The 144,179-nt window shown below is 41.4% G+C and overlaps 4 protein-coding genes across 18 annotated transcripts in view; 1 reads left to right on the forward strand and 3 right to left on the reverse strand.

Moving 5' to 3' along the window:
• LOC110530470 (protein-L-isoaspartate O-methyltransferase domain-containing protein 1) overlaps window positions 1–1,272 on the reverse strand; it is an 18,380-nt gene extending 17,108 nt beyond the window's left edge. For 4 of the 5 annotated variants that reach the window (XM_036986103.1, XM_036986105.1, XM_036986102.1 and 1 more), the window contains exon 1: window positions 1,134–1,272. The gene's annotated coding sequence lies outside the window, so the exon portion shown is untranslated. The remainder of the gene's footprint in view (window positions 1–1,133) is intronic. The other variant, XM_021613554.2, reaches the window with a different exon arrangement.
• Window positions 1,273–21,371: 20,099 nt separating this feature from the next.
• LOC110530472 (suppression of tumorigenicity 18 protein) lies at window positions 21,372–83,825 on the reverse strand. Of its 9 annotated transcripts, none has more exons than XM_021613560.2 (23): window positions 83,728–83,825; window positions 82,562–82,718; window positions 48,193–48,311; window positions 45,433–45,484; window positions 44,568–44,592; window positions 43,950–44,143; window positions 37,955–38,776; window positions 36,821–36,955; window positions 35,165–35,255; window positions 34,981–35,073; window positions 33,908–34,194; window positions 33,281–33,486; window positions 31,269–31,517; window positions 30,384–30,496; window positions 29,649–29,711; window positions 29,413–29,481; window positions 29,015–29,077; window positions 28,661–28,741; window positions 25,952–26,176; window positions 25,751–25,839; window positions 25,449–25,552; window positions 25,222–25,368; window positions 21,372–23,680 (listed from the first exon to the last, which is right to left on the reverse strand). In XM_021613560.2, exons 1-23 carry the CDS (start codon window positions 83,764–83,766, stop codon window positions 23,540–23,542), a joined length of 3,564 nt encoding a protein of 1,187 aa, XP_021469235.2. In that variant the 5' UTR covers window positions 83,767–83,825; the 3' UTR covers window positions 21,372–23,539. The 9 variants fall into 9 exon arrangements, with proteins under 9 accessions (XP_021469235.2, XP_021469247.2, XP_021469239.2 ...); XM_021613572.2 differs by having other exon boundaries at window positions 25,222–25,365; window positions 33,908–34,134; window positions 44,568–44,598; XM_021613564.2 differs by having other exon boundaries at window positions 33,908–34,134; window positions 44,568–44,598.
• An 8,900-nt stretch (window positions 83,826–92,725) lies between these two features.
• LOC110530974 (RB1-inducible coiled-coil protein 1) lies at window positions 92,726–112,583 on the reverse strand. Of its 3 annotated transcripts, XM_036986115.1 has the most exons (24): window positions 112,192–112,583; window positions 110,625–110,757; window positions 110,384–110,510; window positions 110,026–110,196; window positions 108,118–108,320; window positions 105,721–106,147; window positions 105,350–105,520; window positions 104,964–105,148; window positions 104,590–104,776; window positions 104,320–104,401; window positions 104,128–104,192; window positions 103,914–104,017; window positions 103,514–103,646; window positions 101,473–103,400; window positions 100,126–100,318; window positions 99,014–99,122; window positions 98,511–98,826; window positions 97,919–97,973; window positions 96,409–96,456; window positions 94,654–94,712; window positions 94,292–94,419; window positions 93,862–93,950; window positions 93,566–93,665; window positions 92,726–93,438 (listed from the first exon to the last, which is right to left on the reverse strand). In XM_036986115.1, the coding sequence occupies exons 2-23, from the start codon at window positions 110,693–110,695 to the stop codon at window positions 93,588–93,590; spliced, it is 4,929 nt and encodes a 1,642-aa protein (XP_036842010.1). In that variant the 5' UTR covers window positions 110,696–110,757; window positions 112,192–112,583; the 3' UTR covers window positions 92,726–93,438; window positions 93,566–93,587. The 3 variants fall into 3 exon arrangements, with proteins under 3 accessions (XP_036842010.1, XP_036842011.1, XP_036842009.1); XM_036986116.1 differs by having other exon boundaries at window positions 92,726–93,665; window positions 93,862–93,932; window positions 112,192–112,582; XM_036986114.1 differs by having other exon boundaries at window positions 92,726–93,665; window positions 112,192–112,582.
• Window positions 112,584–135,940: 23,357 nt separating this feature from the next.
• Window positions 135,941–144,179, forward strand: part of LOC110530474 (arf-GAP with GTPase, ANK repeat and PH domain-containing protein 3) — a 276,915-nt gene continuing 268,676 nt past the window's right edge. Inside the window, exon 1 of the mRNA XM_036986120.1 lies at window positions 135,941–136,808. Within this exon, the coding sequence (XP_036842015.1) occupies window positions 136,439–136,808 (370 nt within the window). The 5' untranslated portion in view covers window positions 135,941–136,438. The remainder of the gene's footprint in view (window positions 136,809–144,179) is intronic.

Here is a 144,179-nt window from a genome sequence, read left to right on the forward strand (position 1 = left end):
CAGCAACCTTTCGGTTACTGGACCAATGCTTCATGCTCCATGCTTTTTTTTTTTTTTTAAGCAATCACTTTTGCACGTGAAAACACATAATCTTACTGATTACTCCACGTGCTCAATCTAGTTTAGGCTCCTGGTTAGAGCGGATTTCGCCATGGGCTTCGAACAGGCCACCAGGCTCACGCCCAGGAGGCAGCCCGGGTCCAAATCGAATGCAATCACATTTCAGCCGGTCAAAACACGCATACCACGGATGACATTAATCATAAACCCACTCATTGGCTAGTTCTCATCCACGATTGGCAGAATTATTTGAAGCCAATTAACTGCTTTATAGAACAGTTACCACACAGATTGGACGTTTTCCATCAAATCATCTTGCCCTGATATCTCAGCACTGCGTTTTGTGGAAAACAAAACAAAAACAGGAAATGGGCTAGCCTCTTTTCTGGTTAATTACCTTTCAAATTGATAACAATAACTGTTTAAAATATTACATAGAATTGAGCTTCATGATGTAACTCGTTGGCTAGCTAAGAAACATCAGCTAGCTAAATTACATACATTGGCTGAAACGGTGTTATGCTGCGTTATTTTAATCATACAACGCATGAAACAAACAACACGACATTGCAGACAATTTAACGTTACCTAGCTAACGTAACTAGCTAGGCGTTTAGCCACAACGAATGTCAGGTTAGTAGCTAAAAACTGTAGTGTTATGTAAGCAAGGCGTGACAAAACCAATTTCATAGCTAATATCCATCAGCATTGCAGCAGGTTCGATAGTTAATGTGGACCAAATAGCACGATACATATTGAACGTTGCCAGCTAACGCCAGGCTCCATTTAGCAGTCGATGATGGCCATAATCAACTAACGTAGGCTAAACTAGCTAAGTATTAACGAAAGAATTAGCAAAAATACATTGCGATTCGTGGTGAAAGGAAGTGGAGTTGACAGATAGACACTGGTGTAAACAGATGTCAATCGTCTCTAGAAATTAAGTTTTGAACACATGCAGGCCCAAACAGTCTGTGTGTCACCAATTCAGACAAAGCCATGGTAGTTAGCGAGTAGCCACTTTATAAAAGACAAAATGTCGACATTGCACTTTTAGATTGGAAAATACTCACAGCGCAGAGTCAATGGTTCCACGCAGTCCCAATAGCTATGGAGTTTGGGATTAGCAGCAATGCAGTCGTTTACACCACCTTCTCCGTTGTTATTGACTGGAATCCTTGCAAGAAATGGAAACAAAGACTGAACTTGTACTACTTAGCCAGAGGGATAAATGACAAGCCAGAGCCTAGGGAAATAGCCGTTTTTAGACGAGCTGGAGAGATCACATATGCCGACCCGGAAAACAAGAAACTGGTCGAGGTGATGAAGGCATTGGACAACTACTGTGCACCACGCAGGAATACTGTGTTCGAGAGACATTAATTTTGGGCACACAACTTCAATGAACAGGCAGGTATTGACAACCTTACTGAGAACACGCGGTTGTGAGTTCAAAGACACTGAGGATTTAACCCTAGCTAAGGCAATACATGTTTGCTGTACAAAATACATTACATCAACTCAGGCTAGAGTACCAGTCAAAAGTTTGGACGTATCTACTCTTTATTTTTACAATTTTCTACATTGTAGAATAGCAGCCAAAAAGTACTCAGCATATGTGGGAACTCCTTCAAGACTGTTGGAAAATCATTCCAGGTGAAGCTGGTTAAGATAATGCCAAGAGTGTGCAAAGCTGTCAAGGCAAAGGGTGTCTACTTTGAATAATCTAAAATATATTTTTGAAATATATTTATATTTGTTTAACACTTTTTTGGGGTTACTACATGATTCCATGTGTTATTTCATAGTTTTGACGTCTTCACTATTATTCTGCAAGGTAGAAAATAGTGAAAATAAAGAAAAACGCTTGAATGAGTAGGTGTGTCAAGTTTTGACTGATACTGTATGTTAGCTAGCAATAGCACAGAACAGTTTGTGCATGCTATGGAAGAAAAGGGCCGCCATTATACAATCACGAGCACAGTCAGAATAAAGGCCGCCCCCATGCTCAACCAGCGAGCAGCAGACAAAGACTTGTGGAAAAACACACAAACCAAAGAGGTGTCCTGTATTCAATGTTGAATGTAAAAAATGTGGCAAGATAAATCACTTTGCAGCTGTGTGGAGGTCAAGGACAGATGTTGCTCCTTTTGAAACGGAGGTCAAGGAAGTGGACATGTTGTTCATAGGTGCAGTGATACAAGCGCTCAAAAAAGATGCTGGCTGGCACACAAACTTGCGTATAGGGGGACCGACAGTCAACTTTTAAGTTAGACACAGTAGCTGAAGCTTATGTGCTCCCACAAGCAATAGCTGACAAATTGCCCAAGCAATTCAACGTGAAAGAGACTGAGACTGTTCTCATAGCCTATGGAGGCACCCGCATTAAACCAACGGGCATCATGATATTGCAAGTTGCCACGCGGCACAAACAAGCCCATCTACAGTTCTATGTTACAGATGCATCTGATACCACTACTAGGCAGAGAGGCCTGTGTGCAGCTTGACCTCATCAGAAAAATGTCAACAGTTGCATGCCATGCTCTGCCATGCTCCAATAAGAGCTACTCAAGCCTCTTAAGGATCTGCCCCCCTTTTTAAAAAAATGTTCACCTAAAATAACATACCCAAACCTAACTGCCTGTAGCTCAGGCCCTGAAGCAAGGATATGATTATTATTGGTACCATTTGAAAGGAAACACTGACATTTTTGGAAATGTGAAAGGAATGTAGGAGAATATAACACAGTAGATCTGGTAAAAGATAATACAAAGAAAAAAACAGCTGTTCTTTTGTATTTTTTTTGTACCATCTTTGAAATGCAAGAAAAAGGCCATAATGTATTATTCCAGCCCTGGTGCAATTTAGAATTTGGCCGCTAGATGGCAGCAGTGTATGTGCAAAGTTTTAGACTGATCCAATGAACCGTTGCATTTCTGTAAAAAAACAAAACATGTATCAAGACTGCCCAAATGTGCCTAATTAGTTTATGAATAACTTTTAATGTTCAAAATTGGGCACTCTTCTCAAACAATAACATGCTATTATTTCACTGTAATTACTACTGTAAATTGGACAGTGCAGTTAGATTAACAAGAATTTAAGCTTTCTGCCAATATCAGATATGTCTATGTCCTGGGAAATGTTCTTGTTACTCACAAACTCATGCTAATCGCATTAGCCTACGTTAGCTCAGCTGTCCTGCGGATAGGACACCAATCCCAAAGAAGATTTATTAAAGGACTCTGAGTTTCCAGGCCTGCACCACAGCTACATTGATCCAAAAGTCCCTCCTGTTGTTCATGGATGTAGGAAAATCCCATATGATGTGCTTGACCAGCTGAAAGAGACATTGGACAGTCAAGAGCAGAGGGGTGTGGTCAGCACAGTAACAAAACCATCAGCGTGGTTGAAGCACCTTTGGTAGCAACTACAGCCTCGAGTCTTGGGTATGACGCTACAAGCTTGGCACCTGTATTTGGAGAGTTTCTCCCATTCTTCTCTGCAGATCGTCTCAATCTGTCAGGTTGGATGGGGAGCATCTCTGCACAGCTATTTTCAGGTCTCTCCAAAGATGTTCTATCGTTCAAGTCCGGGCTCTGGCTGAAGCCACTTCTGCGTTGTCTTCGCTGTGTGCTTAGGGTCATTGTCCTGTTGGGAAGTGAACCTTCGCCCTGTCTGAGGTCCTGAGTGCTCTGGAGCAGGTTTTCATCAAGGATCTCTCTGTACTTTGCTCTGTTCACCTTTCCCTTGGTCCTGACTAGTCTCCCAGTCTGTCGCTGAAAAACCTCCCCACAGAAGGATTCTGCCACCACCATGCTTCACCGTAGGGATGGTGCCAGGTTTCCTCCAGACGTGATGCTTGGCATTCAGGCCAAAGAGTTCAATCTTGGTTTCATCAGACCAGATAATCTTGTTCTTCATGGTCTGAGAGTCCTTTAGGTGCCTTTTGGTAAAATCCAAGCGGCTGTCATGTGCCTTTTACTGAGGAGTGGCTTCCGTCTTGCCACTCTACTATAAAGTCCTGATTGGTGGAGTGCTGAAGAGATGGCTGTCCTTCTGGAGGGTTCTCCATTCTCCACAGAGGAACTTTGGAGCTCTGTCAGAGTGACCATCGGTTTCTTGGCCGCCTCCTTGACCAAGGCCCTTCTTCCCCGATTGCCTAGTTTGGCCGGGCGGCCAGCTCTAGGAAGAGTCTTACATGGTTCCAAACTTCTTCCATTTAAGAATGATTGAGGCCACTGTGTTCTTGGGGACCTTCAATGCTGCAGAAATGTTTTGGTACCCTTCCCCAGATCTGTGCCTCGACACAATCCTGTCTCGGAGCTCTAACGACAATTCCTTCGATCTCATGGCTTGGTTTTTTCTCTGACGTGCATTGTCAACTGTAGGACCTTATATTGACAGGTGTGTGTGCCTTTCCAAATCATGTCCAATCAACTGCATTTACAACAGGTTGACTCCAATGAAGTTGTAGAAACATTTCAAGGATGATCAATGGAAACAGGATGCACCTGAGCTCAATTTCGAGTCCCATAGCAAAGGGTATGAATACTTATGTAAATAAGGTATGTATGTGTTTATGTTTAATCAATTTGCAAAAATGTCTAAAAACCTGTTTTCTCTTTGTCATTGTGGGATATTGTCTGTAAATTGATGAGGATTTTATTTATTTAATACATTTTATAATAAGGCTGTAACGTAACAAAATGTGGAAAAAGTCAAGGGGTCTGAATACTTTCCGAATGTACTGTATGGCATCTATGGACCAACGTCTTTCGACGCAATATTTTCAAGTATGTAAAACAACTGACCAGTAAACTTTAATGTGGGCGTGGGCTGGCACATAAATGTATATACACCAGTACGTACACATGTTACAAACCCTGACAAGACTCAACATATGCAAGCATGTTCAGATTGACCACAAGGGAGCGCTACAACAAGCACATATCTCTTGATCTGTTTGACTCAGTGTTGAAATTGGAAACCTGGGGTCTGGATTGTGATTCCTAGGATTTCAGTGACTACTTATTTTGAACTTTTTTTTGTTTTATTCAAAAGGAGAAACACTTTTACATCCAAGGCTACAGATTACAGATTGAGAGACAGAGAAGTTTGTCATAAAGTGGCTGCAGCTTGCACCAGACAGAGACAGAGGCAGAAAGGAGAGGACTGAACACAGCAAGGAAAGGGCAGCTAGAACCAGAGACACACATTTACATACACACATAAACTCAGCAAAAAAATAAATGTCCTCTCACTGTCAACTGTGTTTATTTTCAGCCAATTTAACATGTGGTAATATTTGTATGAACATAAGATTCAACATGTGAGACAAACTGAACATGTTCCACAGACATGTGACTAAAATAAGTGGAATAATGTATCCCTGAACAAAGGGGGGTCAAAATCAAAAGTAACAGTCAGTCCCTGCAGCTGAAAAACATCCCCACAGCATGATGTTGCCACCATCATGCATCACCGTAGGGATTAGAGGTCGACTGATTATGATTTTTCAACGCCGATACCGATTATTGGAGGACAAAAAAAGCCGATTTTTAAAATGTATTTGTAATAATGACAATTACAACAATACTGACAATACTGAATGAACACTTATTTTAACTTAATAATACATCAATAAAATCAATTTAGCCTCAAATAAATAATGAAACATGTTCAATTTGGTTTAAATAATGCAAAAACAAAGTGTTGGAGAAGAAAGTAAAAGTGCAATATGTGCCATGTAAGAAAGCTAATGTTTAAGTTCCTTGCTCAGAACATGAGAACTAATGAAAGCTGGTGGTTCCTTTTAACATGAGTCTTCAATATTCCCAGGTAAGAAGTTTTAGGTTGTAGTTATTATAGGAATTATAGGACTATTTCTCTCTATACCATTTGTATTTCATATACCTTTGACTATTGGATGTTCTTATAGGCACTTTAGTATTGCCAGTGTAACAGTATAGCTTCCGTACCTCTCCTCGCTCCTACCTGGGCTCGAACCAGGAACACAACGACAACAGCCACCCTCGAAGCAGCGTTACCGATGTAGAGCAAGGGGAATAACTACTCCAAGTCTCAGAGCGAGTGACGTTTGAAACGTTATTAGCGCTCACCCCTCTAATTAGCTAGCCATTTCACATCGGTTACACAAGCCTAATCTCGGGAGTTGATAGGCTTGAAGTCATAAACAGTGCAATGCTTGAAGCACCATGAAGAGCTGCTGGCAAAACGCACAAACGTGCTGTTTGAATGAATGCTTACGAGCCTGCTGCTGCCTACCATCGCTCAGTCAGACTGCTCCATCAAATCATAGACTTAATTATAACATAATAACACACAGAATTGCGAGCCGTAGGTCATTAATATGGTCGAATCCGGAAAATATCATCTTGAAAACAAGATGTTTATTCTTTCAGTGAAATACGGAACCATTCCTTATTTTATCGGGTGGTATCCATCAGTCTAAATATTCCTGTTACATTGCACAACCTTCAATGTTATGTCATAAATACGTAAAATTCTGGCAAATTAGTTCGCAATGAGCCAGGCGGCCCAAACTGTTGCATATAGCCTGACTCTGCTTGCAATGAACGCAAGAGAAGTGACACAATTTCACCTGGTTGCCTGCTAACCTGGATTTCTTTTAGCTAAATATGCAGGTTTAAAAATATATACTTTTGTGTATTGCTTTTAAGAAAGGCATTGGTGTTTATGGGTAGGTATACGTTGGAGCAACGACAGTCCTTTTTCGCGAATGCGCACTGCATCGATTATATGCAACGCAGGACACATTAGATAAACTAGTAATATCATCAACCATGTGTAGTTATAACTAGTGATTATGATTGATTAAGTTTAATGCTAGCTAGCAACTTACCTTGGCTTCTTACTGCATTCGCGTAACAGGCAGGTGGTTAGAGCGTTGGACTAGTTAACTGTAAGGTTGCAAGATTGAATCCCTGAGCTGACAAGGTAAAAATCTGTCGTTCTGCCGTTCCTAGGCCGTCATTGAAAGTAAGAATGTGTTCTTAACTGACTTGCCTCGTTTCAGAAAGATTAAATAAAATTGGCGTCCAACATTACCGATTTCCGATTGTTTTGAAAACTTGAAATCGGTCCTAATTAATCGTCCATTCCGATGAATCGGTCGACCTCTAGTATCTGGTGTGGCCACCAGCTGCATGAAGTACTGCAGTGCATCTCCTCCTCATGGACTGCACCAGATTTACCAGTTCTTGCTGTGAGATGTTACCCCACTCTTCCACCAAGGCACCTGCAAATTCCTGGACATTTCTGGGGGGAATGGCCCTAGCCCTCACTCTCCGATCCAACAGGTCCCAGACGTGCTCAATTGGATTGAGATCCGGGCTCTTCGCTGGCCATTGCAGAACACTGACATTCATGTCTTGCAGGAAATTACACACAGAACGAGCAGTATGACTGGTGGCATTGTCATGCTGGAAGGTCATGTCAGGATGAGCCTGCAGGAAGGGTACCACATGAGGGAGGAGGATGTCTTCTCTGTAACGCACAGCATTGAGATTGCCTGCAATGACAACAAGTTCAGTCCGATGATACTGTGACACACCGCCCCAGACCATGAAGGACACTCCACCTCCAAATCGATCCCACTCCAGACTACAGGCCTTGGTGTAACGCTCATTCCTTCAACGATAAACGCGAATTCTACCATCACCCCTGTTGAGACAACACTTTTTGCCGGTCCTGTCTGGTCCAGCGACGGTGGGTTTGTGCCCAAATGCGATGTTGTTGCCGGTGATGTCTGGTGAGGACCTGCCTTACAACAGGCCTACAAGCCCTCGGTCCAGCCTCTCTCAGCCTATTGTGGACAGTCTGAGCACTGATGGAGGGATTGTGTGTTCCTGGTGTATCTCGGGCAGTTGTTGCTGCCATCCTGTACCTGTCCCGCAGGTGTGATGTTTCGGATGTACCGATCCTGTGCAGGTGTTGTTACACGTGCTCTGCCACTGCGAGGACGATCAGCTGTCCGTCCTGTCTCCCTGTAGCGCTGTCTTAGGCATCTCACAGTACGGACATTGCAATTTATTGCCCTGGCCACATCTGCAGTCCTCATGCCTCCTTCCAGCACACCTAAGGCACATTCACGCAGATGAGCAGGGACCCTGGGCATCTTTGTTTTGGTGTTTTTCAGAGTCAGTAGAAATGCCTCTTTAGTGTCATAAGCTTTCATAACTGTGACCTTAATTGCCTACCATCTGTAGCTGTTAGTGTCTTAACGACCGTTCCGCAGGTGCATGTTCATTAATTGTTTATGGTTCATTGAACAAGCATGGGAAACAGTGTTTAAACCTTTTACAATGAAGATCTGTGGAGTTATTTGGATTTGTATGAATTATCTTTTAAAGACAGGGTCCTGGAAAAAGTGACGTTTCTTTTATTTCTGAGTTTACATACACACAAACATGTAAGGGATAAACACTGACACTTGGTACATTATCTAGAAATAGTGGACGACTTGATAATGACGAGTTTATTAATTCCAGATAATGTACAGAGCGGAAGCGTTTATCCCACTTAAACCGCTGTTGCCATAGAAAACAAGCACACATTTACTCGTAAAAATTACATGTTTTCATTGAGATTTTATTTTTGATAAGTAAATTCATACCATTTCAGCCTTCCACTAAACCAGGTTGTTAGTTCTATCGGTTAAGTTGCTAGAGAAGAGGACTTGTTGTTCATTCTATTTGCTTGATTGCTATGCAGGCTTGCAATGTTCTTATCCCTTGCTTGCTAGGTAGCCAACTATGGCTAACACAGTTGTGTCAACTTTGCAGACAGAATAACATCAAAGTAGCTGCATTTGCATTTGTTTAAGCTGTTTTCTAGTGACATTTATTTGGATACATCCATGCTACTGTACATAAATAGTGCCTGTTAAGGGATGAAACCCACACAGTCAATTTCATCTATTTAGATAAAAATCGAGTGAATTTGTGGCATTGCTGGGCCTAAAATGGCAGCTTTGGCTCAGTTCTGGCTGCCAGATCGGGCCCAAATGACTCGGGCCTATTCTGTACCGTCATTCATTTCAGACTCGGGCCGGATCCGGCTGCCAGTTTTAGATCTGGCATGCAGGAATCAGGCCAGATGTCTGTGCCACCTGGGATGCAGCTAGTTTGTGAAGTGGTTGACTAGCCTACCAGCAGTTTCTCCAAGCCGAAGGAACACAGCTGAGAGGATGTTAACACGTCACATGGTGGTTAGCAGATGTAGACAGATAGATGTGTGTTTTGCCCTACTGTAGAAATAGCCTGGTAAAGATGGATTCAAAGGGAATGTTTACCCGGGGACTCAGAGGTGAAAACATCAGAGATCAAATGAATGTGAATCTCTCGCTCTCTCTCTACTATGATAGACCCTATTATATAGGCTATTATACTCCTTTAAACATCAACGTTAAAGTTTGCAATAGTATAAATTTCAAGAGGATGTGATCTGTTGGTCAGTGTTATCATACCATCGGCTTATTTATAATGAGAGCTACTCAGACCTGTGTTTCCTGAGTAAGTGTGAGGTCATAAAATGTAGTTTCCACACTGCCTTTCTGTGTCTGAAGGTACTCGTCAAGCTGTGAAAAAGACACACATCAAGCTGTGAAAAAGACACACATCAAGCTGTGAAAAAGACAGATTGACATACAGTATATATTCAAAAGTATGTGGGCACCCCTTCAAATGAGTGGATTTGGCTATTTTAGCCACACCTGCTGCTGACAGGTGTATAAAATCGAGCACACAGCCATTCCATCTCCATAGACAAACATAGGCAGTAGAATGGCCTTACTGAAGAGCCCAATGACTTTCAACATCGCACCGTCATAGGATGCTACCTTTCCAACAAGTCAGTTCGTTAAATTTCTGCTTTACTGGAGTTTCCCTGATCAACTGGCAGTGCTGTTATTGTGAAGTGGAAAAGTCTAGGAACAACAAGAGCTCAGCTGTGAAGTGGTAGGTAAGCCACACAATTTCTTACGGGACCACAGAGTGCTGTAAGAAATTAAGTGCAAAGCGGGTAAAAATCGTCTGTCCTTCTTTGCAACACTCACTACCAAGTTCCAAACTATATCTGGAAGCAACGTCAGCACAATAACTGTTGTCGGGAGCATCATGAAATGGGTTTCCGTGGCTGAGCAGCCGCACACAAGCCTAAGATCACCATGCGCAATACTATGCGTTGGCTGGAGTGGTGTAAGGCTCACTGCCATTGGACTCTGAAGCAGTGGAAAGTGTTCTCTGGAGTGATGAATTACGCTTCACCATCTGGCAGTCCGACGGACAAATATGGGTTTGGCGGATGCCAGGAGAACGCTACCTGCCTAAATGTATAGTGCCAAATGTAAAATTTGGTGGAGGAGGAATAATGGTCTGGGGCTATTTTTCATGGTTTGAGCTAGGCCCCTTAGTTCCAGTGAAGGGACACAGCATACATTCTTACAATGACATTCTAGATGATTCTGTGCTTCCAAATTTGTGGCAACAGTTTGGGGAAGGCCCTTTCCTGTTTCAGCATGACAATGCCCCCGTGCACAAAGTGAGGTCCATACAATCGAAATCGGTGTGAAAGCACTTGACTGGCCTGCACAGAGCTCTGACCTCAACCCCATCGAACACCTTTGGGATGGAACGCCGACTGAGGCAGTGAGCTCTTAAGGCCATTCTACTGCAAATGTTTTTCTATGTAGACATCTGTGTGCTTGATTGTAACCTCTACGGGATCGCCCCCCCCCACGGGACGGTTGAGCTAACATAGGCTAACGTGATTAGCATGAGGTTGTAAGTATCAAGAAAATTTCTCAGGACATAGACATATCTGATATTGGCAGAAAACTTAAATTCTTGTTAATTTAACTGCACTGTCTAATTAACAGTAGCTATTACAGTGCAATAATACCATGCTATTGTTTGAGGAGAGTGCACAGTTATGCACTTGAAAATGTATTAATAAACCAATTAGGCACATTTGGGCAGTCTTGATACAACATTTTGAACAGAAATGCAATGATTCATTGAATCAGTCTAAAACTTTACACATAATCCGCTGCCATCTAGTGGCCAATATCTAAATTGCGCCTAACCTGGAACAGTACATTATGGCTTTTCTCTTGCATTTCAAAGATGATGGAACAAAGAAAAACATCTGTTTTTAAATTTGTATTATCTTCTACCAGATCTAATTTGTTATATTCTCCTACATTAATTTCACATTTCCACAAACTTCAGTGTTTCCTTTTCAAATGGTATCAAGAATATGCATATCCTTGCTTCAGGTCTGAGCTACAGGCAGTTAGATTTGGGCATGTCATTTTTGGCGATAAAAAAAAAAAAGGGTCCGATCCTTAAGAGTAACTCCTGTCAGCAACAGGTGTGGCTGAAATAGTCAAATCCATTCATTTGAAGGGGTGGCCACATACTTTTGTATATATAGTGTATATCAGCATGGTAGAATTTAATGGCTAGTTCATTCTTGCAAGTTCTTTGTTTTGAGCAGCTTTTGAAAGTAAAAGTCGAATTGAAAACATTAATGTTATTGGCATTGTTGAATTCAATTTTCATAATGGCAAGCTAGGACTGATGGTTTGGTTGGCTACGCATAGTCCCTGGTTGATTATCCCTTACATATGCACGGTATATCAGCATGGTATAATTCAATGGCTATAGTTCATTCTTACATGTTCTATGTTTGATCTGCTCTAATTTAAAGCATTGTTGTCATTGGGAATTCGATTTTCATAATAGCAAGCTAGGACTCATGGTTGTTTAGCTAAATTAGCAAGTCTGTTTGTTTGGTGACCAAGGCAACTACTGTAGCTATCTAGTAAACTAACTTGCTAACTACTTTAGTTGATGTTGAACACATTTCTAGTGGCGTATGTGTTAAATTAAAGCCATGGGATAAAAGGGACAATCAACACGGGGCTCTATGCGTTCTCTGGAAAATGAACAAGTAGAAATAACCTGGTAAAGATGTATTCAGGGGAAATGTTTACCTGGGGAGTCGAAGGTGAAAACATCAAAGAGAGAGAACAAATGAATGTGAAGCTCTCTCTCTCTACTGTCATAGACTCTACTGTATAGGAAAATATACTCCTTTAAACTTCCACTTTAAACTTTGCAAGTTTGCAATAGAATGAATTGCAAGAGGATGTGATCTGTTGGTCAGTGTTATCAAACCATCTGCTGGTTTATCATGAGAGCTTCTCAGAACTCAGACCTGCGTTTCCTGAGTAACTGTTGGGTCACCCGATAGGTAGTTTCCACACTGCCTTTCTTTGTCTGAAGGGACTCAGTCCACACATCAAGCTGTGAAAAGGACAGACCGACATATATCACAAACGGGACTGATTGACATTATGTGCTTGATCTTAAGGATAGCTTTTCTCTTGGTCCAAGTAAGAGGTAAGTCTAGGCATAGCCAGGCATAGGCTTTTAGTGGAAAGGAGTATGTTGTTCTCTCTGTCATATTTCAAATGGATGAATAGGATGGATAAATAGGAAATAGAGCTTGGACCATCTTTGCTTATATCCTAACAAGTAGTTATAACAAGCTTATAAATGGTTATAACACGCTTAACACAAGTGTTTTATCTTATAAAAAGTGGATGTTTCTGGATTTATAGGTCACTGTTACACCTCCATCAACTCAGCCCATGTGGACCAAATGATCCGGCCGGGCCACAGCTTCAGCCTGGCCTGTGAGTTTGTCTGCCTGCAGCCCAGCCATGTGATGCAGTGGTGGAAGGATGGCCAGGTCCTACTTAACGCTAGCGCCATCCTGCCCAACATTACTCTGTCTATGCATGTGAGTGGAGCTGGGGAGAAGGACAGTGGAAACTATAGCTGTAGGACAGAACCACCTGATGCCCTGGGCACCACAGCTGTTATTACAGTGGGAGGTAAGATCAAATCAAAAATCTAATCCAATTTTATTTGTCACGTACACAGTTTACAGCAGGTGTAAAAGGGGCAGTGAAATGCTTGTGTGCTATCTCCCTCAACACTGCAGTACAATAATCAATATCAATAATAAGAGTCAAATAAAAACATACCACATTTAGGCATGTGTGATGTGTACAATTGTCATAGACCTGAATATTTATGTATCACCCTGATCTAATACTTAGGTTTCAGCTCAGTGTGTTAATGCAGCCTTGTAGCACACAGATTACCCAGGTTACACCCCCGTTGGTTACACATCTGTATGTATCTATATAAACTCAGCAAAAAAAGAAACGTCACTTTTTCAGGACCCTGTCTTTCAAAGATAATTCATACAAATCCAAATAACTCCACAGATCTTCATTGTAAAGGGTTTAAACACTGTTTCCCATGCTTGTTCAATGAACCATAAACAATGAATGAACATGCACCTGTGGAATGGTCGTTAAGACACGAACAGCTTACAGACGGTAGGCAATTAAGGTCACAGTTATGAAAGCTTAGGACACTAAAGAGGCATTTCTACTGACTCTGAAAAACACCAAAAGAAAGATACCCAGGGTCCCTGCTCATCTGCGTGAACGTGCCTTAGGCATGCTGAAAGGAGGCATGAGGACTGCAGATGTTGCCAGGGCAATAAATTGCAATGTCTGTACTGTGAGACGCCTAAGACAGCGCTACAGGGAGACAGGACGGACAGCCAATCGTCCTCGCCGTGGCAGACCACAAGTAACAACACCTGCACAGGATCGGGACATCCGAACATCACACCTGCGGGACAGGTACAGGATGGCAACAACAACTGCCCGAGTTACACCAGGAACGCACAATCCCTCTATCAGTGCACAGACTGATTGTCCACAATAGGCTGAGAGCTTGTAGGCTTGTTGTAAAGCAGGTCCTTACCAGACATCACCGGCAACAACGTCGCCTTTGGGCACAAACCCACCGTCGCTGGACCAGATAGGACTGGCAAAAAGTGCTCCTCACTGACAAGCTGTGGTTTTGTCTCACCTGGGCTGATGGTCGGATTCACGTTTCTCGTCAAAGGAATGAGCGTTACACCGAGGCCTGTAGTCTGGAGCGGGATCGATTTGGAGGTGGAGGATCCGTCATAGTCTCGGGCGGTGTGTCACAGCATCATCGGACTGAGCATGTTGTCACTGCAGGCAATCTCAACGCTGTGCATTACAGGGAAGACATCCTCTCTCATGTGGTACCCTTCCTGCAGGCTTATCCTGAAATGACCCTCCAGCATGACAATGCCACCAGCCGTACTGCTCGTTCTGTGCGTGATTTCCTGCAAGACAGGAATGTCAGTATTCTGCCATGGCCAGCCAAGAGCCCAGATCTTAATCCCATTGAGCACGTCTGGGACCTGTTGGATCGGAGGGTGAGGACTAGGGCCATTTTCCCCCATAAATGTCCAGGAACTTGCAGGTGCCTTGGTGGAAGAGTGGGGTAACATCCCACAGAACTGGCAAATCTGTTGTAGTCCATGAGGAGGAGATGCTCTGCAGTACTTAATGCAGTGCATTAAGTACCAGATATTGACTGTTACTTACTGATTTTGACCCCCCTTTGTTCAGGGGCACATTATTCCATTTCTGTTAGTCACACGTCTGTGGAACTTGTTCAGTTTATGTCTCACTTGTTGAATCTTGTTATGTTCATACAAGTATTTACATGAGAGGACGTTTCTTTTGTTGCTGAGTTTAAAATGTTTTGATCTGTTTTTTTTCTCCCCCAGACCTCCCTACCTCTGGGCCCTCTGTCAATACCCTTGAGCCCACAATAGAGCCAAAGCAGGATATGTGTAAGGTGCATGGGGTTCGGGTTTCCAGACAAGGTGAGATGTTCTTTCCCATCCACATGGTTTAGCAGCCCTAGAGTTCACCACCAAGCATCTGTAGTTCACCACCCAGCATCAATGATATTGAGAACAATGTCCTCGTCTTTTCAATGATTTTAATTTCTGTCTTTCTCTCTCTTTCCTGTCTGTCTCTCCTTTCGACATTTCTTTATTTTCTTTCTTTCTCTTTTCTACATGATCTCTTTCTCTCTCTCTCTCTTTCGCTCTTCCTCTATCTCTCTCTCAGGTGTTCTAGATGTTGTGATGGTGTGGTACCTACTGTTGAAGGCTATATTTCTCATCATCATGGTGACCACTATAGCTCTGGTTCTAGCCTGCAGGCTCCACTGAATACAGTATGGCTCTCAAGCTTATTACATGCTGCCATGTGGCTTTGCTTCCAGCTATTGTTGAATTTTAACAGCACATGCTGTGGAACACTGTAAATCAACTTCAAGTCGTAGTGATCTTAGTTTAAAATGTTGATGGAACAGTTGGTTTTGATCTGTGTATTGTGTTTGTTCAATTATAACTTCTGTTATAAATCCTGTTAGCCTACATTATTAACTAGGTCGCAATTGTAAATGAGAACTTGTTCTCAACTTGCCTACCTGGTTAAATAAAGGTAAAATAAAAAAATAAATAAATAAAAAACTATTTGGTATAATTATTTCTTCAAACCTGTACTGCTCCTGCAATAAACTCTATTTTTTTCAATTTTATTTTGTCACATCAGTTTGTCAGAATAACCTAACACTGTGGGCAGACGACCAATAAGGTGCTTGGTGATGTTGTATCTGCTTTGTGGAATCCTTACCCCAAACGATAATTGAATTATTTAAACTTTATTTTCCGTGAGGGAACTTCTTGTCTGATGTCGTTAAAAAATAAATAAACAAAATGCCTATGGTTTTTACTCTTCGGGTATAATACACGATTAATTAGAGTAGAACATTGTGAATTGCAGTAGAAAAGGCCTTAGTCTATGACCAGCATTGGCTCAATGTATTTGGTCCAGATTATAGATTTTTGGGGGCTAGGTAGAAACCACAGGTGGGTCTAAACGTAGGTTTTGGGTTACCAGAACTGTTTCCTTTCATTGCATATTACGCACAACACCCATTATAGCGCCGTAATAGCTTGGCTCGCACCCGCCATTCACGTGTTCAATCATACCCCACCATGGTCCAGATTCACTACATCCATCTGTACATCCATCTGTAACAGTAACTTTGCTTATCACTTCAACCCGAAGTCCCTCTTGGTAAAGAACGCACAACCACCAGAACACCACTGGATCGAAGCTAAATCTACGTGCGCATTTTTGTGCATCTTTGTCCCAGCTCCTCCCAGCGTCAAATGAGTTAGTCTCAGACGGGACCACCGGGTCCTTCAAACTATTGGTGCTTCTCCTCGCCATCCTCATCTTCTGGGCCATCCATCTGCAGAAAGACGATGTAAGTAGCCTACAGTGCGACGACGACTACTTTTATGTACCGGTATTCGAAGCGGGCCAACCAGCCAGACAGGCAGAATTTAGTCGTTAAATGTGTATTTCAACATCCTTACAGACAATTGTGCATTTTTTCCTACAGGATAAGATCTACAACGAGATTGGCTTGTAAGTTTCCTCTGTCATAATTCATTGTGAATTCAAAGTGATGTTTCACGTGCATAAAAAAACAACATTGATAACCATTGAATAATTCAGAATTTAAACCCAAATAGCACCCTATTCCACCCAGTTTTGATGAGGGTGCCATTTGGGACAGATCACTAGTCTTATCTTCTTAGACTACTCAATTGTAATTGGTTTTATTTGTTAAGCACGTTGAACAGCATTTGTTGTAAGAAAGTAATCTTGCAGAGACCTGATAAACAAGTTCACAGAGGGCGGCAGCCTCAACTACAAATACCTCCAGCGCTGGAGAGGCGGTTGGGCATGAAGAAGCTACATTTAGACATCCTGACCACTGAGGGGAACCTCGTTATAACAGAATGATTTATGGAGCCTTCTGTCTGCCAGGCAGAAAGTAGGATTTCATTGGGTTCAAAGCTTTAACATCCTGAAGGTTGTTATTATTAGTGGACTGGCTGTTGACGACCTGGTATTCATTATCTCCCTTCTGGTTCTACTGACTCAGACTCCTGCTCTGGGAGGTCCTCCTGTAGCTACATCTCTGACTTCCCCCGGAACATCTAGAACGAAAACACTTTCTAGGACACATTCTAGAACTTCTAGACATTATACACTGCTCAAAAGAATTAAGGGAACACTAAAATAACACATCCTAGATCTGAATGAATGAAATATTCTTATTAAATACTTTTTTCTTTACATAGTTGAATGTGCTGACAACAAAATCACACAAAAATTATCAATGGAAATCAAATTTATCAACCCATGGAGGTCTGGATTTGGAGTCACACTCAAAATTAAAGTGGAAAACCACACTGCAGGCTGATCCAACTTTGATGTAATGTCCTTAAAACAAGTCAAAATGAGGCTCAGTAGTGTGTGTGGCCTCCACGTGCCTGTATGACCTCCCTACATCGCCTGGGCATGCTCCTGATGAGGTGGCGGATGGTCTCCTGAGGGATCTCCTCCCAGACCTGGACTAAAGCATTCGCCAACTCCTGGACAGTCTGTGGCGCAACGTGTCGTTGGTGGATGGAGCGAGACATGATGTCCCAGATGTGCTCAATTGGATTCAGGTCTGGGGAACGGGCAAGCCAGTCCATAGCATCAATGCCTTCCTCTTGCAGGAACTGCTGACACACTCCAGCCACATGATGTCTAGCATTGTCTTGCATTAGGAGGAACCCAGGGCCAACCGCACCAGCATATGGTCTCACAAGGGGTCTGAGGATCTCATCTCGGTACCTAATGGCAGTCAGGCTACCTCTGGCGAGCACATGGAGGGCTGTGCGGCCCCCCAAAGAAATGCCACCTAACACCATGACTGACCCACCGCCAAACCGGTCATGCTGGAGGATGTTGCAGGCAGCAGAACGTTCTCCATGGCGTCTCCAGACTCTGTCACGTCTGTCACCTGCTTTCATCTGTGAAGAGCACAGGGCGCCAGTGGCGAATTTGCCAATCTTGTGTGTGTTCTCTGGCAAATGCCAAACGTCCTGCACGGTGTTGGGCTGTAAGCACAACCCCCACCTGTGGACGTCGGGCCCTCATACCACCCTCATGGAGTCTGTTTCTGACCGTTTGAGCAGACACATGCACATTTGTGGCCTGCTGGAGGTCATTTTGCAGGGCTCTGGCAGTGCTCCTCCTGCTCCTCCTTGCACAAAGGCGGAGGTAGCGGTCCTGCTGCTGGGTTGTTGCCCTCCTACGGCCTCCTCCACGTCTCCTGATGTACTGGCCTGTCTTCTGGTAGCGCCTCCATGCTCTGGACACTACATTGATGTAACAGTATAAGACGGTCTAAAGTTATACTGTTACACTGACAAACACAGCAAACCTTCTTGCCACAGCTCGCATTGATGTGCCATCCTGGATGAGCTCCACTACCTGAGCCACTTGTGTGGGTTGTAGACTCCATCTCATGCTACCACTAGAGTGAAAGCACCGCCAGCATTCAAAAGTGACCAAAACATCAGCCAGGAAGCATAGGAACTGAGAAGTGGTCTGTGGTCACCACCTGCAGAACCACTCCTTTATTGGGGGTGTCTTGCTAATTGCCTATAATTTTCCACCTGTTTGTCTATTCCATTTGCACAACAGCATGTGAAATGTATTGTCAATCAGTGTTGCTTCCTAAGTGGACAGTTTGATTTCACAGAAGTGTGATTGACTTGGAGTTACATTGTGTTGTTTAAGTGTTCCCTTTATTTTTTTGAGCAGTGTATATCTTCTAGGTCCTCCAGATCTAGTGACAGACACTGTAACAAACGACAGAAACGACCGCTGCAGCCTGACAGGTTGAAGATCCTGGGCGGTAGTCTGGATAGTCCCTACACCATTGGATAGTCCACCTGGTAGCTCCAGGCAACCAGCTAGTCCTAGCCCACCAGCCACACTGAAGCCAAGGCCATGTCTCCAGCTACCAGGAGGTGATAAGGGTGACGGCAGACACCATAGCTCCACGCACGTCTCCTGCTACTCCTCCCTAAACGCCTCCCCCATCTCCTTGAGGTTCAAGACTCGTTCTACCTCTGGAATACTAGCACTGCCCTCGTCTGCCTGCTATTGGTCATTACAAAACAGGCAAGATGGAGGACAAAGTGGACTCTGTGGCTGTTTCCGTGGCTGCTTCGACTGTCACATCTTCACCTGACTGCAAACACGGCATCAACAACTCCAACTCCACTGTCCACTCCAAGACTCCAAATTCAGACCGCGTAGACCATTCCAACACTACTGACAGTGAAAAAGATTACTATGGTGAGAGAGCTGTTTGAGGTCGTGCCGGGGAAAGGTGACCCTCCCGTCCTGTACCGCTGGCAGCAACGACACCTGGAGGGCAATGTGTAACAGAAGGTCTGTACAAATTACCAGGCCCATAAAGAATGGCTCTGGTCAAAAGTAGTGCACTATATAGGCCATTTTGGACGTACGCCTTGTCATGATTTGTGGGGTTTGGTGGTAATCTAATGTAAAGTAATGTATTCTAATCTAAGGTCCCCCTTAAACGCTGGAGGATTGCCGTGTTGATGATCTCCATCATCAGGATGCTGCTGCCAGCGAGACTGAAGGGCAGAGGCACCCCCGCCTCCGGCTACGGCAAGATGGGGAAAATCACAGGCAAGAACATGAACATGTTGGACGAGGACAGCAAAACACAGAGTTGTGTTTCAGGCTGAGTGACAAGACAAGACCAGGGGAGGAGAGAGAGGAGACTCAGGCCATGAGCCCTGCAGACACAGACCCAGCCAAACCCAAGGACAGCTCCCCTGACAATAGGCCTGTGGAGAAGACTCCCACCACCACCAGCAACACTAGCACTATTCCCCAGCCAGCCGAGTCCCACGGTACCAAGCCCACCCAGACCAGTTCCTCTCTGGACCAGTCCCCCCTCCACATACCCCCGACCCCGGTGACCCCGACCTGGAAGAGACACCAGCAGGAGATGCATGTAAGGAGGACGTTTCTGGAGGTCCAAACATACCACGCCGCCCTCGCCTCAGCAACCAGCCAGCCAACCTGGAAGCCCATCCAGGAGGCAGCCCCGCCCCTCTGAAACACCCCCTTCCACTGAGGTGGAGGGATATGTGTCATCTATGGACTCTGATGCGACACATATGGACCTTCCAGGGACCCTCCAGGGTGCGACTACCTCTTCGGCCCCCTCAGCCCACCCTCACAGCCCAGCTCTGATCAGCCAGCCTCTGATCTCCTCAGCCCACCCTCACAGCCCAGCTCTGATCAGCCAGCCTCTGATTCTCTCGGCCTACCCTCACAGCCAGCCTCTGGTCTCCTTGACCGACACAGTCTCAGGAATCCACACTGCTTCCACCACCAAACGGCTGGTGCAGTGATGGAGGCGTGTCACTCGAAGGCTATTTGTATAGATCAACATGGAGTATTTGTTTTGGTGCCAAAGTATTCCGAACTAATACATATTCTATGGGGGCATAGTCATGGTAGTAAAAATAATGGCCTGCCCAGAATTTTTATACATGACCCTAAGCATGATGGGATGTTAACTGCTTAATTAACTCAGGAACCACACCTGTGTGAAAGCACCTGCCTTCAATATACTTCGTATCCCTCATTTACTCGTGTTTCCATTATTTTAGCAGTTACCTTTAGCTGGCCTATACTTGGTTGAGGTGTGCTGAAATGTATACCGCTAAGTTGCTAACTGTATCTGAATGTCATGTAAGCTTAGCTAGCAAGAAACCTCAACATCAGGTGACAAGTTCAAATGGGTTGATTCTTACTGCTCTCTGCTTTTGTACTCTCTTTGACAACTATCACTGTTGTAGTCTTGCTGCTTGGCAAGGCCTGCTGCTCACTCTAATCTAACTTCATTGTGAATAAACATAACACACTGTATTATACACTAACAATTCTATGAGGATTGTCAATTGATTGAATTTCAATGAATATACTCCTTTGTCCTCAACAAAATGGTCAACAATGCGCAAAGAATAGGCCTATTTAACTGTATTACACAGATGGTCTACTTTCTCATCTGAGATGTCTTGTCTTATTGATATCCGCCACCAGGTGGCAGACTTGTCATACTCGTATCAATCTCATGAAGCAACAATGAGAGTATGGGGATGAAAAAGAGGCACCAATATGGAAATTCTGGGTTAACCAATATTGAGCCATCCAATATTTTCTTTTCCATTTCCAGTAGATAATTACTGCCCAAGGAGCAGTTGTTAAATCTCATTCAAATATATTTTGAGAGATTATATAATACAGTGTGAAGTAGACTTCAATCAAAGATTATTTGTGCTGTAAGGCATTGCCAACATACTACTTTACATCTGAGAATCACACAACCATTTAAAAAGTTTTATTTCTACCATACACAAACTGTACAGCACAGCGCATATCTGCTTATGAAATAGTAAAAGTAATAGGAACTTTCGATTTACAAACTACTTGAACTGAAAAAACAACATTTTAAAGAAAATGTCCAATACAGTTTCATCATACTAATATCATTCCACAAAAATCCAGTTCACATTACAAAACATCAAATACTAAACAGAGAAAAATAAATATTCTTCACAAAACTTCCTGAGCAAACAATGTGTGGTATGTTAATTAAATATTACGAATGATAAATTAACACAATTATTAAGTTAAACAAACCGTCAATGATTACATTTTTAAAGATTACAATTCTTTAGAATGAGTTGAGTATTTGGATAAAATAAAGTATTTTCCTCAACAAGTGTCCTAAATTTGGCTTTGTTTTGCAGATATGCACTTCCAATTCCTCCTCAGGAAATGTGTAGCAGGCCAAGTCAAACTCAATTTATTGTAACTTGATAAGACTATCAACCCATGCAAACGTCAAAATAATAACATTTTCCTGTGACATCAAGAGCAATGCTTACAAACAAAGAAAGCTTCATCTTTTTCTGGAACCCCAGGGCAATAGAACTAATCTGAAATACAAAATAAAAAAAGTGCAACTGATTCACAACTCAATTTAAAAATAAATAATAAACAATTGAAAATAAACAGTTAAGAACTAACAATATCATTGTTTGTTTGTCTCTTTTTGCTTCATAGTAGTGATGAACTGAACATTTATATTGACAGTTGTCCATTATTGACAATATGGTCTTGATTTACCAAGGTGCAAACGCTTATTGAATCTGGCCCTAAAGAACCTGCAGTGATATTTACGCCACCAAGTGCTTTTGGGGGACATTTTCAAATTGATGTGACATACAGAAACTGAAATGCCACTGACCACCATTAAGTATATATTAGCTAACATGTTATGTATGTAAGGATGTCAGAATAGCTTAAACCAGAGTAAATGTTTGTATGGTGGTGTTACATTTCTTCCAGCAACTTCTGCTTTCCCACGCTGAAGAGATGTAACAAGTAGAAAAGCACTAACACTTCCTACCCTGTGAAACTTCAAGACCTGACTTTGAGATTACAGCTACAGTACCGAGACGATGCTTAAAAGATTTGAAATGGCATATAAACATTAAGAACATTTTCTCCTTTGAAAAGTGTACTGTACAATAAATTAGACACCAGCCACATAACTGTCCTACCACAAAACAGAGTACCGTATATTTTATGTATTCATTTACATGTAGGCACATATATGCACACACAGCATGTGCACAGAAGGCAGTTTAATATCTATATAATTTAAGAAAAAAGTTGGTGGATAATTCCGTTTTCTTAGTGCGGTCAGTTGATCTATTCGAGCGACACACTCAAGTTGAATCTGACATTCAGTTCATTGAATGAAATAAAATAATGTTGCATTTTGCGAACAGCTGAAAGCAATTCCCCTAATTGCAGTCAACTTAACATATTGTTGAATTAAGAGATGTACACTAACATTGCATTTTTAGATCTTACCATACATTCAGTGTTGAATATTAAATAGAAAGCAAAAGCAACAATTAAAAAACATGTTGATTCTGGATTATTCTGGTAGAGTTCTCCACCTTCATGGGAGATACAAATGATTGTATTATGACTTGATCTGATATATAAATAAACCACCACTAGATGACGAAAGAGAGCTATGGTTGAAACTGGAACGTGCTTCAATGTCATTTACAATGTGCAGAATTAGTCAAAAGATTAAATATTTAGCATTTTACAATGACAGAAATAAATACAAACGTGTGGAAATAAATACATTGATGAATAAGGATTATAAATAATAATAATATAAAAAAGACAAAAAATAAATAGATTTAAATCAAGCAAACCATTCAAAAGAATGAAGTGCAAGGGGGTAGAAATCTCACCAGAAAAACATGTCAAGTGAATACAGAAGCATTATAAAACAATACAAATGATTTTTGGCTGGTAATTGTCTCAGTACAACGTATTCAACGGTGAAATGTCGACACATTTCCCAAAGCCTTGTCTTATACATGCAACTAAGCCAGCACTGCACACAGCCATCCAGTGCCATTATCCCAACTCAAAGATACCTCCTCTTGATGGCTCGACAGCTTAAACGTGGATTCCCTTCATAGCCTGTTTGATATTATCCAAGAGAGCCTTACACTCGGGAGAGTAGTCATGCTCAGAGCTGTTGTACATATCTGTTAATGTGTTTACATAGGCTTCGAAATTATGCTCGCTGATGGGCCCCTGAAACACAAACATTTTCAAATATTAGTTCACAAACTGAAGCTTATAGTGACAATAATAATGTAATGTCACTATAGATATAGACAGTCCGATCTAGAATTATTGCCACTCTTGATAAAGATGAGCAAAAAATACTGTGTAAAATAATACAATACTGAGCTATATTCTCAAAAACATTCAAAAATGATATTATTTTAGACTTACATAATTGCTCAGATAAAGAGATGTTTAAAATGTCATTTGTTTTTCTCAAAAAGATAGGGGTCAACATGACTGGCATCCCTGTTATCAATACCTCACCTTGCGGGCAGAATGGCACTGAGCCTTTTCCTAAAATGTTTGAAGAAATTGAAGGACACATTTGGAAGGATCTTAGACCATTCCTCCGAACTCCAGGCATTTAAATTGTAGGATGACATGAAAATAGAGCTCTTTGGCCCAGCACACCAGTGGTGGGTTTGGCGTCGAAATAGATATACATTAGCAGAAAATACCCCCAAACATATTGTAAAATATGGTGGTGAATCTTTGATGTTATGGGGCTTTCCACTGGTCCTGGGGCCCTTGTTAAGGTCAACGGCATAATCAACTTTACCCAGTTCCAGGGCTGTGTCCAAATACCTATACTTACGTCCTAAATAGTAGCCATTTTGGGTATGTGAAAATAGGCAGTTTTATAGTATGTGACATTTTGATGTTGTATACTTTAAATGCCAGGATGTCATACTCATTTGGATTTCTCATCTAGAATTCACTGCACAAGACAATCGTCTTTTCACAGCTGAAAACAGCTGATAATCAGAATAGGGGACACACTTTACAAAAATGAAGGAATGGTAGGGAACAAGGGCGAATGGGCATTAGATGACGCCTTATCAATATGAATGAGTATTATGTTGATATTTGTTGCTTACAGCATACCTTTTTACTAGGCAGTGCATTCTAAATAGTATGTAGTACGATTAGTACACAGTATGTCGTTTATGTAACTAGTAGGCAAGCCAGATTTCAGACACAGCCCAGGAAATTTTAGCCAAAAACCAGGTTGCCTCTGCCAGGAGGCTGAATCTTGGCTGCAAGTGGATCTTCCAGCAAGACAATAACTACAAGCACACATCAAAATCCACAAAGAAATTGTTACTTGACCACAAAATCAACATTTTAAAATGGCCATCTCAGTGTCCGGACTTGAACCCCATTAAAAACCTGTGGTTTGAATTTGAGGGCAGTCCATAAGAGCAGAAGACTGATATCAAGGATCTGGAAAGATGTGGAGGAATGGTCTAAGCTCTCTCCAAATCTGTTCTCCAATCTCAAAACATTTTAGAAAAAGGCTCAGTGCCATTATCCTCGCACGGTGAGGAATTAAAAGGTATTGAAAACAGGAGTGCCAATAATTTTGACCCCTATCTTTCTGAGAAAATAAATTATTACTTGTTAAATAAAATCATTTTATTAGCATACAATATAGCTCAGTATTTGTATTTATTTGATAAAAGCTGCATGTGCAAATGAGGAGGTTCGTATGAGGCCCACTGTACCATTTGAGGCAGTTGGATATCTGTGAGACTGTTGATGAGAGCTTGGCTGAGGTGAGCTAACTCCTTCAGAAGGCTGTCGTTGTGCTGTTCAATCATCTTGTTCTCCTCCTCAATTGTCTTCAGGTTACATTCCATCGATGAAATCTGCTTTCAGGGGAGAGGGAAACTTGTCAACCTGAACCGGGCATGAATCCTTTAAAAAACAAATCACAGTTGTGGATAGTTACTTGGGTCTGCAGTTGCATCATGTCAGCTTCTATTTTCAGGTTGGATTCATTCAGTTCTTTGATTTCATGATCCAAGTGTTGCACGTCATCGTTGTTGTCGACTCCTGTTTGAAAATAGGAAATACTCGCATGAAAATCAAGCTAAACCTGCTGCTTCAGTGAATCAACTAGCAGGGGGACTAAACATACTTTGATGGTACTGAGATGAAATTTCCATAACATACATTATCCTGCCAAAGCATACATGTACAGTCCACCAGCACAAACAGAACATGTTAGTAAACCATATATTAATGCCTTACCACTGCTGGCTTGAAGTTTAATAGTCATCATCTCCTCTCCTGTCATCTTCTTCTTAATACTCTGAGCATTAAGAGGGCATCCAGACAAACTATTTACAAATAAAATGAAAAATAATGAGAAACTTCACTTACAAACTTTAAAATAAACTTGTTTCCTTAGTATTGTATGGGACACAATGAATGGAGTGAATGCAGGCTAACCTTCTATGGGTGACAAACACGTTATTGGCGTGTCCAAGGCCATTGCAACCGGGCAGGGGACAGTGGGGCAGTTCCTGTTTGCAGGCCTTATTCCAGGGGAAGGGGAGGCCATTGATGGATGACTCTTTATGCCTCTTGGCAGCAAGGGGGCAGCTCCCTGCACTGCGGTGAGATGTGTACTTCCCTGATGTGTGGCCCTGGCCATCACAACCCATCACTGGACACCTAGCAGGAAGACAAACAAGGGGTTCGTTAAGGAGGGTGATACATTTCTATCTGAACGTTTTGTAATGTATCGTATAGAACAGATATGCTTATATCAGGTCTATTCATTCTATTTCAGCAACATTCAGAACGTTTAACATTACTGAATACACCCCAGGAGTCAGGTTTATTACTACCTGGTGTCCTCCCCTTGTACTGCTACTGTAGTGGAGGGAGTCATGTTGTAACACAGACTGTTGACAATGTTCTGAGTGCCCCTGTGAGAGATGCCTATTCTCATTCAGATGAGGCAGAGGAGAAAGATTGTCACCAGTGAGCTGTTTTTTCCTCAGAATAGTTTTGCAGTTGAAACCATTTGATGTGACAGAGGTAGTAAATACCGTATGATCTGAGATATGTCAATATATCGCTGTTCACAGTTTCGGTACAATGGAAATGTAAGTAGATCAAAATGCTGTCGAACTGAGTTGAGACGACTTTACTTAACCTCTTAAACCACACATAATAAATGCATATATACTCAAACAAATCATTTTCACAGTTCATAAACATCCCTCACTAACTAGACCGGAAGATTTGTCAAACCATTATGTTGATTAATCCAGTAAAATGCTGATTAAAAATGTAGTCAACAAAACTGACAACAGGCTCAAATAATCGTAGCAACCAAGTTGTTAATCCACAAAAACTTTGGAATAATTTACACATTCAGATTGATATAACATAAACAAAACATCTTGTTGAATATTATTAAGAGTTATAAGGGTAATTACATTTCCCAGGTCAGTAATGGAGTGACATGAATTACACATAATTGTCATGTAAGGGTTTCCGACCCCTTCCCTTATTGGTAAAGGTGAAAGGCAGGCTGAGATGGTACATAGAACTAGTGTACAAACAGAACAGAGTGCTACTGTAACAAAGATTGTTGCACTCTGTTGTTCAGTAGAGCACCAGTAGCACTTAGAGGACAAAACAACCCCAACCACATTACTTACATTCATCCATACACTACAGGTATATGTAGACTCCTAGGGAAAAATGCTATCTAGAACCTAAAAGGGTTCTTTGGCTGTCCCCATAGGAGGACCCTTTGAAGAACCATTTTTCGTTCCAGGAAGAGCCCCTTTGGTTCCAAGAAGAACCCTTTTGAGTTTCATGTAGAACCCATTCCACAGATGGTTCAACATGGAACCCAAAATTACACCTGGAACCACAAAGGTTTATCCCTTGGGGACAGCTGAAGAACCCTTTCGGAACCCTTTTTTCTAAGAGTATAAGGCATCGGGACAATGGAATAATGCCATATTGCCTACAATTTACAATAATCTAATAGCCTTACAGATGCACTACATGTAGGTTCTCTCACCCACCCTATTGTGCATGAGATATATTCCAGTCTAACTCCTAACGTTTTGGCCCTGCATTAGTATCTCAAAAGAAGGGTCAATCTGTCCAGATGTAGATGTAAACAAGGTCTCATACATCTGAGCTTGGATTTAAGCAGTAATCAAGTACATAATTTCCCCCCCAATAATACTTTTTTGCCAGTGGTGGAAAAAGTACCAAATGTCATACTTGAGTAAAAGTATAGATACCTTAATAGAAAGTTACTCAAGTAAAAGTCAGACATTAAAATAATACTTGAGTAAAAGTCTAAAAGTATTTGGTTTTAAATATACTTAAGTCTCAAAAGTACATCTAATTGCTAAAATATACTTAAGTATAAAAAGTAAAAGTATAAGTATAATATCCTTATATTAAGCAAAGCAGACGGCACCATTTTCTTGTTTTTAAGATGTATGGATAGCCAGGGGTACACTCCAACATTATTTACAAAAGATGCATGTGTTTATTGAGTCCGCCAGTCCAGAGGCAGTAGGGATAACCACGTGTTCTCTTGACAAGTGCTTGAATTTGACAGTTTTCCTGTCTTGCTAAACATTCCAAATGTAACGGGTACTTTTGGTTGTCGGAGAAAATGTATGGAGTAAAAAGTACATTATTTTCTTTCGTCAGGTAAAAGTTAAAGTAGTCAAAAATATAAATAGTAAAGTACAGATACCCCAAAAAACTACTTAGGTAGTACCTTAATATTTTTTACTTAAGTACTTTACATACTGCTTTTTACAGAGACAACTGCATCTAGAATAATTAAGCTTTGATCACATCCCATAGTATGGGGGACCTTAAATAAACAATACAAGAACACAATGCACACAAGAGCATGATAAGCCAGATATTCTATTAAGGCAACAAAAAATATTACAACATTTGAAACATGTTAACGTTGTTAATCCTTGAAAGATAGCTTTAGTAAATTATGAACAGGAAAATTTCCTTTTTGTCTTTCTGGTATAATGACCTCTTTACAACACGATACAAGTACTTTCATTCACATAGGCATGCATGCCAGCACTAGAATAGTTAACAAGAAAATTAAAAAACTAAAACAACAAATATGAAACAGAAATCATATCTTACTTTATTTCTTGGTCGTCTTTTTCATCTCTGTTTGGTGTAAGCTTCAAGCCTCCCTTTCTGGCACGTGGACATCCTGACAAACTACAAATGTTTAGAGACAATATGGTTTAACAATAATGAACACTACTTTAGGGCTAAAATAAAGCAAACTCTTTCATCAGTGATAAGATGATGTTCTCACATAGCCTGTCATTGGAAACAACATTAAGCAACAACAAGAATCAAATCAGTTAAATCGCAGTTTATTAATTGTCTAAAATGTATAAACTAATCAAAAATAAATACCTAGACAATGAGATTCAAACACATCCCTATTCATCTACTCAGTAATTTGTGTGATCCAGTCTAGACTACCTTCTGTGTGAAGAATAATTCCCTGTCACATGTCCAGATCCATCACAACTAGGTGTTGGGCACCTGCAGGCGGAGAGACCGACAGAACAGGCAAAGCTCAGTGCCACGTTGTCTGGGACAATGATATCATATTTAAATGCATGAATTTAAAAAAATAAAAGTATGAGGTCAGTAGATACCCAGTACATCGCATAATGTATATGTATGCAGCCTGATCACATGAATTGGAGAAAAGTCCATATTCAATATAGTCAATGTATGACTAAAACGACATGAGACCAGGTGGAATGTATAATGCAAACAAATAAAACAGCACAAAGTTGAATCAGTGAACCCACACAGGTGAATGACATGTCTATAAACAGTGGTAAGATGATGACTGACAGGACAACACGTACTTTAGTTCCTGAGAGTTGGCTGCCATCAGTGATTTGAGAGTCTTGTCAGCCAGGGGACACCCAGATACACTACAGACAGAGGATCCAAACCAGAGTTATCACAATGCTATTTAAAAAAAAAAAAAATCCCTTTCATTTTCAGCAGTATATAATACCGATCAATATGAAACAGTCAACATAGTTCCTCTGAACCAGGCCGTACAGTATTTACTAGCTGGTGTTAAGTGTCTAATTACCTTCGATGTGATGCATAATTTCCTGTAACATGGCCACTTCCGTCACAGCCAGGGGTAGGACAGCTGCAGAGAACACAACACTTAGTTAGACCATACTCTACAATACATGGAATTCTGATAAAGTGTATTAACCTTTTTAACATGACGTTGAATTGCATTAGTGGAAGCGGAAGTTAGTACAGCAGGAAATTTAGTAATTTCAATGTTTATTTTCAATGTTTATTTGGTGTGGCAAAAGTTGTTCGTAAATCCCTTGGCAGATCTAATTGTTTTCTGTAAACTACTCAATCATACCTTACCATAGAGTGGATACTAATTCCATAGAACATGCAGTCTAACTACAAAGTCAAGAGTGGTAAGCTCATTCTGAGGACATACGGACATGTAAAAACTCACTTTTAACAAGATACATTCTTCACATGAACCTGCAGACATACCAGTCACAACAACATGTAATATATAATAGGTAACAATATAAGAGCTAATAACAGGAAAGATTGTGTCCAGCGCATTTCACTGGGCGTGTATTCATTCACCCCAATTATAATGCCCTATTTAAACAGGTCTGGTTTGGGAATTACACTTTTGTTATTAATACTGACCATCTGTCAGCTGACCTTTTTAGAGGGAAATGCACATGATACACAGATGACTGAGCAAAGAAGCAGCAATATGTCAATTTATCCCTTCCCTGGACCTCCAGAATGAGCAGACCCAACGTTAAACATGATATACCTCATCAGCTCTTTCTTAGAGTCTCTTAAGAGCATATCGGTCTTGGGGCTGAACATGCTTGCGTCTCCAGAGTAGCCCTGGTCCTCCAGAGAAGCGTCATCAAAATCTTCCTGCTGAGACATAGGTACGTTTGAAATGGACCCTTCTCACTATATAGTGAACTACTTTTTAACAGAACCCTATGGGCCCTGGTTAAAAGTAGTGCATTACATAGGGAATAGGGTGCCATTGCTGATGCAGTCTTAATAATAGTATCCTTAAAAATAATAATAGTGTCCTTAAAAATCTCCTTAACCCCATTACTTCTTGTGTCAGTCTTAAGTCCTGAACATGATCTAAAAGTGAATTATCAATGAAAACACCCCACTTAAGAAAAACTCTTAAAACACAAGCCTAGGAGTTGGGGGGTAAGTCTGAGTGATTACGCTTAAGAATACTTACAGTAAACCATACATCCATTTAAAGTCGGATAATCCACACGGACGGTATTTATATGGATATGTAATGTAAAACATTTGGATTTACTTTCTCAAAGATTCTGTGTTCAGCACCAGATGTTGTCGTCAGTGAATTATTTACAGGACAAATGTCAACAACAACCAGGAATACCAGCTATGAAGTACATGCTCTTTAACATGAGATTTATTAGGAACATACACTGTGTTCACAATTATCTATCATTATATATTCTATTGTATGCCCATATCACCCTTATAGACCTATAGACCTGTTGGTATGTTAATGTTCATATGTTTATCAATTATCTATATTTTCTCTTCTTCAACAAATTTAACAAAACAAGCTTTCTTCTTCTGTTTCATAGGTACCTTATACAGTATTTCCTGTGTATTTAAAAGGAGGAACAGCAAAGTTGTTATTTTTTACCTCTCTGTCGTGCATTATTTGTTGCTGTGCTTTGCTGAAGTTGAGAGGGGTGTCCCAGGTGTCTCTCTCGCACAGGGCCTGGTAGAAGGCTGGGCTGATGTGCACACTTCCGGCCTGCTTGGACAGAGTGGACTCAGGAGGGGACTGGGTAGCGTCTCCCAAAGGCACCTGGGGTGGGGCTTTCACCTCCCGACCCTTCTTCATACTCAGGTCCAGAGTGCCGTTCTCATCCACTTCTATGGGCATGTCCTAAAGGAGAATAAATTCACAAGGTAGACTCAGTTATAGTCATAAGGTTACAATGAAGTCACTTATTAAATAGTCAACAGTTCACAAAAAATGAGAGACTGATGTCAGTCTGTATTGGAATGAGAAATGAGAGTTACTGTACTGAAATGAATACACCACTATGATAAGCCCTTTTAACCTAACGCAATACTTTAACGGTATACCTTTCTAAAAATAACGTGTATAATTCCTGTGAGAAATAACTTCAATTGCCCCTCAAATATACATTTACATGAAAATAAGACATGTCGTGATTATCTAACACCAGGGTAAAGTATGGTGTTAAGCCAGCATTAATTCTGTTGAACAAAATAATAATCGCTCCTTGGTGTATAGTTTGTCAGTGACAGCTGTGTCATCGGTCTGTTTTCTAGGACACAATACCAAGATGGCAGCTGTGGGTGCTGGTTTTAGGTCATCACCATTAAAACAAAAATGAAAAGCTTAATGTAGCATAAGTTCTCTCATTGACAGATGTGTTACTCATTCTGTGCTAAGTCAAACGCTATGTGCACTTGTGGCTTATTAGGTTTTATATTATTAGAAGTTTTACCTCATTAAATGCTGAAATGTGGCCTACATCTGGCATATGTCCCATTATACCTATGTTCAATTATTTTTTTACATTTTTATTTTCTACATAAGACAGCCTTTCAAAATAATTCATGGGTATAATTTTCATGGACATTGCATGTGTGGCTATCCATTTTAATGATGCGTGTGATGGTGACGTGTGTAGACGTGTGCGGTAACATCTCAATCGCAGGAGAGATAGATGAGCATTCCACATTGAGTTGTGATGCTTTTCTTGCCTTTGCATTACTGGTAGCCTACAGGGGTACAGACACATAGGAGTTGCATGGCCCCATACGGAGTATGCTACATAAGTCTTCTGCAAAAGAGGACAGATGATTAACTTGTTAACACTGTTTTATTCATTCAGTGGGTTGGTACCTGGTACAAGGCCACATTATCAGCTCACCAAGCTGGGTCCTGTACTGTGTAGGTGTTGGAAACCTTGAATCATCTATCTATCAATATTCTGACATTAATTACATACTGTAGAGAGGCCTTGTTTGGGTTTTGAGACATTCATTGTCATGCAGTTAAACTTAATAGGAAGGCCATGTTTCAGTTCAGTTGAGAGATCACAGTTTTCTGCCTAGTGGACAGGGCAGTTGGGGGTTTTCCCACTAGAGATTATATAGGATGTGCACAAAGGGGTCAAATTGTAAACTAAACTGGTGCACATTTAATAAAATCGGGGAGATTTTGATTTTGTGAGAATAAAATATTTCAGCTAATGAGTTCTTCAGCTGTTGTATAGGCCATCTGATTGAGGCAGAGCTTATTCTGGATAATATATTACTAAGCTAAATATCTTACGCCATCTGCAGCATGCAAGACACACTTTCATACAGTTATTCTTTTTTCCCCCTCTCTCTCTTCGTCTATTACCATGAAAGTAGAAATGAAATGCATGACCACATGTTTTACAGGAACTACAGACTCTTACTGTAATTGTCATTTCTTCTTATGATGTGATTACACAAATGTTATTTTGTGTACATTAATGCTTTACGGAGGGGGACCTCTTGTTTCACCGCCACCAGAGACAACGTTTCCTTTGCCAAAAACTGTCCTTTTGATGTTTCACCCTTTTTATAAACAAATCAGAGTTGCTTTAAAATGACCACATTAAATAATTGGTCTAATTTGACTACCTTTGTGGAGGACGCCAGGGGCCGACCCGAGATGGACTCCATGTTGCTTCGGTAGCGGGTGGAGAGGTTAAGGATGGCAGTGGTGGCAGTGGTGGCTTGGAGCCCCTCACCTCCAGGTTTGTAATGGCTGGGTGGGCTGTGGCGTTCAGGGCCTGGCGTGGGCAGGCGGTTGCCGGGGGCGCCCAGAAAGCCAGTGTACTTTAGAGCTGTTGGATAACAAAACTCAGATACAGAAACTTTCACAAAGATGTGGGAACACGTGATTATAGCCCCTACATTATAACATACAGTATGGTACATGTCATCAGCACGTTCATTTTTACACTGTGGTTACAGTGGGATCAGTCTGTGCTTGAATAGAAAAGGTCTTGTGTTGATAAAAAATATATATATATTAAACAAGCATGAATATCTTGTTTACAGGAACCTTGTAAGTGTGTTGCATACTCTTAGTTTGGTTGTTGTCTGATCATGTATTTACATAGTGTCCTACTGAGCTGCACATTTGTGGCAGAAGATGAGCAACGCTTGCACATTAAATCCCTTTAATGTGGCTTGACACGCTGTTATGGTACAGCCAATCTCCCTCCGCCCCCCTTTGAATCAAATCAAATGTGCGAAACTCACAGTCAGGGAAGTGTGAAGAAGAGATTTCTTGGTCCTGGTTGGGTGCCATCAGAGGTTGCTTGCCGAAGACCTGTGCATCAAAGCTGGCGTAATCAAAGCGGATCTTGCTGTACTTGTCCATGTCCTTGGTGAGGTTGGCTTGCAAGGCGGCGGTGACAGGATGGTGATGGGCGAACCTGTAGTTGTACTGATTCAACTCCAACTTCTTCATGAGGGGGCCGAGAGGCCTGGTTGGAGAAGAATCCAAGAAGACGAGGTGTTGTTGGATTTGATGAGGAAAGTGGCTACTGTATGTGTCAAATAAAACGCATGTAAGGATCCAGGAAATTGACACATGCACACAAGTGGGCAGGAAAGTGGCTACAGTGTCAAATAAAATGCATAGGATATGATATTGACACATGAATGCACATTATGCATGGGCTGTGGAAGAGGTGGTGATGATTTTGGAAGTAATCTACATTATAGTGTGAATAATATCCATATGAGGTGGCTGTGAAGTAATGGACACAGTGTTGTTTGAATAATATCAATGTCCTCCTCCTGGATGTGGGATCTGATCTGTATTGTAGACGCACACACAGGCATGTTACCCAACTAATTCATTTTGTATGGGTTGGCAATCTGCCTGTGATTTTTCTACAGGGAACAAAGAGTTGTGATGCTCTGTGTCCCTAATAGGGAGAATCTCATGGGACCTTAAACCATTGCTTAAGAACAAGTGATAGTGAGAAACCATGTCTGTGAAGTTTTGATAGGCTATATATTGTAATTCCTTTTACAATACGCTGAATAAATAAACTGGATACGATACTGTAAATGTTAACCAACATACCTCCTGATTTTATATGATATTGCAATTGACACACTTTGTGTTGTATCAAAGGGACTATGCTCTCTCCGAACTTCAATCAATTAGTTTCATAGTATAGCTTTCAATGTCTCAATGGTTTACTGTCATCATAATGTATGCGCACATACACGTCGATAATTGTCAACAGTCAAAATGACAATATTGCAAAATTACAGCTATAACACATATTATAACATACATTCTCCCCTCGTGATTTTACCTGGACAATCGTTCAGGTGCTTGTCTGCATTTGGGGCTCTCCTCTTGAGGTTTGGAGACTTTCACTGCAGCAGCAATGGGGCAGCCTGAGAGACTGGGGGAGGAGGAGTAGGAGGAGATCAAACCCATTGAACCTGTCTATGTACAGTATGTCATGTTTAATGGGTTAGTCCTGCAGGATGTACCTCCGGTGGGTGCTACGGTTGCTGTTTACATGGCCTCTTCCTGTGCACCCGGGAGTAGGACACTTGAGGACGTTTTCATGCATGGCCAGGACTGGAGACAGACAGGAGAGGGACAGTAGGTGAAACAGTAGGCTCAGTAGAAGGAGAGATTTACTATACAATCAGTGGTGACGAATATTCTGCGTCAGTGGTGACGAATATACTGCATCAGTGGTGACGAATATACTGCGTCAGTGGTGACGAATATACTGCGTCATTGGTGACGAATATACTGCGTCATTGGTGACGAATATACTGCGTCAGTAGTGAGGAATATACTGCGTCAGTAGTGAGGAATATACTGCATCAGTGGTGAGGAATATACTGCGTCAGTAGTGAGGAATATACTGCGTCAGTAGTGAGGAATATACTATATCAGCGGTGACGAATATACTGCATCAGTAGTGACCGAGTTCATGGGGGGATCAAGAGTTAACACAATAACAGAGCACAAAATGATAATATTGGAAAATAATAATGTATCCAGAGTGATCAAGGTAAACTAAAGGCATACAGTCTGCTTGTTAATTTATAGATACATCAATTCTATTCACACGTTCTTTGTACTGACATCAGAGAAAAACCAAGAGCACAGATCCTTAGAAAAGTCATACAATTATGGACACAAGCATGTCTAACTAACACTGTTCCCATTGTCAGTGCACTGTGTGTTGGTCGCACCTTAGTAGCAATAAAAATAGAACAAAAAGCACTACGTCATCATGCACAGCCTTTTATCCAGCATTTGATGGAAACATCTCTGGTGGGGAAATGCTCATATGATTTCATGCAGATGTTTAAATATTCACATGAAAATCTGTGGCCAATTGGATGGAAACCTAGCTAGAGTTGGAGTTCTACTCTGTGTCCTTGGGAACTTTTCTCTTCTGTACATATTTTCCAATTAGTTTGCAGGAGTTGTCTATTTATTTTTGAATACAGCATTAGCAACCACTTTGATTTGCAAACATTGCTTCTGGAGTAAGAGCCCATGCTTTCATATTGAAAAAAGTTAATTACTTTTTCTGATCCTTTTGTAACATTACTGTTTAATGTTGGATGCTTGTTATGTTACATTGAAATGACTAAACCACAGCCAATAAAAAACCTTTACAATATTCAGAAATTACAAGAAAACTGTAGGTGACAACAAGTCTCACTTCATTATTCTATAAATGTAGAATGAATGCCCCTCACTCAGTTTCTGGAACCACTTGATAACTTTGAAGGTTTTATTTAAACATCAGTAAAAAAGCATCACTTGCTATTCTATACATACGTAGGATCTTAATTTGACCTATATTGTCAGAGAAAAAGAATCCTGCAGCAACATGATGTGAGCATTTAGTCCATAATGTTGCTTGATCGGTGGTTAGGGCATTAGCTGGCCTAAAGTAGGCTACAGGGAAAGTACAATTCTGTTCATCTATAATGTATGTACATCACGAAGCTCATATCTCCATTTACAGCTGTGCAGGAAAGTTCTCAGCAACAAAAGAGTGATCAAATTAAGATCCTACACCTGTATGTACATGTAAGTGAAGATACATTGGTGTTGTCCTGACTTTCAAGAATACCTGATGTACATACATGTATGTGTATGTCTGAGTGACTTACTCTCTGGGGGGACTCTGACTTTGTGGGGACAGCCAGACAGACTCCTGTGGTGGGGGTACAGACCCGTGACATGGCCAGTGCCGTCACAACCAGGGGTAGGACACCTTATATCCTTCTTATCTGGTCGTGGAGAGTCTGGGAGGAGGAAAATAACAGGAGCGCTTAGATTAATACAGACAATCACATATACATTCCATAACAGTCTTATGACACCTTCAAGAGTGTTGCAGTATCATTCTTAACATGCTTTGTAACCTTCATTACCCACACAAGCAAAGAGTGCAACAAAGGTAATAGCTTTTGGTAAAATTCTAATGAACTTCAGTTTGATTTTTCATTCAACTTGTAAAGAGTTGCTTGCATGAATGTTCCTCGAAACTATTTTAAGTGAGATTCTGAGAAATGCTAGAATGAATCTGTATGTACATAGAAACAAAGAGATTAAAGTACAGTATCATGCAAAGAGCCAGACACTTTTCTCAAAATGCTTCTATATTAATCTGTCCTTTTAGACAAGGCTTCCAGTTCAACACGGGGCATTGACTTCTTAATGCCCATCCATCGAAAGATTACATTTGGGATTACACATTAGGCTGCAGTCATTTGAAGAATCAGTGGAAAACATGAGGGGTACTTTGGGCGGATTTAAGACTTATGGTCATGGTTAAATATCCAGTTGATTCCTATCAAAATCCAATATTCTGGGAAGTAGCAATTCCATCAGAAGATTTTGTTATTTTTATTTTATTTTAGTCTGGTTATTTATTACTTCAATTGTTGCCAAAAATGTGTTTCGTACTTAAGAGGATTTCCCCCGCTGAATATGATTCTTTATTATTTTGACGTTTCGAAGCATCTCATCATTGAAATCACAAGTGGTCTAATTCATACTAGATAAACATGCATAATCATGCCTGCTGCATACTTATTTTATGCCCACTACTCTTCATTAGAATAAGTGCAATAGAAGTTCTATTGTTCTCAAGTGGCCTTAATAGTACACATACAAAAACAAAGGATGGACTTAAAAGGGTCCTCACTGTCATTACGTTGATAAAAAGCTGTTATAAAATAAAACATCTAGAATCTTGAATTGACAAAGAAATAAGATATTTTCAAATGAAGTATTTGTACCTTTGCATCCATGATAGCCCACCCTGGTGTCCACTTCCAGTAGCCGTTGGTGCCTCCTCTCATTGGTCATCTGCTCCAGTAGGAACCTATCCATCTCCCTGTAGGCATTGTGGAGGACCTGCCTCTGCTCTGACTGCAATGCCATGGCCTGTTCCAGGAGACTCAGGTTCACCCTCCCTCTGTCCCAGTCTCTGTCTCCTCTGTCTCTGTCTCCTCTGTCTCTGTCTCCTCTGTCCATCTCCAGGCTCAGGGGTCTCTCCATCTCCTGCAGGCCCAGGGCCCAGGCCTCCAGCCGAGGAGGCCTCTCCACCTCTGGCTCCCCCTCACTGTCCTCCTCACTGGGGGTTGATCGGTAGAGCCGCAGGGTCCCTGTCTGGAAGGGACCTGCTCTGCCCATGTTGTACCCACTAAGGACCGAGTCAGGATCGTGGTCTCTCATGTGTAGGTAGTCGTTTCTCCCCAATAGGTATCTTTCTCCGGGAGTGGCTTTGGGGGGGCTGCTGATAGAGCCGTTGGAGCCATTCACCCTTGCAGAATGAGACAGGGACAGAGGCTCCCACTCGGCTTCCCAGCTGTCTCTGTATGGGCTTTTACGTGGCGACGATCTGCAAGTCATACTCATCCTGTCCTGACTTTGGTCTTCTTCCTCTTCTTCTTGGTTTCGTTCCGCCACTTCTTCGTCCTCCAGAGTTTCCGAGGCTGCAGCCTCCTGATGGGGAAAGTCAGTCACCACTTCAGACCATCCAAAGGAATCATGGGGTTTTGTTATTGCGTTCTGGCAGCCATTTCTCTTGGGCTCGTTAAGTGTTTCTGAGTATCCATCTTAGAAACAAAGTAAAAGCAAATGAGAACAAAAACTATGTTGTGATGTTTTTTTCAAGCTTGAGTCAATTGTTCATATTAAGGCCATGCTTTTCAGAGAACATTTGGTTAGGCAGAGAGAGTAACAATTTTGTATGTCCTCACTTCAGCGTAGTCATAATGTTTTGTTCCTATCTAGAAAACGCATGTCTTGTTGTTTGAAATGACTGTTAAGAGGATTGGCAAACACAATATGTAATGAAAATAGTAATAGTATGGACAGGACAGCAACTGCAAGATTTCCTGGCAATTCCTTAAGTACATCAGAGATAATACATGAGACACTTGTTTTGGCTAGTTGAACATGAAACCTAAAGATGAGGAACAAGATTGTCTTCCTCTTCTTTGAAATCTCTAATCAGAATACAACAACTTGATGTGGATTTAGACGGACCAGATAATGACAGAGATGTACATGGGTTGTGGCACTGAACATCAGTTTTAGGTAGTTGAGGTGTACGTCAAGCAGGGCTTTGTGATTTTAAAGATATTAACTTGTCAATCACACACAACTCATTTAAGAACCCATATTCATATGTAAGCACAAGAACCAAGAAAGAGGAAAACATTTCAGTATTACATTTTTTACAAACATCCTGATTTCCCTTGATTCTTTCTTTCTTTTTTATTAATCTTTTTTCAATAGGTCATTATACTGAGTGCACCTGATAATTGATTTTTACATTGATTCTTTACTAAAAGCTTTTAAAATAAAGCTTTTCCGCTTTTTATCAGTGGACATTTTTATGGACATATCAAAATGTTAACTATATCCCAGGACTGCGTGTAATGGTCAAATATATTTGACATGACATTTGAATTTCTGGTTTCAAGCATTGTTCAGTTTAAGTGAAACAAACAGAAAAGCTAGGCTCTTAGATCTCCAAAATGTATGTTAAATGATTCTTAATATAGTGACACCCCTGATTATATTAATATTAAGTCATGGTCAATGATTAACAATGGAGCGCTATCATCTGGATTGGCGGCAGGGTAGCCTAGTGGTTAGAGCGTTGGACTAGTAACCGGAAGGTTGTGAGTTCAAACCCCCGAGCTGACAAGGTACAAATCTGTCGTTCTGCCCCTGAACAGGCAGTTAACCCACTGTTCCCAGGCCGTCATTGAAAATAAGAATTTGTTCTTAACTGACTTGCCTGGTTAAATAAAGGTAAAATAAAAAAAATAAAAAATAAAATTGATTCACTAAAATATATTTTGATCCCCCAAATCATTTAAACTTATTTTCAGTGCTAAAGCTCTTTAGTGAGGCCATAAGAGTTTTTACTCTATAAATCATAAGTAGGCTGTACAGTACGGAGTAGATCTATCCTCTTAAGACGTCACAGAGCAAATTAAAAGTAAGAGGGGGGGGGGGGGGGGTCCAACAGGTTGATAGATCTGGAGATAATTTAGGATGCAATTATGTAGGCTATATAATCTAGTAAGTGGATTCCACTGAGGATGATAAAGGCATTACCAAACCGATACTACTAGTCATTATCAGGCCATAGTATACAACTTAATCCCCCAAAATAAAAGCTGCTAAATGCAGGAAGTGTATCGCTCTGACTTATCTGGCGAACCTGTTTTGAAGCATATGATTTTGGATTGTGTAAATGTAGGGATGTGATGTATATACACTACCACAATACAAGGCAGGTGAAGACAGACCAGCAACAGAGGAAGTAGGTGAATGAAATAGACATGGTTAAACTCCTTTTTTGATGCAAAATATGAAGCTGGATTTTTTTGAGACATGCAATGACGTGGCTGATAATATTTTTGTTGCTAGAGACATTTCATTCTAAACAAAGGAATATGAATATTAGCCTGTTCAACAAAGATTAAAAGTCAGTTATGTTTAGTTACAATTAGCAGAGCAGACAGAAAATAACTTATTTTTGTACAGACGGATGACACACACATACAGTTGAAGTCAGAAGTTTATATGCACCTTAGCCAAATACAATTTTTCATAATTTCTGACATTTAATCCTAGTAGAAATTCCCTGTCTTAGTTCAGTTAGGATCACCACTTTATTTTAAGAATGTGAAATGTCAGAATAATAGTAGATACATCTTTCTATTTCAGCTTTTATTTCTTTCATCACATTCCCAGTGGGTCAGACGTTTACAAACACTCAATTAGTATTTGGTAGCATTGCCTTTAAGTTGTTGAACTTGGGTCAAACGTATCGGGTAGCCTTCCCTAAGGTTCCCACAATAAGTTAGGTAGGTGAATTTTGGCCCATTCCTCCTAACAGAGCTGGTGTAACTGAGTCCGGTTTGTAGGCCTCCTTGCGGGCACACGCTTTTTCAGTTCTGCCCACAAATTTTCAATAGGATTGAGGTCAGGGCTTTGTGATGGCAACTCCAATACCTTGACTTTGTTGTCCTTAAGACATTTCTCCAGAACTCTGGAAGTATTCTTGGGGCCATTGTCCATTTGGAAGACCCAAGCTTTAACTTCCTGACTGATGTCTTGAGATGTTGCTTCAATATATCCACATCATTTTCCTACCCCATGATGCCATCTATTTTGTGAAGTGCACCAGTCCCTCCTGCAGCAAAGCACCCCCACAACATGATGCTGCCACCCCCATGCTTCACGGTTGGGATGGTGTTCTTCGGCTTGCAAGCCTCCTTCTTTTCCCTCCAAACATAACAATGGTCATTATGGCCAAACAGTTCTATTTTTCTTTCATCAGACCAGAGGACATTTCTCCAGAAAGTACGATCTTTGTCCCCATGTGCAGTTGCAAACCTTAGTCTGGCTTTTTTATGATGGTTTTGGAGCATTGGCTTCTTCCTTGCTGAGCGGCCTTTCAGGTTGTCGATATAGGACTCGTTTTACTGTGGATATAGATACTTTTGTACTTTTGTCCTTTGCTGTTGTTCTGAGAATGATTTGCACTTTTCGCACCAAAGCACGTTCATCTCTAGGAGACAGAACGCATCTCTTTCCTGAGCAGAATGACGGCTGTGTGGTCCATTGGTGTTTATACTTGCATACTATTGTTTGTACAGGTGAACGTGGTACCTTCAGGCGTTCAGGTTTACAATTTGTTTTCCGAGGTCTTGGCTGATTTCTTTTGATTTTCCCATGATGTCAAGTAAAGAGGCACTGAGTTTGAAGGTAGGCCTTGAAATACATCCACAGGTACACCTCCAATTGACTCAAATTATGTAAATTAGCCTATCAGAAGCTTCTAAAGCCATGACATCATTTTCTGATATCATGTCTTTTTAAAGACTGTTTAAAGGCACAGTCAACTTAGTGTATGTAAACTTCTGACCCACTGGAATTGTGATACAGTGAATTATAAGTGAAATAATCTGTATGTAAACAATTGTTGGAAAAATGACTTGTGTCACGCACAAAGTAGATGTCCTAACCGACCTGCAAAAACTATAGTTTGTTAAAAATACATTTGTGGAGTGGATGAAAAACGAGTTTTAATGACTCCAACCTAAGTGTATGTAAACTTCCGACTTCAACTGTACACACACAGTGAGAAGTGCAGTGGAAAAGAGACCGCATGGGAGAGAAAAACATGGATCCCTCCTGTGGTTTGTGTATTGGAACAGGTGAACAGTTTGTACTCCAGAATAGCCATTACAGGCGCTCTGCAGTGTGGTTGGAGCTTGGCTGGAGTTGAACCCAGTGCGGCTCGACCAAATTAGCGGCTTATTTTTCCCTCTTGTTTTAAAATGCAGATATGAACAGTATCCCGCTGTTACATTCTTATTGCTTTTTCTATCCACTTTAACTGTCATAGACATTTCACATAAAATATCCCCAGACCTGATTGTGACAAAAATATATTTACAAATGTATGTAGGCTTATGTTAATCACACAATGTTCAGTCATTGCTTTGTGTTGCCTGCCTTTTGATACATGTTCACTGTATTGTATAGGGCTTGCTGTTTGCAGGTGCCTTCTTTTGATAAAAAAGAGAAACTTTTCTGGATTAAAAGGTTATAATACAGTACAAGTAGGTAGTGGTGACTGAATACAGACACATAAAAGCTCTGCTTGAAACACAAACAGACCATGAGAGGGAGGTATATGAACAAAGGAAGATATCAAAGGGGAAAAAACAGATAGCGAAGCTAGTGCAGAAAGGGTTATGATAATTGTAATGTTATATGAACCCCAGAAACAAATACATTCCATTTCCAATTAATCTGCACAATTCATTGAGCTACTCTCTTGGTCCATTTAACTACCCACATGTGTACTATAATGAGCTGTAGACATTATGCCTAATTATGTATATTTGGACTGTGTTAAGAGGGCCTAACAAAAGCTTTCGAAGGGGACAATTACGTTTGTTGCTTAGTTACATCGTTAAAACTATACCAAATAAGTGCAGATTATAGTGGGTGAGAATGCACATGTAAACCATGGGTATTGTTGCCAAAATGCTCAAAATTCAATTCATTTGGAAATAGAAATGTTTTGCTTGGGGGGGGGGGGGCTCAATGAAATAAACAAACATTTCCTTATGTCATTGTTGAGTACACATCTTGGTCTTAGTATCTTTCGACAAATAATCACAAATGTATTCTATTGTATCAGTGACATTGGTTTTATAAGAAGATGGTTAAGCAATAGCATACTTCAGAAGGGAACCTGGTTCTGTTTAAGATGCAACATTAGCTTGTGTTAATAATCAATAAATCGTGTGCATATTCTAAACTCAACTCACTTTACTAAACAAACATCAACAGAGGACATTCTAACCAGAATGGCCTAAAGCAAACATGATCATTATTCAATTCTCTGTGTTTTCATCCCATTTTTGAATGGCTTTTCAGAAAAACCAAACACAGACAAAAAGAAAGGAGGAGTCAGAAATCTGGCCTCATCAAAAATAGGGGAAAAAGCCATGCCAAAAATATCATGGCAGATAAGCTGTCAAAAGTAGGACTGAGGACGTGAGACAGACACAACTAATGTGAACCCAGCAGTCTCGTCTTTCACTTCCAATACACAATGACTATGGGGTCTGGCTGATGGCGAGCAGACATGCAATAGAGAGGGAGGGAAATATGAATGCAACAGATGGGATTTTAAAATTCAGCGTCAATTGTTCATCAAAACAGACAAACAACAGGACATCTGTCTACCTGCTGGAGTGTCAATGTTCCTCAGCTCTTCTTTGTCCTGTGGCGGTGCCAGGTCCTCGTTCTCCTCCTCACAGCACGCCTCACTGGGGCTGTAGTGGCGGGGCCTCATCAGGAGAGACTTTCTCTTGTTGACGGGGGCGCCCTGCACCCCTTCCTGGGCGAGCCTCTTCCTAGCAGCCATAGACCCATATGTGCTGTTGTGGGGGGGATGAATGAATAAAAAGAGCAACGGGGTCAACAAAAGGCCATAGCCGTTACTTTGAACTGAAAGTGAACGTAAAATGTAACATTGTCAGTTTATTCCCCAACTGTATTTCAGGATTCAGAAAGTAAAATCAAGTGTTTTTTTGTAACTTGATTGAAAAGGTAAACATAAGGTTGAAGAAACTGTATATGGTCGAGATGATTAATACAAATGAAGTACCTAGAAGCGCAGTGAAGAGCTACAGGGCCAAATTCAATTATAACCGGTATTATCAAGATAAGAGAATGGCCAGCATACCACATCTACTAACAAAGGATGCCTATTTCATTCTGTATGCAAGGGCATAGAAGCCTGGGGTGAATTAGAGGATACCTGTAAGTGTTTATTTTCACAAAGAGGTCGTGAACCCTTACCTTGGAGCCTGGGTGATGCAGTCAGCTGGAACCGTAAACAGAAACAGAAGTACGTTAGGTAAATAGTAATGTTTACATTTCCACTGTGGGCCGACTACACTCATGGTAGTGGGGTGTTCCCCTAGTATTATTTTGGATTGTACTCTATCAAATGTTCTATGAAAAGATTACTTTTACAGCTACTTATCAAAATAGATTTTTTGCAACCTTTTCTAATGAACTATTTTACTCCAACAAAAGCCTTCTGATATGATTAAAATCATCGTCAAGGTACCCTTTATATAGATTTTTTTTTTTTTTTTTAAATATCCACAACCCCAATCTGCTCTCCTCTTTCTGAGATCTGCTGTAGCTCATCCTCCTGACAGCTTTGACAACATCATCTGAAAAGGCAAATCGATTTTCCCTGAGGGCCATGCACCACAGATGCAAATCTCATTCTCATTCAAGTCCACCGTATTCCCATGAAGCACAACCCCATAATAAAGCTTCCATGAATTTCCCAGACATAGTAATGGCTCTGGTGCCACCAGCCAGACCTTAGAGGCTTGGAACACTAGCATAATGGCATCCCCCTGTCTAGGGGTTTTCAATCACACTATATATATTCACTCCTTAACGAATTTGAGCCACAGTTCCAATTTGATGAAGTAATTCCCCATCTGAATAAAATAATGGCAATGCAGTGCTCTTCAAATTGGTAAGATAATTTGTAAAACTGACAGTTGTAAAGTTGGATTGTTGAACTGATTCCTCCCTAGACCCCATAGATGTATAAGTGGAATGTGCGTGAATTGCTGAAGTGCTTAGTTACTGCTATTGATGTGCTTGCTTGAACATGGTAAGAGTTGTCAACGCTGCTCACCTTTACCACCGTTGCGTGTTTGGAGTGTGTTTTCCTCTCCTTCTGAATCCATCTGTTGATAAAGAACACACCATGTCTTCTTTAGCATGTAACACTCATTTCTAACAAAATACAGATTCTGTTGACAACTGGGACTGGAATAATGATGTTAACATTTGCTTAGCAGATGCTGTATCCATCCAATTTGAGGGTTCTTGACGTTAGTGGTTGAAGTTTATTTGAAGTAACTTTGAACCTTCCTATCAACATTACCCTATATTTCCCGGAACATTTATGTATTTACGTGTTGATTATCTGTGGCATTTAATGGGTATAGTCATGAAAACACATGTAAAAGCAAAACACCAACTGAAGGTGAAGTTAATAAAACAAAATAAACTTTGAGATGGAAAACACATCATAATGCAAAATAATGACATTAAAGTGCAGGTGGTGGTACAGACAGACAGCAGTGTGTTTAGACCAAAATAGTTGTTCAAATCCATCCACTCTCCCTCGTCACCATCTCATGTGGATCCCAAATAAAACCTATTAAAGGTAATTATTCTGGGCTGATGGCAGTGTATAGTGGTCACAGGCCAGTGAAATTTGTGAGTCACAGGATAGATACGCTGTTACTTTTCCTGGTAATGGGAAACATGACTTCTCTCTCTGGTTTGCTGTTGTGATTGAAGGCACTGACCTGCCATACATTTATAATAGGGGAGCAGGTGTGGCAGTGATGGACCTTAATTTACTTTAATAAACCTTTTATGTGCCACACTCTTCAATGCCATGCCGGGCCCTCGGAGGACCTGCTCATAATAGGTTCATTACTTTTGATTACTAGGGCCCTATTGAGACAAACAACTACCCAAACACTATAGATTACATTCTGTAAAAACTAATTTACCTCATTAGTTCATTACAATTTTTCCATCATCGTATGAACAGACAAACAAACAGACAAGAGATACTCACTCATTTTGTATACATTTTTTTATTAAACAAGATTTGTATAGATATTGTAACACATACACTGTCTACAATAATACAAATTAATTTAAATTTCAAATTCAGATAGTGTAATTTCACAGATTGACTAATATTTTCACATTAGGCACTTCTGTGTTACTGAGAGGCAACACTCACATTATGCAAATCTACTTGTTTTAAACACTTTTTAAATATTTCATAACATAACCTCTGATTTAATGCCTTATTAATGCTCTGTACATGAACCATTTAAATGCCTCTATTTTACAAGTAAAGCCGGAATATCAGGTATTTTGAAAATACTTATTTGAATATATTGAAAATACTATATTGAAAATAATAATGCTTCTATCTTCGTAAGATACCTGATGAACTTGGTTTTGACCCTGAGGAGTATACACTTGACTGATATTTTGTCAGTTCATGATTTTTCAACTGCGCTCAATATGTTAGTTAGAACGTTCAATTACATACTGTATTCCTTCAAAGGCCTGTATCTAGTCTTTCTAGGGAGTTTTTCCTAGCCACCGTGCTTCTACATCTGCATTGCTTGCTGTTTGGGGTTTTAGGCTGGGTTTCTGTACAGCACTTTGTGACATCAGCTGATGTAAGAAGGGCTTTATAAATAAATGTGATTGATTGTCATCTGAGGGGAGATGGAGAAACAGCTCAAACTTTTTGTGTTCAGGTATTATATGTTCTGCTTTGTGAGCAGCACAGAGGTTCTGAGAGGGTATAGAGCATGTGCTTTTGACACCCATTCGACAAAAGCTATTGTTGGACCTTCACAAACTCAAAGCTGTACCTAATTCTGCAGAGGATGAATCAGAAGTAATGGAGCAACGTGGAAATCTCCTATGGACGTTTCAGAGTAAGAGAAGTAGACATGGAGAGAACACATGATGTTCAATGAATATATTTACACAGGCAGAACAAATACTGTAGATACAGTACATGCTATTCAAATAAGGCTTTGTTTGTATTAAATATTTACTACACTCTCAGGTGGGGATTTGTTTGTGTTATATACTCCTGACAATGCACAAAACTATAACACATACACATGATAGATCTTTGGTGGTCATTGGTACAAAATGTTTTCCCATTTCTTTATGGTTGACATTATGGTCATACTATTTTATCAAAGGCTGTCTGGACATTGTCATGGTTTCAGCCAGACATTTTGGACTTAGGAACGGCTTTCAAAAGTAGAACACTGGTGCTACGATTACACAGGCAGCCCAATTCTGATATTTTTTCCCACTAATTGGTCATTTGACCAATCACATCAGATCTTTTTCATAGCTGATCTGATTGGTTAAAAGACCAATTAGTGAAAAAAAGATCAGAATTGGGCTGCTTGTCTAAATGCAGCCTGGGAGGCACGGTCACATTCAACGTACAGTAGGCTAAAATACAAGTGCTGTGGTATAAAAATAAAAGCAGCAGACTCAACATACTGCATATGTAAAACAATATCTGTGTCACATATTTTGCGGGGGTCAAAAGAGCATTGACACGACACTGCTAAACATGCTGCTTATCCAGAACATCATGGCTACCACTTCCATTAGCCATACAAATACATGACTATATCCGTTCACAGATAAAGTGAATTGGTAAAATATACTCCCCCCCCCCCCCCCCCCCCCCAGGACAATGAACTTGGCTATATTTCAACCTTATTGTAGAGGGCATCAACTAGCTCCATGCTCTTTCATCCAAATGTGTAGTATATCCAAACCCATCACTGGAAAATATATCATCAAATTATATTAGGCCTACCTTTATTTGCAGTTTTTTTGGAAATATATACGACGTGCTGCAAGGTCCACGCAGTCCACCTTGGTCGATTTGCGCACAATTCTTGACTTTTTTCAGGATGTGAGCATGAAATTCATTCTCTGTAACAAAAAAATAACAAAATAAATATACCTTTAATAAAAATAGATATAGGCCTACAAATCAAATGTGGAGTGGAAAGAATCTAACTTTTTACTGATTCTCAATTTCCAAGTTTTCCATCTAAATTGTAGTATACTGTAGGTTGGTTAAATAATTAATCATATTGATAATATTGTTCTCAATGCTAAAGGTGCTGGTGGTGATAGACATTGTTGGTGAACGTGCAGTCAGTCAGAGATCGTGACGGGCAGGAAACAAGATAATACCTCACATGGTTGAATAAGGACCAAGATGCAAATTGATTGCTTGACAGAGATCAAATTGCTCACAGTCTCATTAACACAAAACATCCAAGAGGGAAAACAAGGACAAACACAATGAGTACATTAAGCCTCTTCACTTCACAGATCTTATTACAGGAATTATTTATTTCTGTTAGCTTTGGGAAAAAAAGGAAAAAGAAAAAAACATCTTAATTACAGCACTCAGAGCATTTCCCCTCTGCAAACCAAAAGGGGGGGACTCGGAATCATTAGCATAAGAAAAAGAAAAAAGAGACTCACTACTATTTAAGGAAGGCCGGTGGGTTTGTCATCTGCTGAATCATTTTCCTGCCCCCCAACACAAATAGACAAATAACGTCTTGCTCTCTGAGGACTATTTGCCCATGTATGGGGCAGATTTCTCTGGGGATACTGAGCAGAGTTGCCTAATGCCTGATGCGCAGGGTTTCTATGTGATTCTCTATGTGTTAATCTGGCTGCTTTGCATGCTGTCCTTGGGACCAGCCCATTCCCCACCCTATTCCATCTGCTACCTTTCCCACCACAGAGGATAGGAGAGAATGGGCTGTGACGGACTGAGACTGGGAGAGGAGAGGGCTTCCCAGTCCAACAGTCATGAATAACCATGGCCTCACACACCGTTTGGAGAGGGGTTGAATGGGGACTGCTTATACGTTGGATCTGTTACTTTGGATCCAACTGTGGTTTTCCCTGCTCTAATACAAAATATAAATGCAATCAAGCATATTATTGTTCATAATTATTGTTCCTCATAGCCATACAAACTACAAGTGGCTAAATATACAAGTATGAGGTTATTTGTGTTATTGGAAATCAACTTCAAAAAGGTTAGCCATTGACAAGGTCATACAGTTTTGTATATTGCTGATACTGAAGCTACATTCTACTGTTTAAAACAACTACTACTACAGGTGTAGGAGTGTAGTGTATTCGTGTAGTGCAAACGTGTAGTGTATTCACGATTTAAAAAGACTTCTAAAGACTTGATTTGCCCTAACAAAAAATGGACCAACCCCTACAGAAATGTCCATTAATTATAATCCACACAAAAATTCACATTTCCTGTTGCTGCAGGATTATTTTCCTGCTGTGAGAAACTGGTCAAATTAAGATCCTACATCTGTGCAACTATGACAACTAATACTGTGGCTAATTCCTAAGCCAAACGGTACTTGTATGTCACCATCAATACAAGTGGTGCTGTTACAATTTTTACCCACCCAACAACTACTGTAAAGCTACTGCTCCAACTAATAGTGATATTCATTAGTATAATAATAATCATCATTAACCTTGTCATTCAAATGTCCCCTTGTTCCCAGCTTATCCCTGCACTTGGGACACCCTTGTGTAATTAACAGACACTATAGTGATAAAGTAAAACCGAGTCAATGGTACTAGTGGTACTTCATTTAGAAAACAATAAAACCTTACAGTTGGGTAAGTAAAAGTGCGAAGACCATAAACATGAATTACTTTGCTTACATTTCCTTTAGATTGGGGCAGATGCAAGATGATAGCTAGGCAAATGAGAATAACACGAAATAAGGTTTTAAAATGTCAGCTCCCGCATACTCCCCCAACCAACTGCTATGATTAGATTACACTTTTAACATAATTACTGTCTAAAGCTGTGTGGAAACAATGCATGTAGACAGAAGGGCTCTATCTGAACTGATACCATCCATTCTCTTCTCATTGAGCCTTTTCTCTTAACCTTTCTTCAGCAGTATCATTTTGAATTATGGGGATGGGTAGATGCTCTATGCAAGGTCACTGTCTGTTCGGTACCCGCTCCCTCCCCTCCCATCCTCCCTTGTTTTTGTTTCCTCTTCCAGAGGCAGACTATACGAATGAAGGGTTAAAACTGGAATGAATTTAATTATGGAATGAATGGAATTATAATGCGCCCGCAGCAAGTTTTCCTCCTTATTTATTAAAGCAGCTGATGGGCCAGGTTTGATGAGCCACTTCTGGCATAATTGAGTCATCACACAAAGAGGGTTCCTCGCATTCAGAGAGGTTTTATCAGCAGCAAACAGACCTGATTACTGGCAATTACACTCTGATCTAGAGGAAGGAGAAAAAAGGAGGGTAAATGTGCGGGGTAACTTCTGTGTTTATAGTTTACCCCGGGAATAATTTCCAGATTAATTTGACATGCTAAGTGTTTTCTGTTTCTGCATAATAAAGTGCAAACAGCAAACGATAGATAGTACAATTTACTTTCATATTTCCTTGTAATGAATGTCTAAGTCTATACGGTAAACTGATCATATTTTTATATGTCCACCGTGCTTAGAATCAGCAATATGTAGTGTTAAAAAAAGAAAAGTGCTTTACAATAACGCTGCTTGTGTGCAGACAGCGATTCCTTGTCAGTGGAGAGCCAAACTGAGATGGTATATGATGATAAGGAACACAACCGATTTCACCACCTTTCATTGAAATGCTAATTCATTCAAAGTGTAAGAGACTATTTTGATAAACAAGTTTTTGAAATAATTATTTTCATTTGCGGTGCTGCGACCAAGCAGCCATCAGATGCCCTCTGTTTAAAAAGCTAGCAGCTGGACATTAGAATAATAGCTAAGAAACGTTTTAGGAGGGGGAGGGTGAACGCGAGGAAGGGGGGGGGCTCTGATTTTCCTATTCATATCAAAGCCGGCGCTTAAAATGATGGTGATTCTTTTTTTATACAAGTGCATTTTATAAACTCTTGAAAATAATAATAGGGTAATGTTCCTATAAAAGTAATATATTTAATATTGCTTAAATATAAACAAATGGGTCCAAAGATTTTCAGTTATTGGTGTCTTTCTTATGATGCAGAATTAATAAAGATATAATTGAACTAATAGTTTGACCTCTCAAGCAACACCTCTTTGAGCTCCAATTGTACTGAACATAGTCTTAAGGGTTATACAAGTTTAAAGTGTCATACAGAGTAGTTTGCTCTTTGTAACACTCCAAACTCATCCCATCAAAAATCTCACAGTATACCTCTTCCAATGAAAGATTGAATATTCAGTACCATGAGAAGATGATAGAATGGTGCTAAATACAGTAGAACCAACTGTGGACAGTGACAGCAAATAGGCTAGAGAGACTAACACAAGCTAAGCCAGGTAAGGTATAGAGGTAACCATACCGGACTTGCCCAATTCCACGCTATTTCTGTACTGATAATATAAGTTCAAAGACAGAGTGAGAAGGAGAGAAAACGTATGAACAATCGCCAAAGTGTAGAACACCAATCCATTCACATAAATACAGTAAAAGGGAAACAGAATATCTTCTGATCAGTGAGCACTTTTTACACACCAAAATCCTCATAGAGGGGCGCTTCCGGACTTGCAGAAACAACTGTGATTTCAGACATAACCATCTCCAATGCAGCCATCCTGGCCGCCAAGCAAAGTGTTTGTCTCATGCCAAATGAGTACTTTTATACGGGGCTCTACAAACTGGCTTCTGTCTTATCACTTCCCCAAGACTGAGAAGCTTCAATAAAGAGAACGAGGCTCCACAGAATTCTTAACAGACAATTAGGAGCCTGGCTGGCCAGCCACTATCGCTTCAATGATTTGTTATGATGGCATAACTACAGGGGAAACTTGTTATTGGAGCCAGTTAGCAAAGCACCCCATAAAAGAGTCAGACGGTGACACCTGCGCTGAGGTGATTTAAAAATCTTGTAATCGCTTTCCAAAGTCATCCCAAAGCCTTCCCTTCTAAATTGAGTTAATCTGGACCAGGTCCACACAGTCACAGTGGCACAAAGTCCAGATTGGTTCTTCTTGTTCAGCCATCAGAGAGACATTTGTTTCACTAAATTTGGGGCACTTTTATAGTTATATTATTCTATGAAAGATGGCTTTTTAGATGAATTGCAATTAATTATCAAATATCAATCTCAATCAGAACAGAAATGTTGAATATTCAAAAACAGCATATTGCTTTGTTTTATGGAATGGTTTGCTACCATGCTATCTATAACTACCGAGACTAATAACAACCCAAAGGAAATGAAACCTGTATCACAGGATTGCAGCTTCTACACAATCAATTAACACCAAAGGTGCCTTCAGAAAGTATTCATACCCCTTAACTTATTACACATTTTGTTGCGTTACCGCCTGAATTTAAAATTGAGTACATTTGTTCCTCTCTCATCCAGATTCAAACAATACCCCATAATGAAAAAGTGAAAACATGTTAATTGAAATGTTTGCTAATTTATTGAAAACACAGAAATATTGCATTTACATTAGTATTCACACCCCTGAGTCAAAACATGTTAGAATCACCTTTGACAGCGATTACAGATGTGAGTCTTTCTGGTTAAGTCTGTAAGAGTCTTTGCACACCTGGATTGTACAATATTTGTATTTAAAAAAAAATATATATATATATTATTCAAGCTCTGTCAGATTTTCAAGCTGATTTAAGTCAAAACTGTGACAAGGCAACTCATGAGCATCCAATGTCGTCTTGGTAAGAAATTTGGCCTTATGTTTTAGGTTATAGTTTTGCTGAAAGGTAAATTTGTCTCCCAAGACTGAACCAGGTTTTCCTCTAGGATTTTGCCTGTGCTTAGCTCTATTCCGTTTTTTTTTTAAATAAAATAAAAAATTCTCCTTGCCAATGACAGGCATACCCATAACATGATGCAGCCACCACAATGCTTGAAAATGTGTTGCCCCAAACATAAAGCTTTGTACTCAGGACATAAAGTACATTTATTTGCAACATTTTTTGCAGTTTTACTTTAGTGCCTTATTGCAAACAGGATGCATGCTTTGGAATTTATTTATTTTTAAATTGAACCTTTATTTAACTAGGCAAGTCAGTTAAGAACAAATTATTATTTACAATGGTGCGGCAGGATAGCCTTGTGGTTAGAGCGTTCGACTAGTAACGAAAAGGCTGCAAGTTCAAATCCCCGAGCTGACAAGGTACAAATTGTACAAAGGTTAACCCACTTTTCCTAGGCCAAAAATAAGAATTTGTTCTTAACTGACTTGCCTTGTTAAAAAAATAATAAATAAATAAAAAATGACAGCCTACCGTCAACAGAACGACAGATTTCTACCTTGTCAGCTCGGGGATTCAATCCAGCAACCTTTTGGTTACTGGCCCAATGCTCTAACCACTAGGCTAATATTTTTTATTCTGAACAGGCTTCCTTCTTTTCACTCTGTAATTTAGGTTAGTATTGTGGAGTAACTACAAAGTTGGTCCATCCTCAGTTTTCTCCTATCACAGCCCTTAAACTCTGTAACTGTTTTAAAGTCACCATTGGCCTCATGGTGAAATCCCTGAGCAGTTTCCTTCCTCTCCAGCAACTGAGTTAGGAAGGACGCCTGTAGGTTTGTAATAACTGGGTGTATTGATACACCATCTAAGGTGTAATTAATAACCTCACCATTTATTTATTTATTTATTTCACCTTTATTTAACCAGGTAGGCAAGTTAGGAACAAGTTCTCATTTACAATTGCGACCTGGCCAAGATAAAGCAAAGCAGTTCGACACATACAACAACACAGAGTTACACATGGAGTAAAACAAACATACAGTCAATAATACAGTATAAACAAGTCTATATACAATGTGAGCAAATGAGGTGAGATAAGGGAGGTAAAGGCAAAAAAGGCCATGGTGGCAAAGTAAATACAATATAGCAAGTAAAACACTGGAATGGTAGATTTGCAATGGAAGAATGTGCAAAGTAGAAGTAAAAATAATGGGGTGCAAAGGAGCAAAATAAATAAATTAATTAAATACAGTAGGGAAAGAGGTAGTTGTTTGGGCTAAATTATAGGTGGGCTATGTACAGGTGCAGTAATCTGTGAGCTGCTATGCTCAAAGGGATATTAAATGTCTGCTTTTTTATTTGTACCCATCTACCAATCGGTGCCCTTCTTCACGAGGCTTTGGAAAACCTCCCTGGTCTTTGTGGATGAATCTGTGTTTGAAATTGACTGCTCAATTGAGGGACCTTACAGATAATTGTGGGGTACAGAGATGAGCTAGTCATTATAACTTATGTGACTTGTTAAGCACATGTTTACACCTACATTTATTTAGGCTAGCTACAACAAGGTGGTTGAATACTTATTGACTCAAGACATTTCAGCTTTCATTTTTAATTCATTTGTAAAAATGTCCAAAAACAGAGTTCACTTTGAAATTATGGTAAAAAAGTCAAGGGGTGTGAATACTGTATGCTACGTTAGTTTGCATCTTTCAAATCGTTATTGAACATACGTTTTTCAAAACACTAACAAGGACAAATTCATTGACAGGTGTTTGGGAGAAAATAAGTTCCAGCCCGGGTGTCTGTCATCACTACAGAGTAATCCTGGCCATTGTTTCTTTCCAAGGAGACCCTTTTCATGCAGGAGGAGGGTTGCCTGAATGCTACCAGGTGGTCGGCAATTTGGAGAAACGTAGTAACCGTTCGAGCTAATCCCGTGCCACAAAAGGCAGGTCTCCCATGCCCAGAGGCCTCCGGGTGGGAAAAGTTTACCTAGAAAAAACACACACAGTACACACACAGACACACACAGTGTGTCTGAAAGGAGCCAGGCAGCGCTGAAGCATTGATTCCTAATCAGATTGCACTGAAGTGAACAGCTCGCATGGCAGCTGTAGTTTTCCCAGGGTTAATTACCTTTCACTGCTCTCTAAACAAGTCAGCTGTTCCTGTCATTAAACAACTCCACTCCATCTCTGCTCCTCTGTCCTGTCCTCCAAACACACACACTAAGTGTGCACGTGCACGCAAACACGTGCACGCACATACAAACACACAAACTATTCCCGTCTTCTCATCCTCCACAGCCACACACATCCAAACATTTACAGTACATGGAGCTCATAGAGAGCAAACTGGGAAAAGGGTAACGTATCCAATAACCACTTGGTCACTTTACTAATTAAGAGGTGGAGTCAACGGCTGTTAAAATAGGCCATTATCCTTTACTTTCAGCCACAAACATTTATTTCTGCTTATGCAGATGGGACGCTGAATTCCCAATACTATCCACTCGCCCTGTCAAAGGAGGATAATACCAATCTGTCAAGGTCTCATGTCGTTATCTGGCTCCCAATCTTACTAATTGAGTATATAAAAGGAAGTAAATTATCCAAATAAACACACACACACACACAGGTGGACAGGCGCTTGCACATGAGCGTGCACACGCACACAGAAAGAGTTCAGCTGTGCTGTCATAAATTCTGAAAAATCTCCCAGCTCTCTGAGCTCCATGGCTCAGGACGTTGGGGGAGTTTTAAGTGATTTCACTGTGTGGCAAAATCCCCTGGCCACCTGGATTACAAACTCTAGTCCTTTAACTCATGCCAGTATAAATCCGTGTTAACTGGGATTTACCTCTGGCATATGAATTCTCAGTCTGCGTAAGCTTTGTTTGGAATGAGTTGTACATAAGTATTTTATTCCTTATAGAGATGCCTGATGGTGAATTTCATATTTTGTTGAAAAAAGGCAAGAAAATTGTTATAAAAGTGTTGTAATTTACTTATTCTAAATGGGGAAAGTAAATAAAATAGTTTTCATTGACCATGTTATGAACATTATTCCAAACCAGGAAAAAGAGTGAAATAATACAAACCTCTGTGCAGTTAAATGCCTGAAACCATGGCAATGTAGGTTGTAGTCCTACATGTGTCAAAAAGTTAGTAATGTGTACTCTTAGCCAGGCTATTGCTAACATTGATCATGCTTAATATCATGGTGGTTATCGAAGTGACCGTGATATATTTAACACACATGGCAGGAGCAGCCCTAGAGGATCTGAATGAAGTATTATGCAAAATCTATACAATCTCCTCTAACACACACACTCTTCTGGGATAGCCGAGTTAAACCCTGACTATAGTATTTTGTACTTAAAGGTTAGCAGGACTGTTTTGTGAGTTTGAACCGAGCTTGCCAGATCAGCAGATGGTCTGTGATTATGATTATATGCATCAATAAAATGTAAATTTGAATTAACTCTAGGGTTTAATAAAAATATGGACTTTAACCCACGCTGCAGTCTGCCGGTCGTGCATGATATTTTGATACAATATAAATGATGTAGGATACATAATATACTTATATGTAAAACAACCAGCTAAAAACCAGTTGAGAGTACCTGCAAGCATAGGACAAGTACAAGGCAGTGACAGGTCTAAATGTCAAATTCAGGAGTATGGTTATACATATAAAAAAACATCAACATATTGAATTCTCACGCGCATTAACAAAATGTCTAAGCCAGAAATGAATTTAAGTCAGAAAAAAAAACTACTATGGACACAAATTGAATGCACGAACCAGAGATGTCAATATGAAACTACCATCCTGTGATGGAAAATAAAAGCGAAGGCACAACTTGTAGTAAAAAGTAACTTAAAAAACATACATTGATAATATTTTCTGAGTAGAGCTGTAAGTAGAGCTGGAAAAAGACAAATCTACAGTACTTCCATAAAGAAGACATCAGACGTAAGTTCAGGGGGAAAAGAATAGAGAGGGTTGCTAGCGAATAAAGTTACAGTTAGGAAGCAAGCAAGAGGAAACAGCTGGGTCTTGTCCTCTGTCACATTAGCCAACATGTCTGGAAGTGACAGTCTCCTTAGGCACTGCGCTAACCTTTCATGAATCTATTTATCTGTCGAGAGCACTATTTACTCTGAGACTGAAAGCTCTGCATTCACTAAACAGGCACAGATACACTCACTCACTCATTCGCACTCTCATACGTAGACACGGAGACACAGAGACATTAACATTTCCGACAGGGCAGAATTGTTAGCCTGACTTACCATGCCCCTGTTAGTCTTTGTTTTGCCTTTCATAGAGGTGATGGTGTAGAAGGAAATCGAGGTGGGGTGGGTGGGTAGCCAGGCTAGTCCAGTGTGTCACTGCCGCGAGGTTTGTGTGTGCGTGTGTGTGCGTGTGTGTGTGTGTGTGTGTGTGTGTGTGTGTGTGTGTGAGGACACTGTAATATTCAACGGAGCCACTAAGCTCTTTTTGTAGCCTTTGTGTCATTCACTTAACGACCAATCTCATTAGCTAGCGGGCTACAATGGGTTGAATTATTTTCGGTGTAAATACACCACATGGTGACCCTCAAGGTAAGAACTCTGAAGGTCATTTTAAATCACATAAAAGATGGAATCCCCCTCAAAAATCTATACCAAAATAATGAACAGATTGCCCCTAAAAAGGCTTGGAAAATGGTAGATATTCAGTATGAGGTTTGATATTGACAGTTCATGATGGCTTTATATATTTAGAGCACGTGATTATATTTCTACATTTATAAGTTAGTGTGTGTATGTATGTATGTATGTATGTATGTATGTATGTATGTATGTATGTATGTATGTATGTATGTATGTATGTATGTATGTAATGATAGATCTGTGTATGTATCTACGTAATAATAATTTTGGGGATGCTTATATTGCAAGAGCGCATTATACACGTGTGAAATTTAAATGCGTTTTTTTTGCAACTCCCTCTGAGACACCCTCGGAGATTGGGGTCATGGCCAGGGTCAGCCATTAACAATACCGACCCTGGAGCAAATACGGTTAAGTGCCTTGCTCAAGGGCACATCGGCTGATTTTTTCCACCCTGTCAGCTCTGGGATTCAGACTAAAGACATTTTGGTACTGACTCAACGCTCGAACCGCTAGGATACCTGCCGCATACGTAGCTATGTATTTACAGTATGTATGTATGTATGTATGTATGTATGTATGTATGTATGTATGTATGTATTTACAGTATGTATGTATGTATTTACAGTATGTATGTATTTACAGTATGTACAGTGGGGCAAAAAAGTATTTAGTCAGCCACCAATTGTGCAAGTTCTCCTACTTAAAAAGATGAGAGAGGCCTGTAATTTTCATTATAGGTACACTTCAACTATGACAGACAAAATGAGAAAAAAAATCCAGAAAAGCACATTGTAGGATTTTTTATGAATTTATTTGAAAATTATGGTGGAAAATAAGTATTTGGTCAATAACAAAAGTTTATCTCAATACTTTTATACCCTTTGTTGGCAATGACAGAGGTCAAACGTTTTCTGTAAGTCTTCACAAGGTTTTCACACACTGTTGCTGGTATTTTGGCCCATTCCTCCATGCAGATCTCCTCTAGAGCAGTGATGTTTTGGGGCTGTTGCTGGGCAACACGGACTTTAAACTCCCTCCAAATATTTTCTATGGGGTTGAGATCTGGAGACTGGCTAGGCCACTCCAGGACCTTGAAATGCTTCTTACGAAGCCACTCCTTCGTTGCCCGGGCGGTGTGTTTGGGATCATTGTCATGCTGAAAGACCCAGCCACATTTCATCTTCAATGCCCTTGCTGATGGAAAAAAAAAAATCTCGCGATACATGGCCCCATTCATTCTTTCCTTTCCACGGATCAGTCGTCCTGGTCCCTTTGCAGAAAAACAGCCCCAAAGCATGATGTTTCCACCCCCATGCTTCACAGTAGGTATGGTGTTCTTTGGATGCAACTCAGCATTCTTTGTCCTCCAAAGACGACAAGTTGAGTTTTTACCAAAAAGTTATATTTTGGTTTCATCTGACCATATGACATTCTCCCAATCTTCTTCTGGATCATCCAAATGCTCTCTAGCAAACTTCAGATGGCCTGGACATGTACTGGCTTAAGCAGGGGGACACGTCTGGCACTGCAGGATTCGAGTCCCTGGCGGCGTAGTGTGTTACTGATGGTAGGCTTTGTTACTTTGGTCCCAGCTCTCTGCAGGTCATTCACTAGGTCCCCCCGTGTGGTTCTGGGATTTTTGCTCACCGTTCTTGTGATCATTTTGATCCCACGGGGGGAGATCTTGCGTGGAGCCCCAGATCGAGGGAGATTATCAGTGGTCTTGTATGTCTTCCATTTCCTAATAATTGCTCCCACAGTTGATTTCTTCAAACCAAGCTGCTTACCTATTGCAGATTCAGACTTCCCAGCCTGGTGCAGGTCTACAATTTTGTGTCTGGTGTCCATTGGCAGCTTTTTGGTCTTGGCCATAGTGGAGTTTGGAGTGTGACTGTTTGAGGATGTGGACAGGTGTCTTTTATACTGATAACAAGTTCAAACAGGTGCCATTAATACAGGTAACGAGTGGAGGACAGAGGAGCCTACAAGTCTGTGAAGAAGTTACAAGTCTGTGACAGCCAGAAATCTTGCTTGTTTGTAGGTGACCAAATACTTATTTTCCACCATAATTTGCAAATAAATTCATTACAAATCCTACAATGTGATTTTCTGGATTTTTTTTCTTCTCATTTTGTCTGTCATAGTTGAAGTGTACCTATGATGAAAATTACAGGCCTCTCTCATATTTTTAAGTGGGAGAACTTGCACAATTGGTGGCTGACTAAATACTTTTTTGCCCCACTGTATGTATTTACAGTATGTATGTATGTATGTATGTATGTATGTATGTATGTATGTATTTACAGTATGTATGTATGTATGTATGTACATACATACAGTATCTATGTATGTATCTCAGGTACCAGTCAAAAGTTTGGACACCTACTCATAAAAGTTAGTTTGTGGAATTTATTTCCTTCTTAATGTGTTTGAGCCATTCAGTTGTGTTGTGACCAGATAGGGGTAATATACAGAAGCCCTATTTGGTAAAATACCAAGTCCATATTATGGCAAGAACAGCTCAAATAAGCAAAGACAGTCCATCATTACTTTAAGACATGAAGGTCAGTCAATACCCAAAAATGTCAATGCCCAAAGTGCTGTCACTAAAACCATGAAGCGCTATGATGAAACTGGCTCATGAGAACAGCCACAGGAAAAGAAGACCCGCAGTTAGCTCTGCTGCAGAGGTTAAGTTTATTACAGTTAACTGCGCCTCAGATTGCAGCACAAATAAATGCTTCACAGAGTTCAAGTAACAGACACATTTCAACATCAACGGTTCAGAGGAGACTGTGTGAATCAGGCCTTCATGGCTGAATTTCTGCAAAGAAATCAATACTAAAGAAGAAGAGATTTGCTTGGGCCAAGAAACACAAGCAATGGACATTAGACAAGTGGAAATCTATCCTTTGGACTGATGAGTCCAAATTTGAGATTTTTGGTTACAACCGCAGTGTCTTGAGATGTAGGGAAGACGAATGGATAATCTCTGTACGTGTGGTTCCCACCGTGAAGCATGGAAGAGGTGGTGTGATGGTGCTTGCTGGTGACACTGTCTGTGATTTATTTAGAAGTCAAGGCACACTTAACCAGCATGGCAACCACAGCATTCTGCTGGTTTGCACTTAGTGGGACTATCATTTGTTTTTCAATAGAATAATGACCCAACACACCTCCAGGCTGTGTAAGGGCTATTTGACCAAGAAGAAGAGTGATGGAGTGCTACATCAGAGAACCTAGCCTCCACAATCACCCAACCTCAAACCAATTGAGATGGTTTGGGATGAGTTGGAGTGCAGAGTGAAGGAAAAGCATCCAACAACTGCTCATATGTGGGAACTCCTTCAAGACTGTTGGAAAACCATTCCAGATTAAGCTGTTTGAGAGAATGCCAAGAGTGTGCAAAGCTGTCATTTTATTTAATTTTTGACCTTTATTTTACTAGGCAAGTCAGTTAAAAACAAATTCTTATTTTCAATGACGGCCTAGGAACAATGGTTAACTGCTCGTTCAGGGGCAGAACGACAGATTTGTACCTTGTCAGCTCGGGGATTTGAACTTGCAACCTTTCAGTTACTAGTCCAACGCTCTAACCACTAGGCTACCCTGTTTGAGAGTGTGAGCTACCCTGCCATCATAAAGGCAAAGGGTGGCTACTTTGACGAATTTAAAATAACATATTTAGATTTGTTCAAAACTTTTTTGGTTACAACATGATTGTGTTATTTCATAGTTTTGATGTCTTCCCTATTATTCTACAATGTACAAAATAGTGATAATATAGAAAAACACTTGAATGTGTAGGTGTCCAAACCTTTGAACCACACATGCAGAGATCATCCGTTCACCTACTCTGAGTCTCACAAAGACACGGCAGTTGGAACCAAAAATCTCAAATTTGGACTCATCAGACCAAAGGACAGATTTCCACCGGTCTAATGTCCATTGCTTGTGTTTCTTGGCTCAAGCAAGTCTCTTCTTCTTATTGGTGTCCTTTAGTAGTGGTTTCTTTGCAGCAATTCGACCATGAAGGCCTGACTCACGCAGTCTGCTCTGAACAATTGATGTAGAGATGTGTCTGTTTCTTGAACTCTGTGAATCATTTATTTGGGCTGCAATCTGAGGCTGGTAACTCTAATGAACTTATCCTCTGCAGCAGAGGTAATTCTGGGTCTTCCTTTCCTGTGGCAGTCCACATGAACCGCTTCATCATAGCGCTTGATGGTTTTTGAGACTGTTAATGAAAAACTTTCTTGAAATATTCTGGATTGACTGATCTTCATGTCTTAAAGTAATGATGGACTGTCGTTTCTCTTTGCTAATTTGAGCTGTTCTTGCCATAATATGGACTTGGTCTTTTACCAAGCTTATCTTCTGTATACCACCCCTACCGTGTCACAACACAACTGATTGGCTCAAACACATTCCAAAAACAAACTTTTAAAAAGGCACAGCTGTTAATTGAAATGCATTCCAGGTGACTACCTCATGAAGCTGGTCGAGAGAATACCAAAAGCCAAAGGGTGGCTACTTTGAATAATCTCTTAAAATATATTTGGATTTCTTTAACACTTTTTTGGTTACTATATGATTCCATATGTGTTATTTAATAGTTTTGATGTCTTCACTATTATTCTACAATGTAGAACATAGTAAAAATGAAGAAAAACCCTGGAATGAGTAGGTGTGTCCAAACTTTTGACTGGTACTGTAAGTAAGCATGTGCATTAGTTTGTTCAAAATTGTTCAAACGTTGCACTTTTTATCATTAAAGTATTAACTCTTACAACATTTCATTTCAATTCATTCCGAAACTTTCATTCACAAGTAGATAAAAAAAAAGCATTGAAAGAAATTGTGAAGAAACATGAAGTGAAACCATTCGACAATAAAATGTCAAACAGACAATGGCTGGACATTTTCAGAGAATGTTCTAGACATTTTACTTATCTTTTCACTATTTCCCTGATGCTGTGTTTCTGGTGCAGCATAACTATAATTCCATGTAACATTAATTATTGTAAGTACTTGTAGTCATGACAGCTGTCTATAAGCATCAGGGACATGTCTATCGGCCAACTTGACCCTTGTTAGAAAACAAAACACAAAAAGAGAATAGTGCAGCCTGGGACTGTTGTGCAGGGTCACTGGAGATTTTCCAGACAAACGCAGCAGAGGGGAGGGGGGGGGGGGAGAGAGAATAAAAAGGACAGGCTCAGAATCTCATTTTAACAGACCGCACACAATCTGGGCTCCCACAGAACTATCTCTGCCTGACCGCTTTCTATTTATCCCTTATCAGTGTTTACCAACCGCTAGTTTTCTTTCATTCACACTGTGAGGCAGTTCTCTTACTATCAGTCAACAGCTGACACCGTGGAACAGCCTCAAAGGCAAGAGGAAGGGATCAAAACTAAACCAAAGCTGTTTAAACAATACAACAGAGGAAATAAATTCATAAATCCTAATTCTTCTCAACCCACAAGGGTACAAGCAGATCCTTTATAGTTAGGCCAACAAGCAAAACCACAGCCAATGAGGTAACATTACAATCAAGGTAAATTCTAAAATATATTTTGAATAAAAAAAGAGCGGAAAAAAATCCCATGTAATTTTAATTAGGGACATTGCTTATAGCGCCACCATGTCAAGCATATAAACCCCTCACTAAAAAAACATTACATTTGACATGTATTCTCTTTAAAAATAATACTACCTGTAATGTATTTATAGATCAATTATATTCAGATGATCTTGGTTAGGTTACTATACATGTTTTATATAATATTTCAATATTTCCTATTTATCACTAAATACTTCATAGTCTGTGCATCAGGAAACCTCTAACTGCAACATGGCAACCAGGAAAGTATAGTCTTTCCCAGTCAGACTCATTTTAAAACAGATATAACCTTAAGTAAACTTATCTTCAGAGGAGTACTCCTTTATCATTATATAGAATCCATTGCATATATTCATGTGGGTTTCAAATTAAGTTGATATAGCCAAAGGACAAACATGGGTTACTAAACAGTATTTTTATGCCTCCTTTCTGAAATCCTCTGCATATAGATAGATCTATTAGAGGGCCTGTTTTAGACATTAAAAACACTTGTTTTCAGTCAATTCAAGTGACATTAATTTGGCCCAAACAAATCACACGCAGCAAAAAGGATCATTCAGCATTGTCATAACAAATACATATTTATGTTGTACATTTAGGATTGCAAATGTATTCCCAATCATACAAACATCACAGTTTCTCTGGAATACTGTTCAAAAGTGAAGTAATTAATTACATTTATCCTTTCCCCAGCTGCTCAAGAGCAGATGGAACATTTCTGAAACCTTGCTGAATTAAATCCACATAATTCATTTCCTAGATTAACTAAGTGAAGTTTGAGTGGGGAAAAACAGGTAACACAGTACATGTTGGATGGATATTTACCACCATGTTTGCTACTGTAACTCTTTGCTGCTTGCAGTGTTTCACAACGCATGGCAGCTATTTTCTCTATATTTGACTCAATCTGGAAATTGAAAAGTAAAGAGTGCTCTTTTCTTGAATAACTCTGTTTGAATCTATTTGTTGAGTTATGGAAAGATTTGTCAAGTGAAAAGTGACAAAGGTAACAAGTCACAGCAGGGCACTTGATATCCTATAGAACAATCATTTTATCATCATATAACTAAATAATCAAGTTTTACACAAATAAACTGGAGTTTGTAATTTCACCTCCCCCTCTGGACGACACAGTCTTTATTCTCTGGGTACCATGGACAGCTCCTGTTGTCGTACTGGAGTGTAGGCAAAGAGAGCTAACATTACCCTGTTGTGTAGCAACTGTATTAGTATCCTGCTTGGAGCAGGAAGGGGGCTGCATACAGTACAGCAAGGGGGTAGATGACTTCACTTCAATACCATATCATTTGTCATCTTTGTGTTGATGTAACTGTTGTATTAAAATAACCTCCAAAGATTGACCATATGCTCACGATTTCAGTGGTTTGTCTCAGTATTATCGCATTTCCAACTCTTTGTATTGGGCATACCTAACTTCGAAAAGATTTCACCTTGCAGCAATAATTATTATACAAGGCATATTATATATTATACATGGAATATTAAATATATTATATTTGGCATATTATATATTACACATGGCATATTGGTCTGTATATCACATTGCCCTGTTGAAATATCACAGCTCAAATGGGAGTCAGCGATTTGGGAGTTGATTAACAAGTCATTTTTTTGGTTTGTTTCAGTATGGTTTTTCATAAACATGACACAAAATGTAATATTTGAGAAATGTCTGAAAATCTCCAACATCTATTCAAATGTATGTTCTAAAGAGTTCCAACAGGAACAGACTATTTAAATTACAAGTTGGGATGTTCATTTTGCTCTGCACACTTACTCAAGCTTAAAATAACATAGTAGGTTGCAAAGAGAGAACTACACAAACAACTCTTTTTTTAAATTACATCTTGAAAATAAGTTTCCGCTGGAGGGAACTGACTAGAATTAAAGTATTCTTACCCACACAACATGTTACGCCTGAAAATATATTCATTTAAATCATGTGGCCTATGCAAAGGCCTCAAAAAACTAGTTGTTTTTCTCAATACACAACTCACTTATCAACCCACCAGTTGTCTTGACAAAATCCCTAGCTGCAGTATGTTATGAAAAAATGTATACATTTTCTTCCAAATTAGCCCTTAACATATTCTTCTATCTTTGCCCTTCCGAGACATAGGCCTAAGTCTATTGACGGTCCTGATGATAAACCTTTGAAACATCAATCCTTCCCACTAAATCAACAGTTTCCCTGGAGACCTTGTACTGTGTCTCTTCAGAGTTTGTTCAAGTGTAAGGTCTGGACCATGTCTGCCACAGAAGTCTCAATGATCACTTATTATCGACCATAATACAGCATTTAGAATACAACAGGATTTCAACAAGCATTAATGCAACCTTCATCCAGCACAACCTGACAAAGCATTGCCTTCAACACAATACTAACGTGTTATTCTAAGACCTTAGCTTATACTCTACCTGGATTAAACATACACCATTTGTGTCAACAGCATTTAACGCTATCTGGATGATCCAAATATAGGTTGTGCTTCTTAAAACCCCATTTGAGCAATATAATGTCCTCTCTAGCTGTCTGAGACCCTTGTAGAAGCTGCACTTTTACTAAGAGCACTGATCCACATCATGGCAACAATCCTGTATTTAGCAGACAGATACTTTCTTGAAGTATGACATTTATAAATATAACAATTTATATTATTTCTGTATTCATATTGTACAATTATAGCAAACGTTGTAACACAGTAGTAGTTACTGTCCTATAGCAATAAACATGTGCATTAACTTTTAAACATATATATATATATATATATATATATGACCTTTTTATGAAGTCATATGACAGCATCAAACATCAAGAGGATAAAATGCTTGTCTTTCACATGCACTCACACTCAGCGCTTGATGTCAATGACAAAAAAAAAAAAAACACCATAACCACTATACATTATTATTATTATTATAAAATTACTTTTGACACAAACCTACTTCTATGATCCAGAAAGTTTGATTTCCCCCTAGTCGCTTGATGGCCGAGCTGGTGCAGTGTCTTTGAAAGGTAGTCCCCAGGAATATGACATACTATGCCTTTGACAGCCTGGAGATAAGCACCTGCGTTCGGGTCCCTTTTTACGTCACACCTCCCCATTCACAGTCCTTCAATATGATGCACATTTGCACATCAACAGCAGACAACCCCCTCCTCATTCTACTCCCACATCCGCAAAACACACAAACAGGGAGGCAGATGCATGCGTTAGCCCTCTACACACACACACACACACATGCTTGATATAAGTATATATATATATATATATATATATATATATATATATATATATATATATATATATATATATATATATATATATATATATTGTTTTTCTTACCCCTTACATTCTGCTTCAAAAACTTTCACTTGCTTTGTCATAGGACTGACTGGGGCATACGCCCTCCCAAGCTTCCCATATCACTCATCATGCAAATGAGCAGGAATGTCAGTCCTCGGCAGCAGATGGCCAGGGATGATAACAATGGCTCAACAGACGAGTTTCAATGTCTGCGACTTTATCGCTACGGCAACAACAACCAAAGTATATGTCATGAAAGCCTTGTCGGTTAATTGGAATTTTTTTCCCCTTCTGTATCTTAGTACCTGTCTGTCTTATTTTATTTCCCTCTCTCCTATTTGAATGAATGAAAACCCATTTTGTCCTAGATCTTTTCTGTTCCCATAGAGGACTAGCTATCATTAAAAGCCAGGGACCTGGAAATGATTTTTGGTGACTAAGGAAGGAAGGCTAGCTGCTGCACAGCAGTTATTTAAGTAATTAGGTGTAATTCCTCCCTGTAGGCCATGTTAGCCTCCTGAGTTAGCTCAGGCATTAGACAAGCCTGGATAGAGAAAATGGGGAATAAAGGGAGAGAAGACAGGGGCCTCGAGACATCACAAACGCAACTCCTACAAAAGCCCCCCAGCCCCAGCGCTAGTGATGTCATGCGCATCCTGCTGACTCCTGTTAATACAAGCCCCCGTAGCAGAGAGTAAACATTGGAAGCGTTTAGCAAACAGGGCCAGATTACAATGACAAAGGCAAGCCACACTTCTGGGTGGAGCCTGGGGCGGGAGGAGAGGTGAGGGGCGGGGGAGTGGAGAGTGGGTGTATGGGGGTAGGGGGCCGCGGTTTAGCATTTAAAATAAGTGATACCCATAAGGGGGCCTCTTAGAGATGCAAGCATCTCCTTCCCCAGCTGATGACAGAGGCCACCCAAAACACGCTTATCTCTAGGTTGTGTCATCCCAGTCTCTGGGGTGAGACATGTGAACACAGTGTGTAATACTACTACTAATAATAATAATAATGTAATTTCTGTGCTTTTTGATATCTGCGCAATTTGGATAAGCAAGGCTGGGGACTTGAGGATGGCTGGGACATATCATTACTTAAGGTTTGGCAGTTGATCATCACCTTGTTTAATGCCTAATTTAACGTTTAATTTTGTAACTGTCTTTCAAGAGCCATTTCATGGTACATACTGAAAAGCGGGACGTCAAGAGTGCATTCTTGTTCTGCTTGATCTTTCTTATGCACCATTCGTGCGTGTTGGTGGTTTAGAAAATATGAAAGCATAGAGCCATCACTTTCAACATCATATAATAATTAAAACATGTTTTCTTTCTTAGCTGATGCAGACAATCATAGTGAAAGAACATCTTAAGCGCTTGTCCAAGAAAGTACTGTTTACGTCATGTCCTGAACTATTGTAAGACAGCAATCCTAACTAAATGAAAAACATTACAGAGGACAGTGTAGTAAGCCCAGCAGCTCGGTTATTCACAAATTCAGTGAAAGTAAAACGCAAAAATATGCGTTGTCCCTGATTAATCTACAAAAAGGTTCATTCCAAAGCCTACAACATGACCCATGAACCAGCATATAGTGTTTTTCAAAACTATTTCATCAACAGGAAAACTGAGGGGAGATAGCGGAGGAATGAAAAGAGGAGTGGGTTGGATGAAATTACATGTCAGACAAGGGTTCACATTTAAAAAGTCCTGCTCATGTTTGTAGAAAGTGTTTGATTGCATTTAGAAAAGTATTACAACGGGTCACATCTGTGTCTAAAAGCTTTTTGCATTCTGCTGCAAATTATGTAAGCAAAGAAGTGAAATGTCAAAGCCCCCCATTGTTTTTGAGCACGATACGGGCTGTGTGTAAAGCCTACACAAATATAATGCTTTCCGGAATTCTTCTAATGTACTGTAAGAACAATAAATTATCTTTATGAAGTTAACCAACGATGCTTTAAAACAATCTCAATTCAAATCTAGGCAACCGGCAACCCAAAGCTGGTTCTAGTTCTAGGTTTCCATGTAATACAACAGAGTAGGTATGAATATTCATTCAGTCATTAATCTAAAATGTTGAAATCATTATATACTAAAATAAAGTGAGGTTAATTTAAGATAAAATGCTTCAGAATTGTGCTCAAATAATAGGAATAGCCAATCACCACCTCCTGGTTTATAGTGTGAAACCCCATTTACTCATCTGTCTGCCATTGTGCAACCACTTGATGCCTTGTTCATCTCAGAAATAGTCACATAAAATTATTGGAATTAAAAAATGGTTTATCAATTTGCATATGCAAATAAAGAGCAACAGAGCATACAGTGCCTTCTGAAAGTATGCACACCCCTTGACCTTTTCCATATTTTGTGTTACAGCCTGAATTTAAAATGGGTTCAATTTAGAAGTTGTGTCACTGGCCTACATACAATACCCCATAATGTCAAAGTGGAATTGTATTTTTTGAAATTTGTACAACTTAATAAAAAATGAAAGCTGAAATGTATTCAGTCAATAAGTTTTCACCCACTTTGTTATGGCAAGCCTAAACAAGTTCAGGAGTGAAAATAATCTGAACAAGTCATAAATTGCATGGACTAATGAATGACTACCTCATCTCAGTACCCCACACATACAGATAATTATATAAAGCTCCCTCAGTCAAGCAGTGAATTTCAAACTTGCTTAGTTAAATAAAAGGTAAATATGTATATGTATATATATATATATATATATATATATATATATATATATATATATATATATATATATATATATATATATATATATATATTTAAAAACACAGATTCAACCACAAAGACAAGGAGGTTTTCCAAAGCCTCACAAAGAAAGGCACCTATTGGTAGATGAAAACATTAAAAAAATAAAGCAGACATTGAATATTATTTTGAGCATGGTGAAGTTATTAATTACACTTTGGATGGTGTATCAATACACCCAGTCACTACAAAGACACAGGCGTCCTTCCTAACTTAGTTGCCGGAGAAGAAGGAAACAGTTCAGGGATTTCACCATGGGGCCAATGGTGACTTTAAAACAGTTACAGAGTTGAATGACTGTGATAGGAGAAAACTGAGAATGGATCAACAACATTGTTGTTATTCCACAACACTAACCTAAATGACAGATTGAAAAGAAGGAAGCTTGTACAGAATAAAAATATTCCAAAACATCCATCCTGTTTGCAATAAGGCACTAAAGTAAAACTGGAAAACAATGTGGCAAAGAAAGGAAGTTTACGTCCTGAACACAAAGCATTATGTTTGTGGCAAATCCAACAACACATCACTGAGTATCACTCCTCATTTTCAAGCATGGTGGTGGCTGCACAATTTTATGGAAATGTTTGTCATCGGCTAAGACTAGGGAGTTTTTTAGCCTAAAAAGAAATGGAATAGAGCTAAGCAAAATCCTAGAGGAAAACTTGGTTCTGTCCGCTTTCCTAGATGGCTTAGTTAGAATTTGGACTTAAATCGTCTTGAAAATATATGGCAAGACTTGAAAATGGCTATCTAACATTGATAAACAACCAACTTGACAGAGCTTAAAGAATAATTTTTTGTACAATCCAGGTGTGCAAAGCTCCTAGAAGACTTACCCAGAAAGACTCACAGCAGTAATCGCTGCCAATGGTGATGCTAACATGTATTGACTCAAAGGTGTGAATACTTATGTAAATGAGATATTTCTGCATTTAATTTTCAATAAATTTGCTAAAAACATGTTTTCACTTTGTCATTATGGGTTATTGTTTGGCAATGGGAGAGAAAATAAATCAACAAAACGTGGAATAAATCAAGGGGTATGAATACTTCTGAAGGCACTGTGTGCATGTTGATGATATAGCTCCAGGAAATGTAACTATCCTTATGTTGATGATATAGCTCCAGGATGTGTAACTATCCTTATGTTGATGATATACTGTAGCTCCAGGATATGTAACTATCCTTATGTTGATGATATAGCTCCAGGATATGTAACTATCCTTATGTTGATGATATAGCTCTAGGATATGTACAGTGGGGAGAACAATTATTTGATACACTGCTGATTTTGCAGGTTTTCCTACTTACAAAGCATGTAGAGGTCTGTAATTTTTTTATCATAGGTACACTTCAAACTGAGACGGAATCTAAAACAAAAATCCAGAAAATCACATTGTATGATTTTTAAGTAATTAATTTGCATTTTATTGCTTGACATAAGTATTTGATACATCAGAAAAGCAGAACTTAATATTTGGTACAGAAACCTTTGTTTGCAATTACAGAGATCATACGTTTCCTGTAGTTTTTGACCAGTTTTGCACACACTGCAGCAGGGATTTTGGCCCACTCCTCCATACAGACCTTCTCCAGATCCTTCAGGTTTCGGGGCTGTCGCTGGGCAATACGGACTTTCAGCTCCCTCCAAAGATTTTCTATTGGGTTCAGGTCTGGAGACTGGCTAGGCCACTCCAGGACCTTGAGATGCTTCTTACGGAGCCACTCCTTAGTTGCCCTGGCTGTGTGTTTCGGGTTGTTGTCATGCTGGAAGACCCAGCCACGACCCATCTTCAATGCTCTTACTGAGGGAAGGAGGTTGTTGGCCAAGATCTCGCGATACATGGCCCCATCCATCCTCCCCTCAATACGGTGCAGTCGTCCTGTCCCCTTTGCAGAAAAGCATCCCCAAAGAATGATGTTTCCACCTCCATGCTTCACGGTTGGGATGGTGTTCTTGGGGTTGTACTCATCCTTCTTCTTCCTCCAAACACGGCGAGTGGAGTTTAGACCAAAAAGCTCTATTTTTGTCTCATCAGGACCTTCTCCCATTCCTCCTCTGGATCATCCAGATGGTCATTGGCAAACTTCAGACGGGCCTGGACATGCGCTGGCTTGAGCAGGGAGACCTTGCGTGCGCTGCAGGATTTTAATCCATGACGGCGTAGTGTGTTACTAATGGTTTTCTTTGAGACTGTGGTCCCAGCTCTCTTCAGGTCATTGACCAGGACCTTCCTCATGATCATTGATGCCCCACGAGGTGAGATCTTGCATGGAGCCCCAGACCGAGGGTGATTGACCGACATCTTGAACTTCTTCCATTTTCTAATAATTGCGCCAACAGTTGTTGCCTTCTCACCAAGCTGCTTGCCTATTGTCCTGTAGCCCATCCCAGCCTTGTGCAGGTCTACAATTTTATCCCTGATGTCCTTACACAGCTCACTGGTCTTGGCCATTGTGGAGAGGTTGGAGTCTGTTTGATTGAGTGTGTGGACAGGTGTCTTTTATACAGGTAACGAGTTCAAACAGGTGCAGTTAATACAGGTAATGAGTGGAGAACAGGAGGGCTTCTTAAAGAAAAACGAACAGGTCTGTGAGAGCCGGAATTCTCACTGGTTGGTAGGTGATCAAATACTTATGTCATGCAATAAAATGCAAATGAATTACTTAAAAATCATACAATGTGATTTTCTGGATTTTTGTTTTAGATTCCGTCTCTCACAGTTGAAGTGTACCTATGATAAAAAATTACAGACCTCTACATGCTTTGTAAGTAGGAAAACCTGCAAAATTGGCAGTGTATCAAATACTTCTCCCCACTGTAACTATCCTTATGTTGATGATATAGCTCCAGGATATGTAACTATCCTTATGTTGATGATATAGCTCCAGGATGTGTAACTATCCTTATGTTGATGATATAGCTCCAGGATGTATAACTGTCCTTATGTTGATGTCAACAGGCAGGGAAAGTGTCTTTGAAAAGACAGCACATTTTCCATGGGGATCATTATCTTCACCGCATGTAACTAAATCACAGTTAAAGAAACAATTAGTACTACCCTACATTCCCCTTGGGGATAACTAGGGTATAACGGTGGGCGACCTTTAAAGACACACCCCCAATGCCTAATGACAACCTCGCGACTCTAGGACTTGAGGTACTGCAGTGATTAAAAAGCTACATAACACCGTTGGGTGATCTGCTGCTGTAGTAGTGAAGAAGTCAGATTGCAGACAAAAGTTTCTGACTGTTCTTTCATGCTTTACCATGGCATACACAATCTCTGGGAAAAGTTGTATGCTCAACAGTTCTGAATATCGTAGTATGCTAGGTGATATTAAAAGGGACTAGTTGTTCATCTTTTAGTGAAATGTAGCAAAGATGGAGACTTGATATCATGGTCTAGGTCAACACCACTTAAGACTGCATGGACCAGGGCTTCAGTGCCCAAGGTTTATGGATCGGTGTCTTTGGATCCAATACTTCTGGTCTGGGCTAATGTTTGGACAACATGGTCTTCGTAGTCACTCAACTTGTGGTCAAGACGTAACGCTCAATACCTCCTCTTGCCAGAGTTATGTGGCCAGGAAGGAATGATTTAACGCACAAGTGTCAGGGTGCCTTGTTTCCCTTATGTGTGAGCTGGTAGGCAATGCAATGGCTTATGTTTAGGAATAAGATGCCTGACTTCTTACAATTGTCTTGGCCTGGATCTCATTTTCAACATTTAAACTGGTCTTGATCTTGTCACAGTTTTGAAACAATAGGTCTAGTTCTGGGTCTAAGTATTGGGTCTTGGGGACTGGTTTTCAACTGGGTCTACACTAGCAGTCTCAGATATTGACTCGTGGCAACAGACCGACCCATCCACAAAGTGGCTCCCCTGGGATGGCCAGGCAAAATAATGACCACAAACAATGGCAACAGGTGAGTCTGTGGCTTCTGTAATGATCATGCTGATGAGCAGTAGATTGTCTTGATAATAATAATAATGAATAATAAGTAGCATTCAGCAACGCATTCTGTAGCTCACAGATTTGTCTCGATTTTATAACCAATGATCTTTAGCAGAAACTCTGCAGAGTTGGATTGCTTGTACTTGTGCTTAAAGGTCAGTATTATCAATGCCAGAATCATAAGTCTTAAATCACTAGACATAAGAGTCTGGCACAATGTTCCACCTCGATACCTTTTGTTGTTGACAAATCAACACATGACCCTTATCAGTAGCGCAGTGGTCCATGTTAAAAACAGCTTTTTACAGCAGTTTGTAAGACAGCCACAGTTTTTCATGATGACTATTCAGAGACACTTGAAAATACAAAAATACTTTCATTAATGTGGTTTACAATATTTTGATTGCGCCCAATACAATAAGCTTGCTGACATGAATCAGAATTGCAAATGCCCTTTTGAGCAAAACAAAGAAATTGATTATGAAATAAGTTTCTTCAGCACAAGTAGCTTGGTTTGAGTGATTAATGGGCTTGGCCATTGATTTCCTTTTGTTTAGATCTTTGTTAACTTTCTGGAGACAGAATTATAATTTGTTTCCAAACAATGAACCCAATCTAGCTGGAGCAAATTAAATCTCCCAACAGGCTCTTCCCAGTTATTTTACATATTTTCAACTGGATAGATATTACAAGGCACTTCCATATAAATGTGTTGCTGTTTTATGTTTTTATTAATTTCATTCTTGATTAAATCTTGTTTTCTACAAAATATTAGAAGGACTTGTGAGATTGGGAAGGGTTTTTGTTTATAGAAGTCTGGAAGATTGTCAATGACATGTAAGGTTCACCCATTGTGCCAATAGTTAAATCTTAATATGCTCAGTACAAAAGCTGTGTATCACATGGTAGAACATTTTTGATAAGTTATCTACCTAGCACATATTTGAGACTTCTGTACAGCCATTGTCTAGTTTTCTGAATAACATCACAGAAGGTATTTGATACATTCTGAGATCTCTCAATACAATGTACTATAGATATTTGCAAGTCAAATGTTACTGTTCTTCATAAATGGTCTTTTGCACTTAGAAAACTTCTACAGATCCAGACATTTATAGTTCCTGATTTCTCGCATCATCTCTCCAAGATAGTGATAATACGATTTCTGTGTTTTTCGCTGTTGAGAAACAAACTGGATTATGAACAGATCACTACATAAACAGCTTTCTAAAAGGAGGCAGCTATTTTAAAAGAGGCTGAAGAAATGCAAAGAGGGATTTAAATTTTAATTTGAATTTATTCCAGCAAGTGAAAGGTTCTTTTGAGAGGGGATTTCAGCAAAGATGATGGCATTTAAAAGAAACAAGCACCTAAACCTCCAGTGGAAAAGTATTTTTGCTTCGTTCTAGTGCAAGGCCTTGCTATAGTCACATCCCAAAAATAAGTAATAGTAGTAATTCAAATGTAAATAAGTGGGATGCGTGGAGATATTTCAACTGATTTGTACTGTAAATTGAGTGATTAAAGAAAGGTCTCGCCACACCTTGGTATTCTAGTCTCTGTAAAATACTAGGTGTACAGTACACGTGGACCATGTACTGTATGCATTGTACAGTATGCTATACAGTATATTATTTTTATGCATGCTTGCAAAAAACAATGTGTCCATAGGAAGGGCTTAAAGGAGAACACCATATCAGCAAGACATGTGTTTGCAAAAGAGGGCAACAGTATTAATAACTTGTCTCATACTAGTTCCTTTAATGTAAAGTACTCTATGTGTTACTATAAGAGATTGCTTCCATGGATGGTTGCCCAAGGGCAAGGGTATCTCACTCAGCAGGTCTCTAGTTTAACATGGTGCATTTTGGGGACAAACATTTACAGTCAATTCTTGTCCAATGATAAACCACAGAAGAGACAATCAGTCATGTATATTATATAGTGATACTTGTCTTATGGCTGAACTGCATGTTGGTTCTGTAACATCCCTGGTAACATACATTTTGAGCTGACCACTAAACTCATACAGAGGAAACCTATGCCACACAAGCAGACAAAGACTTACATCACTTTGTTTTACAGTTAATACGATCAGGGGGCAGTGTTTGTGCATTTGCTATCTTCGGAAAATGCCAGCAAAGGCGCTAAGTAAACCCATTTTTACAAGACTCCCTCATAAGGACACAGTGCCAGTATCGGGATACAATTTCACACAGCAACCATGGCTCAGTCACATAACCTAAGCCAACAAGCTCTCACAGTCTCACTGCAGAATTAGATGTTCATCCACATTTCTCCAAAGACCAAATTTCAAAGTTGCTCCAAATATAACATTTGGAAGTGTTTTGGACTCTGTATCGTTCCATTTTGCCAAACGTCAAATTTTGAAGCTGCTGCTCAGTATTTTTCAATTTCTCCAAAAGTTTTGAATTTAAAAACGCCCACACGAATAGAAATGCACATTTTTGAGATGAAAGACGATGGCCAGAGCTTACCCATAGTACCATTTGATATCCAAAGTGCTGGAGCCAAAACAGCAAGACATGTGTCACTGTCCCAATACTTTTGGAGCTCACTGTATTTGAGTTTGAAGTGCCATATTCGAATGTGTGACTTCAAATGTTTTCGTGACTCTTACATGCTAACCACAACGCCCGCGTTGCGTGCGCAAGCATTGCAAAATAAATGTACACACATGTTATTCAATCATTGCACCCACACGTCTGCGCAGCCAGGCAATAAAATAGAACTTGGTTCTAAACTCAGCAAAAAAAGAAACGGCCCTTCTTCAGGACCTTGTCTTTCAAAGATAATTTGTAAGAATCCAAATAACTTCACAAATCGTCATTGTAAAGGGTTTAAACACTGTTTCCCATGCTTGTTCAATGAACCATAAACAATTAATGAACATGCACCTGTGGAACGGTCGTTATGAAACTAACAGCTTACAGACGGTAGGCAATTAAGGTCACAGTTATGAAAACTTAGGACACTAAAGAGACCTTTCTACTGAATCTGAAAAACACCAAAAGAAAGATGCCCAGGGTCCCTGCTCATCTGCGTGAACGTGCCTTAGGCATGCTGCAAGGAGGCATGAGGATTGCAGAGGTGGCCAGGGCAATAAATTGCAATGTCTGTACCGTGAGACGCCTAAGACAGCGCTACAGGGAGACAGGACGGACAGCTGATCGTCCTCGCAGTGGCAGAGCACGTGTAACAACACCTGCACAGGATCGGTACATCTGAACATCACACCTGTGGGACAGGTACAGGATGGCAGCAACAACTGCCTGAGTTACAACAGGAACGCACAATCCCTCCATCAGTGCTCAGACTGTCCGCAATAGGCTGAGAGAGGCTGGACTGAGGGCTTGTAGGCCTGTTGTAAGGCAGGTCCTCACCAGACATCACCAGCAACAAATTCGCCTATGGGCACAAACCCACCTTTGCTGGACCAGACAGGACTGGCAAAAAGTGCTCATCACTGACGAGTCGCGGTTTTGTCTCACCAGGGGTGATGGTCAGATTCGGGTTTCTCGTCGAAGGAATGAGCGTTACACCGAGGCCTGTAATCTGGAGCGGGATCGATTTGGAGGTGGTCCGTCATGGTCTGGGGCGGTGTGTCACATTATCATTGGACTGAGCTTGTTGTCAAGCGTTACTTTTTTTGCTGAGTTTATTTTTGAAGCTTGACGTGCTGCAAGTCCCGCCTCTCCCATCTCCTCATTGGTTTGTAGGAGCATATACCCACGTGGTTGATTGAAAGATGAACTGAGGTCGACACTCTAGTCCAGTTGCTGGTGGTAATGCACCTTAAAAAGTTGGTTGCAAACCGCCATATAAAGTCCAAAGAAGAAGAGGCCTGAAGGAGGAGAGATTACGAGAAACCTGCATGTCCTGAACGCATCTGGTGTGGGTTGACAAAATCAACATGCGCGAGTGGTGTTGTCAGCATGTTACGTGTATTTTCCTATGAGATGTGCACTTTCTTTTCAGCCTACGTTTCATTTCAGGGCTGGATTTATTTAAAATGTTACAACCACCAGCACGGCATGTTAATTAAATCAGAAACACCTGCTGCAAAGTTCTTCCTAATCATGAGTCGTCTGAGAGCCAAATAGCTTTTCTCTGTAGCCTACACTTGGGTTTCCATTCAACAAAACAGTCAAAGTCGAAATTGGCTCAAATTTATGAGAACTAAAATGAGCTTTTACTTCTTAATTTAATGTTAGGCTAAGGTTAGCAGTGTGGTTAAAGTTAGGGTAAATGTGAGAGATTTAAAATGCAATTTTAAGAAGAGAAAAAGTAGAAATAGATGGGGTTTGGGACTTTGTGGCTGTGTTAACTAGTGACGACCCTACACAGTGACGACCCAACCCTGCCTTTCCATTAAGATAGAGGGTGCAAACTAATGTTCTTGCAGCTTTTTTAACCAGCAAATAATCATAATCCTTTAGATCATTTGTTAAGATTTTCAAATTGTATAGCTAGTCTGCATAAAATAAAATAAATAGATGACCATTTTATATTTATAAATGTTTGCTAAATCTAGCTTGTTTTCTTGTAGTGTCTGCATTGTCATTGTTTGGCTAGAAGCAGGTTGAGCATGTAGTGGGCATTTTAGTATAGCTGTTGCAGTCAACAGGCAATAACAAGCTATAGGAGATTCATTCATTCATGTTTTAACCTATTTTTCTGGAATTTGTCTTTCATTATAAACCTGCTCTCCGCCACCAATACAAGGAGATGATCGAGGGTGAACAAGCAACACTTTAGGTATTTTGTCTTCAATCCACTGGGATTGAACACGCAGCATTCTGACCCAGAGTCATGGGATTACGCCCATCCTCCAGCCATCTACACCACCTAAGCCTACTTGACCGTAATAGCTCTCACCGTTTCCCCTACTGACAGTTTTGAAGGCATTTCCCGACATCATAAGGAAATGGATAGACGTCCAATTTCGAACTTAATCTTGAATGATCTCCCTGACCTAAACAGGCTTAGGAAGAATGGAGCACCAAAGTATTGCGCTTTCTCCATTTCCCTCATGTTTTATTTTTATCATCAGACAAATGGCTGATTTCAGGTTTCAACAAGAAAGAGAGAGAAATCTAAACTAATTACTGCTGACCTTAGAGATTAGGGTACATATTGTAGGCTACATAGTTACGGCTCTGTGAGTTTGTGGGAATGGGAGACACCGCCAGTGTGTACCTGGCATTCTGCATTATATCCTGACAACAATCCTCCTTTATAATTACACTGAGCACACAGTAATTCAGGGTTGGAGCTGGGTTAGGAACACAGCATGTCATTTGTAGTGGTTGGTTATACAGAAAATATGCTAGAGGTGCAGATGTTAATGCTGCCTTTGATGCTATTAATAGAGTTCACACTAGAAGGTATAGAAATGTTTCTAGTACAGGGTAGCCATATATCCCTTTCCAGAAACTGAATTTGAAAGAGACATATGCACAGATAGATAAATGTTTTTACTATGATGAAAGCTTATGATATCTTTTAAAGTTAGCTATAGCTATTTACTGTAAGGTTGGAATTATGTGAGAGTAACATGGAGTATTGGTAAAGTGGACAGAATTGTGGGTCCATCGACCTAGATGGAATGAATCATCTTATTCGTATAATCCACATACTTCTCTGTTCATACTGTCCACACAGTGGTGCGTGTGAACAGAATGTGGAGCCTATCTACCTCAACGTGATCAAGACAAAGGAGATGATTGTGAACTACAGGAAAAAGAGGACCGAGCACGCCCCCCATTCTCATCGACAGGGCTGCAGTGGAGCAGGTTGAGAGCTTCAATTTCCTTGGTGTCTACATCACCAACAAACTAACATGGTCCAAGCACACCAAGACAGTCATGAAGAGGGCACGACAAAACCTATTCCCTCTCAGGAGACTGAAAAGATTTGTCATGGGTCCTCAGATCCTCAAAAGGTTCTACAGCTGCACCATTGAGAGGATGGTAACAACTTTTTCTTACACTGTAGGTATGAGGCCTTTTGACATTTTCCCCCTCAAACACTAGAACTGTGAGGTGTTTGAATATAGTTTTGCATCACTGCCTGGTATGGCAACTGCGACCGCAAGGCACTACAGAGGGTAGTGTGAACGGCCCAGCACATCACTGGGGCAATGCTTCCTGCCATCCAGGACCTCTATACCAGGCAGTGTCAGAGGAAGGCCCTAAAAATTGTCAGACTCCATCCATCCTAGTCATAGACTGTTCTCTCTGCTTCCGCATGGCAAGCAGTAGCGGAGCGCCAAATGTAGGTCCAAAAGGCTTCTAAACAACTTCTACCCGCATCTCTGTTGTTATCATCTATGCATAGTCACTTTAACTCTACCCCCACGTACATACTACCTCAACTAACCGGTGCTCCCGTACATTGACTCTGTACCGGCACCCCCCTGTATATATTGTTATTTTATTTTTTACTGCTGCTCTTTAATTACTTGTTACTTTTATCTCTTATCCATATTTTTTGGAAACTGCACTGTTGGTTAGGGGCTCGTAAGTAAGCATTTCACTGTAAGGTCTACTACACCTGTGCATGTGACTAATGCAATTTGATTTGATCTGCCCTTTGCAAATATTTGGTGCCAACAGTGTATGCTGATAAGCCAAATACATGTTACTGTAATTGTGGACAAAATAGAGTTACATCAATTAAGGATGGAAAGTCAGACCCTACAGTACCAATAAAAAGGCCTGTTAATCTTTATGTAACACAGGATTACCATCCTGCACACTAATTCAATTTCAATGCATATCATCAATTATTACATTGAATGTAAACGAGTTATCAAAATGCTTCTGTATGTTTTACGTTTTTCAAGTTTCAAGATGCATTCTTTATTAGTCGTATGTGCAGGATAGACATGGTATACACTACCCAACGAAAAGCTTACTTGCAGTAAGAAATAATAAAAGATCAAAATACGAACATAAAGTAAATGGCTAAGAAGAATAGAATATGCATTTTTGCATAAGTATAATACAGGAAGGCACAATTTATATAAGAAAAAAAAAATAGAAATGCAACATGTAAAGTGTTGGTCTCATGTTTCATGAGCTGAACTAAAAGATCCCAGAAATGTTCCATATGCACAAAAATGTTATTTCTTTCAAATGTTTGTTTACATTCCTGTTAGTGACCATTTCTCCTATGCCAACATAATCCATCCACCTGACAGGTGGAGCATATCAAGAAGCTGATTAAACAGCATGATCATTACACAGGTGCACCTTGTGCTGGTGGCAATAAAGGGCTCCTCTAAAATGTGCAGTTTTGTCACACAACACAATGCCACAGATGTCTCAGGTTTTGAGGGAGCGAGCAATTGGCATGCTGACTGCAGGAATGTCCACCAGAGCTGTTGCCAGAGACTTGAATGTTTATTTCTCTACCATAAGCCGCTTACAACATTGTTTTAGAGAATTTAGCGGTACGTCCAACGGTCCTCGAAACTGCAGAAGCACGCGTAACCACGCCAGCCCAAGACCTCCACATCCGGCTTCTTCACCTGCGGGATGGTCTGAGACTAACCACCCGGACAGCTGATGAAACTGTGGGTTTGAAAAATTTCTGAACAAACTGTCAGAAACTGTCTCAGGGTGCTCGTCGTATTCACCAGGGTACTGACCTGACTGCAGCTCACCGTCTTAACCGACTTCAGTTGGCAAATGCCTACCTTCGATGGCCACTGGCACGCTGGAGAAGTGTGCTCTTCATGGATGAATCCCAGTTTCAACTGTTCCGGGCAAATGGCAGACAGCGTTTGTGGCATTGTGTGGGCAAGCAGTTTGCTGATGTCAATGTTGTGAACAGAGAGACCCATGGTAGGGTTATGGTATGGGCAGGCATAAGCCACAGACAACAAACACAATTGCATTTTATCAATGGTAATTTGAATACACAGAGATACCGTGACGAGATCCAGAGGCCCATTGTCGTGCCATTCATCTGCTGCCATCACCTCATGTTTCAGCATGATAATACACGGCCCCATGTCACAAGGACCTGTACACAATTACTAGAAAATGAAAATGTCCGTTCTTCCATGGCCTGCATATTCACCAGACATGTCACCGATTGAGCATGTTTGGGATGTTCTGGATCGACGTGTATGACAGTGTTCCAGTTCCCGCCAATATCCAGAAACAAAACACAGCCATTGAAGAGGAGTGAGATAACATTCCACAGGCCACAATCAACATCCTGATCAACTCTACGCGAAGGAGATGTGTCGCATGAGGCAAATGGAGGTCACACCGGATACTGACTGGTTTTCTGATCCACAGCGCCACTTCTTTTTAAGGTATCTGTGACCAACAGATACATATCTCTATTTCCAGTCATATGAAATACATACATTAGGGTCTAATGAATACATTTCAATTGACTGATTTCCTTATATGAACTGCAACTCTTTGAAAAATCTTTGAAATCATTGCATGTTGAGTTCATATTTGTAAGTGTAGTACAATATTTAGTAGGGATAAACGTAAACTAAAAGTAAAGTTTTTGCCACATAGACAAGTCAGATTGGAGGTACATTAGCATGTGAAAAGAATAAACAGGAGCATTCACAGTTACCCACTCCACCTGGCCGCTCACCAATGTCCTTGTCAGAAGTCCACCCACTGCACTGGCTTACACTGAAAGACCTCCTGGGGACTGCGGTGACCATTCACTGGGTTCTCTCTCAGTCCCATGCACCTGTGACTGTTTTTGTGTTAGCTATTTTTTGCTTTGTCTTTTTCCTGGCATCGTGGTATCATTGGAGACACACTTTCCCTCAAAAGGAATTCTCCTGCCCAACAATGTGGTTTGTTTGTTTGTTTGTTCACTGGCTGGAAAGAGCAGGCTAGCTGGAGAGTCAAATGAAAAACAATGTTGCTAGTAATAATTAAAATGGCCACAAGAAAAATGAGCCGAGAGACATAGGCCTATGACTATTTGAAATAAGGTAGAGGCACTTTTCCTCCATCGGTTGTTGGTTCCTTACCTTTTCGCAGGGACTCACAGGTGCAGCTGGAAAGGTTCTCCTTGCTCTCCTCGGACGACTCATCCGGCTTCTCCATGGTCCTGGACCTTTGAGAGCTGCTTTTCCATATTCCAAAGGACTTTGCCACAATCGCTTTGTCTGCTCCTTTCATTGTTTCCTGTAAAACACATTTACAGCATGACTTCCCAGGTTTATCCCTCTTGTGAGTTATGTGCCCCCTTTTCTGGCTCTCAATAAACCTGTGCCCGTCTTTCTCCATGCCCAAAGTAAGAGAGAATTAGGGCATTGTGTGCATATGCATTCTCTTAAGCTTTCCAGAAAATGGCCCGATTGCCCTGGCATATTTTTTTTAGAGCACTTGAACATTGTTTCTTTGCTTGACATTTTGCATCTATGTGTGCAGAGCAGAGCATCATTGCCTGAATAAAACTGCTATAAAACAATACTTCAAAAAGTAAACAGTAGATATGCAAAAACTGCACATGATTTCAATTTTAATCCAACTTAAAGGAATTTTTAAAAAGCACATTATGCCCTAATTGAGTGCTGTACAGTCCACAAATACTATTACAAGGCCGATCAGGATTAGCGGTGGAACGTACCTAGTTATCTGTCCCTGGGTGCCAAGACAGCTAGCAGTGGGCAACTCAATTTCAAAAGCTGGCAAATCCAGTTGTCTCTTAAATACAGAAAGTACTTAAATCCAGAGCTAACACAAGAAAAAGACAGATAAAGGGTGCTCTGCATATCACGGCAAAAGCTTGTGCACTTTTCAGAATCACTGGCTAGGTTAAACAAATATGCTAAGTAGAGATCAAACCAATCCTTTGATCTGCAGCCTAGTTTCCAGAGGAATGGTTTGGCTGTTGTTGTAAATAACTTGTAGAAATCTGTACCATTTGCCTTCAGGTAATATCAAAAGTGCCAGGGATTCATAGGCAAATACCTTGTTAGAAAATAGATCAGATAAAAAAAAAGCATAGAAATATTTTAACTACATAGCTTATACTCACTGTACCATCATTTGTATGCATTATATTCTGAGGGTTATATGATGATTGTAGGCTACTGTACACTACTGTAGTAGATATATTTGAGAAGTGGCTAACTACGGAATTAGAATCTAGTTCTATCTAGTATTGGGGAGGTAAACACATCTCTCCTACCTCCAGCATCCCAGTCCAGTCAAACACAGTGTCAAACATTGTTTCCAAACTTGATACAAGAGAGGCTGGAAGAATTAGAATGCAGATAGCTATGCAACTTGCTGACTAACTTTGCCCCCTTTTGATCGAGCACACAAAGAAAAACGCTGTCCATTCAAAGCAGACAGCATAACTATTTTCAGAGATGGGGGACCATGAACAAACAAGGCCATGTCCTGAGCTGTGGCCAGCCATTAGCCACTCTCCCTCCCTTCAGCAGAGCATAGTGAGGGCCACTGGGTCTGGGACCGGCTGACACCACACTCAACAGGCCAACAGTGCAACTTCTGTTGCAAAAAATCTTCCCTCCCTCCCAATTTGAACAGACAGTGAGCTTTTCAGTTTAGCAGCTGGCTATAAACACTTTACCTCTGCTCCTCATTCTTCTTTTTGGGGACACAGCCATGTTTGTCCTGTAGTCTCTCTATGAGTTGTGGTATTCACTTGGAAAATAGCTGTAACAAATAAAGAAACAGGATGGATAAATTGTATCAACAGATTGATTTCAGTAGCTACCTCTGGTGGTGTTCAGAAGTAGTATAGTTAGCTTTGTAAAGTTGTAGCTCATGTCACAAAAAAAACATTGAGGACTACAAATTAACAAGTTATATTTTCACTTCTTATAGTTAAGCGTCACAAATTGTGGACTTCAACCACACACGTTTGTCATTTTTAACGTATTTCCTTAACGTTATATAGATATTAACTCGCTTGCAAACTTTTGTGAAGTGCCCTTTTCATAGCATATTTTTTAAGCTAGCACACCAACCAACATGCTTATTGTAAGTTGTTCATGAAATCTTTAACTTCTGATCAATACATTACCTTTGATGTCACTCCCCTATGTGTTGCAAAGGTATGCTGTGTCAAAGATGGTGGATCTCTAGTTCAGTGGTTACCAACCTGTGGTCCTTGTGGGTACTGCACCAGGTCCGCAAAAAAGTGTTGATAAAACTTAAATTTTATTTTAAATAATGACAGCTGCGACTATTAATCGTAGTATAAGCTATTTTAAAATAGTTTTCACAATGCAAATTGTTTAGAATAATAACAATAATAATAGGTCTTTAATAAGATACGTTCACTGCTAAAATTGACGTCCACGATATTTTATGTAAAAAAATATATATCCAGGACTCCGCAAATAGTGGTTCTTTTGGCGGAGATTTGGTGGTCCCTGGAACGGTTGGGAAAGGTTGTAAACCAGTTAAATTTTGGGACGGCAGGTAGCTTAGTGGTTAGAGCGTTGGGCCAGCAGGTTGCTGGATCGAATCCCAGAGCTGACAAGATAAAAAAATAAAAAACTGTCATTCTGTCCCGGCCCCTGTACAAGGCACGTAACCCACTGTTCCCCGGTAGGACATCATTGTAAATAAGAATTTGTTCTTAACTGACTTGCCTAGTTACATTTTTTCTTTTCAAATGCCTAGTCGATTTCTGATGGTCTCCGCCTACTGTGACTGTTTGGAGGGAACTTCCTCTGACCTGTGCCACCTCCTAAAACACCCCACAATGCTTATAGCTCATACCGTTAAAGTATGAGGTTAAGGAATTTAAGAGGCATAACTGTATGTGGATGTAGAGGTCTTCAGCCACTGGAAAGACACGTGTTACTTGATAGTCAGTGTTAAAACTGAACTAAAAAGCCTAGAACTTCTGTTGACATCATTTTTAGAGTCTACAATACATCTTCTATTGACATCATATTTAGTCTACAATACATATTTTATTGACATATTTAGTCTACAATACATCTTCTATTGACATCATATTTAGTCTACAATACATATTTTATTGACATCATATTTAGTCTACAATACATATTTTATTGACATCATATTTAGTCTACAATACATATTTTATTGACATCATATTTAGTCTACAGTACATCTTCTATTGACATATTTAGTCTACAATACATATTTTATTGACATCATATTTAGTCTACAGTACATCTTCTATTGACATATTTAGTCTACAATACATCTTCTATTGACATCATATTTAGTCTATATTCTATTGACATCATATTTAGTCTACAGTACATATTCTATTGACATCATATTTAGTCTACAATACATCTTCTATTGACATATTTAGTCTACAATACTTCTTCTATTGACATCATATTTAGTCTACAATACATCTTCTATTGACATCATATTTAGTCTACAATACATATTTTATTGACATATTTAGTCTACAATACATCTTCTATTGACATATTTAGTCTACAATACTTCTTCTATTGACATCATATTTAGTCTACAGTACATATTCTATTGACATATTTAGAGTCTACAATACATCTTCTGTGGACATATTTAGAGTCTACAATACATCTTCTATTGACATCATATTTAGTCTACAAAACATATTTTATTGACATCATATTTAGAGTCTACAATACATATTTTATTGACATCATATTTAGTCTACAATACTTCTTCTATTGACATCATATTTAGTCTACAATACATATTCTATTGACATCATATTTAGTCTACAATACTTCTTCTATTGACATCATATTTAGTCTACAATACATCTTCTATTGACATCATATTTAGTCTACAATACATATTTTATTGACATATTTAGTCTACAATACATCTTCTATTGACATCATATTTAGTCTACAATACATATTTTATTGACATATTTAGTCTACAATACATCTTCTATTGACATATTTAGTCTACAATACTTCTTCTATTGACATCATATTTAGTCTACAGTACATATTCTATTGACATATTTAGAGTCTACAATACATCTTCTGTGGACATATTTAGAGTCTACAATACATCTTCTATTGACATCATATTTAGAGTCTACAATACATATTCTATTGACATCATATTTAGAGTCTACAATACATCTTCTGTAGACATATTTAGAGTCTACAATACATCTTCTATTGACATCATATTTAGAGTCTACAATACATCTTCTATTGACATCATATTTAGAGTCTACAATACATATTTCATTGACATCATATTTAGAGTCTACAATACATCTTCTGTAGACATATTTAGAGTCTACAATACATCTTCTATTGACATCATATTTAGAGTCTACAATACATCTTCTATTGACATCATATTTAGAGTCTACAATACATATTTTATTGACATCATATTTAGAGTTTACAATACATCTTCTGTAGACATATTTATAGTCTACAATACATATTCTGTAGACAAATTTAGAGTCTACAATACATCTTCTATTGACATCATATTTAGAGTCTACAATACATATTCTGTAGACATATTTAGAGTCTACAATACATATTCTGTAGACATATTTAGAGTCTACAATACATCTTCTATTGACATCATATTTAGAGTCTACAATACATATTCTGTAGACATATTTAGAGTCTACAATACATATTCTGTAGACATATTTAGAGTCTACAATACATCTTCTATTGACATCATATTTAGAGTCTACAATACATATTCTGTAGACATATTTAGAGTCTACAATACATATTCTGTAGACATATTTAGAGTCTACAATACATCTTCTGTAGACATATTTAGAGTCTACAATACATATTCTATTGACATCATATTTAGAGTCTACAATACATCTTCTATTGACATCATATTTAGAGTCTACAATACATCTTCTGTAGACATATTTAGAGTCTACAATACATCTTCTATTGACATCATATTTAGAGTCTACAATACATATTCTGTAGACAGATTTAGAGTCTACAATACATCTTCTGTAGACATATTTAGAGTCTACAATACATATTCTGTAGACATATTTAGAGTCTACAATACATCTTCTGTAGACATATTTAGAGTCTACAATACATCTTCTGTAGACAGATTTAGAGTCTACAATACATATTCTGTAGACATCTCACAGTGGACGACTGGTGGGCTACATCTTGATTCTGAACCCTAGAAAAACCTGGAACTGAATCACATCCCCCTGTATCAACTTGTGAGATGGCAGTGGCTGTTGTGACGTGAGTGTGGTGTGAGGCACATATGCATTATAGAAGGAAATGGTGAAGTGACAGCTAGATTCTGGGTGTGATACAGTACATGTTGGAATGACTAACTAATAAGGGATGCATCAGGCTGTTAGCCTTTAAAAAAAACATCTATGTGTTATACTTTATCTTGTCAATCAGATGCCTGGAGGGAGAGGTGACTGATAACTTGAATTAATCATTAAACATTATTGCACATGTTAATTAATTAATGGTAATTAATGCCTCTTAATAACATATCATGACGAGGGCAATATTCAAATGATCAAACTGATGTTTTGTCTGTCTGGCTTGCTACATGTCTGATTAATTACTGTCATAATGAGCTATAATGGGTAATGTGTTTTATGGGCATGGGAAAGCTAATCACTAATGTCATTGTGGGAATCAATGGGATACTTCTATAGCTGTAGATGTGACGTGACATAGTGCCCTTGATTAACCTACTTACTTAATCTAGAACGTAGAGTGCATATCTTCCATAATTTCATACAAAAGCATTCTAAACCGTTTGACAAATCCCAAATCTCCCCCTAGATGAAAACGCAAATGAGGAGAGAGGAGGGAAAGAAACATCTCTCCATCTCTCTGACGACGAGAACAGAAACAGCAAGAAGTTCTAACAAGGAAAAGCCTGCCAGGTGGCGAACTGGCTGCACCAACAGAACGCACAATCTGTCTGGCTTCTCCTTCCAAACCATTGACAGCTGCCATCACCAGCCTCGCACACTCGCACTCAGTGGCTCCTCAGCCTCTCTGCCCATCCCTCTTTAGTGGTAATCCTGCTAACCCCAGAGACAGGGTCACCTGGGCCCCATAGATGGCCGTCTGGGGCCCTGCTGGCCCCCTGGATACCTGCCTGTGGATGGGTGTGGGGCCCAATGCTGGGGCCATGGCTCAAGGAGGACCACGTTATTATATATACAAAGCAAAAAGATGCCTCTGACCTGCAAACATAGCTTCTTCTCTAAAATGAAACATCTACAGACCCAATGAGATGCATGATTTAGAAATGCTTTTCGGTTGAATCGTTGATTTAATTTAATTTCACCTCGAAAACTGAATCCACAAGTAACATAAATGTTGCTATTTCATTGTCCATTTTGTACAAATATAACCCCAATAGTGCAAACCTAGCCATACATACAGAGCACACAGGCAGTTTTCTTTTTTACAGTTTTCCAGAACGCTAGCATTGCAACTGGGGCTAAAAATAAAACCTTGGCAAAGTTATTATGATTCCTTATTGGTCCCATAGTTTGATTTCACATTTAGCATTTTGCATTCCCCTCCGCGTAAACAGTTCATTCTTCTCCTCCTGCGGTACAATGAAACTTGAGTGACTTTGGCAGCCGATTTTGGATCGGTGCTCCTGAATCCACCAGTGTATGTTATCAGCAGGTAAACAAGCTTTCGAACAATGCCATGATGGGACTGCAAGCAACATGAAGAGACTCGTCTCAAAAGCTATACAACCCATCAAAGCTGGTGTCATTTCCTCAACACTGCCACTGCAGCTGGAAAATGCATGGCTGTTAGTTACAGTTTAAATCACTGTCTATTTTCAGACACTCCAAAACTATTTGTATTGATTTAATTTACTTGTCAGTTACTAAGCAGCCAGATTACCCCAATAACACAACAGATTTGTAATGTTTACTGGCTTCTTTGCGGTTTTGTTTCGGAGGAGGAAATGGAAAAAAAGTGTCATGCACACTAATCAATAGGATTTACAGTGTTGTGGTATTCAAATAATTATTCTCATTTGCAAATGGAATAGTTCACTCTATATTTGAGAGGATTACATACAATTCTGAACTGAATGTGAAAATTACTTGAGAAGCACTTCAAATGCATTTAGTTATAATTTTGTATACTTTCTGTTGCACTTAAGATAAGAAAAAAATCTTGTTAACCACACGTTAGAATGTTACTTACCAAACTTTGCCTCATATGTGCCTTTAGGGCACAGCATAGCTACTCAACTACAAACCTACGCACTCTCTCTTGCTAGTGAGTGCAGGAGCCTCAAAGCCTCAGGCTTTCTATGGTGAATTATCTCTACGGTAGTAATTACCTACAAAGCTATGTCATCAGATGTAGATTTACACCAACAACATAGAAAATGTTTGAAAAAAAATATATCCATATTTATGTGAATGTGTTACTAATAGTGACATTGTGTGTGTGTGTGTGTGGGGGGGGGGGTTCATGTGGTGGGTAGAACATTTCAGATCCAGATATTGCTGCTTACTCCCTCATATTTCTCACTCGTTTCATCAGGAATTAAATCTGGGTTTGTGCCTGTAGTCGAATGAAAGAAGGGAAGAAGGGACAATAAAGGAGAAGATAGGAGGCATGTCTGTTTGATCATCATTCTGTTTCGGTGAAGTTCTCTGCTTGGTCTCTACAGTCTCTGACAGAAGATGTATAACCTAATCTCTTTCCCTAACCCCATTCTTATAGCATGAATAGGGGGAAATTTGATGGCATTAAGTCAATTTACTCCTTGGTTTGATATTTTAGCATTCTTGATGCCACTGGGTGTTCTTCAACAGACTCTTTTCATTTTGATTTCCCAAAAATAAGATTGTTATAATGCATTCCCATTCATTTATCCACCATTTTAAGTGCATATTTACTCCGTGAACAATACTTGTTTATTTGCTGCCCCGCTATCTAATGTATAGTGTCAAAGATGCGGAAAAATCTAATGCAACGTATGTATGATCTTGAATGAGATGAGTAACAAAGGGTAGAATCTAACACTAAATATGACATTCTTTGTGTGTCCTGTCTTCACTTAATCTTTTTGATATGTCACTATAACTCTCTACAACATTAAGTGTTTCTATAGCATGATGACAGGTGAATAAATGCCTGGAGGAAAGAATCCTTTGACTATGCCATTTCAAGGCCATTTGGTTATCCCTTGCCTCTTACAGTTTGGAGTATCTTTGATGATTAATGTTGTTTCATACATGAGCTGAGAGTCAAGATCGTTCTTGTTGCACTGATGGTATTCATGAGATCAATTCAATATGACAAGCTACTACTATTTTTTTGCATAGCTAACATTCTGGTTATTATGCATGTAGCTTTCCAATCTCTAATATCACGTTTTAAAATGTTTTCTTGGACGTTTCTGGAAAAACAGGTTGCACATTACTGCAGATGTATGGTTTTACAAATAACACACTTCTTGTATAGTTCCTTGTATGGTTCTATAAATAACTTTGCATTGCAGTCATTTTCTTTTCCTTTCCTTTTCATTCCTACTCTTGCGGCCGACAAATACTGTATTAGACAGCCACTGTCTTCAGATGCTCCTCCACATACAGAGAACAACCTGTCTATTTAGACAGACAACACTTTCTTCCCTGCTAGCCATTTTTAGCTCCTTATTCACCTTGCACAACTACTTGAGATGTTGAATATTTTGTATGGTATAGCTCTAATCTGATGCATTTGGAGCAGCACAAGGCCTATATGGTTTTCCAGGAATAAAAAAAAAACACCTCTTCATGAATTTGATATAATCAAGCCCATTCAAAGGGTTAGGGGACAGGACCCATAAGCATGACATCGTCACTTGCCCATCGAATTGACTTGAATAATAGACAGGTCTATGTGGTGTGATAGTAAATTTAGCTAGTGTTGAGAGATGCTTGAGGGAGCTAGCAGTCTTAAACTAATACTGGTGGAATCAATGGAACTAGTTTGAGCACAATCCTAAGCCATTGACTGTTAACATGGCAATGCTAAAATCCCATTTAGCCTGATAAGTGACTCCAAGCAGCTCCAAGCTCAGAGGGGGGTCGTAAACATTTACACTAAGAGCCTGTCCAGTGCACATGGTTGGTGGGTGCCAGGCCACCTCGGTATCATCGAATACTGTGTTGTGTCGCATATTTTCTCATTCAGGCCCATCCCGAAAAAAATTGTAGGAATCACACCATTCATTTATGAAGAAGCTGTCCAAATGTGACAACAGGCTTATGCTAAATGGAGAAAATAGAGCTAAACATTGTTAAAACACCCCTAGACCCACACGGTTATTGAGCGCTTGCTCTGCAGAGAGCTGCGATGCTCCCTGCTGTGATCTGGGAAAGTGATGTTGGTGCGCTTCCTCCTCCATGAGGGCCGCACCGTTCTTGGGTCCTGATTTGAAGCCTTTTTGAAGTCTGTTTCCTGCCATAGCATGCCAACACTACTGCCACGTTAGCTAATGCCTTCCACAAAAGCAGAAATTCTAAATCAAATAAGAATGTATTTTCTTTATAGCTTGTGGGAACTTACACGGATTTCCAAACCAATGATTTCTGAAACAACTGCTATTATCAAAACGTTACACATTTTCTTTGTCTATTTGTCATTTTTCAATTGGTCATACTGGTGGGGGAAAACACCATGCCATTAAATCCATAGCAATAAAGAGCCTTTTTCTTTGGTCTCTTATCAATGATTTTGTTGTTGTACAATGAAAATATTCTAATTAAATGTCCTTAGATAGTGAGCATTAATATTGGCCTACTATATTTCCTGAAGAGCCAACAAACCAGGTTTTAAAACAGGCAGGTTGTCACTGAGTGTAATGAATGCGTTGCTCATCCTTTCACTACAGAAGTAGCATTTTCCTTCCTATGTCCTTATGAGCATTCCAAAGGCAGGATCAGCTCAGTGATATGATTTCTATAAATGATCTTCCACTGCAATCCTCATGTGCCGTCAGAGGTATATTCGATATATGAAAATCTCTCTAATGTTGCACTTTGAGATGTTGCTCATCATGGAAATGTTATGTATTGCATCTTTTTAAAACATTGTCTATCTGTCATGTCTTTATGTCTATATTTTGTGTGTAAATATTTTGTAAACCACCAATGCTCTTACGGGTGAGTATTTTAGTTATGTATAGAAAAAAACAGTGCAGTATAGTTTTTTGGGGTCAATCTTTTATTGTTTCAAAACTCCAAACTCTTTTACAATACAGTCATTTATTGTTACTTGTGTAATTTGAATGATGGGTAATGTACAATGTCATCCAGTAATGAAACACGGTCACAAGCAAAGTATTCCATTCTACATATCAATATTCTATGATAGCGGGAAGTTGAGCTGTTGTAGTTCATTTTTATGTATTTATTTTATTTGACAGCACAATTCCTTCCCTTTTGAATCAACAAAAAGCGTTGTTTTTTTGAAAGTGCGTTTTCAAGGATTGTAATGACGACCGCTTTCACCAGTCGGCTAAAATGTACATGTCAGTATTAACACAGGGCCATACTGCGCTGTGAGTAACAAACAGCATTGACTACACTTCCAACTACGACATTTAACTGGATAAGTGCAATCAAAGAAAATATATCAATATGCATGCCATGAACATTCCTTCATAAACATTTATAATAAATGTATATTTTCATTTGTTGTTGGTAATGATACAGTATTTTCCACAAAGAGGACAAATGCTGATAATGAATGATAACTAAATATATAAACATCCAAATACGTTTTGTTCAATTTACACACAGGTATTAAAGGCTTTCTGCCAGTGTTTAGGGCCATGCCCTAATAAAGAAATAATGTTTGGTCCACAATAACAAATCTTCTGGATTAAAAAGAGAGAGGGTTGATGGGGTGTTGAACTGAAAGCCCAAATAACAGCATGATTATTATCTTTTTTTTTTTCCATGTTCAAGTTGATAAGAGATGTATTTATGAATTATGTATGATGTGAGAGTCTATTTAAAACTTTATTCAATATAAACATACATTTTAGCATAACTTGGCTATATTATACTTTCTTGTTCCATGAAACAGCTTTCACCCTGTAGAACTTGGTGCCCAAAGGAACTTTGAACCGGTTTTGAGCCTAAAGGAAACAGTCACCACATAGATGTTCTTAAAACGTCGCCATTTGATTGTTGATTATTTTAGTCGGTTATTAATTTACTATTATAATTATCATTTTACCTTCTTTAATGACAATCTATATTAAGAAAAGCTACTGTGCTATACTACTGGACTATTAAATGACTATTACAATTCATTACCTATATACTAATTACCTTTTTCGCCTGGCAATATTCCTTCTCCATCACTTTTCCAAGAACCCACGGCCGTCTTGAGGCTCCTGATGCTGAAGTAAACATAGGATCTGTCAGTGATTGACAGAATAAAACCAATACAATCAATACACACAAACATTTTGACATAGGTTACGCCAATTCAGTTGTCCAAGTTAATCAATTCACCAATAGTTAGAGTTTGTAAAGAGGAGATAAATGCTTGTTTTGCACAACTTGTTCTACAAAACATATCTTCTTTTATACAATAACTTTGTATAATTGTATATTTTATATTGTATGCAACTTTGTCTCTACGCAACAAAAGTTAAAATTGTATATAACTTTGTATATTATAACTTAGTAAGTAAATATTCTATAATAACTTAGCTACATATTGTTTTTTAAGTGTAGGCTATGATGATTGTCTGACCTGGTTTGAGGTCCAGGGCCGTGAGGGACTCGGAGTGGAGGAAGTACAGGGTGGGACCCACGGTGAACAGTACATAGTTGTCATGCCTTTCATCTAGGATGATCAGAACCAAGTCACCAACCTGGAAACTGAAAAGGACAGAGGTCAACCTTGACACAAAATGGGGCTAGATACAACAAAAGGATGAACCAGATATTAAGAGACAAAAATGAAATAAAAAACACAAATAAAAAAGCTTTGATCTTCATACTGCTGAAAAACAGAGATTTGCTGGAGAATTTTTTTACAAAGGAGAAAATGTACAAGCACTGTATCTACACACTCTACACATCAGCACTTATGTGGCAATCTTATAAGCTTACTCTCTGATGGCGATTTTCTCTGAATGCCGTGACGACACCGAGGACATGCTTTGAGACATCTACAAAGAGAGAAAGGTAATGGTTGTTATGAGTGAGTATGATCTTCTTGACACTGCTGGTCATGGATGCTTTCCTAGTCTGACTGATCTTTGCATGGCAGCTGTCAATACCACCACCGTATGGCGTGAAATGTATTTGCTGGAACATATACGTTTTGGCACTTATTTTTATGCTATTTTTTTTTTAGGTATGTGTGCAATAGTGGTGCAATATGTTTAAATGCCTGAAGGACTGCATTGATTTTCCTTTTGATGAAGGAAGTTACTGTTCGGGCTCAGAAATCTCCTAGGTCTGCTGGACAGGGACATAAGCTTTGATGCTACTGCCATCTAGTGGTGCTGGGGTAAAATAGACTGGGGTACACTGACAATACCTGCGTCTAAGCTAAATGAATTAAAATGGGATATACACTAATACAGTTTATTAGGTACTCCACACCATTCATAAAAATGGTTAGCTCCAACAGACAGTGAGTCACGTGGCCGTGGCTTGCTATATAACACAGGCAGACAGGCGGAGAGGCATTCAGTTACTGCTCGAGTGAACATTAGATGGGGCAAAACAAGTGACCTAAGCAACTTTTGAGCATGGTATGATCGTCAGTGGCAGGTGCTCGTGTTCCAGTATCTCAGAAATTGCCGGCCTACTGGGTTTTTCACGCACAACAGTGTCTAGGGTTTACAGAGAATGGTGCGACTACCAAAAAACATCCACGCAGCAGCAGTCCTGTGGGAGAAAACAGCTCGTTGACGAGAGGTCGAAGGAGATTGGCAAAAATCGTGTAAGCTAATAGGCGGGTCAAAAATGGGCAAATAACGGCGCCGTACAACAGTGGTGTGCAGAACAGCATCTTGGAACGCACAACTCGTCAGTCCTTTCAAAAGGACGGGCAATTCCAGCAGACGACCATACTGGGTTCCACTCCTATCAGCTAAAAACAAAAAGAAGCAGCTCCAGTGGCACACTAACACCAACACTGGACAATTGAAGAAATGAAAAACAGAATCCCAGTTCCTGTTGCGTGATGCTGATGGCAGTCAGGATTTGGCCTAAGCAGCATGAGTCCATGGCCCCATCCATCCTGTTGTCAATGATCCAGGCTGGTGGCAGTAGTGTAATGATGTGGGGAATGCTTTCCTGGCACAGGTTAGGTCCCTTGATATCAATTGAGCAATGTTCCCATGCCCTGAAGAATTCAGGCTGTTCTGGAGGCAAAGGGGGGTCCGACACAGTACAATATGGGTGTACCCAACAAACTGGCCAATGAGTGTATATCCATAAGTAGCAAGGCGATAGTAAACATGCTATCCCCCACAAATGATGCAGTGCCAATTAGTGACAATTCAAGCTCAAACGGTACAGGATATACGGATGCTGAATGTTTAGAATTTCAGTTGATTCCTATAGGAATGTCTACGGCAAAACGCATCATTCACCCAAGTTTAATCAAAATCGGTCCGGTGTTGTCTGACATATCGCGTGTGACTAACGTACAAAACGTACCGAGACAGATGCACAGTCCCCTCCCCGATTTCATCGTGGGGGACAACTACACACATGGAAACCATGTGAAAAATGTATGTATCAAGAAATTGCAATATCTGGTTGTTTTTTTGCCCTAGAACAGTTAAACATTATATTAATGGCAACATTTCCACATTTTCTAAATCAGTCATCAAATTGAATCAAACCTACCAGTCTTTGACTGAGGCGCTTGTTTTCCTCTTCCTTCATATGTAAAGTCTGAAAGGACAAAAAAAAATGATAAAAATCCAAATAACTTCACAGATCGTCATTGTAAAGGGTTTAAACACTGTTTCCCATGCTTGTTCAATGAACCATAAACAATTAATGAACATGCACCTATGGAACGGTCGTTAAGACACTAACAGCTTACAGACAGTAGGCAATTAAGGTCACAGTTATGAAAACTTCGGACACTAAAGAGACCTTTCTACTGACTCTGAAAAACACCAAAAGAAATATGCCCAGGGTCCCTGCTCATCTGTGTGAACGTGCCCGAGGAATACAGCAAGGAGGCATGCAGATGTGGCCAGGGCAATAAATTGCAATGTCTGTACTGTGAGACGCCAAAGACAGCGCTACAGGGAGACAGGACGGACAGCTGATCGTCCTCGCAGTGGCAGAGCACGTGTAACAACACCTGCACAGGATCGGTACATCCGAACATCACACCTGTGGGACAGGTACAGGATGGCAACAACTGCCCGAGTTACACCAGAAACGCACAATCCCTCCTCAGTGCTTAAACTGTCCACAATAGGCTGAGAGAGGCTGGATTGAGGGCTTGTAGGCCTGTTGTAAGGCAGGTCCTTCCCAGACACCTATGCGCACAAACCCACCGTTGCTGTACCAGGCAGGACTGGCAAAAAGTGCTCTTCACTGACGAGTCGCGGTTTAGTCTCACCAGGGGTGATGTTCGGATTTGGAGGTGGAGGGTCCGTTATGGTCTGGAGCGGTGTGTCACAGCATCATTGGACTGAGCTTGTTGTCATTGCAGGCAATCTCAATGCTGTGTGTTACAGGGAAGACATCCTCCTCCCTCATGTAGTACCCTTCCTGCAGGCTCATCCTGACATGACCCTCCAGCACGACAATGCCACCAGCCATACTGCTCGTTCTGTGCGTGATTTCCTGCAAGACAGGAATGTCAGTGTTCTGCCATGGCCAGCCAAGAGCCCAGATCTCAATCCCATTGAGCACATCGGGGACCTGTTGGATCGGAGGGTGAGGGCTGGGGCCTTTCGCCCCAGAAATGTCTGGGAACTTGCAGGTGCCTTGGTGGAAGAGTGGGGTAACATCTCACAGCAAGAACTGCCAAATCTGGTGCAGTCCATGAGGAGGAGATGCACTGCAGTACTTAATGCATCTGGTGGCCACACCAGATTCAGATTGTTACTTTTGATTTTGACCCCCCCCCCCTTTGTTCAGGGACAAATTATTCAATTTCTGTTAGTCACATGTCTGTGGAACTTGCTCAGTTTATGTCTCAGTTGTTGAATCTTAAGTTCATACAAATATTTACACACGTTAAGTTTGCTGAAAATAAACACAGTTGACAGTGAGAGAACATTTATTTTTATTGCTGAGTTTAGATCCTGTTAGTATTGTAATTCCTCATTCAATGAGCCCAACTTCCTCCGGTTCCATTTAGAAGATTTATGTCATACAGGTGTCTACTCACCCTCTCAAGTAACAGTATCCGCTGTTTCTCCTCGGACATCATCAGGATGTTATCGCTGATAAGGAAACAACGGACGAATAATCAGATCACTGTGGTGACAACAAATTCTTACTCTGAAATATGAAGATTCAACAAACATAAATATTAATTTAGAGTGACCTTCTCTGGGGTAATAATGATTACTAGCCTGCTTGATTGTAGTTAAAAGTAAAAAATAAATTAATAACTTACATTTTCCAATCCTAGCCTCCCTTGTTCTGTCTTATTTGTCCTCACATTGTCCATCCTTGTCTGGCAATCTCAAGCAAGTACTTTCAACATCCTTCTTAATCTTTTACACATTAAAACTGACATGCTACTACTATCTTCAACATTATTCTTTGACAGCTTACAACGTCTATTCACAAATTGGTCTAATGCCTTTCAAAGGCCGCCACTGTCCTCAGTTCAACCAAATACCATTAGACAAATATTTTGACAAGTAGATATGTCAAAGCTTAACTTATTTCTATAAAATGACAGATTCATTGCGATGTTCGGGGTTATTATGAGTCACTGTTTATTGGACTATTTATGTTTGGGAGATGCTTACTGTACGGTCACCATACTGGCCTCCACAGCTGAGTCCACCTTGTCGTCCTCTCTGATGGCGGCCACAGAGGCAGGTCTGTCGGTGTCAAGGAAGGGCTCCGAGTAGCAGGCTCCAGCCCCAAACTCAACTTCAGTCCCAGGACCAGGACAATGCCCAGGTCCAGGCCCGGCTCCAGTGGGCTCCAGAGCTAAGAGGTTAGGGCTGTAGTAGGCCGAGGACACCAGGGCGGTGCTGCGCAGCCGGTTCAGGTCCTCCTCCAACTGCTTCTTCTCCTGCATGACGATGGCTCGGTCTTCAGACAGTGTCTCTATTAGACCTGGAGACACACAGTGAACATATCAGGATGAATGGACTGCAGCCAGACTGACTTTCAATACAATCAACCAACATATTCAAGGGTTGAACAAACCACAAACCAATAACAGCATAGAAAATGCAATCTAGTTTCAGTATATCCAGCACATTAAGTTTTCAGAAGGCAGAAATCATTGTCTGTCCTGTACCTTTGTCCTTCTCCTGTTGCTGGGTAACCTTCCGCAGCTTCTCTGTCAGATCATTGATGATCTGTTCCTTTTTCAGCTTCTCTCTCGTCAGCACAGTGTTGAAGTTAGTCTGGGGAGGGAGGAGGGGGAAATTAGGCTTTCAGATGCTGCTACTGCATTGTCTGGGAGGTAAGTTAACACACAGTGAGGCAGTCACAGAGGACAAAGAACTACCAGACAGGTGACAGGCTCAGTGAGTCAACTGAGGGTTGAGTCATGGCTCAGAACAATAGACCACAATCAAGCCTGCTCACTTTAGCATAAGACCTTAGGCTAGCTAGGAGGACCTTAGGCTAGCTAGGAGGACCTTAGGCTAGCTAGGAGGACCTTAGGCTAGCTAGGAGGACCTTAGGCTAGCTAGGAGGACCTTAGGCTAGCTAGGAGGACCTTAGGCTAGCTAGGAGGACCTTAGGCTAGCTAGGAGGACCTTAGGCTAGCTAGGAGGACCTTAGGCTAGCTAGGAGGACCTTAGGCTTTACCAAGCCGATAATTATAATAATAATTTATAGAAATAGTACAAAAATATATATTTGTGGGGCAGAATGTGTTCTCACCAATGTTTCTAACTTGTTCTAACGGCTTTTTACTCCCAACAATATGGTTAAGGCTTAACCACGTTACACCAAGAGGGTCACACAGTGGCCAGTATCATATTCCCATTTGGACTGCTCCCCAGCAAGCAAGACAACATGAGAACACTGTGCTCTAATTATAATACACACATACTGCCCCACAGACCTGCTTCATTAAGGGGCGACTAAGACTTAGTAGTAGTGATGTAATGGAGTATTTGAAGAATTTTAGATATTGGTCACTAGTAGTCAGTTTGTTTGCAGTTGCCAGTGGATCACAATTAGACCTACTTAGTGGAAAGCTAATTGGAGACAAACCCTAAAAAACGGAAACATTTGGCTAACAATTAGATAAAAGCTAAACCTTTTAGGCAGACAAACGACAGAGTATATGATTTAAATTGTAGTGTATCTAGATAGGTGCTGCTCCTAGATTTGGTGCTGATCAATATTGACAGAGGAATCTTCTGAAGATCTGGGGAGGACTAGCCTAACACTGACCTGTTGTTCTGCAATGAGGGAGGTCTTGAGGTTCTGCATCTCCTCGTTCTTCCTCCTCTCCAGGAGCTCCAGCTGGGTGTGCAGCGAGGCTGTCTCCTGCTGCAGATGCTCCTGCAATGCAGAGTCCAGGGAGAGAGGAGCCCCTGCATCAGACCCCCGACCCTCTGCCTGTACCTCCGACAACCCTGCCTCTCTGAGGGACACACACAGACACAAGTAACAGGCAGACAGACACAGACACAAGTAGGAGGCAGACAGACACAGACACAAGTAGCAGGCGGACAGACACAAGTAGCAGGCGGACAGACACAAGTAGCAGGCGGACAGACACAAGTAGCAGGCGGACAGACACAAGTAGCAGGCGGACAGACACAAGTAGCAGGCGGACAGACACAAGAAGCAGACGGACAGACACAAGTAGCAGGCAGGCAGACAGAGAGACGCGGGCAGACAGAGAGACGCGGGCAGACAGAGAGACGCGGGCAGACAGAGAGACGCGGGGCAGACAGAGACGCGGGCAGACAGAGACGCGGGCAGACAGAGAGGCGGGCAGACAGAGGCGGGCAGACAGAGAGACGCGGGCAGACAGAGAGGCGGGCAGACAGAGAGACGCGGGCAGACAGGCAGACAGAGACACAGGCAAGCAGACAAAGACACAGGCAGGCAGGCAGACAGTGATACAGGCAGGCAGGCAGGCAGGCAGACAGACACAGGCAGGCAGGCAGACAGAGACACAGGCAGGCAGGCAGACAGAGACACAGGCAGGCAGGCAGACAAAGACACAGGCAGGCAGGCAGACAGAGACACAGGCAGGCAGGCAGACAGAGACACGGGCAGGCAGGCAGAGACACAGGCAGGCAGGCAAACAGAGACACAGGCAGAGACACACACACACCAGGTCAAAATAAATACTAACTCCTCACAATTTAAACTCACATTAATCCCTTTGGCAACAGGTATGTCAAAAACATCCAACCACATGCATGCTTGAAACAGTATACTGTACAAGCGCTGGTTTCCCCTAGCATTTAACACAGGCCCTTTTTTCATGATGAAAACATTGCACTTAGCGGTACCACAACCCAAAATGCAGCTATGCCACATTACAAAAGTGCTATTTTCAGCGTAAACTACAGCTCACTGAAGTCAACACAGACTGAAGTCTGGGTGGGATTCACTCAAATGTTTGCTATATTAGATACAGTATATCACATGGAGAAGCTAATGTTACAGCTAATAATGATCTGTATAAATAGTTACCTTCTTCATTACAAGGTGAATGACATGTTTATACCAAATCACTGTTTAATGCAAGTAGAGAGCAGTGGGGCATTCATCAGCTCTTACCTTTCAGAGGATTGTCTTTCCTGAAGGTCACATTCAAGTTGTCTAATTTTGTCTGACAGTCTTTTCTCCATCTCCACCTTCTGTTGCTTTAAGTCTTTAAGGTCATCTGGTACAGCAGCCTTCAAGGCCTTCTCTTTCTCCAAACGTTCCTGGGCTGTTTGTGTGTCCTGCTCTATTCTTTTGGCGAGCAGGTCGTTCTCCACCTGCAAATCGCAGATAACAGTCCTTAAGTGTTGTTCCTGTTCCTCAGAACTCCCCCGCTGCTTCTCCTTATCTTCGCACAGTGCCACTGTCTGCAAGTCGAGGTCTCGCTGGAGGTTCTGCAGCTGCTCAATGCGGCTCTTCTCGGCGTCCAGGGTCTGCTGCTGCAGGGCGGTCAGCTCTCTGTGGAGTTGGTTCCTCTCCTCTTCGTGCCTGTCCACCAACTCAGAGATACACTGGTCCTTCTCCATCAGCCTCCTCAGCTCAGCCAGGTCGGTCTCGTACTCCTCGTTCTTGGCTTGCAGCTGCCTGTTAACCTTGGCTAGCTGATCGCTGAGGGACTGGGTCTCAGCCTCCACGGTGGCCTTCCCCACATTGGCCTCCTGCTGCCCCTGCTTGGCCTCCTCGTACAGCAGCCTCACCTCCTCTGTCTCAGACTCCTTAAGGGCCAGCTCCACCTCCAGCTTGCAGCGCAGGTCAGCCAGCTCAATGACCCGGGCCTCCAGGTCCCTCAGCTGGCAGTCCCTCTCTGTCAGGGTGGCGGTGTGCAGGTCAGTGACCTCGCTCAGCTTGGCCCTGTTCTCTGTGGCCAGATGCTCCAGGGCCTCCTGGTTCTCCCGGGCCAGGGTATCTAGCTGGGCCTGGTGCTGATGCCTCATCCTCTCCTCCAGCTCCTGCAGGTGGGACTGCTGGGCCCCCTCCAGCTCCTGGCGGATCTTCTGCTGGCCGCGCTCGATCTCAATGTGCAGTGTCTCCAGCTGGCTGGCCAGGGAGTCTCTGGAGGCAGCCAGGGTCTGCACCTCTTGGGCCTGATCGCTGATCTTCTGCTCCAGGACCCTGGCCTTTTGAGTGTGTCCGTTCTGTGCCTCGGCCCAGTCCTCTCTCTCGACCTCCAGCTGGGTGAGCTCCTTCTTCTTGTGCTCCAGCAGCCCCTCCAGTTCCAGCATGGTCCGCTGCACGTCTTTCACAATGTTCTTGTTGACCTGGTTCTCTTCCATCAGGGCCTGAAGCTGATTCTCGTGGTCCTGCTGCAGGGAGAGGAGCTTGGCCTGGTGCTCCTCCTCCTCTCTCTTACGGATGGTGTCCACCATGTTGCGCACCTCAATGGTCATGGTCTTCAGGGCGAAGCCAAAGTCTCGCTGCTCCTTCAGCAGCAGGTCTCTGTGGCGGTACAGGTCATCCTTGACGCTCCGCAGGTTGGTCTGGGACTCCTCGGCAGCAGTGCGGTACTTCTCCATGCTCAGCTTTAGCGCGGCCATCTTGGAGTTCTCCCTCTCTAAAGTGGTGGTGTCATGCATGCGCTTGCTGTCGATGGCGTTGATGACCGAAGAGTACAGCGACTCCACCATCATCCCTGGGCTGGTGGGGTCGCTGATGGGGGTGGGCGAGTTTTCGATCACAAACTCGTTGACCGCCGACATGAAGTCTGACTCGGGGCTCTCAGCCAGGGAGTCTAGGTCCAGGGAACCGGCCTGCTGCAGGACAGGGTCCATGTTGGGGTGGCCAATGGTCTCAAAGTCAAAGGTTTGGGCGTCGATGCTGTCTGGGGACAGGTCCTCCAGCGTGGTGGGGCCGTGGCCAGGGAGGGGCTGGCAGAGTGGGCCCGGGAGACTGAGAGAGGATGGGGTCATGGAGGAGGTAAAGGTGGTCCCCGGGGTGCTGTTGGACCGCGTGGTTAACGGGGTCACCGCTGCCGTGGATCTCTGAGCACTCTGGCTGCACGACACCTGGAGGAACAGAAATGAGAAGGGGAGTGAGTGAAGAATATGCAATTAAGGGACAGTGATCTCTGTGCTTTGGGATTATTTCCAGTGCATATTCCATTGTAGATTGTGATTACCCTTTGTTCGCTCAGTAAGTCAGTGATAGTTCGAGACATCTCGTCCACACTGGCAGCTTGAGTAGCTAGCACCAACTGTTGAAGCATCTCCACGTGCTGGTGCAAAGGCTCAAAGTCACACAGTGTTGGAAGCCTGGGGAAAAGTACCAGGTTTATTGCACTGCATATTGGGTTATTGCACTGCATATTGGGTTATTGCACTGCATATTGGGTTATTGCACTGCATAGTGGGTTATTGCACTGCATAGTGGGTTATTGCACTGCATAGTGGGTTATTGCACTGCATAGTGGGTTATTGCACTGCATATTGCAACAGATAATACAGTTCACAAGTTAGTAAAACGTAAGGCAGGCATGCCTGGTTATTGCTTCACGATGCACGAGAGAAACCACGGCCTACCTGAGGAAAGGCTGCACCTCTGTAGGACAACAGGTCTTTAAGTACTGCAGGTCACCAAGGGAAATATCTGGAAGCTCAAAGTCAAACTTTCTGGGCTTTCGCGTCTACACGATAAAAGAGGGATAAACAACAAAAACAAGAAAAATTGATTAGATTACAATATTTTGGGAATTAAATAGATGTTTAAAAAAAACGCAATTGACTGACTACTTACACAAAATGAAGTGGGGGGCCATGAGTCAAGTCCTCTAAACAAGCGATTTCTGAGAAAAGATTTCCCTGCAAAGAGGATCACAGAGCTTTATGTCAGCTCAGCTGTTGGTAGGAATGAACGTATGTTAATTTCAGAGGGGACACTCGTTAAATATCATCAAATGGGATTTTTTTTTTAAATAAAGGAACTTACTGAACAACTTGCCAAACGTTTCCCTTTTATACTTCTCAGTCTCATAGAGACGTTTTCCATCCTTCACGAGAGCACAGGCCCACTGAGGAGAGAGAGAAGAACAGAAGAGCAGAACTTACAACATTTCCCCTCCAATTTGAGTTTCACCGCATATCTGTAGGCCCAGCTGGAGGTTGAGGGTTGTTTCAGGTCTGCAAGTTGGAACTGAGGGGAGATGTGGGTTGGGATTGGGTTTTGAGAAGTGGTCACATGATGGTCCTGTGCTCTGACCTCTCTGTAGTGACCTATGAAGATCTTCCGGCGGACCACCTCCACCACGGCCAGGCAGTACATCTGAGGCACGGTGCTGAGGGCGTCCACCACCCGGACCCTCTCCATCAGCTCTGTCAGCAGCCTCAGCAAGGCCTGCAGCTTCTCTCCGTCCTGATCCGCGTGCAGCATCACATAGCAGCACCATCTACATTCACAGTGGCCAGGGTGCTTTAGCTTGGCTAAGTTAGCATTATTTCTACAGTGTTATCTTAGTTCGTTTCGTGCTTTCAATGACTGTATTCGACCAGTTACACATCTGGAATCAGTAGAGCAATTCGGTTCATTTCAAGAAGATGTTAATAAAACATGACACAGATGAACAGATGTCTTACTTGAGTCGAACTTGTAGGTTGTTCGCCAGTTCCTGTTTGGCAGTGGTGCACTTCTGTTTGATGTCCAGCAGCTTCCGGTGGTTGGTCAGCATGATCATCAGCTGGTTGGCGTGACTAAGACACAGGTCAGGCAGCACGGACGTATCCTTCAGGTTCTCAGCACGCTTCTGATTGGCCAGAAATCCCTAACAGCCAATAGATTGATTAATAGGGGAGTTTAGTTAGATTTCATGTACACATTTTCAACTAAAAGCTTGATTGCAATATACCGTAAATCATTTTATCAAGTGGTCATTTGAATGATTAGGCACATTTCTATTCAGTGTTTTATTCACTATTGGCATTTGGTACAATAACATAATTTAGATAATATTTATTTTGCTTACCTGAGCAAGTTCCTTCTGTTCATTCACCAACTTGTTACAGCTTGCTATCATTTGGTCTAGAGCGTATAACCTGTCTTCAAGACCTTTGATGGCTTTCATGTTCTGATTATCCAGTTTGGCTATCGTGTCTCGACATTCCGACAAGAATGGTTGAATGATCCGTGGGTCGAGCTGAAATAGAAAGGATGCTGTGGCTCCATCCGAACTGTTTCTGAATAAACTCTCATAACAGACTGTGGACTCGTGTTGATACAGAATTACACTGTGGAGTCATGGCAAGGCCACTGAGAGGCCTATTCAGTCACACATACACAAATACAGACAGGCAAAGTAAAGACAACATACAGACACAAACAACAACAGTGACTCACCCTATTGATGGAGTCAAAGCATTTCCTCACAACTGATTCCACATCATTGGGCCGGTCTTGAACGTTGATCCAGTCCAGCAGTGTGACGTTGAAGGACGGGGGATTGGCCCTCTCTGGAGAATCTGCCTCCTGAAGAGCTGCCCTCAGCCCACTACTGTCAGTCATCTCACTGCCTTCCTGGGCTTGGGCGGTGTCGGGTGAGCCCCCCGCCCCCGGAGCACAGACTGACATAGGTAACTTGGTGGAGCTCCTTTGTGTTTCGGTGGGGGTGGGGCAGAGCACAGAGTCAGTAGACTTCTCCTCCTCGGTCTCATCGGAGTCCTTGGCAGGAGTGGAGCAGGACTTCTCTAGACATTCCCTGTAGCTGTGGCGGGTCAGACACTCCAGTAGGGGGATCTTGGCCATGACTGAGACTGCTGTCCCCAGTCTAGAAAAGGACATGCCAAATCTCAGTTCACAACCATATAATTTAGATTTACATCTTTGGCTACAGATTAATTAATGCAAGTGTGGCAGGGGGAGGACACACACACACACACACAGACACACACACACACACACACACACACACACACACACAGACAGACCGAGAGAGAGGCAGACAGACCGAGAGAGAGCGAGAGAGATAGACCGACAGAGAGCGAGAGAGATAGACCGACAGAGAGCGAGAGAGATAGACCGACAGAGAGCGAGAGAGATAGACCGACAGAGAGTGAGAGAGATAGACCGACAGAGAGCGAGAGCGAGACAGAGCGAGACAGACCGAGAGCAAGAGAGAGACAGACCGAGAGCGAGACAGACAGACCGCGAGAGAGAGACAGGCCGAGCGCGAGAGAGAGAGACAGACAGAGACAGACCGATAGCGAGAGACAGACCGAGAGCGAGAGAGAGACCAAGAGAACGCGAGAGAGAGACAGAGAGAGCGCGAGAGAGAGACAGAGAGAGCGAGAGAGACAGACAGACAGGCCGAGAGCGAGACAGACACAGACAGACAGGCCGAGAGCGAGAGAGAGAGACAGACAGGCCGAGAGCGAGAGAGAGAGACAGACAGGCCGAGAGCGAGAGAGAGAGACAGACAGGCCGAGAGCGAGAGAGAGAGACAGACAGGCCGAGAGAGAGCGAGAGAGAGGCCGAGAGAGAGCGAGACAGACAGACCGGCCGAGAGCGAGAGAGACAGACAGACCGGCCGAGAGAGAGACAGACCGGGCGAGAGAGAGCGAGAGAGACAGACCGGGCGAGAGAGAGCGAGAGAGACAGACCGGGCGAGAGAGAGCGAGAGAGACAGACCGGGCGAGAGAGAGCGAGAGAGACAGACCGGGCGAGAGAGAGCGAGAGAGACAGACCGGGCGAGAGAGAGCGAGAGAGACAGACAGACCGGGCGAGAGAAAGCGAGAGAGACAGACCGGGCGAGAGAGAGAGAGACAGACCGGGCGAGAGCGAGAGAGACAGACCGAGAGACAGACAGACCCGACCGAGAGACAGACAGACCCGACCGAGAGACAGACAGACCCGACCGAGAGACAGACAGACCAGACCGAGAGACAGACAGACCAGACCGAGAGACAGACAGACCAGACCGAGAGACAGACAGACCAGACCGAGAGACAGACAGACCAGACCGAGAGACAGACAGACCAGACCGAGAGACAGACAGACCAGACCGAGAGACAGACAGACCGAGAGACAGACAGACCAGACCGAGAGACAGACAGACCAGACCGAGAGACAGACCAGACCGAGAGACAGACCAGACCGAGAGACAGACAGACCAGACCGAGAGACAGACAGACCGAGAGACAGACAGACACAGACAGGCCGAGTGCGAGACAGACAGACCGAGAGCGAGAGAGACAGACAGCCCGAGAGACAGATAGACCGAGAGACAGACAGACCGAGAGACAGACAGACCGAGAGACAGACAGACAAGCAGACACAGACAGACCGAGAGACAGACACAGACAGACCGAGAGAGACAGACAAACAGACACAGACAGACCGAGAGACAGACACAGACAGACCGACCGAGAGAGACAGAGAAAGAGTGTGTCTCAGTTGGTAGAGCATGGCCCTTGCAACACCAGAGTTGTGGGTTTGATTCCCACGAGGACCAGTTTGAAAGAAAAAAATTATAATATGAAAATGTATGCACTTAGTACAGTAAGTCAGTCTGGATAAGAGTGTCTGCTAAATTACTCAAACGTAATGAACATAATTAGTTGATGTGGTATGCCACACACAGAGAACTATAACCTGATACAGCCCTTTATCTGTGAGATACATTCATTTAACCTGAATAATTAATTGAAATTGAACCTATTGACTGAAGTATCACAGCAGGCCAACACATCCAAATTGCATTATTCACCCCCTTTAAAATGTATGCAGGGAGTCACTTACTTTGTCAGTTTCAATTTGATATCCTCAAAGTCTTGTTGATAATTCATGTATGCCGTGTCAAATTTCCACAGTAGCTTCTGATAGGACAGCGTGCAGTCATCCAGGTTGGCCATGATGGCAGCCCAGCCTTGGTGTTGGAGGTGTTCATCATGAACCAGGCGTTCGCAGAAAGAGCAAAGTTTCTTGGCAACTTCAAACATTTCCTAGAGAAGCATAATAAAAAGGTAGTCAGAAGTTTGATCACACAAAAAATGCCAAAACAATCATACACTTGATTAGCTACACTGCCCTTCTCTCAGCACATTTCAAAGCGGCAGGCTAAAGTTAAATCTAGACTTGGTTTCCTCTATTGTAATCGCTCCTCTTTCACCCCAGCTGCCAAACTAACCATGATTCAGATGACCATCCTACCCATGCTAGATTACGGAGACATAATTTACAGATCGCAGGAAAGGTTGCACTCGAGCGGCTACATGTTCTTCACCATACAGCCATCAGATTTGCCACCAAATCAAAGTTTATTTGTCATGTGCTTACTTACTGGCTCTAACCAATAGTGCAACAAATGTATTAGGTGAACAACAGGTAGGTAAAGAAATAAAACAACAGTAAAAGACAGGCTATATACAGTAGTGAGGCTATAAAAGTAGCGAGGCTACGTACAGACACCGGTTAGTCAGGCTGATTGAGGTAGTATGTACATGTAGATATGGTTAAAGTGGCTATGCATATATGATGAACAGAGAGTAGCAGTAGCGTGAAAGAGGGGATTGGCGGGTGGTGGGCGGGACACAAGGCAGATAGCCCGGTTAGCCAATGTGTGGGAGCACTGGTTGGTCGGCCCAATTGAGGTAGTATGTACATGAATGTATAGTTAAAGTGACTATGCATATATGATAAACAGAGAGTAGCAGCAGAGTAAAAAGAGGGGTTGGGGGGGGGGGGGGGGGGGGGGGGCACACAATGCAAATAGTCCGGGTAGCCATTTGATTACCTGTTCAGGAGTCTTATGGCTCGGGGGTAAAAACTGTTGAGAAGCCTTTTTGTCCTAGACTTGGTACTCCGGTACCGCTTGCCATGCGATAGTAGAGAGAACAGTCTGACTGGGGTGGCTGGGGTCGTTGACAATTTTTAGGGCCTTCCTCTGACACCACCAATGCTCCTTAAAGGACACATCACTGCATTCTATACTCCTCTGTAAAGGGGTAATTTCTGTATACCCATCGCAAGAACCACTGGTTGATGCTTATTTACAAAACCCTCTTAGGCCTCACTCCCCCCTATCTGAGATACCTACTGCAGCCCTCATCCTCCACATACAACACCCGTTCTGCCAGTCACATTCTGTTAAAGGTCCCCAAAGCACACACATCCATGATCGCTCCTCTATTCAGTTCGCTGCAGTTAGTGACTAGAACGAGCTGCAAACACACTCTCAAACTGGACTGTTTTATCGTAATCTCTTCATTCAAAGACTCAATCATGGACACGCTTACTGACAGTTGTGGCTGCTTCACATGATGTATTGTTGTCTCTACCTTCTTGCCCTTTGTGCTGTTGTCTGTGCCCAATAATGTTTGTACCACGTTTTGTGCTGCTACCATGTTGTGTTGCTGCCTTGCTATGTTGTTGCCTTAGGTCTCTCTTTATGTAGCATTGTGTTGTCTCTCTTGTCATGATGTGACAAGTCCCCGCAGCTCCCGTCCCCGCAGGAGGCCTTTTGCCTTTTGGTAGGCCGTCATTGTAAATAAGAATTTGTTCTTAACTGACTTGCCTAGTTAAATATAGGTTGAATAAAAAATAAAATACCCTTATTTTAATATTGAGTATGGTAAAGCAAGGTAGAGCGATATTGATGGCTTATTTTGAGAAAGTAGTAACTAGACCAGAAAGCAACAAAACATTTACCACAGCAAGTTGTGTTCGCGAGGCAACGGTGTGAAAGACTGCTGGCATCATTAGTGACTCCTCCACCTTGAGCTCCATCTCATTCTCAATAGAGAAGGTGGTTTTCGGGATAGTCGGAGCCCGGTCACACAAAATCATCTCTTTGTTGAACAGGAATATGGGGTTGGTGTCCTGGGAAACAAAATCAATGTGTCAACTTTGCACATCTGGAATTATGACATCCTTTTTTCCCCCCCGTCTTTCACAGAAAACTGCCATCAATCAAGTCAAAACCATCTCCTTTCTGCAACACAATCCACACCAAAAACACACAATCACCTCCAAAAACACACAATCATTCCAAATGATGCAAATTTACCGTGCCAGCACTGTAGCTGCAGACACGCCTCTCTGCAACCATACACTCCCCTCCATTCACAACCAGGACTTGATGCTGGGTTGCAATCTTGTACTTGACCTGGATGGCATGTTTGAGGTCCAACACTCTGCAAGAAGACAGGTTCAGAGAATGTTTTAATTTCCGCACAAATTACATTTTCCATAGAGACTAGTAGAAAATGGATAAGGATCATCTGAAAGATTAAATAAATGGGTCTTACGTTTGGACAGCAAGTTCTGTGTCAAATGTCAGAGTGCTTCCATTGTTGACCTGGAATACATACAACTTCATGTTGAATCCTCCAGCGATCTTCACACTCTTTTATCTTGATCATTTAGTCATTCAACACCATCCTGTGAAGATAAAAAAAGGTATTAGTAGCTAGGTATTTACTTTTGGTTGTGATTTTCTATACTGTTTACTATTCATACTACTGGAAGCTACCTTAAATTTTAGACAATTCATTCAAGTCTACCAAAGAGATTTATTGACACATAAACCACAATCTCTAGCTAATTTTCTTTGAGACAGTGGTCCTGTACAGGGAAGAAAACTAATCCCAAAAATATAATTACAAACTGGATGGTTCGAGACCTGAATGATTGGCTGACAGTTGTGGTATATGAGAAAACATTTATATTTACTGGTCTAACTACGTTGGTAACCAGTTTATAATAACAATAAGGCACCTCAGGTGTTTGTGATATATGGTCAAAATACCATCGCTAAGGGCTGTGTCCAGGCACTCCGCGTTGTTTCGTGTTTAAGAACAGCCCTTAGCCTGGTATATTGTCCCTTGGGCTTTATTGAGAAGATAACTAAAAAGCAGCCACACAGGTGGAGCTTCTAACCTAAACTAATTCAGTAGTTGCTTGAACTCAACTAAATAATGTTTAATTCAATTTGACAGCATCTGGCTAGTTCCAAAATGAATAGACGCGGCTACTTTCCTAGTTGGGCAAACGTTCATTGTCCAGCAAAATTATTATCAGGCGAAATTTACAATTAGACACTCACTAAATAGGCAGTCAGGGGGGGGTTAGCTACAGGCTGAGTCATGGTGGCTACTAGCTAGCAAGCAAAAGCTAACGTCGGCGAACTACATTGTAAACAAGACTGAGGACGCCTGTCTCACATTGAAACTGGTCTAGAAACAACAAGCAATATGGCTAGCTGCCAACTAAATTAGAGGTTTGATCAGCCAAACACAACAGACACGTAAAAACATTTGAAATACGCCCCGAGCTAGCGAACACACTGTGTACGTTAGCAAACTAGCTAACATGGCACGCACCATCGGGGATAACTAAATGATTTGTCTACATGTGAAACATGCCCGTATGGCTCTCCGCCGATCAAATACGAAGCCTTGACACCGTCGGCGGTGGCTAGCAAGCTTTAACGTTAACTCGCTATGCCTGCGTAATAGACCATTAACGTTAGTAGCTAACGCTAGCCAGCTATCTTGAAGTCAAGGTTGGACAAAATAAAAGGCAAAGAAAAGTACGAACTAAAGACAAGTTTACATCGATATAGCTATTTGGTTAATGAACTAACTAATAAATGTCTTAAATTCCTTTCCTCTGATGCTTCTCAGCAACTTAGCGTTGGCAGACGTTGCCTAACCACTACCTACTGTTAGCTAGTTTAGCTAACGTTGGCTAACTAACTAGCGTTATATTTCTGCAAGTTTACAACCATGACAGTGAATGGGTCCGCAAAGTGCCCTCTCCTATTTATATAAATGTTACATGACTGACATGTCTAACAATAAGACAAACTCTTACCTTTTTTGTTTAATCCCATCTCCTCCTCCGCCTTGGCGAGCTACCGGTAGCACGCTAACTTAGCTGGCTAGCTTGGTTTAGCTTTAACGGCATCGAGTTAGCTGACGTTACAAGCTAGCTGGATTTAGAAAGCTAGCCGACAATATAGCTAGCTGTGTGGAATGATTAGCTAGTCTGACTCAATCTTAGTTTTTACGATCGATTCATATTGCTATGTAACTACACATTTGCATGGTTTGTTACGGGTATCTTTTTTTGCCCAGGGTTATGTAACAAGACTTAAGGTTTATTTCAAGTAACGTTAGCTAGCAAGCTAACACCCTACTCTGCAGCTGTGTTTTGTTGTTGTCTTCGTCGTCACTGCACAGCAAGGTGCATTCTGGGAGAAGAAAAATTAATGGCTGTGTTTTGCTGCAACATGTGAAGGGGTGTGGTAGAGAGAGGCTCCACATAAACTGGGGACCTTTAATTAATTATCTACCCCACCAACTTGATAATCCAACGACAAAACACATATGGCATTGTATGTAGAGATTGCTAACTCTCCACCTCCAATACATATTTAAAATTTTATGTAATTTTAGCAGGTGCTCTAAAGAGCAACTTACAGGAGCAATTAGGGTTACATGCCTTGCTCAAGGGCACATCAACATATTTTTTTTCACCTATTCGGCTCAGGGATTCAAACCAGCAACCTTTTGGTTACTGGCCCAACACTTTTTACCGCTAGGCTACCTGCCTGCCTACACATTATACTTGAAAGCAGACATCCATGCAGCATTAGCATGCATAAAAAAATACAGAATTTCAAAATAGTCATCTTTAAATATGGCAGGCATGTCACTGGATTCGGGTTCACAGTCTTTCCTGGAGAACCTGTCTAAATGACTGTCGCCCCGTAGCACTCTGACGGACTTCCTGACGGGCCGCCTCCAGGTGATGAGGGTAGGAAACAAAACACCTGCCATGCTGACCCTCAACAACGTGGCCCCTCGGGTGCATGCTTAGTCCCCTCCTGTACTCCCTGTTTACACAAGACTGTGTGTCCGCCCACGACTCCAACACCATTAAGATCGCTGACAACACGACGGTGGTATGGTTGATCACCGACAACGATGAGACGGCTTATAGGGAGGAGGTCAGTGACCTGGCAATGTGGTGCCAGGACAACAACCTCTCCCTCAACATCAGCAAAACAAAGGAGCTGATTGTGGACTACAGGAAACAGAGGGGTGAGCCCGCCCCCATCCACATCGACAGGGCTGTAGTGGAGTGGGTTGAGAGCTTCAAGGTCTTTGGTGTCCACATCATTAAGGAATTACCATGGTCCACACACACCAACACAGTTGTGAAGAAGGCACAACAACATCTCTTCCCCCTCAGGAGGCAGAAAATATTTGATTTGGGCCCTCAGATTCTGAAAAAGTTATACAGCTTCACCATTGAGAGAATCTTGACTGTCTGCATCACCTCTTGGTATGGCAACTGACCGCAAGTGCGTATAGCCTAGTACATCACTGGGGCGAAGCAAGCTCCCTGACATCCAGGACCTCTATACCAGGTGGTGTCAGAGGCTCAAAAAATTGTCAAAGACTCCAGTCACCCAAGTCATAGACTGTTCTCTCTGCTACTGCATGGCACGCGGTGCCGGGGTACCAAGTCTGGAACTAGCAGGACCCTGAACAGCTTCTACATCCAAGCCAAAAGACTGCTATATAGTTAACCAAATAGCTACCCGGACTAGCTGCATTGATACTTTTTGCATTAAATCTTGACTCATCACATACACTGCTGCTGTTTATTATATGTCCTGCTGCCTAGTCACTTTACCCCTACCTATATATACTGTACGTATCTACCTCTATTACCTTGTACCCCTGCACATCGACTCGGGACTGGTACCCTGTGTATATAGCTATTAAAGTTAGTTATCGTTACTCATTATGTATTTATTCCTTGTGTTATTTACAGTTGAAGTCAGAAGTTTACATACACCTTAGCCAAATACATTTAAACTCAGTTTTTCACAATTCCTGACATTTAATCCTAGTAAAAATGTCCTGTCTTAGGTCAGTTAGGATCACCAAGTTGTTTTAAGAATGTGAAATGTCAGAATAATAATAGAAAATGATTTATTTCAGCTTTTATTTATTTCATCACATTCCCAGTGGGTCAGAAGTTTACATATACTCAATTAGTGTTTGGTAGCATTGCCTTTAAATTGTTTATCTTGGGTCAAACATTTCAGGTAGCCATCCACAAGCTTCCCACAATAAATTGGGTGAATTTTGGCCCATTCCTCCTGACAGAGCTGGTGTAACCGAGTCAGGTTTGTAGTTGTCTTTGCTCCCACACTCTTTTTCAGTTCTGCCCACAAATTTTATATGGGATTGAGGTAAGGGCTTTGTGATGGCCACTCCAATACCTTGACGTTGTTGTCCTTAAGCCATTTTGCCACAACTTTGGAAGTATGCTTGGGGTCATTGTCCATTTGGAAGACCCATTTGCGACCAAGCTTTAACTTCCTGACTGATGTCTTGAGATTTTGCTTCAATATATCCACATCATTTTCCGCCTTATGATTCCATCGATTTTGTGAAGTGCACCAGTCCCTCCTGCAGCAAGGCACCCGCACAACATGATGCTGCCACCCCCGTGCTTCACGGTTGGGATGGTGTTCTTCGGATTGCAAGTCTCCCACTTTTTCCTCCAAACATAACGATGGTCATTATGGCCAAACAGTTCTATTTTTGTTTCATCAGACCAGAGGACATTTCTCCAAAAAGTATGATCTTTGTCCCCATGTGCAGTTGCAAACCGTAGTCTGGCTTTTTTATGGCGGTTTTGGAGCAGTGACTTCTTCCTTGCTGAGCGGCCTTTCAGGTTATGTCGATATAGGACTCGTTTTACTGTGGATATAGATACTTTTGTACCTATTTCCTCCAGCATCTTCACAAGGTCCTTTGCTGTTGTTCTGGGATTGATTTGCACTTTTTGCACCAAAGTACATTCATCTCTAGGAGACAGAATGCGTCTCCTTCCTGAGCGGTATGATGGCTGCGTGGTCCCATGGTGTTTATACTTGCGTACGATTGTTTGTACAGATGAACGTGGTACCTTAAAGCATTTGGACATTTCTCCCAAGGATAAACCAGACTTGTAGTATTTTCTGAGGTCTTGGCTGATTTCTTTTGATTTTCCCATGATGTCAAGCAAAGAGGCACTGAGTTTGAAAGTAGGCCTTGAAATACATCCACAGGTACACCTCCAATTGACTCAAATTATGTCAATTACCCTATCAGAAGCTTCTAAAGCCATGACATCATTTTCTGGAATTTTCCAAGGTGTTTAAAGGCACAGTCAACTTAATGTATGAAAACTTCTGACCCACTGGAATTGTGATACAACAATTGTTGGAAAAATGACTTGTGTCATGCACAAAGTAGATGTCCTAACCGACTTCCCAAAACTATAATTTGTTAACAAGAAATTTGTGGAATGGTTGAAAAACAAGTTTTAATGACTCCAACCTAAGTGTATGTAAACTTCTGACTTCAACTGTACATACAGTGGGGAAAACAAGTATATGATACACTGCCGATTTTGCAGGGTTTCCTACTTATAAAGCATGTAGAAGTCTGTAATTTTTGTCATAGGTACACTTCAACTGTGAGAAACGAAATCTTAAACAAAAATCCAGAAAATCACATTGTGATCACATTGTGATTTTCTGACAGGTGGCTCAGGTGGCGCTGGGCAGACGGGTGGCTCAGGCGGCGCTGGGCAGACGGGTGGCTCAGGCGGCGCTGGGCAGACGGGTGGCTCAGGCGGCGCTGGGCAGACGGGTGGCTCAGGCGGCGCTGGGCATTTGCTTCATCCGGTGATGGTGTTTAAGGTTGATAAGCTCACTCTGATGTTATGGAAGATGGCAGGATTTTCAATCATCTGTTGTTTGATTTCCTGCAGTTTTATGGCAGAATTTTCAACTACCATTTGTACAATGGCAGTCTCCTGTTCGTCTGAAAATAGACACGTTCTACCACCACTTTGTGGTTGTCTTTCAGTTCAATAAAACCAAAATAGCTTACAGTACAGTAAACACTACAGTTATACAGTATACAAGATAAACATGTGACAAAGTAGTATAGCTCCCAATTTCATACATAACAGTAATACATGACACAGTTTCCCCATACAGTATGTATTGGAATCTACAGTCTTTACTGTGCTTTATGTTGTACTACTGTCAACTAGTAAAAGTAGTAGATAGGTACAGTATGTACTACAGACATAGGACCTATTCTCATTTAGGCATGTCCGAATGATGGATGCTACGGTGAAGTGGTTCAGATTGGGCTGCACTCTCTGTCCAGCCTCTCTCAAGGTCAATCCATGGTTGACCACATGGTCCACCACCATCGCCCTTGTTCTTGGTCTTGATCAGTTGGTAATTGAGCTTAGCTTGTTGAACAGTGTTGCTTTTCATTTGCACACAAGAGATTTTAGTTGTGAAGGTTGTGCAAAATTTGTGAGGGTTTTCCTGTGGTGAAGTAGAGGCGGACCAAAACGCAGCGTGGTTGTATTGATTCATGTTTAATAAAAATCGATAAACACGAACACTACAAAACAATAAATGTGGAAAACCAAAAACAGCCCTGTCTGGTGCAAAACACAGAGACAGGAACAATCACCCACAAACACACAGTGAAACCCAGGCTACCTAAGTATGATTCTCAATCAGAGACAACTACTGACACCTGCCTCTGATTGAGAACCATACTAGGCCGAAACATAGAAATACCCAAAACCTAGAAAAACAAACATAGACTGCCCACCCAACTCACGCCCTGACCATACTAAATAAATACAAAACAAAGGAAATAAAGGTCAGAACGTGACAGTACCTCCCCCCAAAGGTGCGGACTCCGGCGGCGGCGCCTCAGGCGGCGCTGGGCAGACGGGCGGCTCAGGCGGCGCTGGGCAGACGGGCGGCTCAGGCGGCGCTGGGCAGACGGGCGGCTCAGGCGGCGCTGGGCAGACGGGCGGCTCAGGCGGCGCTGGGCAGACGGGCGGCTCAGGCGGCGCTGGGCAGACGGGCGGCTCAGGCGGCGCTGGGCAGACGGGCGACTCAGGCGGCGCTGGGCAGACGGGCGGCTCAGGCGGCGCTGGGTAGACGGGCGGCTCAGGCGGCGTTGGGCAGACGGGAGGCTCCGGCAACGCTGGAGAGACGGGTAGCTCAGATGGCGCTGGGCAGACGGGAAGCACCGGCAACGCTGGAGAGGAAAGCTCTGGCAGCGCTGGACTAAGGAGCTCTGGCGCCTCTGGAATGAGGGGCTCTTGCGCCTCTCGACTGAGGGGCGGGAGCTCTGGCAGCACCGAACAGCCGGGAGACTCCGGCTGCGCTGGAGAGGAGGGAGCACCTGTAGGGATGAGACGGAGAGACAGCCTGGTGCGGGGGGCTGCCACCGGAGGGCTGGTGCGTGGAGGTGGTACCGGATAGACCGGACCGTACAGGCGCACTGGAGCTCTTGAGCACCGAGCCTGCCCAACCTTACCCGGTTGAATGCTCCCGGTCGCCCTGCCAGTGCGGCGAGGTGGAATAGCCCGTACTGGGCTATGCAGGCGAACCGGGGACACCGTGCGCAAGGCTGGTGCCATGTAAGCCTTCATGGCACTTGGCTCAATGCTCACTCTGGCCCGGCCGATACGCGGAGCTGGAATGTACCGCACCGGGCTATGCACCCGCACTGGGGACACCGTGCGGGCCACCGCATAACACGGTGCCTGCCCGGTCTCTCTCGCCCCCCGGTGAGCACAGGAAGTTGGCGCAGGTCTCCTACCTGGCTTAGCCACACTTCCTGTGTGCCTCCCCCCCCAAAAAAATTTGGGGCTGACTCTCGGGCTTCCATCCGCTCTGCCGTGCTAGCTCCTCATAATGCCGCCTCTCTGCTTTTGCTGCCTCCAGCTCGGCTTTGGGGCGGCAATATTCCCCTGGCTCTGCCCAGGGTCCTTTCCCGTCTAGAATCTCCTCCCAAGTCCATTTCTCCAAGTAGTGCAGCCTCTCCCACTGCTGCTGCTGCTCCTGCTGCTGCTGCCTCTGTTGCTTCTCCTGCTGCTGCTTTTGCTGTTGCCCGTTACCACGCCGCTTGGTTCTGTTGTGGTGGGTGATTCTGTAAGGGATTTCCTCCTCTTCTTCCGAAGAGGAGAGGCGAAAAGGATCAGAGGACCAATATGCGGCGTGGTAAATGTCCATGGTTCTTTTAATACGTAAATTTACACATGAACAACTGAATACCAAAACAAGAACCGTGAAAACCCAAAACAGCCCTATTTGGTGCAAAACACAGAGACAGGAACAATCACCCACAAATACACAGTGAAACCCAGGCTACCTAAGTATGATTCTCAATCAGAGACAACTACTGACACCTGCCTCTGATTGAGAACCATACTAGGCCGAAACATAGATATACCCAAAACCTAGAAAAACAAACATAGACTGCCCACCCAACTCACGCCCTGACCATACTAAATAAATACAAAACAAAGGAAATAAAGGTCAGAACGTGACAAAATGTTTGTTATACAATTTCAATCTGAGTGTAAAGCAAAACGTGCCAGTAGTATTGCAGATTCGGTGTATGGTTCTGCTAAATGAGTTACAGGTCTGGGTCATTGTGCCTCATGGGCCAGTTTTAGTTTGTAAACAGTTGGGGAAAACTAATGTAGTCAGTTCTGTGGTGCAGACAGCTGTGGATTGATGGTGATGTGAGAGACTCTGTTGCTCTGATGACCCAAGAGATGAAAAGCACAGGTGTTGCTACTTTTGGCAAACTGGGAGAGAACATTTGAATGTATTACATTTGCCTTTCAGCCATTTGATGTCATTATAAAGTGGCTTCAAATCAAATTAGATCGATATCATTGATAGCAATGGGAATTGTATTTGGTTTGAAACACTGTGCACAAGGTATGGGAACATACAATATGTACAAATCATAATTACAATCACTTACTGGCAGAAATTCCAACAAAATAGTAGAAAAAGTTAAGGGAAAGAAAGGAGAAACTGTTTGTTTGTAGACCTCACATTAAATCTCACAGATGGTTAACTAGAGATAAAATAAATAATTATGTACCATTTTCATTTGGAAAACAACCAATTGGTTGCCATCCCACTCAAAATCCACTTTTACTGGGAAGAACAGTTTGATACTCCCCCATCGCTTGGAAACAAGTTGTTGGTTTGATTTAGAAAACAACACACTCCACAATCCAAATGTTTCAGTGGAAGATATTGTACACATTTCTGGCAACTACAAATATGTTACAGCTACAGGGCATCAACGAATCGCCTTTGTGACATTTTGTTGTGTGGAAGTGGAGGATTTGTTAAATATTTTCAGTTATTGCCCCATAGTGGCTCCCTTTTGGTCAAATGTACAAGTGGGGTTACTTCCTGTTTTACCCGATTTTGTTATCTCTCCACAAACATTTATAATGGGTGACTTTTAAGGGACAGACGCAACACGATATACAATCTCTTGATTTTGCTGGGAAAGGTTTTCATTTTTAAAACTCAGAAAAGTAATATGCTAGTATTGGATTCTTTCAAAATAACTGTCAACACTATTATACACTAAAATCATGGATTGCAAAAGACAGTGGGAGGTCTAACATTTTTACTGATAAGTGGGACCAAACTCATATACACATTCATATACAAAGGAAAGGTGCTCCAGATCGCCAGTAATAAGACAATTCTAGTTATTGTTTGTTTTTGTTTGATGAGTTGTATTTATTATGGTTGTTCATTTTTTTGTATGTAATTCCTTTTTATATCCTTTCTTAGTTTGTTAGGTTATTGCTTGTGTCCACCACATCAAGGTAGAGGTAGTGGGCTGGGTGGGGTGTGACGGGAATTCTGGGGGACCATGAAACTTTAGCTCCCACTTCCCTACGGTGTGAAGGTTATTCGTAATGGCTGTCAATGGTATTATTTGCCTACGACTGATTTTTTGGGAGGATGAAAGACAAGGAAAGAAATACCCCCCCCCCCGAAATACAAAAAAAAGACATCTCCTTGTAACAACAAAAATTATACAGAAACAGATATTAAGACTAATAAATTAAACACGTAATAATAATAGTTGTGTCCCCCAGATGTGTGGGGGAGGAGGGGGTGGGTTTAATTTTTAAAATTATAATATTTGTCACAAGCGCCGAATAAATTGGGTGTCGACTTTACCGTGAAATGCTTGCTTACGAGCCCTTCCCAATCATGCAGAGTTATAAAATAATAATAAAATAAAAAATAGTAACAAGAGAGGAATAAATACTATATATGGAGCTATATACTGGGGTTATATACTGGGAGTACCAGTACCAGATCAATGTGCAGGGGTACGAGGTATTTGAAGTAGGTATGTACACTACTGTTCAAAATGTTGAGGTCACTTAGAAATGTTCTTGTTTCTGAAAGAAAAGCATTGGGATTCTCTGTCTTACCCTATTGCTTTTTTGCTTTTTTCGCTATACCGGGCTTGAGTAGATTGAGTGTGCCCCCTTTTGCTTGAGCGGTGGGGGAGATCTTCGTGGGCTATACTTTGCCTTGTCTCAGGGAAGTAAGTTAGTGGTCTGTTTATCCCTTTGGTGGTGGGGGGACTTTTCTTTGGCAAAGTAGGAGAGGTTATATCCTGCCTGGTTGGCCCTGTCTAGGGGATAACTTTGGACAGGGCCAGTGTCCCCCCCCCCCCCCGTCTGTCTCCAGTATCTATTCTGCAATAGTCAAATCAAAATCAAATCAAATTTATTTATATAGCCCTTCGTACATCAGCTGATATCTCAAAGTGCTGTACAGAAACCCAGCCTAAAACCCCAAACAGCAAGCAATGCAGGTGTAGAAGCACGGTGGCTAGGACAAAACTCCCTAGAAAGGCCAAAGGAACCAGACTATGAGGGGTGGCCGGGTGGCCGGTCTTCTGGCTGTGCCGGGTGGAGATTATAACAGAACATGGCCAAGATGTTCAAATGTTCATAAATGACCAGCATGGTCAAATAATAATAATCACAGTAGTTGTTGAGGGTGCAGCAAGACAGCACCTCAGGAGTAAATGTCAGTTGGCTTTTCATAGCCAAGCAATAAGAGTATCTCTACCACTCCTGCTGCCTCTAGAGAGTTGAAAACAGCAGGTCTGGGACAGGTAGCACGTCCGGTGAACAGGTCAGGATTTCATAGCCGCAGGCAGAACAGTTGAAACTGGAGCAGCAGCACGGCCAGGTGGACTGGGGACATCAATGAGTCATCATGCCAGGTAGTCCTGAGGCATGGTCCTAGGGCTCAGGTCCTCCGACAGAGAGAAAGAGAGAATTAGAGAGAGCATATTTAAATTCACACAGGACACCGGATAAGACAGGAGAAGTACTCCAGATAACAAACTGACCCTAGCCCCCTGACACATAAACTACTACAGCATAAATACTGGAGGCTGAGACAGGAGGGGTCAGGAGACACTGTGGCCCCATCCGATGATACCCCCGGACAATAGTCTATGTGCCATGGGGCTAGGGTCAGTCTGGCCTATCTGGTGTAATTCTCCAGTCTTGCTTCAGGAATACCTGGCCTGACAACTCCTAGTTATCCCGTTCCCAGTCCCCCTGGTCGTACTGCTGATCCAGTTTGTGCTCTTCTGCCTGTGGCTATGAAACCCCAAACTGTTCACTGGTCGTGCTACCTTATCCCAGACCTGCTGTTTCAACCCACTCTCTCGACCTCTGAATGCTCAGCTATGAAAATCCAAGTGACATTTAATCCTGAGGTGCTGACCTGTTGCACCCTCTATAACTACCATGATTATTATTTGACCCTGCGTCTACATCTTGAAGAACGATCTGGATTTCTTCCTAGGTTCCTGCCTTTCTAGGGAGTTTTTCATAGCCACTATGCTTCTACATTGCTTGCTCTGTGGGGTTTTAGGCTGGGTTTCTTTATAAACACTGACAACTGTTGATGATTGATTGAATGTATTGTGGATTAACTTGCATCTGGTTTTAATCTCTTTATATACTATTTGGAGTTGTACTGTAGTAATTCAATATAATGACACATTCAATTGCTTAAATATGAAAGGATGGGAACCTTTGTTTTTGTCACTATTTCTGATGAGACTAATTAGCGTGGAACAGCTAAGTATAAAAGCATGCCCCTTACAGCCTCTTTTACAGCTCAATGCTTATGCTGTGTTCATAACCAAGGAAGAAGATGGAAATTACCAGTTGTGATGTCGTAAATACCAATTGGAAGCATTCTTGTGCTTTGAACTCATTGAGAAACACAGATTGGCTAATGGCAACAATCTCCGTCAACCATGAACTAAAAGTACAGCTATCACACTTGTTAACAAATTATATGCAAAAATATATTAATACATTTTTATAAATTATGTTTTGTGACATTTAACTGCCGAAAATACTCTTATCGAGGTCGTTTCTGTAGTAGCTGACGTCAGCATGTGGGAGAAGTCAGCGCTCAGGGATGATAGCTGAGTTTCCAAGTGAAATTTTCCAGGTCTTGTGTGGTATATACCACCTTCCCACTTGGTTATGAATGCAGCATTACAGCAGTTCTGATGAGAGCTTTTGTACCTGAAGGTGTGTCCAGACTGGGTGGTGTCTTTTTGACCATTTTTAGGGCCATGCAGTCTTTTTAATAAATGTTTGGGGTGTGGTTGAATTGATTTAGTGTTTCTTAATTTAAGTTATACAATCATTCAAGATGTTTGTTTGAAAGTTATGCTACTGCAATGTATTTTTGTTGTTGCAGTTTATGCAAGGCCTAAGGAACCTGTCCTCCAGTGACCTAAGGTGATTGTTTTTAATTTGTGTATACCTATTTCAATTCATTCCAATTCAATATCTGAGATTTTGTTTGGTTTATTTGTGTACTGGGTCAGTCGATACAAAACATGCATTTAATATCGTTGTAAATATTCTCTGGTTTTTGGAGATCCACCTGCAACTGGACACAGACATTTAGAAGATACACTTTTTTACCGAATTGAGAACAAAGTAATACCAAGAACAGGTTAGGTGTGAAATTCCTTGCAAAGCTTTCCATTAGCCAATCTGCAACGGGTATGGAGCATCACATGTCCTGTTTAATTTATAGCTAGTGAGTTGCCTAACAAGTCAGACTTTTCTTGGTATACAGTCAAACAAAGCACTACAAAATCGTGAACATTTTCCTTACAAGCTAGAATGTTGAATAACATTTCATTTGAATTTACTCTACTGGTTGTTTGCAGTTGGTCCTTCAGCTCCTCGAAATGAGACAAAAATAGCCACAGGACAGTATTGTTTACCTGACTTTTTATAGTGCCTGTACTGAAGTTAACATTTCTATCACCTGTCACATGCCCCAAAACATGTTATCCTGTTAGTATGCATGCATCTTGTGCATGTACTTCCATCTTGTGCACGTGCCTTCGGTCATGAATAAGATGGTAGACAGAGAGCTGGTTTCAAGCGCAGCAGGTGTTTATTTGTAAAGGACCACAGGAGGAGGCAGGTAGCTGGGTCCAAGGGCAGGCAGAAGTTCATACACGGGAGGAGGCAGGTAGCTGGGTCCAAGGGCAGGCAGAAGTTCATACACAGGAGGAGGCAGGTAGCTTGGTCCAGGGGCAGGCAGAAGGTCATACACAGGAGGAGGCAGGTAGCTGGGTCCAGGGGCAGGCAGAAGGTCATACACAGGTGTCCAAAAAGGCAACAGTACAGGAAGGGAGAAGGCTAATGACATAGTCCAGGAGATCAGGCAAGAGGTTGAGGAGAGGGAACCCAGCGCACCAAATAGAAATGTGTATAAAAACAAACAATACCTCACAATGATGGGAGTGCAAAGAACTGAACTAAATAGTGTGTGTAAATGGCATACAGGTGATCAGAATTCAGGTGATTGGGATCTGGAGAGTGAGCTGCATTCAGGGAATCCATGTGTTTGAGAGTGTGAACTGGAAAGTGAGCTGCATTCAGGGGATCTACGTGTTTGAGAGTGTGAGTTGGAAGCAGACGTTACACACATCTTGATTGCCACACGCATAGACCCATGTTTAGAAGTTGGTTTAATAATACTTTCCTGTGGATATTTTGTCTCAAATTTTTACCAACTGAAGGACCAACCCCACGGACAATCGGCAGAGTAAGTTAAAATATAATTTTATTCAACATTCGTGACAGACAAGGGATGTTTTCACGATTGAAGGCATCTCCACACTTCGTGACTATGCTGTGATTAAACCCTCCAGCAGAAGTAGAACTGAGAACATCTTGAGTAGCCTAGGCAACTCCTGCTTGTCCACGGTTTATACAGTTACCTATTCACTACAAGCAAACTTAAACCCCAATCCTTTAATAAACGTTGCTTGTTCTTTTATATCTACTTCACTGTTTCCCTATAAATGGGCATAGAACCTGGGATTAGTAATAATAAATGTCACAATATTGAATCAGTTACACAATAGTAGTCTATTGTAGGCTAAGCAGTATTTATTCTACAATAGCTTCTACGAATTCGGGTGTAGGCTGGTCCACTCTCATCTCTCTCTTACTTTTAGAATTTTGAATAAACTTAATTTGAACTTCACCTGTTGTCCACTGATTTCGTCCTTATCCTGGTGGAAATTTTCACAGGGAAGTTTTATTAAACCGACTTCAAAACGCGTGTCTCTGTGTGTGGCTATCACGATTTGTTTGCTCATCACCTAAGGCACGCACAAGATTGAACAAAAATATAAATGCAACAAATTAAAAGGTTTTACGGAGTTACAGTTCATAGAAGGAAATCAGTAAATTGAAATAAATTCATTAGGCCCTTATCTGTTGATTTCACATGACTGGGAAGGGGCGTAGCCATGGGTGGGCCTGGGAGGACATAGGCCCACCCACTTGGGAGCCAGGTCCACTGACTGGGGAGCCAGGCCCAGCCAAACAGTTTTTCCTCACAAAAGGACTTTATTACAGACAGAAATACTCCTCAGCACCCCTCCCCCTCCTTAGACGATCCTGCAGGTGAAGAAGCGGTCCTGGGCTGGCGTGTTTACACGTGGTCTTCTAGTGTGAGGCCGGTTGGCTGCCAAATTCTTTAAAATGAAATTGGAGGAGGCTTATGATAGAGAAACTAACATTAAATTCTCTGGCAACAGCTCTGTTGGACATTCCTGCAGACAGCATGCCAAATGCACACTCCCTCAACTTGAGACATCTGTGGCATTGCGTTGTGTGACAAAACTGCACATTTTAGAGTGGCCTTTTATAGTCCCCAGAACAAGGTGCACCTGTGTAATGATCATGCTGTTTAATCAGCTCCATGATATGCCACACCTGTTAGATGGATGGATTATCTTGGTAAAGGTGAAATGTTCACTGACAAGAGATTTAAACAAATTTGTGAACATTTGCGAGAAATGAGCTTTTTGTGCATATGGAACATTTCTGGAATCTTTTATTTCAGCTCTTGAAAAATGGGAGCAACACATGTTGCGTTTATATTTTTGTTCAGTATACATGCACGCGATGCATGCATACTAACCAAATTCTTGTAGGAGTTTACATGGTTTTGCGCATTTGCCAGGTGATTTACTGAGGCACTAAAAAGTTGGATAACTAATATTTCCTGGGTATATTTTGTCACTGCTTTGTCTTTATTCAACATTCTGGCTTGTAAGCAATCTTTCCAAGTCTTTGCAGTGCTTTATTTCAGACTATTTATCAGAAAGCTGGTATCACTGTCTGATTTACATTACCAAAAGTATGTAGACAGCTGCTCCTCGAAAACATCTCATTCCAAAATCGTGGGCAATAATATGGAGTTGGAAGCACAGAATCATCTAGAATGTCATTGTATGCTGCAGTGTTAAGATTTCCCTTTACTGGAACTAAGGGGCCTAGCCCGTACCATGAAAAACAACCCCAGACCATTATTCGTCCTCAACCAAACTATACAAGTGGCACTATGTATTCAGACAGGTAGCGTTCTCCTGGCATCCACCAAACCCAGATTTGTCAGTCGGACTGCCAGATAGTGAAGTGTGATTCATCACTAGAGAAAGTGTTTCCAATGCTCCAATGGCGCCAAGCATTATATTACTCTAGCTGGGGATTGGCATCGCGCGTGGTGATCTTAGGCTGCTGTTTACGGCTGCTCAGCCATGGAAACGCATTTCAGGAAGCTCCTGACGAACAGTTCTTGTGGTGACGTTTGGAACTCGCAGTTTGGAACTCTGTAGTGAGTGTTGCAACCGAGGGCAGACCATTTTTAGGTGCTACACGCTTCAGCACACGGCGGTCCCGTTCTGTGAGCTTGTGTTGCCTACCACTTCACGGCTGAACCGTTGTTACTTCATGACTTTCCACTTCACAATAACAGCACTTACAGTTGACCAGGACGAACTGACTTGTTGGAAAGGTGGCATCCTATGACGGTGCCACATTGAAAGTCACTGAGCTCTTCAGTAAGACCATTCTACTGCCAATGTTTTTGTTTATGGAGATTACATGGCTGTGTGCTCAATTCTATACACCTGTCAGAAACGGGTGTGGCCGAAATAGCAGAATCCACTAATTTGAAGGAGTGTCCACATACATTTGTGTATGTGTGTGTGTGTATGTATATATATATACATATGTATATGTATATATGCATATGTGATTTATTAGCCTAATTCTACAATAGCTTCTCAGAGCTTGGTGTAATTTTCAGAATATCCAGCAGATATATCAAAACATTTACACTAAAAAATATTGTTAATTATATTTTACCTGGCGGCCTCCCGGGTGGCGCAGTGGTTAAGGGCGCTGTACTGCAGCCCAGGCTCTGTCGTAACCGGGAGGTCCGTGGGGCGACGCACAATTGGCCTAGCATCGTCCGGGTTAGGGAGGGCTTGGTCTGTAGGGATGTCCTTATCTCATCGCGCACCAGCGACTCCTGTGGCGGGCCGGGCGCAGTGCACACTAACCAAGGTTGCCAGGTGCACGGTGTATCCTCCGACACATTGGTGCGGCTGGCTTCCGGGTTGGATGCGCGCTGTGTTAAGAAGCAGTACGGCTGGTTGGGTTGTGTATCGGAGGACGCATGACTTTCAACCTTCGTCTCTCCGGAGCCCGTACGGGAGTTGTAGCGATGAGACAAGATAGTAGCTACTACAACAATTGGATGAGGACTGGCCATCCCACATATGCTCTCTCTAATTCTCTCTTTCTTTCTCTCTCTCGGAGGACCTGAGCCCTAGGACCATGCCCCAGGAATACCTGACATGATGACTCCTTGCTGTCCCCAGTCCACCTGACTGTGCTGCTGCTCCAGTTTCAACTATTCTGCCTTATTATTATTCGACCATGCTGGTCATTTATGAACATTTGAACATCTTGACCATGTTTTGTTATAATCTCCACCCGGCACAGCCAGAAGAGGACTGGCCACCAGTCCTGGGTTTCTGTACAGCACTTTGAGATATCAGCTGATGTACGAAGGGCTATATAAAATAAATTTGATTGATTGATTGATTGATACCACGAAATTGGGGAGAAAAATAGGTAATATATATATATATATTATTTTAATTTTTTTACCCATGTATGTAATTACTAGATGTTCGAACCAAAATATTGGACCCTGGTCTATGTATGTTGCACCATGTTGCACCATCGCCTCATGTCAGTTGGGAACTTCTCCCCACCCATTCTATTCCATTCAACTGGAGTACAGTATGGTGCTCCGAGGCTTTATGGGTGTAGACCGAAATTAGAGTTCCCCACTGAATCAATAAAAGGTTGCAATTCATACTCCATATTAATGGCTGGGAGACCGGAGAACATTAAACATTTAACACCCAAGTTTGGAAGATCTTTTAAACAGCGACTAAAGTAATCTTGAGGAGGAAGAATTAGTCTCCATTCCTACAGGGGGAACAATGAAGATCAATCATTCAGGGAGATTTCATATGTATTGCCCCTCCAGGCTTTCTGTTCTGCTCCCATGAACCCCTGCTCAGTTGTGTAAAGTACTTAAGTAAAAATACTTTAAAGTACTACTTAAGTAGTGTTTGGTGTATCTGAACATTACTATTTATTTTTTCACAACTTTTACTTTTACTTCACTACATTCCTAAAGAAAATAATGTACCTTTTACTCTATACATTTATCCTGACACCCAAAAGAACTCATCACATTTAGAATGCTTAGCAGGATGGGAAAATGCTTCATTTGTATATGACGGCTGAGTGTTGAAGTGTGCCCCTGGCTATCTGTAAAAAAAAAAAAAATGGTGCTGTTTGCTTAATATAAGCAATTTGAAATTATTTATACTTTTACTTTTGATAAAATTGTGCCGTTTGGTTAATGTAAGCAATTTGAAAGGATTTTACTTTTTACCCTTTTTTCGTGATATCCAATTGGTAGTTAGTCTTCACTGCAACTCCCGACTCTGGAGAAGCGAAGTCCGAGAGCTTCTTGACACACTGTACGCTTAACCCAAAAGCCAGCAGCACCAATGTGTCGGAGGAAACACCATCCAGCTGACGACCGTAGTCAGCTTGCAGGCGCCCGGCCCGCCACAAGGAGTCACTAGAGTACGATGGGACAAGGGAATTCCAGCCAGCCAAACCCTCCCCTAACCTGGACGACGCTGGGCCAATTGTGGCGGCCTCATGGGTCTCCCGGTCACAGCCAGCTGTGACACAGCCTGGGATCGAATTCGGGTCTGTAGTGATGCCTCAAGCACTGCGATGCAGTGCCTTAGTCCGCTGCGCCATTCAGGAGGCCCTTTCTTTTCATACTTCAATATATTTAAAACAAAATACTTTTAGACTTTTACTCAAGTAGTATTTTACTGGGTGACTTTTACTTGAGTAACTTTCTATTAAGGTATCTTAACTTTTACTCAAGTATGACAATTGTGTACTTTTTCCACACTTTGCCGATGATCCTGTATTCACGTCAACTCAGTGTCCTGGAGCATGCTTCCACAGGCTCCCCGCAGCACTGGGAGGAAGAGGAAGAAGCAATCAGTGGAGTAGAGAGACACTTCATCTACTGAGGCCATAAAGACCATTAAGACCAAGGTAGGTGAAATTGGAAACAAACTCCATCTATAAATATTAAAATGTACTGTGTGTGTGCATGTGTGTTTTATGTTTTTTAAGTAGACTGCCGTGAAAATGCCAAGCACATACCAACACAAAACGCTTAACACTGGCTTAACCATAGGATTCTGAGAGTAATTTTCAGCAAAATCTCTTAATACGTGGCCTAAATATAAAATTGGAGATAATGGAATATGATGCATTGTAATATGCATACATAGCATTCATAGACACCATGTTACCAGATCACGCCCCAATCAGAGAGCGAGTGGTGGAAGGAAGGAAGTTTGGACTGTTGTTATCCTGAAAGCTGGTTATGGTTGTTGGCCAACACCAGAAAGGAAAACCCTGCAGACTGTGTACTCATCCCTCATTTGTTGGAATAGATCACGCTCCATAATAGTGGTGCCAATAAAGCCATCTGTCCTCAGGCTATAAATGGGTACAAGAGGAAAGGGCTGCATGGTTTATGTGTGATATGTACAGAAACATGCTGATTAGGGATGTGCCGATTAACGGATAAATCTTAATCAGGCATGTCAGTTTATAGATCAGATGCACTGCATAATGTGTTATTTCACTTTTGAGAGTATTTTGCTTGAATATGGGGTTAAACATTATATTTAAAAAATCTGTATATATATACACTCATATGCTCTACAATTAAGGAATACCCTTCTCTTCCATCCTCATGACAAATGTACCTCAGAACCAGTCAGATCAGAAATACTGACAACACTATGGTTTCCCAATCATGGCTTGTGAGCATAATGATGAGTTTGGAAAAGAATGTGGTTGAGAGTGTTCCAGATTTGGCCACCAGATGGGGGCAGAAGGCAGTGAATACCACACAGTTTGGCTCTTCTTTTGGCTCTCCTACGGCTATAATGGGTTTTTACATACTTTTCCATTGATATATTGTAAAAATGTGCATGTCTCTTATCCTCATACTCAAACCTTTAGCTGTAATTAGCATGATGGTTTGCACCATCATGCTTAGAAACCAGGTCTCCTAACAAAAATCAATAATGAATGTGAATTTATACACACTTTACTTAAGGGTTACACACATCTTAAGGGTCCAATGCAGCCATTTTTATCAAATAATTTCTGGGTAAAATTAAGTACCTTACTGTGATTGTTTTCAAATACAATTTGCAAAAATAAACAAAAATTGCTTAAAGGCGAATACACATTTCTTAAGCAAGAATGTTACAAGGACTGTCTGGAAGTGGTCTGATTAGGGAGGGGAAAACTGAAAATTAGAGCGCTTTGGAACGGTCTTTCTTATTGGTCTATTGACTAATTTACCACCTGTTGATGTCACCAGGCAGGGAAAAACTCCATCCAACCAAAATAGGCAGGTACTTTTTTAATTTGTAAGAGCTGTTTGAAAAGATGATCTACATTCTCTAACACATTTGTTTTGACTGCACTGGGCCTTTCAGTGTAAGCATAAACATTTTAATATTCCAGGAAACCTGGTATCTGGGTTTGATTGAATAGCCTATGGTCCAGTCAGAGGGCCTCTATCTAAATGTTTTTATAAACAATGGAATTCAGAGACATTTCTCCAAACCACAGCTCTTTTATTTTAGTACAACTGGTGATGGAAAATGCTGAGAAGCAAGAGTGCAATGTTCTTAAATAAAACGAGAGAATTATGTTCATTTGCATAATCTGAAAGTCCTTCTGTGTAATCAGTGGCCGCATCATCAGCATTATTCTGTAATGGATGAATATTGAACTCAGGGATTTGAGCTCTGCAGAAATGAGGATCTCAAATTACATCTAGACTGATTGTTTTTCTTCTATTTATTGGAAGTAAACTAAATGTGTTGTACCAGGATGAATAGTCAAATCACTGTACTGTATATATTGTACAATGCACTGCACTTTAGCAATAAAATGTTGTGCTTTTGTGATAGCTACTGCACCAGTCAAAAGTTTGGACACCTACTCATTCAAGGGTTTTTATTTACTTTTACTATTTTCTACATTGCAGAATAATAGTGAAGACATAAACTATGAAATAACACATATGGAATAATATAGTAACCAAAATAGTGTTAAACAAATCTAAATATATTTGAGATTCTTCAAAGTAGCCACCATTTGCCTTGATGACATCTTCGCATACGTTTGGCATTCTCTCGACCAGCTTCATGAATGCATTTCAATTAACAGGTGTGCCTTGTTAAGTTAGTTTGTGGAATTTCTTTCCTTCTTAATGCGTATGAGCCAATCCAGTTGTGTTGTGACAAGGTAGGGGTGGTATACAGAAGATAGCCCTATGTGGTAAAAGACCAAGTTCATATTATGGCAAGAACAGCTCAAATAAGCAAAGAGAAACAACAGTCTATCATTACATTAAGACACGAAGGTCAGTCAATATGGAACATTTCAAGTACTTTGAAAGTTTCTTCGAGTGTAGTCGCAAAAACCATCAAGCACTATGATGAAACTGGCTTTTATGAGGATCGCCACAGGAAAGGATGACCCAGAGTTACCTCTGTTGTAGAGGATAAGTTCATTAGAGTTACCAGCCTCAGAAATTGCATCCCATAAAAATGCTTCACAGAGTTCAAGTAACAGACACATCTCGACATCAACTGTTCAGAGGAGACTGCGTGAATCAGGCCTTCATGGTCAAATTTCTGCAAAGAAACCACTACTTAAGAACACCAATAATAAGAAGAGACTTGCTTGGGCCAAGAAAAACGAGCAATGGACATTAGACCGGTGGAAATCTGTCCTTTGGTCTGATGAGTCCAAATTGGACATTTTTGGTTCCAACCGCGTGTCTTTGTGAGACGCAGAGTAGGTGAATGGATGATCTCTGCATGTGTGGTTCCCACCGTGATGCATGGAGGAGGAGGTGTGATGGTGTGGGGGTGCTTTGTTGGTGACACTGTCTGTTGGTAACACTGTCTGTTAGAATTTGAGGCACACTTAACAGCCATGGCTACCACAGCATTCTGCAGAGATTATGCCATCCCATCTGGTTTGCACTTATTCCCACTATCATTTGTTTTTCAACAGGACAATGACCCAACGCACCTCCAGGCTATGTAAGGGCTATTTGACCAAGAAGGAGCGTGATGGAATGCTGCATCAGATGACCCGGCATCCACAATCACCCGACCTCAACCCAATTGAGATGGTTTGGAATGAGTTGGACCGCAGACTGAAGGAAAATCAGCCAACAGGTGCTCAGCATATGTGGGAACTCCTTCTAGACTGTTGGAGAAGTATTCCTCATGAAGCTGGTTGAGAGATTGCCAAGAGTGTGCTAAGCTGTCATCAAGGCAAAAGGTGGCTACTTTGAAGACTCTAAAATATATTTTATGATTCTTTGGAAGGCAAGAAGGGTTTTTTATTATTAAGGGTTTTTCATACCCTTCTGCAAATAATCCTTTTAGAATCCTTTTTTTCTGAGTGTAGGATAGCCTACCAATATATATTAGAGGGGCATATGCACATTCTATAGATATAGGTACCATTTACTACAAATCAGCCCTTTTTTAATAGCTTCTATTCTGTTTCTAAAGGCAAGAATGTACTTCTCTTGGGGATAGAAGTGAAAAAGTTGCCTTGATCTTCTGAATGCTCAGTTTTACATTGTGCCATTGAAATTCACTCTTGAGGCAATGCAACATTTATAAAACACCCGGCTCAAATTTGTATTCTTAAGAGTGGCAAGCCAAGATGAAATACCAATGTTTCAGTACACATTATTCACTATTAATGTACAGTACATTCGGAAAGTATTCAGACCCCTTCCCTTTTTCCACATTTTGTTATATTAGTCTTATTCTAAAATGGATTAAACAAAATAAAAAATACTGCATAATGACAAAGCAAAAACAGGTTTTTAGAAATGTTTTCAAATAAAAATCTGAAATACTTTATTTACCTAACTATTCAGACCCTTTGCTATAAGATTTGAAATTGAGCTCATGTGCATCCTGTTTCCATTGATCATCCTTGATGTTTCTACAACTTCATTGGAGTCCACCTGTGGTAAATTCAATTGATTGAACATAATTTGGAAAGGCACACGCCTGTCTATATAAGGTCCCACTGTTGACAGTGCATGTCAGAGCAAAAACTAAACCATGAGGTCGAAGGAATTGTCCGTAGAGCTCCAAGACAGAATTGTGTCAAAGCACAGATCTGGGGAAGGGTACCAAAAAATGTCTGCAGCATTGAAGGTCCCCAAGAACACAGTGGCCTCCATCAGTCTTAAATGGAACCACCAAACTCTTCCTAGAGCTGGCCGCTGAGCAATCGGGGGAGAAGGGCCTTGGTCAAGGAGGTGACCAAGAACCTGATGGTCACTCTGATTGAGCTCCGGAGTTCCTCTGTGGAGATGCGAGAACCTTCCAGAAGGACAACCATCTCTGCAGACGGAAGCCACTCCTCAGTAAAAGGCACATGACAGCCCGCTTGGAGTTTCCCAAAAGGCACCTAAAGGACTCTGGCAATGAGAAACAATGTTCTCTGGTCTGATGAAACCAAGATTGAACACTTTGGCCTGAATGCCAAGCTTCACGTCTGGAGGAAACCTGGAACCATCCCTATGGTGAAGCATGGTGGTGGCAGCATCATGTTCAGGACCTCAGACTGCGTCAAAGGTTCACCTTCCAACAGGACAATGACCCTAAGCACACAGCCAAGACAACGCAGGAGTGGCTTCGGGACAAGTCTCTGAATCCCCTTGAGTGGCCCAGCCAGAGCCCGGTCTTGAACCTGATTGAACATCTCTGGAGAGACCTTAAAATAGCTGTGAAGCAACGCTCCCCATCCAACCTGACAGAGCTTGAGAGGATCTGCAGAGAAGAATGGGAGAAACTCCCCAAATACAGGTGTGCCAAGCTTGAAGCATCATACCCAAAAGTTTTTCAACAAAGTACTGAGTAAAAGGTCTGAATACTTATGTAAATATTTCAGTCGTTTTTTTTGCAAAATGTTCAGAAAACCTCTTTTTGCTTTGTCATTATGGGTTATTGTCATTATGGGGCTCGAGAGTGGTGCAGTGGTCTAAGGCACTACATCTCAGTACAAGAGGTGTCACTGCAGTCTCTGGTTCAGGCTGAATCTAGCCTGCATCACATCCGGCTGTGATTGAGAGTCAAATAAGGCGGTGCACATTTGGCCCAGCGTAGACCGGTTTTGGCTGGGCTAGGCTGTCATTGTAAATAAGAATGTGTTCTTAAATGACTTACCTAGTTTAAAATTATTATTATTATTTTTTTTTAATCTGTAGATTGATGAAGGTAAAAAAATGATTTAATACATTTTAGAATAAGGCTTTCATGTAACAAAATGTGGAAAAAGTCAAGGGGTCTGAATCCTTTCGTATGTACTGCATGCAGACTATTTCATTCCTGTATTGTAATCTACCAGAGGGGTAGACGCATTATTTCATTACATAACATTTTATGAATCTCATCTAATGAAACTATGTTGAAACTGGGACTACGATGACGGCAATGTAGCAACATTCTCTATACCATTGTGTTGTGACTAGTAATTTCAGCGTTACTAATGACAAGTATAACCCAGAAGGATGAGCCTATGTACTTTATTTGCAGAAAAGGTTTTTCATCAGAGCTCATTCTACAAACATGCAATGTGATGCTGAATACAAATTTCTCTGTTTTCCCACAAGGGGTTATTTTAGTGTTTGTCTGGAATCTCCTCTAGTCACATTAGTCTGAATTATTTTGTATCCAGACTCTCACACCACACCACTGCAGAATGGCTGTTGTACAGCCAGACCAGTAGATGGCTTCTTCTCTTTACTTGGAGTAACTTCTAATTAAGGATAACTAATGACTCACTATCCTACCATGGTGATGGCTTATCTTTGGTTATGTTGAGAAATGCATTACATTTATGTTGCTTGTTTCAGAAGTGATATTTACATTTGATTGACGCATTCAGAAGTTATGTCTTCTACATAATATTCATGTATATTTGAAGATCGGCCATGATGTATTTTAAAAGGCTACTTTTCAACCTAATTGGCTGAATGGTGCTCTGTAGGCTTTTTAACTCAAACACTGCACACATTTCCTTACCGAAGGAAAATAATCAGAGGATAAGAATCAGAGGAAGGGGTCCCCCTCAGAGAATAGTCTGAATTCAATGTATGAAAGCAGAAATTGGCTAAATGTCACATTCAGTTGTATATTGTATAGGTCAAAATAGTGTTGATTGTTTGGTATAAAGCTGAAAAGATTTCCCTGAAGGTATTGTGACATGATGAAGGATGTTGAAGAGACACATAGATAATAGCTCCCCCCTCAATGTTGCTTTTTAGGTAAACCATAAGAGAGGACACACACCAGAGCGACTGACCGTGTGTCTCTCCTATTGGGGAGGGGGTAAAAGGGAATACATCAATAAAGTAACCTACATAAAACGTATCTGAGTAATTATTTTCTCTTGTCATCCAAATGATTTGGTTGCATAACTGTCAGATAGGCTAGGTTATTAAAATGATGAGCACTGCTTTATTCTTCCTCCACATAATCATCCAATCGAATTACTCCCTCCCCCACCTCAAGTACAATTACGTGATATGTGACGTCACAAAATGCGGAGGAGGGCGCTGGGCAGGGACCACTTGGACCAAAGAGGAATCAACGCGATTTCATTTCAACGCAGAAACAACACATTTAGTCGGTAGTGGACCCGGGCGCCTTGCCGAAGCCGAGCCCATTGTATGCTTTTGACAGAGCAGCCAAAGAAAACCGTTCGATTAATTAAACCATTAAAAGGGACCGAATAGCCCAGAAAAGGAGTGTCTAGAGGTAGGCATTGCGGTTTGTGATCTCCGGAAAAGGGCAGGACACGGCCAAAGCGAAAGCGCCCAGTAGCCTATAGCTTATAACGGAAAATGAACCACATTCAAGTTTTGATAGTATGAATAAGAACCGCGTTTTGTTGCAATTGGTGACCAACTATTGATGCGTCTGTGCAATCTCGTTTTCAGACAACTTGCTAGTTCCCGCGGAATTCTTTTGATCACATCGTTTTTAACTCCTAGAATAGGGGTCTATTCATTTGCTTTCCTATTGTAAAGACTTTACTTGTTCAAACCAAGATGAATTTCCAATCGGGGTCGGTGTCCGGTATCGCGCAGCAGTCTCAACCAGCCATGCCCACCCCAGGCACGGTCCCAGCGCCCGTTCCTGTACCAGTACCCCAGTCCATCCCGTCCCAGTTCGGATCAGGATCATCCGGAGGCTCCGGGCAGGGTCAGTTCGGTTCGGGGACAGTATCAGGACAGGCTTCCCAGGCCGGCCAACAAGGCAACCAGCAGTTTGTTTTGTCCAACTCGGCAGCCATCCGGGCTGAGATCCATCGGTTCGAATCGGTCCACCCGAACATTTACTCAATCTACGACCTGATCGAACGCATCGATGACATGGCCCTGCAGAACCAGATCCGAGAACATGTGATCTCTATTGAAGGTGAGTAGGAGGGATAAAAAGCTAGTGTGGTTCTCAGCAATTGTCACAAGTAGGCAACTTGCAATGTAACCCCCAAGTCGGTCATCTCCTCTGATGGGCAATGGCAACATGGTCTCCATGGAGGTAGTCTTCAGCTCATTGTTTGGTGACAACAATCTCACTTTCTGTGAGGCTCAGCGCAGGAACGTCCTAGGATGTGTTTAGGAAATAACATTGCAAATGCAATCATTCATCATGCAAGGGCTAGCCTACTGTAATCTATCATACAGGCAGATAAATTAATATTCCATATGCCTGAATTTTCTGATGTCATGCGAGGTGAATATAAAACCCTTGCTCAGTGCTCCTGTGTTGAACCACCATTTCTTTGTGGGTTTCTTATTTTATTGCTTCTTATATTGTCACATCATAGAATATGCCCTACTAGTAGTGCTTATGACACAGTAGGCCTTCACAGGGAAATATACTTCACAGCTGAATAACAACAAAAACATGCATAGATATGCATTGATTTGCTGTACATTGAAATCTGAGTTCAGTAGCCTACAGATTTGCATAAAGACGCCTCACTGCAGCACACATTATATCTCTCAAATACCAAGCAGTATCCCATATAACCTAACAGTAAGAACACCTATTTCTTAAAAGATGCCACTCAAACTGTACTCTGCATCACATGTGACATAGTGGTTTAGATTCTGTACATCACACTTTAAGCTCTGGCGAGACACCTAGATCTAATGCACGTTTCCACCACCACTCTATCCATTTCCAAAGGTTTAAATTCGGCTCATTGACTTAAATCCTCATTTGGATTTAGAGATTAATTCTCACACTCATGTTTAAGGATTTAAGATAAAGAGCTGGTCTTAGTGGCGGGAAAGTCTTGTGCTAACATCAAGTGTTTACCAATGTATTTTGTTACTTGCATAGGAGACTGAAAGGAAAAGTAGTCAGAGTTCAAAGCAGAGGGGGGTGGTAGTACCTGTAACATGAGCCATTATCTAGTGAAATGACCCACACAGGTCGTTGTCATAAGAGGAACTGTGAACAAACCTAAGAGGAAAAGTAGTCTATTGTGTGACCATGTGAAAGCCAGTTCACTTCCACCAACAGTGAATTCTCATGTCTCAGACAGTGTAACGGTACATTTTTTAAAATCATTAAAAAAAAAAATTCTAGGCAAGTCGGTTAAGAACAAATTCTTATTTACAATGACCACCAAACCCGGACGACGCTGGGCCAATTGTGTGCCGCCCTATGGGACTCTCTTTTTTTTATTTTATATATTTTTTTATTTTACCCCCTTTTTCTTCCCAATTTTTGTGGTATCCAATTGTTAGTAATTACTATCTTGTCTCATCGCTACAACTCCCGTACGGGCTCGGGAGAGACGAAGGTCGAAAGCCATGCGTCCTCCGAGACACAACCCAACCAAGCTGCACTGCTTCTTAACACAGCGCGCCTCCAACCCGGAAGCCAGCCGCACCAATGTGTCGGAGGAAACACCTGGCTACCTTGGTTAGCGCACACTACGCCTGGCCCGCCACAGGAGTCTCTGGACAAGGATATCCCTACCGGCCAAACCCTCCCTAACCCGGACGACGCTAGGCCAATTGTGCGTCGCCCCACGGACCTCCCGGTCACGGCCGGCTGCGACAGAGCCTGGGCGCGAACCCAGAGTCTCTGGTGGCACAGCTAGCGCTGCGATGCAGTGCCCTACACCAGTGCAGTGTCCTATTTACAATGACCACCAAACCCCTACTGATGCTGTGCCAATTGTGTGCCGCCCTATGGGACTCTCAATCACGGCCGGATGTGATACAGCCTGAATTCGAACCAGGGACTGTAGTGATGCCTCTTGCACTGAGATGCAGTGCCTTAGACCGCTGCGCCACTCGGGAGCTCTAACATAATAAATGCATTGGAGCAACACTGTTATTCACAGGTATAAACGTATCAACAGAGCAGCAAGGGAACAGGTAGAATAGGTTGTGTTGTCTAACCTACACAGAAAACAATATCTGTACCATTATGCTGACTTGTTAGAATGATGCATACTCTATATTGAGTATACAAAACATTAAGAACAGCTGCTCTTTCCATGACAGACTGACCAGGTGAAAGCTGTGATCCCTTATTGATGTCACTTGTTAAAGCCACTTTAAGAGACCGGTTAAATAATCATTTTTAAGCCTCAAGACAATTGAGACATGGATTGTGTAGGTGTGCCATTGAGGGTGAATGGGCAAGACAAAAAATGTGTCTTTGAATGGGGTATGGTAGTAGGTGATCGACACACCGGTTTGTGTCAAGCACTGCAACGCTGTTGAGTTTTTCACGCTCAACAGTATCCTATGTGTATCAAGAATGCTCCACCACCCAAAGGACATCCAGCCAAGTTGACACAACTGTGGGAAGCGTTGGCGTCAACATGGGCCAGCATCCCTGTGGAACGCGTTGGACACCGTGTAACTCAATATTAGGAAGGTGTTCCTTTGTACACCCAGTGTATTTGCAGTTGTATGGGTTTGATAACTATTGAGTAGAGGTGCAGTTAACATAATTAAATATTAGATTAGGTACTCTGTTTGTTCTCACCAACTGGAACCATGTTTCCATCAGATTTAACCTCCAAGTTACTTCACTATGCCGTCTTTAAATGGCAGACAATGACCTCACTTTTTCTCAAGGCGTGTTTTAAGAGATTCTGAGAAACTTCTTCTTAGTAGCAGCTCTACTCAGGCGTGAGCCATTAGCGCTGAATGAGATATGTTCCCTTGGTGTGGGTACGTGATGAGGACTATGACCTGTGCCTCGTACCATCATAACATTCACTGTGGTTGACACAGCAGTGTTTCAGCGACTGGGGTTGATCCTGTAGTATTTGTTATGGATGTGATAAGATAAGTCTCCTTTTAGGCTTTGAGGAATAGCACCGACTTGTTCTGATGCAAATGATTACATCATTTTGTCAATGAATGCGAGGCTTTATGCAATGGCTGAATATGGAAACACTAGAGGCTTTTATGTTGTCCTCTTAAAAAATGCAGAATATTTGTTTTAATGAGGATGAGCAGTTTTCTGGTTCACTGCCAGATCAGAGTGTGTGACACAAATTAGGAAAAAACATTTCCCCTTTTAAAATCCGATCATTTTAGATTGTTCAATTATACAAAAAAATAATTAGCCTGAAATGAAAGACAGTTATGTTTCTTCCCCAGGCAAGGCAAGTTATTTATTTGTTTTAGTGTACCTTATGACCAAGTCCAATGCCCCAAAACAATGAACATCTATTTGTATTTTTCTCAGCAAGCTCCCCATTTTTAGATGCATTCATATTTGACATGTATTTTAGCTCTCTTATTAATGTCCCCATTGCAGAAAGCCTGAAGAGCTGCAACAGGAGACATTAGTGTAGTCGACAAGACTTCACCTGTACTGTAGGACTGCACGTTCCCCTTCGATCTTGCTTCATTGCAGTCTCTGTTGCTAAGAAACCAATGGATCTCATGCCTTCAGTTGAAAATACTAGAGAGAGAATAACAATTCTATGCCAACAGAAAAAGGCAGCCTCTGTCGAACATATCTTCTTCTGTGTGAATCGTTAGGGGTTTTACCCGTTGGAAAACACCAACGATTCTTTGAGACAGATCATCGGGAGTAGTGATAATACTAGGTGAGGTTTCTCTTCTCACCACTCCCTTCACAGTAATGTTTGATATGCCAAGCACCAGTTTGTCTCAGTGAGCAAATTTACTGCAATCAGAAGAACCCGAGACAAAGGAGCAGCAGGAGCTTGTTTATTTGTTGTGGGTGATCAATGTTTTATTGATTTTTAGAAAATACAGAATAACCAATGCTTTTGACCGTCATACAAACAATGTAGTGCAGAAGACGTGGTGTATAATGACCCTTTATTTAATATAAATGTTTTAACTTATTTGTTTACAGCTCACTGTCTGATATAACTGCTTGAATATTGCCACATTTTCTGGTGTAGAGGAACATGACAAGCTATGAATGTGACTTTGAGAACCGGGGTATGCACAGTACCAAGCGTGTCAAGGGGAAGAACAAAATGTGCCTTTTTGTTGGAAGTATTTGTGAAAGATTCCATGCTAGGGTCCACCCTGACCACGTATGTAAGAGAAGTTACATAGATTTAGATGGAACACTTAACATTAACCTCTCCAACCTGTGTGTGTCTCTTAGAGGGGTTAGGATCAAAGCAGAAGATGAATTTGGGTCTGTTTCTGGTTGTCAATAACTAAACATGACCAAATGGTTCCTTGTCCCTTACAGTATTACAGGAGGGCAGAGAGATAATCATGTGCAGTAGAATCGGATCGGTCGATCATTCAAATGTCCTCCATTTGACTTCTGGGCCTTGTTTCTTATCCAATTAAAAGAGGAGATTACTTATTCATTGTTTAATGTTTCTTTAGTTAACTGATTATTCGTATTATGCTAATATTAAGCTGATAATCATTAAGCAAGATGATATTAAATCAAATCAAAGTTTATTTGTCACGTGCGCCGACAACCTTACAGTGAAATGCTTACTTACAGGCTCTAACCAACAGTGCAAAAAAGGTATTAGGTGAACAATAGGTAGGTAATGAAATAATAGAAACAGTAAAAAGACAGTGAAAAATAAATAACAGCAGTGAGGCTATATACAGGCACCGGTTAGTCGTGCTGATTGAGGTAGTATGTACATGTAGATATGGTTGAAGTGACTATGCATATACTGTATGATAAACAGAGTAGCAGTAGTGTAAAAGAGGGGGTGGCGGGACACAATGCAGGATACCCGGTTAGCCAATGTGCTAGTAGTCCAGGTAGCCATTTGATTACCTGTTCAGGAGTCTTATAGCTTGGGGGTAAAAACTGTTGAGAAACCTTTTTGTCCTAGATTTGTCACTCTGTTACTGCTTGCCATGCGGTTGTAGAGAGATCAGTCTATGACTGGGGTGGCTGGGGTCTTTGACAATTTTTAGGGCCTTCCTTTGACACCCTCTGTAGTTCCTTGCGTTCGGAGGCTGAGCAATTGCCATACCAGATAGTGATGCAACCAGTCCGGATGCTCTCGACGTTGCAGCTGTAGAACCTTTTGGGGATCTGAGGACCCATGCCAAATCTTTTTAGTTTCAAGAGGGGGAATAGGCTTTGTCGTGCCCTCTTCACGACTGTCTTGGTGTGTTTGGACCATTCTAGTTTGTTGGTGATGTGGACAGCAAGGAACTTGAAGCTCTCAACCTGCTCCATTACAGCCCCGTTGATGAGAATGGGTGCGTGCTTGGTCCTCTTTTTTTCTGTAGTCCACAATCATCTCCTTAGTCTTGGTTATGTTGAGGGAGAGGTTGTTATTCTGGCATCACCCGGCCAGGTCTCTGACTTCCTCCCTATTGGCTGTCTCGTCGTTGTCGGTGATCAGGCCTTCCACTGTTGTCTACAAACTTAATGATGGTGTTGGAGTTGTGCCTGGCCATGCAATCGTGGGTGAACAGGGAGTACAGGAGGGGACTGAGCACGCACCCCTGAGGGGCTCCAGTGTTGAGAATCAGCGTGGCAGATGTGTTGCTGCCTACCCTCACCACCTGAGGGCGGCCCGTCAGGATGTTTAGGATCCAGTTGCAGAGGGAGGTGTTTAGTCCCAGGATCCTTAGCTTATTGATGAGCTTTGAGGGTACTATGGTGTTGAACGCTGAGCTCTAGTCAATGAATAGCATTCTCACGTAGCTATTCCTTATGTCCAGGTGGGAAAGGGCAGTGTGGAGTGCAATAGAGATTGCATCATCTGTGGATGTGTTTGGGTGGTATGCAAATTGGAATGGGTTTATGGTTTAATGTGAGCCATTACCAGCCTTTCAAAGCACTTCATGGCTACAGACGTGAGTGCTACGGGTCTGTAGTCATTTAGGGAGGTTGCCTTCGTGTTATTGGGCACAGGGACTATGGTGGTCTGCTTGAAACATGTTTGTATTACAGACTCCATCAGGAACATGTTGAATATGTCAGTGAAGACACCTACCAGTTGGTCAGCACATTCCCGGAGCACACAATCTGGTAATCCGCCTGGCCCCGCAGCCTTGTGAATGTTGACCTGTTTGAAGGTCTTACTCACGTCGGCTATGGAGACCGTGATCCCACAGTCATCTGGAACAGCTGATGCTCTCATGCATACCTCAGTGTTGCTTGCCTGGAAAGCGAGCATAGAAGTGATTTAGCTCGTCTCTTAGGCTCGCGTCACTGGGCAGCTTGCGGCTCTGCTTCCCTTTTGTAGTCTGTAATAGTTTGCAAGCCCTGCCACATAAAACGAGCGTCGGAGCCAGTGTAATACATTCAATCTTAGCCCTGTGTTGACGCTTTGCCTGTTTGATGGTTAACCGGAGGGCTTTGGAGGGTTTCGTATAAGCTTTCAGGTTAGAGTCCCGGACCTTGAAAGCGGCAGCTCTCCCCTTTAGCTCAGTGCGAATGTTGCTTGTAATCCATGGCTTCTTTTTAGGGTATGTTCGTACTAGAGGTCGACTGATTAATCGGAATGGCCGATTTAATTAGGGCCGATTTTCAAGTTTTCATAACAATTGGAAATCGGTATTTTTGAGTTCCGATTATTAAAAATAATAAATAAATAAATATTATTATTATTTTTTAGTACCTTTTATTTAACTAGGCAAGTCAGTTAAGAACACATTCTTATTTTCAATGACGGCCTAGGAACTGTGGGCTAACTGCCTTGTTCAGGGGCAGAACGACAGATTTCCACCTTGTCAGCTCAGGGGTTCCAATCTTGTAACCGCACAGTTAATTAGTCCAACGCTCTAACCATTGCACTCCACGAGTAGCCTGCCTGTTACGCGAATGCAGTAGAAGCCAAGGTAAATTGCTAGCTAGCATTAAACTTATCTTATAAAAAACAATTAATCATAATCACTAGTTATAACTACTAATCCAGTTTAGCAGGCAATATTAACCAGGTAAAATTGTGTCATTTCTCTTGCGTTCATTGCACGCAGAGTCAGGGTATATGCAACAGTTTGGGCTGCCTGACTCATTGCAAACTAATTTGCCAGGATTTTACATAATTATGACATACATTGAAGGTTGTGCAATGTAACAATAATGTTTAGACTTAGGGATGCCACCCGTTAGATAAAATACCGAACGGTTTCGTATTTCACTGAAATAATAAACGTTTTGTTTTCGAAATGATAGTTTCCGGATTTGATCATATTAATGACCTAAGGCTCGTATTTCTGTGTGTTATTATGTTATAATTAAGTCTGACTGAGCAGCAGCAGGCCTGTAATCATTCATTCAAACAGCACTTTTGTGCGTTTTGCCAGCAGCTGTTTATAACTTCAT

The sequence above is a fragment of the Oncorhynchus mykiss genome, chromosome 8, assembly GCF_013265735.2.
Source record: "Oncorhynchus mykiss isolate Arlee chromosome 8, USDA_OmykA_1.1, whole genome shotgun sequence".
Classification (NCBI taxonomy): domain Eukaryota; kingdom Metazoa; phylum Chordata; class Actinopteri; order Salmoniformes; family Salmonidae; genus Oncorhynchus; species Oncorhynchus mykiss.

Bases quoted from the DNA above. Each gene is read 5' to 3' on its own strand.
- LOC110530974 (XM_036986115.1), bottom strand. From the start codon at position 110,695: ATGAAGTTGTATGTATTCCAGGTCAACAATGGAAGCACTCTGACATTT. The intron at 96,457-97,918 runs GTGAGTAGACAC...TTGTCCTTTCAG, and splicing joins GGATACTGTTACTTGAGAGG to ACTTTACATATGAAGGAAGA. The intron at 93,666-93,861 runs GTAATTAGTATA...TGTTTCCTTTAG, and splicing joins AATATTGCCAGGCGAAAAAG to GCTCAAAACCGGTTCAAAGT.
- LOC110530472 (XM_021613560.2), bottom strand. From the start codon at position 83,766: ATGTTTGACACTGTGTTTGACTGGACTGGGATGCTGGAG. The intron at 82,719-83,727 runs GTAGGAGAGATG...TGTGTTTTACAG, and splicing joins ACTGGACTGGGATGCTGGAG to GAAACAATGAAAGGAGCAGA. The intron at 34,195-34,980 runs GTAAAATCACGA...TGACACATACAG, and splicing joins GCACCTGAACGATTGTCCAG to TAGCCACTTTCCTCATCAAA.